The following is a 144179-nucleotide window of genomic DNA, read 5'->3' as shown; positions in this document are numbered from 1 at the left end:
TTCAGCCGTTCTAATATGTTTCGTGTTTTAAAAAAATAAGTGTGTATCAATCGATGATTTTTTTTCTTTTTTGTATTCCACCACTGTAAAACAGTTTAGCTCCGCTTTGGTGAAGAACATCACTGAATTAATTGTTTATTACGGTCTTCAGCAGTAATTTTTATTGGTAAATGAGAGACATTAGTATCGCACATGTAAGTGAATTCGTTGATGTACGTGCATTACGTTTGCGCTGGGAGCTGCTATGATTGGCGGAACTCACGGGAGGCGGGACAAAATTGCGGGAAAGTTGTGGTGATTGGACAAAATTGCAAGGCCGCACAAAATTTGCGGCGATTGGTTGATTTCGCACGATCGCAACATCGCAAATTTCTGGAGGGACTGTAAACAGTTGCAGAAGTGAACACCTACATCTCATCACCGCTCCCCATAAAGCCCAGCTCTGCCATCGACTTACTGTCAGTTTGTAGTTTCAACTACACCAGTTAGTTGATCAGGTCACTCAGATTGTTGTTGCTTGTTTTCAGCCTGTACTAATTTGGTTTTGCTCTGTCATAGTTTTTTGCTGGTCCAACCTGTCTTCTGTCTGTCAATAAAGCTGCATTCTGCCTGCCCGGTCTTAAAGATTCACTCGCCAGCTTGTCTCTTCCCTGCCTGCCACCGGTCCCACTCTGACTTTTCCCTGGCTCTGTCTCAGAGAATACACTCACCGGCCTACTCCTGCCTTTGGTTGAGACTTTATGTAGGGTTTTGTAGTTTGCTTACGTTTTTGAATGAGGTTTGATTTAGTTTCCCCTTCATTGAGTACCCATTTTTGTCTCGTTTAGTTTAGCTCTTTAGGTTTTGCTTGCCTTTTGGATGGACTTTGGTTTTATAAAATAAATTTCTTTTGAATCCTCTGCTTGTCTGCCTGATCTGACTGCACCTTGGGTTCAAACCTGCGCCGTGACACCAAGTGACTTTCCTGATTGTTCAAGCCAATGATTTGCTTTTTCAGATTTTTCCTGAGCTCCTCAAGCATTCCCATTGTGGTGTTTCTGACTGAATCTAACACAGCTTTCTATATCAACTAAATCGATAATTCAACACATAACAATATAACACAACAGATTGTGTTATATTCCCAAAAGACCTGTAATAAATAATTTTTTGTGACAAAGATGCCATCATTATGTCATTATGTTCAAATACAATGAAAGAATTTAAACATAATGTTGCCTCTTGCAAAATGCAATTTGTTGCTATTTTTACAAGATTGCTGAGTGTGGCTGTTTGCTGCTGCTATGATTAGATATTAATTAGCGAAGTTTTAAGTACAAGACTGAAGTAATGTACATGTTATTCCTTTCCACCTCTGCCCAGCTGCCCAACTCTTCTCTTTATATGCCTTTGGCCAACAATTAACAAGGGAGTCATCAAATTGAAGTTAACTTTAATTTCTCAAAATCATTAATTAGAAAGATTTTTCTAATTAAATTTCCAGAACTGATAAGGAAACAGCTTTGATAAGAGTCCTGAGCGTAGATAGAGCGCCTAATTACATTAATTACTCTATACCTTGAGGAGAAATCTGTGTCAGTGAGTTCTGCAGCCCTCTAATCTTTTCAAAAAATAAAGCAAGACATGGACCACTGTACAGACTTATTCTAAGCCTGGTCCCCTGCCAGGTACAGCCACGGGAGAAAAGCCTCTCACCGTTTGATTTGTAGGAATTAAGTGATTAAATGGTCTTCATAACCGTGGAAATGACCGCTCATTCTTCATGGCATTGTCAGTCCCTACACGTCACAGACCTCTTTAAACGTCCTGCTGCAGCTGAAGTGTGAAAGTCAAACACAAAATCTGGATCTCTGATCAAACAGGCAGCAACAAAGCAGCTGTAAGACATTTGCAGCTTCGAGGAGAGAGGCGTCAACACCAAACTGAGAGCCTGTTTACTGACAGCAGAAACCTCAGAGGCCCATCTTGTGATTCTGTGAAATTCGGTCCACTGTGTGTCGGCTCGCATGCTGCTCAGAAATATGAACAGGAGTTCAGGAGAGGAGGAACATAAAGAATTACAATGGACAGGCTTAATTTTTTACTTCATGGTTTCTCATTACAGTGATATTTAGATGTATATGAGAATGAGAAGAACTTTATTGTCACTGCACACTTTTCGTATACAACGAAACTAGTTTGGGCTGCCTTGCCAAAGCAACTCAGGCTGCTGCACATAAAGCGCGCTGCCTGTATGCGTGCTGGTATGAACAGTTGGTTTTTCCAAATACTCAACATACATTCCAGAGAGCTCACGCTACATGACGGCAATAAGAGGGATGCTGAGCTGGAAATACAGTTGCTTCCATACAATTCTATGATGGCATCGCCATCATAGGATGTGTGTCAGAGGGAAATGACTGCGAGTACAGGAAGGCCATCATGGACTTTGTCGACTGGTGTGAGCAGAACCACCTCCAAATGAACGCCAACGAGACAAAGGAGATGGTGATCGATTTCCACAGGAAACCCTCATACACTCCACCACTGAACATCCAGGGACTTGACATTGAGAGAGTGAGGACCTGCAAGTACCTGGGTGTTCACCTAAATAACAAACTGGACTGGACAGATAACACTGACTCTCTGTATAAGAAGGGTCAGTGTCGTTTACACCTGCTAAGGAGACTCGCATCATTTGGTGTGAGCAGGCCACTGCTGAGGACCTTTTATGAGACTGTGGTGGCGTCATGGTCTTCTATCTATGCAGTGGTGTGCTGGGGGTGGGGGTGCTCTGAGCATGATAAAAACAGACTTAACAGACTGATAAAAAGAGCCAGCTCAATCTGTGGCTGCCCACTGGACTCCACTGAGGTGGTGGGAGAGAGGAGGGCTCTGGCCAAACTGCCGGTATCATAGGAAACACCTCCCACCCTCTGCATCAGACTGTGACCTCCTTAAGAAACGTCTTCAGCAACATACTGGTGCACCCTAGGTGTAAGAAGGAACGCTTCCGTAGGTCGTTTATTCCAGCATCTGTCAGACTATATAATGCCGCATTATAAACATCACTGTACACCGTTTATTGCTGCACTTTTTTCTTCCCCCCAATTTACACACACATCCACCTACTTATGTGCAATAACTGATACCTCATTATTGCAATAACCGATACATTATCCTCCAGTATATAGTCTTCTACATGGTATTTACAAAAAAAAAAAAATCATCTTTATATAATGTTACCTGCAATTTTTGCACTCTTTTTCTTATTTTGTACTGCCTTTATACTTTTATACTTTTTCTCTGGAGCTGCTGTGATGGTGAACTTTCTCCACTGTGGGATCAGTAAAGTTTATCCTTATCTTCATTGACACCATCCAAGAAAGACAATAGCACAAATGCTCACCTAGACAAAGACTAAGCTTCTCATCAGCAGTTCTGTGTTCAGGTGAGATGAAAACGGAATTGTTTGGACAGAGGAATGTCTCCTTGGTTAGATGAAAGACAGGGGAAGCAGTCAACCTCAAGGGCATCATCTCTACACTCAAACATTGGTAATGCATTGCTTTGGGGTGTTTGTCAGCCGATGATTCAGGCGACCTTCTCAAAGTAAACAGCTCATGACAAAAGAACACAGCAATAAGATTCCAGAAGACAAGATCAGTCTGAAAAACTTATCCATCTCTTACAAAATAACCACATGATCACATGTGGATATTCTGTAAGGGTTATAACACATTTTATTTGTAAGCACCTTTCTTGACACCCAAGGTCGCTTTACAGGAAAAACAAATACAACAGAACAGATTAAAAAATACAAAAATAATTTTAAAAAAAACATAAAAATAAAAAGCATGTATAAATAAAGAGGCAGTTAGAGAGAATAAATACTCTTGAAGAGACTTTACTTTTGAGTCTGGATTTGAAAAGAGGTAGAGAGTCAATTTTTCGAATTTCCGGTGGGAGTGAGTTCCAGAGTTTGGGAGCAGAGTGTCTGAAAGCCCTGTTCCCCATGGTGCTGAGACAGGTGGAGGGCACTGAAGAGGATCTGAGACAGCGAATAGACGAAGGATGTGAAGAAGATCAGACAGATAAGGAGGACCGAGGTTGTGGATGGCCTTGAATGTATACAGGAGGATTTTGAATTGTATTCTGGATTTGACAGGGAGCCAGTGTTAGGATTGGTGGGAGTGGAGAACCCAGGTGCAGACAATGACAAAACGCTATGTATAATTAAAGGATTTATTAACCAAAATCAAAAAACCATTAACAACTGAAAGCAAGACTAGGTGGACCAAAACTAATAGAACAGGGAACTCAGGAAGGACAAAACTAACCTAGACAAAGACCACAGGAAGACTAAAAGAGGAGACAAAAACTAAACTAGACACAGGCAACGGCTAGACTAAAAGGGAGACAAAACAAAAAAGACAAAAGCTACAGCAAAACTAAAAGACTACAGCAGGAGGACAACAGCAAACTCAAGAACAAAACTAAGGTCTTACAACACGAGTCCAGTGGGGGTAATCCAGTGAGGGGATGAAAAAGACAAAGTCCAACAAGTGAAAATCCAGCGGCGGAGGGTAGTGGGGAATGGAGAGAAACTGCATGATTGTCCAACTATGCACCGGCAAAGACTGAGGGGAAATGGCAGAGCTTAAATAACAGGGAAGGGGACCAGGTGAATTGAGTGGAGCTGATTGCAACAGGTGAGGATGATGAGCTAATGAGACAGAGCCAGGGGATGAGCGAGTGGAAGAGGGACAGGGTGAAAACACAGCCAGAGGGAGACAGAGACAAGCCAAAAACACACTAAAGGACAACAACAAAAATGGAGGACAAACAGGAACAAACAGGCAGCACGAGGGCCGAATCCTGACAGCCAGTGGAGTTGCTGTAGGATGGGGGTGGTATGCTGAAATGAGGAGGTTTTGGAGATGATGCAAGCAGCTGAATTCTGGACCAGATGAAGCTTATGGAGGGATTTGTGAGGGAGACCAAAGAGGAGAGAATTACAGTAGTCAATATGTGAAGTAATGAAGCTGTGGACAAGGATAGAGGTAGTAATGGGGTGTGGGGGAGGAGCAGAGATGATTGCTTGAGCAGCATTTGACCCTCCGACAAGTCAATGATATGAAATATTCAGCTAAGTGTTGAAGAAATGATGGGAAGAAATAAGCTAGGAATGGGTATTGTTAAGATTTTAACGGTACTAGCACTTTTACAGATACTGCTTGACGATCCGGTACTTCAACAGTATGGAGAATGCTTACTTTTAATCCTTGTCTATGTTCGTATAGTTTAGTCAACTCTCTGTTTGGTCTGCTAGCAAACAAAACAAACCTAGGGATTAGGAGTAGGCTACGAGCTCAGATGCCAAATATTTCTGTCTGTACGCGCAAAAAAAACTTCCCGTTTTGCTGCACAGAGCTGCAGGTGAGTGAGGGAGCTGCTCTGCCCCTTACACAGCTGGTGTTCCATCAGTCGAATCTGTAGCTCTGACAGACACCAGTACGTTTTGTATTTAGAAAGCAAAAGTGCATCATAGACACATACACATCAGACACGTCTTATGGCGATGAGAGAATGTGCAACGCAACGATCTTCTTACATTTGAAAGTACCGTTGGCAGAACTGTCACTGCTTGTTGGTAGGCTGACATTTAAAAATGTCGTGACAGGCCTCAGTAACCATTCCTATTCATAGCACAACAAAATCTCCATGACTTTATGTCCATATCCATACACAATTTAATCAGGGGAAAACCCATAAAATGCATGGTCTTTCAATATAACGTGAAATGTATGCCATCTATCATCCAAGATGGTCTCAATATGTACAACAGCTGTACTCTACATTATGGTCTTTCTCAGGGCGATTTGGTAGCACACTACATAGTAGATGAGATTTATAGTTGAGAAATTGAACAGCTCTACAAAATTATAACAGTTCATTATTTAGCGACTCTATAGTGAGACAGCGGATGTTCTAACCCAGTGGCTCTCAACCCTGTTCCTCAGGACCCCATGTCCTGCATGTTTTAGATGCTTCCCTGCTCCAACACACCTGACTCAAATGATCAGTTCGTTATCAGGCTTCTGCAGAGGCTTGATAACGAGCTGATCATTTGAATCAGGTGTGTTGGAGCAGGGAAGCATCTAAAACATGCAGGACATGGGGTCCTGAGGAACAGGGTTGAGAACCACTGTTCTAACCAATGACCAATGCATCTGCCTTCTAATCCTCAAGTAAAACAAGTTCAACATTCTGCTCTCTTTTATGCTACTTAGAAACTTTTCTTGGCATGTTTAGCATAAGTTTTGTTGAGCAGGACGGTTGAAACACAGGTGAAACGTATTCTGTTTAGTCGCCCCTCAGTGTGTCACAGATCCAATTGTCAGCCTCATTTATTCACTTGGCTACCACCATCTTTTTGCACACAGCCTGTAATTGATTAGCAGCCCCATTAAAGAGCAGCAATGGGGACAGACGGTGGAGGAGAAGGTGACAGAATCACGGCACTCTCCTCTCCTCCTGAGTAATTCTTTTACTGAGGTTCTAAATCGGGTTTGCCTCAGACTGATAATGGATGTCCGGGCTATCCAAACATGCACCCAAAACCCAGTTCAGTCCCTCAGCTGAGATAAAGCAGACAAATTGCACAAGAATGAAAGTACAAGGAATAAAGAAAAAACAACAAAAACAAAAAAGACAGAGCAACTCTGGAATTGTTTTATCATAAATGTTTTAATGGTCTGGAGATGTCTTGCAAGTTTGTCAGTGTGTAGGTATAGGATCTTTTGGGAGAGACAAAGCTAAACTGCAGACAAATTTCAACTTAATAAATTGATCTTTTAATGGGTTATCTCTGTCTCGTTAACCTTCTCCTGTGTGCAAATGATGTGTTGGATCAAACACTGGGGTCTGAGCATGGCAGGCACTACATCTCATGATCAGCTGTGTGGAGAGGCACATTGATCAAAGCGTCACGTCCAGGATCGCCAACACTCCTGCTGCGATCAGAGTCATCTATCACCTCTCCCTCCTCTGGATCAGATGGCAGAGGCATTTAACATTTTTATAAATGTCTTCTGTTTGACATACCTGCACAGGAAATATGTCCTTTAACCGTCTAACAGTCTCATGCCAAAGGAACAAAAAGTATCAACAGTGCAAATGGGTGTAATGTTTATTTAAAAAAACACCACTTTGCCATTATTTAGATACCACTGATGCCTTATAAAATGCACAGTTTGTCTGGATGGTATGCTGCTTTCTACATCATAGGCCCTTCTTTGTGCCGACTCTTCTACCCTCCCACTCCATCATGGAGGTTAAAACCATGTGAAGTCACACTCATGACAATGGTGGGCACTCTTAGTTGAGGTACAGGATTTGCTGTAAATTTTAAACTAGACCTTGTACAACACAAGAGCTGCGTTCGTATTTTCAGTCAAACACTTTTCCTGCAAGTGTTTGACTGCACGGAAGTTGCCCTTTATCTCTGATCCTGTTTATTAATGGAAACGATCTGAGGGTGCAGCTGGGTTGAGGAGGGTGTCTGGTTTGAGAGCCTCAGAGTCATGTCTCTACTTTTGGTGGATGATGTGGTTCTGTTGACTTCATCAGATCATGACCTTCAGCGTTCACTGGAATGGGAGTCAACACCTCCAAGTCTGGAGCCATGGTTCTCTGTGGAAATCAGTGGATGTCTCCCTGTGGGTGAGTTACTACACAAGCAAAGAACTTTACGTCAATCAATCAATCAATCAATCAATCAATCAATCAATCAATCAATCAATCAATCAATCAATCAAATTTTATTTATAAAGTGCTTTCCAACAACCAAAAGGAGCACAAGGCACTTAGAGTAAAATAAAATAAATAAGTAAAAGCATTTTAAGAAACACACAGTTCTAAAAGAAGCTAAGCGTCAAACGCTACACGGAACAAGTGCGTTTTCAGACAACATAGTATGTTGGGATCTTTGTTCACATGTGACAGAAACATGGAAGATGAGATGGACAGATGAATTGTTGCATCATTAGCAGTAATACAGGTACTGTATTGGAGCATTGGGATGAAGAGGGAGCCGAGCTGGAAGGATCTCGAGATACCAGTGATCTACATTCCAACCCCAACCAATCATTATGAGCAATACACATAGGGCACACAACACATCCCTTGGGGGGTGGGGGGGGGGGCGGAAATGTACTATTCTTACTCCACAATTCCCCTCCAATTTTAATGCACCACACTACCTGGGGAATGGGTGGTTACGGGGTGGGACCTCATTAGACGGGATAGGCCCCAGTGCAATGTTGTACTATGGTCCCCCATCTATGCCCCCATCCTGACACTAATTTTAACGCACTACATACACATTCACATTTTGGGCTTGCGGGGAGACTGAAGGGGGGGGGGGGGGGGGGGGGGGTTCGTTACCCTCTGCTCTGCCTCACCAACCCCCAATCTTAAGGCACTACACACACTTGTATATACACTTGGGTGTATATACCTCCCCCACAACCCGCGGGTTGTGGGGGAGGGTGGGGGGGCGGGTGGTCGTGGGGGAAGTGGGGCTGTGGGCCGGTGGGGCACCGTGTGGGTCTGCTATGGCCCATTCTGCTGCGTGGGCCTTGGGGCTTTGGCTGTGTCGGCGGGCGTCGCTCTGGGTTCCTGGGCTGGCTCTCTGCTCGGTGGCACCTGCGGGGGGCTGGGTGGACCTCCTTGGGCTGGAGGGGACAGCTCCCTCCTTTTGGTGGAGGTTTTCATGCATGCCAGACTCACCACACCGGCACTTACCAAAACTCAATAGAGTTTGTTCCTCCGGTCGCTGAGTCAGTGGAGGTTGCTGGGTTAGTGTCTGTGGATCTCACTCTGCTCTATCTATCCTTCTAGTGGCCTCCTGACATCTTCATGATTGATCCAGTTGGGATTTTGTCGTATTTGGTGTTTGTGAAGGGTTTTAGATTTGTAACTGGTTTTAAGGTGTGAATTAAAGAGCACAAACAAATAGAATGCACCTTTTCTCTTAGAACACTGTCTATGCCTCACCTTTCTGTCTGTCCTGTGTTTGTTTTATGTTTCACTTGGGTGTGCACAGCCCTCAATGGCATAATGTAGGAAACAGCTTGAAATAAACATGATAGGTTAATTTGCCATGAGGGCAGGTGATGGTCACAGTCACAAAGAAGAAAAAAATTGCATGAAGCTTAAGCAATGACACCATGGTTGGTTGGTGTCATTTTTCAGCGGACTTGCAGACAAAAAAAAAAAAAAAAACAGAAAAAACAATGATTATGAGCAATAAATGCCTCCTGGATACCTTCCTTTGGAAGTGTTCAGGCACATCAAACTATGTGAGAGACCCCAGGATAGACTCGAATTGACTAGAGGGATTACATATCTTACCTGGCCTGGGAGTGCCTTAGGATCCCCCAGGAGCAGCTATCCAGTAGGAAGTCTGGAATACCCCACTTAGCCTGCTACGACTGATGGTTGAAAAGAATGATGAATATAAATGCTGTTAACATGCTTCAGGGGTGCTTTTCCATCTGTTATACTGAGGTGGGTAAAAACAACAGACAGGTATTTTGGAAGTAGCCTGGAGGTCTTGAGGTTGCAGGCTTGAATCCCTGTACCAGAGGGTCCTCACAGTCAAAATCAGATGAAAACTTGAGCAACTCTTTGTTCAGGCTTCTCCAGCTTATAGCTTTATCCCTGTTGTTATTCAATGTAATTCTGCTTCTACAGTCAGTGTAAATAATTCATGTGTTTAGATCAAAAACACGGTTAGGATTGGGTTACTTGAAGTTTAGAAGCACACTATAACAGGGGAAACTTGATCACTTGAATGAAACATTACAGTCCCCCTTTGTGATAATGGGAACTACCCCCCTGGCCTCCCACTCCACAGATACTGTGTCCGATGCGCACGCAACATTAAAGAGACGTGTCAGTCTAGACACATCAACAATGTCCAGAGTCTTTAGAATCTTGGGGCAAATCTCATCCACACCTAACACTTTGCCACTGAGGAGCTTCTTAACTGCCTTGGCCATCTCTACCATGGACTTGGATGAAGATTCTGATGAGTGTTCACGGTCTGCCTCCTCAGCATAGGACGTGTTTACTGGATTCAGGAGCTCCTTGATGTGCTCTTTCTACCGCCGTCAATGTCCCCAGTTCTGGGTCAGCAGTTCTCCCTCCCGACTGTAGACAGCAGGGACAAAGCCATGCCTCCCTTTTCTTAAGGCACTGAACAGTTTGCCAGAACTCTGTCAATGCCAGCTGAAAGTCCTTCTTTATAGCCTCTCTAAACTCCTCCCACACCTGAGTTTCAGCTTCTGCAACTGCCACAGCTGCAGCCCTTTTGGCTAAAGCCAACCAGACCTAAAAAGCCTCCTTCTTCAGCCTGACGGCTTCCTCCACTGCTGGTGTCCATCAGCGGGTTTTTGAGTTGCTGCTATGACAGGCACCAGTGACATTCTGACTGCAATTCCTAACAACATGGCTCACTCTGATTGCTTGTTCCCAACCTCGCCCAGGATGCAAGAGAAACTATTCTGGAGGTGGGAGTTGAAAACCCCACAGACAGGGAGCGTTCCCAGCTAACTCTCATTACATGTTTGGGTTTAGCCCAACTATATCAAACTGGTAACCTTTGACCTCCCACAACAGCTCAGGTTCCCTCCCTGTCAGTGCCACATCCCCACAACTAGTCTACGTCACCAGGGGCGGTGCACCCACTCCTGTCTTCTGCCTGGTGAACATAGCACCCGACGACAATTTCAGGTCCTGTAGGGGGTGGGCACCCTGGACTGTGGCCCCGTGTTACTTCTTTGTTCAATGATTGATCACGCCCCGCAGACCCCCAAGGTTCAGCCACCAGATGCTCTCTGCGAGATCAGCCCAGGCCTGCTTAAAGGAGGAGGCCCCCGTTTCCCTGACCAGGGAGAGATGGACGCTTTCTTATTTAAAGATTTCATAGGGGTATTTTACAATCATGTTCATGCAGTTAAGTTGATTGAAAATCACAAGTTTACTCAGTGATCAAAACTTTTCTAACTTTTATGTCGCTGATCAGAGGTGTACTCAGTTTCCTCATGTCGTCTGTAATTTCAATGTAGCCTTTCTTAAGTATTGATTTTTGATATTTCACAAGAGAAATCACTCTACTTTTGAACTTAGAAATAATACACACATTGAGAGGTGATCATTTGATGCTTAAGTATTCATGCTCAGGGGTGTTCTCACTTTTGTAAACTGTAAATGGAAGGTATCTGTACAAAACTTCTAAAGCTGAAAACATTAGTCTTAAAAGCATAAGACAATTTTTGGTCTAAGCTTTGGTCTATATTTTAGAAGTGTCATCAGCCGAGGTGTTGGAGAAGAAGAGGTGTTGGGATTCTCCTTAAGGGTAAAATATCTCTGCTAAAGTCTGCAGCAATCCACCAAAAGATGTTTCAGAGTTTACAGAGACGTGGGATCAGCACTGATAAGAATCTTATTCAATTTCTGAAGAAAATAAAACTGCTTTTGTTTTGTTTTTGCATTGAAAATTTAGACAATATGAATATTCAGCGTTATCACAGGTTGTAAAAACTGAGACACATCAGCATCGTTATTCTGAAAACAATTTGTTTATGTTTGACAAGTGTCAACTTTCATCCATTTACGATCATCGGCAAGACCTGAAAAATCACTGGAGCAGCAGAACCATGTTGCTAAAGGTCAAAGAGAAAATATGTTTTGAAATTCTGTGATCTGGTCAAATTTCAGTTCAGAGTTTAATCACAATTACAAAGATTTTCCTATCTTACTTGTCTACAAGACTTTTGCCTTTCTCTAAGTCACTCCATGCTCAGCCAAATTATCAGAAAAATAAACAATGAAGTGTAATGAGTCAAAAGCATGTATGATTACAAGATTACAAATCAGGTTTTACATTTGGCAGGCTACAGGCTGGCCATGCTTCTCTATTAAGGTGTCAAACGTGATAGCAGGGCTCTGCTCTATCCTTCAGGGAGCTCGAGCAGCAGTGACACTCCACTCACTGTTCCCTGTGTTAAAATGCAAATTGCTTTTTCCTGACCTCTCTGCAGTGGACAGGGAGGGCCTGTAGCTTTCAAAGTGACCTGCTTTTTGCCTCAAAAGACTGCACACTATGATGCAGCCCAGCGCTGATAGGGCCAGACAGCTTAGCAGATAATACCATCCATGGAAACAGAGCAATCAGCAAACCAGGAAACAACACCAAAGTACACTCCTGTACAGGGTATCTTTAACCCTGCAGTCTGAGGTCACTTTCACAGTTTTACTTTAGATTGTCAAGGAAACAGAACCCATGTATTCTCACATTTAAAGTACATTAAACATCCCACATTAACATAAAAATAAAAAGGGAAATAAGTTGATATCTCTAAAAGTAAACATAGGCCATAAATGTTATTTATACTCCCAAGTCAGTGCTTATCTACATGGTTATAGGTGTTTATTCCTTATTATTTTTGACTTGTTAAACACAGGTGTGATTGATTGATTGATCGATTGATTTCTTTATTTTCATGTCATGCACACAAGCGTGCCCAATCCTCATGGGTTTGCAAGACACCAATATACTCACATTGCAGCAATTTGTCCAAAACACTAAATATTCTGCTGTTCAGTCAAACAAAATATGTTGTCTTTTATCCTAGGCTTGGCAAAGAAATTCTGCCATGAAAAAGGTTTCTCTTCTAAAGCATAACTCTAATTTTTCACAGTCATCCAGACAAAAGAATTCAAAATAAACAGAGGAAGCGTAACAGTACCTCTCTTACATCCTCATATACAGAACAGTAACACATAAATGAAGCTCATTCTCAACTTCACCTAAATTACACAGCAAACAAAGTCTGTCCTTCTCTGGAATAGCATGAAACCTCTGAGTCTCTAAAGCTAAAGGGAATGTTCCTGAGCATAACTGTGCACACAGGGATCTCTGTCTTTTACTTAAAATATACTTCACATAAGGTTCCATGTCGTATCTGTCTTTTTAAGACAGTAAGTTCGTAATTTTGGTTTATACCAAATGTCAACAGACCATTTTTTCTAAACCTAAGAAACACATTACTTCTAATCCCCTGAATGTCATAGACTAGCCTATGAAAAATGAATGAGTTGTTTAAATGAAATAAAGACTTTAGCTTAGCCTCAGGGGTGATGACTGGAGATGCCCCAATTAAATATCTTTTTTGTAATTCTCTGATTGGACATCTTCACTAGTCTGTTCCAAAGACGAAGCATTTTGCATTTATGTCTGATGTTTGGAGGTTCCTATCCTATATCTCCAGTAATGGCCAAAACTGAAGTAAATTTATGAACTCCCAGAAATGATCGAATTGCTCTGAGATGCACTGGATTGCAACTTGTATGTTCCCAGAAATCCCAAACACTAGAAGCATAGTCAGGCACCGGACAGACACATGAATTGTATAGTTGTGTATAAGTATGGAATCCTCAGTTATCCCAATGCTTAACTTCATTAAATACAGATCCCAGAGCTCTGCCTGCTGACGGAGCTAAAACATTAGCAGCTTCCTTAAATGTCATGTGTTCATCCAGTGTCAAAGCAAGATATTTATACTGGTCAGTATATGACAGCACTATTGGACAAAAAATATAAATAACTGAACTTCTCACCAGTGATTTTCTCCTGAAATGCACTGTTTGTGTTTTACCTTGATTTATCACTAGTGTTCATTTCCAGCTTTTTTTTTTTTTTTTTCATTTTTGGCAAGCAGAACTACATCATCCACTTCTAATAATATCCCCACAGTCTCATCATCAACTTTAACTCTCAACTTAGAGGGCTTAATCTGAACAGCTAAATCATTCACATAAATTGAAAACAATGTTGGAGACAAGACATCTCCAAATTGTTGTCAAAACCATCCTGTTCTGTATTCTTTCACTTAAATGCAAGCAACAGGAGCCTGATAAATGGACTTGATGGCATAGTAAAACTTTCCATTAACACCAGTTTATGCTGGTGTGTCTGATTCCATTAATCATGGCTGTATTTCATTCAGGTGAATATGGCTTATACTGGGTTTTCCACTGCAGGAGTTTGTGGGTTGTTTTAGAGTGGCCTTAACCTTTGACTGTGCTCTTCAAAAACTGCCCCTGTAGAGCCTCTGTCAGGGCTGTTTTGCCTACACTAAATACTAAAAAGTGGCTGTGAAACATTATTGTGCAAGTCTCAACATTGCTTGGTCAAACTTGGTAAGGACAACAGGTGCCACTTTTCTTCTGTCTCAATGTACTTGTGAATTAGCAGTCTTCTACTATCTATCATCTAAAGGCAATTGATGCTACCTTCTGGAAGTCCCAACAAAGCATTCAACCCCTTGATGCCTATTGTTGCGAATTCACATCATACCACTTTCATTCAGACTGCAGCCGAGATAGTGTATCCATTCCCCCAATCCCGGTTTGTGCATATTCAATACATACCCCAGAACCTTTTGCAGGCGCTGGTTTCTCGTAGGACCGGTCGGAGTGGGACCTAATTATTATATATCTGTTGTAATTATTATTATATATCTGTTCTATGTGTGTTAGATAAATTAACAATCTAAACGTATTTTAGCATCAGCTGGAAAGCAAAAACACACAACAGTTTTTTATTTAATTGTAAATAAATTCAGATGTCAAGGGGTTAAAAAATTTTGTTCACCCTCTTTCACATCTCGCAAATGTCCCTGATATTGACTAGAAGGTTAAAGGACAGACGATCTATACTGTCCTCTTGGTGTGGTCATTTTAAAGGTTTTTTAAATTTGAGGTTGTTTGTTTGCTTATCTACATTTTTGTATCCCTTTGTACATTGTAGTGCTAATATAGAGTGCAGATGTACAAACTAATTTGTCAGATACTGCCATAAGTAACACCAGCCACACCACATTAATAAAGAATGTTCCTTATATAGATAGAGCCTATGTGGCATGAAGAAATATTAAACTAACAACGTGCTAGTGGGGTGAGCCCAGAGGAAGGCTCCTGTTCACAGTAGACTCATGTAAATCTGGTCTGAATTTTTGCAGCTGACAATCACCTACAGCGAAGGGCCTTTCTGGGCTTCTTCTGTCGCCTCTTATCTGTCTGCCGGAGGATACCCAGGAGACAGACACATAAAATGAATGTGTGAGTGATGGTGTGTGTGTGTGTCTCCAGAGACTTTTTCTATGCAGTGGCACAACAAAACCATCCTTGGATATTGCAGAGAAGAATTTAAAAATAAGAATGATGACAGTAAAAGCAGAATACAGTGAGTATGGCCTTTGCTCCATACCTTTTGTTTTTTTGATATTGTTCAGTCCCTGTCTTGCTCTGCCGCCATTTTCCAAATTTCCTAAAACATTTTTAAAGAAAGCTTATTTTCCATGTTGTTTTACCTGCTGCCTGCGTTCAACCCATATTGCCAGGTGTAACTATAAAAAGCCACTGACTGTCGATATCCACATAACATAGCTAGATAGAGATTACATGTTAATTTGAGGTCAAAACTGGATGTAACATGTGATCTGTATTTGGACAAGAAAAGCCCATCAAGGGAGGGTGTTAAAACAAAAAGAATGCAATGATTGAAGTCCAGTCAGATTAGCCAGGTCACGACAATCTTCAGTTTTAAATAGATTTTTCCCTTAATGATCTGGCATTTCCCTCTTTAATCTATTTTGTGAAGTATAATATAGCCAAGAGCTGATAAAGCTATGAAATGTAGGTCAGCCTAAATGATTCAAAAGAAACCTCTTTTATTTCTAAAATGATTTTGGCCCTTATAATGTTCCAATTCATGTCTCCTCATATGTTTATTGTACACCTCCGTGGCATCTTTAGTGGGAGGGACAAAGATGCAAGAAAATGTGCAATGCAACCACAACATAAACTTAAATAAGTATTAAATAATTTAGTCAGATATTCACATCTATTATGTCACTATACATAGTTTATCAATACAGAGAAAATGTTAAGTAGTTGATTAGAATTTGACATGGTAACAAATTAATTGATGATGAGGTAATATAATATATTCATGCTAGTAATTCTCTAATGTCCTCAATGTCCAATAATGCCATCTCTCTGAAACCAACCTCAGGCTGTTACTCTATGGAAATAGACATAGTCGTCGCTAAATTACTGTTTGCCCTGAAGAAGCTCCTCTCACCTCCTCAAACCATTTCTTTGCACACACACACACACACACACACACACACACACACACACACACACACACACACACACACACACACATGTTTGTACTTCTATCTTAGTGAGGACATCCATAGGCGTAATGCATTTCCTAGAGCCTTACCCTAACCTTAACCATCACAACTGATTGCCTAACCCTAATCCTTACCCTAACCCTAACCAAACCTCAATTCATACCTGTTCTCTAAAAACAAGTCTTCACCCTCAAACATGGCTGTTTCAAAGTGAGGACCGGCCAAAATGTCCTCACTTTGTAAAAATGTCCTCACTTTGATAGTTAAATGCAGAAAATGGTACTCACCATGTAGCAAGTACAAGAACACACACACACACACACACACACACACACACACACACACACACACACACACACACACTGTGTTTTTCTATCATTGTGGGGACATACCATTGACTCCCATTCATATCTAACCCCTAACCCTTACCCTAACCCTAACCCAGACCAAAACAATGCCTAACCCTAAAGAAACGTTTTTGCACTTTTACTTTTTTCAGTAACAACAACATGGCCAAGAAAACACTGTTTAAACTTGTGGGGACCCAAATCAGGTCCCCACAAGTGACATTTTTTTTGGTTTTCTACAGTTGTGGGGACATTTGGTCCCCACAAGTATAGCCAGCACCTGACCACACACACACACACACACACACACACACACACACACACACACACACACACACACACACACACACACACACACACACACACTGGAGGTCACAGTGAGTTCTCCTTTCGCAGATGCACTACAACACTTTTTTCTGTCACAATATTCTTTTCACTATCATTTTGAAAACCAAAGCATAGTTGTTACACTTTAAAAAATGGCAGGTTGACTAAAGTAAATTTGTCTGATGTTATGAAACTGCTCTGTAATGTCATGTTCACGCTTCTTGACACGCTTCAGCACTTATTCAGTGAGCCTTAAGACTAGCAGAGAGCTAGCAGAGATTAGCTTTTCCATAGATGATGCAGTGACTTTAGGTCAGTCTCAGTCAGTACGATGGAGCGTTATATTCATTTGCATTAAGGTCACGTTAAATCTTCTTCAAATGTTCCTGCCATACAGTCAGCTTAATGAATGAAATTTGCTAATTTATTTTACAGGCTGAGAAGCTTCTGTCGTACAAAGTCCCAAGTACATTAGCTTAAAGGGCATTTACGTCAAAACCATATAAAAAGCCTGCTGACGGACAAAAACAAATGTACAAACCTCAGTGATCTCACTGGTCTAAATGCAAGTAAAGAATGAAGGAGAGAACAAATGTCATTAGAGATTAAACTTTGTAGTGATGTGACTGACACAACAAGTCCTGCCAAGGTGAGAATGCTTTTTATGGACTCACTGACTTATATCAGCTAAGCAGAAAGAACTTTAATGACATGCGTAGCATTGACTCTTGCTTTATGAACCCCTCCTTGGACTCCATAAGACCTCTGAAGGTGTCCTGTGATATCTGGTGCCAAGATCTTAACAGCAGATCCTTAAAGTTAAAGTTGGTAGGTGGAGCCTCCACTGATTAGATGTCTCACATCAGATCACTTGATCGGATAGAGATCTGGGCAATTTGGAGGAAAGCTCAACACCTTGAACTAAGCATTATCCTGCTGGAAGAGACCCCTGTCATCAAGAAATCCACTGCCATGAACTGGTGTATGTGATCCGTAGCTGTTTATGTACTAATATGAATGCAGGATCCAAGATTTACCTGCAAAATCTCATTGCCCCCACTAGCTTGCCTTCCTTCCATGATGCATTCTACCGTCATCTTTTCCCCAACTAAATTAAACACACTCACCTGACCAACCGCAGAAGTAAAATAAACCATGATTCATTAGACCAAACCACCTTCTTTTGTTGCTCCACAGTCATTTCCAGTGCTCACGTGCAGACTGTAGGTGCTTTTAATCTCGTGGACTGGTACAGCTTTTAATCCCCATTGCCGGCAGCAGATGGGTCCCCCCATATGAGCTGGGTTCTGCTCAAGGTTTCTTAAGTTTTTTCTTGCCAGTGTCGCCTTAGGGCTTGCTCTGGGGGTTCAGGCATATGGATTCTGTCAAGCATTTTGAGACAATCTGAATTTTAATTGGTGTTAAAAAAAATAAAATTGAATTGCTTTGAATTGAATCAGTGAGTCTTGGTGGTCCCTGATTCAGTCACAGTTCACCAGTTGCGCTTTGCTGAACCAGTTTTGATAGAAACTAAGCACTGCAGAAGCCAATTCAAGAGACCCACCGAATAGATCAAAATCAATAAGTGCACAGAATTTTTAGAATGTTACCAATGCCTCACCTTCCCATCCTGAAAGCCCTTTTCAATGGTGAACAAAAACAGTCAAATCATTCTCTGCAGAACCATCAGCTTATGCTGACAAAATCAGTCATTTTCATTTGCAGGGCATAAGAAAACTGTTAGTTTGTTTTGGTGTGACTTTGGTGTTTTAGTTAGTATTTGGTGTTTAGTTCCAATATGATATAACGTGTTTAAACACCAAAGCTATAAGTAACATAAACATATTAACAGAATCCCACAGAGATAAATCAGCAACTCCTATTTACTGAGTGGCAGAGTTGTTAGGCCTTTATTTGAAATCTACATGCAGACTAGTGAGCTGTTAAATATATGAGAACAAAGGAGCAACCCACAGCATCAGAACACTGCACAGCAGGAACTGCACTCACTGTCAGAGGCACATCTCTCATCAATGACCAGACCAATGGAACCAACCACTAACAAAGCAGTCCAACAAGCAGGACAAACAAAGAAACCTCCTCTCTCTCCTGGACTATGCTTATCTAGGGCAGTAGAACAGAGTACACAGTATACTGGTTTTGTTTTGGTTTACAGAGCTTGATGTGATCTATATTTTTATTAGGTTATCAAGTATTTGGCTCCACCACACTGCAAACTTGATCCTAGTTAAGCTCCACACTGATGCATGAAAACTAACTATTATTACTATTATTATATAACTAACTATTCTCTTTTCTAACCTGCCGCTATAATCCTAAGCAGATCACATACACACGCTTTGAATTTGCTCAGACATAGAAACACATGCAGAAAATACTTCTTTTTTTAAAAAAAATCCTGTGTTCCACATAGCCTTTTTGTTTTGGACCTAACTGTCAGGGCCTCCTCCTCCCCCTGTCCCTCCTGACATCCAACTCCCCTTTTCCTATCTCTCTCCCTCTCGCTCTCCCTCTGCCTTTCCCTCTCTCTCTCTTCCGCTGTGTCAGATGGAGCCCAGCCTCACGGCTGGCTCCACTTGACAATCAGCGCTCTCCCCACAGAGTCCAGGCAGCTGCAGCTCATCCTGTGATTACACCCGTGCAATAAAAAAACGGTTCCTGCATCCAATCTCCGCCAGATCGTAAACTCTGCCCACGCAGTCAGTTCCCCTCGCCGCCTGAAACCTGTTTGATTACGGGTTCCTGATACTAACGTTTGTCTGTCCTTTCCTCCGCCCAGAACGTCCCAGCTGCCCGGATCTCCTCCCATCTTGCCACCCCCCTCATGCTCCTCTCTGGATTCCCCTCTCGGCTCCCCTCCTGGACCTCAGGACCCTGCTGCCGCCTCACCGCCCCGGACCACCTGCGCCTGGCTTCCAGCTCTCCGCCAGCCTGCCGCCGCGAGCATTCGCCCTCTCCGGTCCGCCACACTCTCTTCCGCCCAGACCTCCTGCTGACTGCTGATCCCCGGGTCCGCCGCTCTGTCCCCAGACCCCTCCTCACCATACCCTCCCGGATCCTCCTCTGACTTCTCACCCCTCCACGATCCCCCTACCTTCCTACAATAAACCTTCATTCAATCTGTCTCTGCCTCGGTTGTGTGGTCTCTGCTCGGGTTCGATATCATAGTTCGTGACACTAACACATGTATTTATGCACTGCACGTTGAACACATGGAGGATGAACACATTGTTTTAGAAACTTGCGCACACCTGTGCACACACACTCACACAGACAAACATACAAACACTCCGTCTTGTTCTTTAGTATTTTGTTAGATTATGTTGTATATATTATGTGTTTCCACAAAATGCTGCCAACTTCTACAATTCAGAACTTTAAAATCCTTTAGCCTAGCTCCTGATATGGCAGCTTTTTATGGATTATTCATATAATTATTAATCAGTTACAAACTGATAGCTCAGTCTATTTTATGAAACTGACATTCCAATTCAGTCTATTTTTCTACAATCAAATGTAGTGCTTCAATTGTACCTGCTTTATAAAGAGTTTTATTTACTATTGAACTGATTGAAAAGCAGACATGTATATTATGCTCAACCAACATGCACATTATGCGAGAGGCCCGTGTTTGTCCATTTCAACCACAGTGACTGGAAATCATGAAAGATGTGGAGTTTAAATGTTTGTTTTATTTGAGGAAAAACGCTAGTCGGTGGTCTTTTCTATGTTTTTTGTAACAACAGACTACTTTCAAATTAACGACTCAGTACATTTTTAATCAGTTACACAGGAACATTTGTGGAGGCATCTAGTCATAAAGTATCAATGTAAACAATCATGTACAGTCCAGCATTGTGTTTAAGAAACAGATCTACTGTTACATTTAATTTCAGCTGACAAAACTGTACAAACATTGTCTGCTGGACATCATAAAGATCAAGTTGTTATAGCCTGATGTCTCTTACAGGCGACAACAACTGGCTGTCATCAATGTAGTTTGGTTTTAATTAACTCATCTAGGTATTTCATTCAGGACATAAGCTGCTCATTATTCTCATATACAGTATGTTGTTTTGTTGGATATCAACTACATAGCAAATATTTCTAGAGGTGTAAACATCTAGCAACAGCAAAGCCCTTCCTAATTCGTGCGATGCAACTTGCTTTAACGTAATTTCACATAAATTATGGCTCCATTTAGTTGCAACTAGGTCAGATGTGAAGTTCATATCTGGTATAACTGGCTGCTGAGAAGACACTGTTGGCATCCAGCTTAATAAAAGCAACATCATGGCTTAGAAAAAAGGTTAAGAAAGTTTGATGTATAACGTTGGTGCGCCACAGATTGTATGGCCTTAATCTAAACATATTGTCACCTTCAGGTTGTAAAAGCAAAAAACACTTTGCTGCAGAGCAACACTTCACTCTGGGCTTGGATTCATCTCCAATTCAATCAGTTAATTCCTTGTGGCTATTCAGTTCAGAAGCGCAAAGAGATTATTTATCTGCTGTCAGGATGGTTGTCAGGCGACAGGACAACAAGAGGCAGCCCTGTGCATCCAGCAGAGCCTGCTGGTTTACCAGAGACACAGCTCAGGGAAAAAGGTTAATAAGGACAAGTCTTCTTTACCAAAGAGACAGCGCAGTCACTTTGCCTGCAAGGGAGCCTCGAACAGGTCTCTGCCACCTGCAGTGCAGGAATATTTTAGAATATTAATTGCACACTTAGTATGCTGTTGTCATATGGCTTTTATTAGTATTCCATCAACTCAATGAGGCATGAAAGGGCCAGATGCTGTGTCCTCATCTGTCCTACATGTATTATTGTCTTTTGTCAGTTATTAGTGCAATGAGTGGGAGTCTGCTCATCACTTCAGTGATCTGATGTCATGTATTTATTAATTGGACCAGTGAGTTTAAAATTGATTAGTAACACTCAGGTCAGATCTCCATTATCAAAGTGGGGCTACCTTGTCTGTAGACATCGATATTTTATATCTTATCATTGTCAATATGAGCAATAATGTGACTGTGCTTGGGATATTCTTGATCCATATTATCTAGAAGGCTCACCCTTACATCTTCCCTTAATTTTTCCAACCCAAATTCAAATCTGAGCTATCATCATTTTTCAATGCCATTCAACAGTGAGGCATTATGCTCTTGAGTTATCCATCTGTCCATACATCAGTAAGAGTGTTTTATTCAAGGAAGCAGCATCTACTCCCAGCCCATTTCCCTCTTCTTGTGAAATATAATAAGAGAATAAAATAGTTCAGTTGTAAGCATAAACCAGATAGGTGGATATGAACAAAAAAATGTCTCCCTACTGAAATACGTAATAGCTTTATATGAGGCCTTTACGTCTTCGACACAGCAACACAATGTTGACCAACACTTCAGCGAAGAATATTTGTAAAGGATTAGCAATGAAAATGCAAAGTGTGTCCTCCCTGAAATGCTCATAAAATGTGATGGAGGTGCAACAAGTGGTTTGCAAAGTCCTTTGGAATCTCAGCATGCTAAAGTTGAAAGTGTATTCCCCATCAAGGTTTGCAAGAATACTGGATTTCTATCTCTTCGATACATCTCCATTCACAAACTACTGGCAGGGACAGCAACATGTAGCAATTTTTTATTGAACAGTATGAGGAAATGTGCCTGGATCAGAGCTATGATTCAGTCAACTACTTCCAGCTGACCGATTTGTTTCAAAATTTTGAAAACCTAAAGATGGCGGTATTGTCAGGGCTCCCTCCTCACCCCCCGTCCTTCCCACCTGACATCCCAAATACCCCTTTTCCCATCTGTTCCTCTCTCCTGTTCCTCTGCCCCCATCTCTCTCCCTGTCTCCCATCCGCTCCTCTGCCCTGTCTCTCCCTCTACAGCTCGGCGCCTGAGTGGAGTTCAGCTTCCCAGCTGACTCCACTCAGGCAATCAACCTCCTCTACGGCTCCCGGACAGCTGACGGACATTCTACTGATTACACAACCTGCAATAAGAACCGGCTCTTCCTTCCACTCCCTGCCAGATTGTTGAACAAAGACCCCACGGTCAGTTCGCTCTCTAGCCTCCTGTAAAATCTGTTGAGTTTGCCAGTTCTCTTACGTTGTTTTCTCCTGCCCCTCACCTAGATCCAGCTGTCCGGGATCCCCGCCGTCCTCCTTCCCCTCCGGCTCTCCCCAAACCAATTCGTCACCGGTTTCCCACTCACTGGACCCCCCCCCCCCCCCCCCCCCCCGTTCCTGCCTGGACCCCCCGTTCCTGCCTGGACCCCCCCGACCTGCTTCCCTCTCAACCACTCGGAGACCCACCTGGCCAAGCCCCCCACTACATCAGCCGCTCCCCGCTCCTGCACCATGGTTTCCCCCCACCGAGACACTATTCACTCCCTCACAATAAAGCACATTCTCATTCCAACCAGCCTTGGTAGTGTGGCTCTCTGCTCGGGTCTGACCCGCTAAGCCGTGACAGGTATGCTGGTAACACATCTCTCTTCTGCCTGTGTGTTTGTGTTAATCTGTCAGTAATGCTGGCACATCTTACTAATTGCAACTAGAGTATTTTGTTGCTTACACTGGTCTACAATTTTTTTTAAAAGTTGCCAGCTTCTGAAATAAATTGTATCAATTCTTATGTATTTTGACATGCTGAATTCAAATATGAAAACCATTTTTTATGATTGGCTACCATTATTGAGATATCTGACACGTGGTTTTTTTAACCTTTTTAATGTGTGAACAGTGAAATTTCCCAACAAAATTGTTACTTCAGGCTTTTTAACATGCTTAAAGTTACTGAATATGCTTAAGTTACTGTTTTACCATGGTAGGAAGATGATACAAATTTTGTATGTTTATCAAACAGTTAAACAATACAGCTTTATGAATCAGCATCCCTGCAGTGCTTCTTCGCTTTTCTCTTGTAGATATCAGTGGGCGCATCTCTGATGACAGTCCAACAATAATCAGATAACATTGATGGACTCCACTTTCCTTGGTACCTTTTCTCCATGGCTGCAATATCTTGGTGAAAGTGTTCACCATGATCATCACTCACTGCTCCACAGTTCAGTGGGAAAAAATCAAGATGAGAGTGCAGGAAATGGATCTTCAATGACATGTTGCAGCCAAGCCTCCTGTGTCCTCTGATGAGATTTTCCACTAACTCTATATAGTTTCTGCTTTATTGTTGCCAATAAAATTGGTTGCAACTGCTCTGAAGGCTTCCCATGCAGTTCTTTCTTTTCCACGTAGCACCCGGTGAAATTGATCATCTTGGAGAAGCTCACAAATTTGAGGCCAAACAAAGACTCCTTCATTTATTTTGGTTTCATTTAGCCTCAGGAATTTTTCAAGAAGGTATTTGAAAGCTGCTTTTGTTTTGTCCATGGCCTTCACAAAGTTTTTCATTAGACCAAGCTTGATGTGTAATGGTGGCAACAAGATCTTTCTGGAGTCAACAAGAGGTGGATGCTGCACATTTTTCTTCCCAGGTTCAAGTGACTGTTGGAGTGGCCACTCTCTCTTTATGTAGTGGGAGTCTCTGGCACAACTATCCCATTCACACAGAAAGCAATAGCACTTGGTGTAACCACCTTGCTGTACCATGGGAACAGCAAATGGCATTGATTTCTCCTTCTTACTGAGCCACTGTCGCAGATTTGTTGCACAATTGTTGCAACATATATGTGGAGCCCAGTTTTTAGCTTGATCACTAATTTTACAGCCAAAATAAAGATGGTAGGCATTCTTAACCATAGGGGTTATGCTGCGCTTTTGGGATGCAAAAGTCACTTTGCCACAAATGTAGCAGAAGCAGTCGGCGTTACTGATGCAGGTGCGAGGCATTGCTGCATATCATGTCACTTTATACCTGCAACATATACAAGTTTCACATGTTCTGTACAGAGTTATTGTCACTTTTATTTAGAGCTCCACTTAGAGATACATTTTAGTTTATTTCTACTTGTCTGAGATATTCTTCTATGCTTAACACAACATAACTTGTATTATCCTAAACCAAGGCTCGTACATACTGACCTCTTGCGTATCTCAAAAACTAGAGCCAACTGACACTTTTAAACTTCAGATTCTTTCTCAGTGACCCAAAAAACACAAGAAATGACTACTTTTATTTCAGAAGCTTTTTGGATGTAGACCGATGTTACCTGTGTACATCTGCATTCAAACTTGAATTATATTCACTGATCAAGTCTTTAGCGATGAATTAGAGGTCTGTCACTCCTTTGCGGTGCTGACACCAATCTGCCCTTTCCTCTGGACTGAATACATAATCTACATACAGCATGTGAACTGTTTGTCTCATGATACCCAGAGGCTGCCTTGATATCTATCTGATATCTACTGAATCTCCCCAGCCTCTACTGCGAGTATCAATTAAATAAATACACGATAAACCGCTGCCTGATAGCACTGGCTTCCTGTTTACATGCGCTGTAAGAAGGCATCTATCTGGCAATCATATAGAGCTTTAAGAAGCAAATGTACTCAGTCTATCAGACAGGCAAAGTCAAGCCATTTCAAACAGAAACTGGCTGCTGACAGTCCTGACCCTTGACAATATTAGAATGCCATCAAAATAATGGAAAACCAAAATATGCCTATGAGGACAATTCCAATACGACTTGATCTCCTGTCAATCTAGCATCTGTCACCTACTCATCTGTCTCAGATTGTCCTCTCTTCTCTTTTTAGTCGATACAGAAGTCTGAGGTACTTGGGAAGCTGCTGTTTACATTCATCAATCTGCTAGACTGGATGCATTAGATCCACTATTTTTAAAAACAGCAGTTAGTGTCATCGCAGTGCCTATCGCCTGCATTTTTAATCTCTCTGCAAGGTGCTGCTTTCCCGAGAGGCTGGAAACCTGCTGCTGTCACCCCACTTTTTAAAGGGGGTGATAATTCAGAGTTAAACTGCTACAGACCCCTCTTCATTTTTGCTCTGTCTCCAAAATACTGGAGAAAAAGGTCAACAAGCAGCTTATGCTCCATATGCTTATAATGTCCTTAATCAGTTTCAGTCTGGCTTCAGATCTGGACACAATTGCATCATCGCTACACTTAGGCCCCATCCACACGAAGACAAACCGAGGTCTAAACGCATAAGTTTCTTGCCGAATCTGCGTATCATCCACACGAAGACGGCGTTTTGGGGGTCTGTAAAGGATCGTTTTTGAAACCAGGTTCCAGAGTGGAAAGATTTTGAAACGCCGTATACGCAGTTCCGTGTTTACTGGCTATCCGCTACTTTTCAGATACGCTTGCGTCATAGTTTCATAACTTCATTGACACGCATGCGCCACATGCAGCAACAACAACAATGGCGGCGTACAGTGTAGCAAATGTGCTGATGAAGCTAGTGACCCTACTATCCCTGTTGCAGCAAAATCTCCTTCTTCTAAATCACCACCAAGTTGAACAAACAATTATCGAGGACACATTTCGGCCCACTCATGCTTCCCGGCTTGGTCTCTGTTTACAATTTTTGCCGCAAGTGCGCATGCCCACTGTTTTTTCTTCTGTTTGCGCGTTTCCGTCATATCGTTACAGCGCCCCTAGAGGTCTGGCATGCATTTCACAGCGTTTCCATGCGTATCGAGTGCATTCATGTAGACGCACACATTTTCTGAGACGCCTTCGTCTTTATGGCGATCGTTTTTGAAGCTGTTAAGCGTTTTGTCTTTGTGTGGATGGGGCCTCAAGGTCCTCAATGACATCAGTCTGCCATTCACAAAAAGGAGTACTGTAGCTGCATTTGTTGATCTGGCAAAGGTTTTTGACTTTGTAGATGACAAAATACTGCTGGACAGGCTGAGACATAGGACTTTCTGAGAACTGTCTGACCTGGTTCAAGAGTTACTGTTCTACTTCTTTACAGTCAGTGAGGGTGAAGGGTCTTCTGTCAGATCACTTGCCCCTATCTAAACGTGTCCCACAAGGAAACACACTGGTCCTACACTATTCAATATTTTTTATCAATAACATTGCCCTCACTCTCTATGATGATGACACCATTATTCACACATCTAGTTCCACTCTGACTACTGCACTATCTTCACTGCAGATCAAGCACCTTGCACACTGTCTCTGGTCTCCATTTAGTTTAAAATACAAATAAAATTAAACGCATGATTTTCAACAGAAATCTACCTCTGGCTGAGTGTCTCCTCAAAATATCCTGCTGGAATAGCTCTGAGATTGATTATGTTGAAAGCACATGAATAAAAGTGAGTTTTCATGGAAAACATGAAATTGTCTGGCTGACCCCAAACTTTTGACCGATAGTGTATGAGTTTCAATAAAGACAAGGAGTTGCACACATTTCCACACTGAACGACAGCATTGGTAACTTAATTGAATTTTTAGAAATACAAATTATTCCAAAGAGGGCATGAAAAGCGATCAGTCTAGACCAGGATTTAAGAGCAGGTCACACTGTGTGGACCTGCATGTCTCTACAACAGACAGGTAAACCATCATACACAGAAAAGCAGTTTATGGCTGTTTAGGACTATTTCTTCATAGTTTACTACAAACCAGCAGCATAAGAAAGCAGTAAGACCCACGAGTGTCTCCAAAAGAGAGAGAGCTGCACACATTAGTGCACAGAGCAACAATTATAACTGAATTAATTTGATTTATCTGTAATTTATCCCAGCATGGAGAAAGGACCGATCAGGATCTAACAGCAGTTCACACACTGAACATTTCTTCACCTCAGACAAGTGAGCTGTCACACAGTCACTGTTTATCAGCTGCAGTTTAATATTTTGTCACATTGCGGCTGTCGTTAGATTGAGTCCTGAACTTTCAGTTTCACTGTTTAAAATAATTTTTATGTGATGAATTTGTGCTTGTTGCTTTGACTTCTTGTTTCCTGAAGTCAACGTACTGATCTTTTACTGTTCATATGTGAAAGAGTCAGTCAGAAAGAGGCAAAGTTTTGTTCACTTGCACAGCCCAGCACTCGGTGATTTACCTCAGTGGGAGTGACTTTTGTGACTGCGTTAGAGGTGAGAGTCAATGAAGCACATGAGTGGAGGTGTTCAGTGTTATAACTCTCTTTTACTGGAGTCCTGAACTGTTAGCTGAGGGCTGAGAGCCAGGGAGGGAAGCAGTGTTTCCATTTCTCCTTCAACACTGTCACTACCACAGGACTGCTCCCTCTGCAGAAGTCTAACAGATGATCGGGTTCAGCTGTAATGCCTTTGGTTTAAGTATGTTTTTTTGTTAATATCTTGAAAACACAATGCAGTACTTAATGTCCCAGCCATCCCTGGAACTGTGCTACCTTACATAAAAATGTCTTTGTCCATTTTGGCAAATACCCTGAATTCAGGTATCGGGGCAAACAGTTGATTTGAGTACTGGCTGGCTCCTGTTTTGAATTTATGAGCATTTGTTGTTTTCCCCTCTTCTACACAATCGGAAATTAAATATTTTTGGGCTTTAGTTAATCAAATCAAGTAACCTGACAATGTCACCTATTTATTTTTATTTTGTTTCTTGACTGAACATGGAACTAATCAATCTAAATCCATACATTACAGCACAGTTTACACTGGGATTGTATCATTCTTTTGAAGACAAAAATTCTCCATCAGAATAATTTGAAAATTCCACTCAAAATTTATTTGGATAAAGACTTGAAAAGGAAGATGATCTGCCCAAACTCCCAAATACCCCATACACAGTGAGACAGTAAAGTCCCTCGGTTCATTAGACTTTAGATTGGAATCTGGTGCTGCATGTTGTGGTAGCTGTACTTTGTCCAGTTGGAGAGAAGGGAAATTGAAACCACAACCTCAGGACAAGCAGACATTTAAAGCCTTGTCAGAATGAGATAGGGCTCCCTGACAGACTGACTCCATCAGTCTCAGTATCCTAGATCTTATACACCGCCGCCTCCCCACAAAACAAAAGGAGATGTGGGAACCGATAGCAGTTCAGAGACAGCACCGAAGTAGACTTCAGACTTATACCTCCTTTCTTCTTAGGGTACATTCAAACTTATCAAAAAGCAACCAACCCAGTCTACTAAACACTATATATTACATTAACAGGAGCTTTATCCAAAGCAACATATATCTGAGAGTAGATACAACATGAGGTAAGTAAACAGGACCTTGCCTAAGGGTCCTCACTGAATAACTAAACCCTGACCAGGATTTCAACAACTGATCTTCTGTGAGAAAAGTCAAGGGTGTTAGTTGCTGAGCCATCCAGCAGCATTATTACACAACGGGAACATAACTGGAAATTTCACTACATTATGGAGGCAATGGAATCATTGCATGGACATAATTCTTTGGAAACATTTGATTAGTCATGTGAGTTGAAGGTTGACCACATCAGAACTTACTAAAAAAGGTGTTTCCATCTACCATGAAGTCATCAAGTCTTTTTAGAAAAATTCTGCCACCTCAAGTGAGTGTTTGTTTTTGTGACATGGAAGATTGTTTGTTAATTTTTCCATTTCCAACTTATTTAATGAAATATTTCTAAATGTACATGAAAATACAGTACAGAAGCATGGCTAGTGATATCAAATCAAAAGTGACTGTTCAGCTTATTCAGTCCTGTTCAGATGTGAGACACACATATTTAATGGGCGTCACATGAACTAACGGGGTGATTGTGTAAAAAGGATTCTGGGCAAGGTTTTCTGTCAATGTTACAGTATCTCCATTAAGTTCTGGTTTTAGATTTTTTTGATGTTAAAATGTTAGTCACCGCTGTGGGCACCGAGCTTTTATATTTTACTCAGCATCATCTGATAGCATCGTTCATCTTAGCTTCCACTTAGCTTGCTCATTTTGGTACATGATTCTGTATTACCACAACACCCAATATTGATGCACACAATAAGACACACACTGCACCAACTCAAAACCAAATGCAACAAAATAAGATGCTACTGGTTGATCATGATCATTTATGACTCTCGCTCCAGCAAGGAGGAGGAAGTCCACTGTTACTCACACTGACGGTTTCATGCAGGCTGCTAGTTATTTTCATCAGTGTCACTGTAATAACATTTAACAAATCTGATTGCTGTGAATAAATCCACATTACTCAACATTTTTACAGCACTGACTTCCTGGTCAGCGTGTGCGGGTTCACTTCCTCCCGTCCTTATCCTGCATCAATTTGCAAAAATGAGGCCGTAAATGGCAGAAGATGAATTGTGGCCCCAGAGGAGCATATTGACTGCTCACTTCAAGAGGACTCAACCCTGCAGTCACCAAAGTTGCATAATAGCTACACAACAACAACAGTCTTTATCCTGCAGATACTCATGAATGGCATCATTATGAAGAATGAGCTGGAGCCACATTATGAACATTAAAACAGATTTATCATATGAATAACACTCTCAAGATAATGTAATAAAGTTATTGTCCCATCTCATACATACTTAAACCTGAGCAACAGTGCAGGTAATTGTATCTTGCATAATGAATTTTTTAGTGGTTTTGTGATCTGTCATTCAAGTTTGGTCAGGTTTAGGCAACTAAATCAACTTGGTTGTGGTTAAAAAAAACAACTGAGATTTATGTTGTTAAAGAGATCATTTCAAAATGTATTTATACGATCCTCTGGGTCATACTCTGTGCACTCTCCACCTCTGCTCTACAAATTCAGGAAAATTAGGAGATGCACAAAACAGCATCTATCTGTGCAACCAGCACAAGCTCCAGGCAGCTTTCCAAAAAAATTGATTTTTATATGAAAAGCTTCCACAGCTTATTTGTGAGTCTAATCATTAACCGTAAATACAAGATACACAAGATGACTGTGACTGCTAGTGTTTTAAAGCCTGGATTGTGGCTGTCACCATGTTGTTGTATTGGCAAGTGGTGGATCTGACAAATGAGGATACTAACTCATTAGGGAAAAGTGTTGACAGTTTAAGGTATCAAGTGTACAAGATTTATAAGAAGCAGTGTTGTGTGTCAAATAAAAATAAAAATGTAAACAAAAACTGGCAATGTGCAAAAGGCCTATAATAATAATCCCACTTTAAAGCTGTATGTTAGTCCAACACATAGAGCTAATGTCTATGGTAGGGGTAGAGAGGCAGTGTCACTGAGGGAGTCTCTGGCCTTGTTGAAGAGGCTCACTGCTGTAGCAAAAAAGCAATTTCCGTGTCATGAGGTTCTGGTATTGATGGACCACAACCACCTGCCATAATGGTGGGGCTCAGTTTATATTCAGGGTAAGTGGAGTCGGTCGCAATCTTCTCAGCACGCTTTAAGGTTCTAAAGATGTATAGGTCCTTGAGAGACGGAAGATTACAACCTTTTTGGCTGAGCAGATGATGCACTGCAGTCTGGTCTTGTCCTTGGCAGTGACAGCAGTGTACCAGCTGGTTATGGAAGAGGTGAGGATGGACTCAGTGATGGAGGTGTAGAAGTGAACCATCATTGTCTTTGGCAGCTTGAACTTCTTTAGGTGCTGCAGGAATCACATCCTCTGCTGAGTGTTCTTCATAAGGGAGATGATGTTCAGCTCCCTCATCAGGTTCTTGTATTTGCGGTGCTTGAGGAAGAGGCGGCGCTCCACAGGGTCCACTAGGGAGTCGCACAGGGTGATGAAGTCTGGTGAGACTGGGTCCTTCCTGAAGTCTACAATCATTTCCACTGTCTTTAAAGCATTGAGCTCCAAGTTGTTCTGCCTGCACCATGTCACCAGATAGTCAATCTCCCATCGGTAGGCAGACTCATCCCCACCAGAGACAAGTCCAGTGAGGGTGGTGTCATCTGCGAACTTAAGGAGCTTCACAGACCGGTTACTAGAGGTGCAGCTGTTGGTGAAAGGACACAGATAAAGAAACAACAAAATAGGAATTATATTTGTTTCATTTACCTATTTTAGTAGGCTATGTAGTGTTGTCAGAAGTGTTTGTTTGGCTGGGGTTTGCCAACTGCTAGAAAACCACGAAGATGAAGAACAAACAACCTTTGCCATCTATGAGATTAAAATGAAGTCAGGAAAGACTTGTTTTCTGTTGGAAAAGTTGTAGTTATTCATTTATGTCAGCTATAATTGACCATGCTTCATGCTGACTAAAGACAAAAACAGTGAAAGAAGTGGTACTAGCTGATGTGTCATGAGAATTAAAGAATTTATTAGGAAAAAGTGTTTCCATCACCCATGAAGTAAAATAGCTCTTTTAAGTCAAAGAAAACCTCAAGCAAATATATTTTCCTCCCAAATAAAAAAAAAGTTCAACAGAACTTTAATCCACTCATTAACCTTTTCTAATTCAGTACTTCAAAATGTGCATAAAAGTACATGATGGAAACACAGTTATAGTCAATCAGGAATAGGTACAATCACATTATTTCCTGAAAACTCTTCAGCAGAAGTAAAGAGTGACAACTTAGCATGACCCATAGAGCCGCATTAATGGGAAATATGTCAGACTGAAATAAACCAGAATTAAACACTGCAAGCACTGTGCCCGTGGTTTGCTCTGCTGGCCTGTCCTGTTCACAGATTTATTGCTATTTAAACCATTCTTTTAGTAATAATCATCCAGTGTAATGAGCCTTTCTCTCTGCTGCACAGGACTAAAATGTTATACCCTTATAGTGCAGATTTAGCTTTTAGCAGAACATTAAAGCTATATCTCAAACCAAACTGTCAGTGGGAAAGTTGTATTGTAGGTTATGTAGGCCTAAGATTCTGATAAGGAAGAGGCATGTTTGGAATAAAAGCTGCTTCTGCTGCATTCATCAGGCTGTCCACCATGTCATAAAGATGTTACAGGCCTGAAAATCTAAAACAGTGGAGTACCCATCCATTGTTTTGATATCTACTGTCAGTGCCTGATGCAAGTTAACAATAACAGGACTGCCGTTCATGGCTGTGACACAGTATTATGAAACAAGAAATGAATAAGTTGGGATATTTTCAAAAATGTTATTTCAAAAATATTTAATTGATAATAAATAAATGTACTTAAATGCAGATAATTTCACTGTAAATATCTGGGCCAGTAAATTAAGGATTTTATCAAATGCATCCTTCGATGCATGGGATCACTCACAATTCTGGGGACAAAGCAACAGAGCAGGAGTTGTACAGTTTGATGCACCGTGCCACTTTCTGTGCTGACAGAAGAGTTCAGTCTAAATTCACCGAGCAGGTTCTGCATGTTCCCTGTGTGTGTGTGTGCAGAGGTTGGGGGAATCTCCCTCTGTAACTGAATGAAGTGGCCCTGTCTGTGCAAGTCCGAGCACCTCCATCTCACCATTTGTGATAATTAAATTTTCAGAGAGCTGATTCTGTCTCTCTGACACATTGAGGAGAAGCTGTGAAAAGACCATTTTCCCTTTGAGTACGTCGGAAGAAGAGAAAGCAGAAGAAACAAATGCTCTCCATCAGGGAAAAAACAGTCTGGAAAAGGCTATTCACAACCATCTGATTTGCTGGGGGTTTCCATTATTACATCTGTGCTGAAGGAGCCTAGGAGGTGCTGACTTTCTAAAGGGCTGCTTGGTTTTTAAGGTTTTCTTAGCTGCATAGATTTACCTGATTACAATTAGAGTTTTTTTTTTTTTTGCTTCATTACACATTTTGACAGCATTACTTTCTCAAGTGGTAAACTCGGACATGTCAACATTGTTCGTATTCCCACAAGAAATTATTTTAATTATATAACGCCTTTATCTACACACAATTTAAAATGGAATCCTTTCTATCCCTGATTACAGGGAACCCCCTGACATGTTTCGGGTGCAGCAGCAGCAGAGGGGTGGACTGTTTAATGATTCATGACTAAAGAATGAGAGTGACTTTGCTGAGCAGGCTGAGACAAGTACCCTTGGACTCTACAGGAAGGAGAGTGCACAAGGGGAATGCATTAATGTGGTATTGATCACAGTGACATTACTATCAGCTGAGATGAACACAAAGGTCGAAGTCACTCTGTGATTCCATCTTGTGTCCACCTCTTCCACTGAACAGACTAAAAAATACTCCAGAACTGCTCATAAGAAATATAAAGATAAAACATGTCAGAATTCTATCAGTTACAACAAATTTAATGTCAAGTCATTGTACATTGTTTCACCACATTTGATTTTTCATTTACGACTGGGATTCTTTTCTTATATCTTTTTTTTCTGTGCATCTCTCAATCCATTGTCTTGTACTGACAAGATTGCTAGGGTGTCTTTTGACATCCTGGATAAATTGTGGAGATCAAATCGAATTCCAATATCTTAACTGAATGTTTTCAGGTCTAAAGCAAAGCAGAATGTCATATTTACCTCCGCCAGGAGGTTATGTAATCATCAGAGTTTGTCTATCTGTCTGTCTGTTTGTCTGTTAACAGCATAACTCAAAAAGTCATGGACGGATGTTCACCAAATTTTTACAGGATGTCCGGAAGAGCAAAAGTAACAATCGATTAGATTTTGGAGGTGATCCGGATCACCGTCTGGATCCAGGATTTTTTGAAGGGCTCTGTACAATTGAGAGATGGAATTGAAATTGTGGACCAAGAAGCCCCTTTCATCCCTTGAAAACTGGTTGGTGCATAGTTCAGGAACTAAATAATGTTTGTACAACAAAAAAAATTAAAATTAAATATCCTCAAAAATGGGCTGCACAGGTTAGCACTTTTGCCTTGCAGCAAGAAGATCCCCCGTTCAAATCCCGGGGTGGGCCTGGGATCTTTCTGCATGGAGTTTGCATGTTCTCCCTGTGCATGCGTGGGTTTTCTCCTGGTACTCCGGCTTCCTCCCACAGTCCAAGAATATGCTGAGGTTAATTGGTTACTCTAAATTGCCCGTAGGTGTGAATGTGAGTGTGATTGTGTGTCTGTATATGTAGCCCTGTGACAGACTGGTGACCTGTCCAGGGTGTCCCCTGCCTTCGCTTGAGTCAGCTGGGATAGGCTCCAGCCCCTCTGCGACCCTAGTGAGGATAAAGCGGTGTATAGAGAATGGATGGATGGATATATAATTCTGATTTTAGAATATAAACCCTATTGGCTTTAGATTGTTTTCAGGAGAATTTTACTACCTTGTTGTGTTGTGGAGATTGACTGGAATCTGGCAGCATCAGAACCATGGCAGGCTTAAATAAATGTCAATGTTTTATTTAAGTTCACATCAGCAGCCTTCATACAGAGAGAGCAAATCAGGAAAACATTTTCTCTGAGTTCATCAGTTATTTAAATCACAGTAATGTGAAGATGAACTAGAGTTGTCTGCAGGTTGTTACTACAAATACATTTGATATGAACTATTATATTACACACATAACTAAATTAGTAGTGGGACATGATTTAAAAATTAATGTAATTAATTAGAAACTTTGTAATTAACTAATTGCATTTAATGTCATTTTTGTCAAAAAGCAATATTTGACACAATAAGCAAAGTATTTCAATTCAAATAATTGTTGGTTGACAACTGAATGGATGAATAGACATCTGCATGAACTTAAACAGCAAACATGTTACTTATCAGTATTTTTCATCCATCTACCACATTTACAGATTACTGCAAACTCAAAGTGCAATTATAGTGATTATATTCAACATTTTAAGACTTTTTGAAAACTTTTTTGAAAACTGAAGGACTTTAAATGTCTTGAATTACTGGTGTGGTAGAAATCTGGGAACTGAGAAAGGTGCGATTAAATGCGTGTTTTTTTTAACCTGTTATTTTTTCTGCAATTAATTAATCGACATTAACGTGTTAAAGTCCCTGTCCTATTATAAATAGATTCTGACAGGTTATGTCTGTTTATGACTTTTGTGAGGAATTGTTAGTCTGTGCCTAGCTACTATCCTGTTTTGAACTTGTGCTTTTAATGGCACAATTATAATAATCTGATTTTTAATAAAGTCTACAGAGACTTGTGTTTGTTTTTACTCCTTCTGTCAAGCTGGAAAGACATAAAAGCTTACCATGTCTGCTGCTGAGAGCCCTTTTAAAACTATAATCAGTGGTCCACTGGAGGGGGAAAAAATGCTACAGATCAGTTATTAAACAGAAACGGTTTGGATCATTAGGCTCGCTGAGGGGAACCCACTGTGCCAGATGTGCTGTGCCTCTGGTTCAGCTGTGGGACAAACACATGTGAACATTAACTCACACACTTTATTGCTTGTCACTGAGAGTAATTAGCTCAGCTTTCCTGTTAAAGCCTCTGAGAACCAATTTTGAAAAACAGGGTGAATCCCCATTAAGGTTCAGTGAAACATCTGTGTCTGTCTGGTGTCATGTTCAAGCTAAAGACAGCACCAGAATACACTTGACTGTAGTTGGTGAGAGGGAAACAAAGGATCCTGAAATGGACACAATATATATATATATACTACCAAAGTACATTTGTGCTTTCAGTTTTGTGAGCTGATAATAATTTCCAATTGTATTCTAGAATGTCTTTGTGACAGATGTGTCACCTTAAAAAAACAAACACCCCCCCGCCCCCCAACATAAATATGTATATATGTAGTTGATGCAGTTAAAGTAAATGTAAAATTTACAGTATTTACAAATTTACAAGTATGCCAACTGAAACAAGAAAAACATAACTTATAATGCTTTTCAAAACAGCTATTTGTTAGCATTGTTGTACCACCCATTTTGTCAGCTCGTTGTTATTGCCATTGTACCAAGTACTGCCATTTAGTCAAAGCCAAATGAATCTAACACATAAAAATGAGTACAATTCACTTCCTAAATGTATGAATGCCTTTCTTTTCCATTTGGAATATTAAGATCAAAATATAAACAGTGAAGTCCATTTTTAAAATTAATCTCCTACTGAATGGGGATCTCTCTGATGTGATTAATGGAATGGAAATAGCCGCTGCTCGTCATATCAGAGGATAATGATCATGGGAGTTAAATCCAGATTCTGTGTCACCTGTAGCTGTCCAAAGCTGACATGTGCTGTCACAAAGACAGAAGTAAGCACATTCATAATGGACATGCTTACAGAATATACACCGTGACCACTGACAGGTGAAGTGAATCACATCGATCATCTTGTTATAGTGCAACGTTCTGCTGGGAAGTCCTGACATTCATGTGGATGTTTGACATGTACCACCCACCTAGACACTGCAGGTCAAGCAACCCCGATGACAACAGCAGTCCGTGATGCCAGTTGCCACCCTCAGCAGGACAATGCACCCTGGCACACTACCAAAGCTGCTAAGGAGTGGCCCGGGGACCACGACAGAGCTGAGCAGTTCACCCGGGTTCCAAACTCGCCAGGTCCAAATCATACTGATCATCTGTGGGATGTGCTAGGATCAGCCTGATCTAGGTAGGTCCTACCCTACAACCCACAGGAAACCAAAGCATTCACTGTCACTATCCTGATGCCACAAAACGTCCACACAGGTCCTGTGTCCATGCCCCACTGGGTCAGAGGAGTTTTAACAGCATGAAGAGACCAACACAATATTAGGCAGGTGGTCATAATGTTATGCCTGATCACTGTAAAATCAGTATATAGGTTGGAATAGAAATTGATTTGCTTTTAATGAATTCAATAATTTCATTTGGTCAGTGAACAATTAGGGACTTCATTTGATGGTATCTCAAGGACTAATGGTACATGTGTTGGCTGGATTTTGTGTTTTATTTACTCTTGTTTATTGGCTGTCCAGTTTATTCTTTGTTGGGCTTACTATAGAAATAAAGTGGGTCATTGTGAGATAAATGAGAGTTAGTGTCCACCAAAAAGTGGTAGGCTAACTGACAACAACCAACACCTTCAGAGAACCATATTGTTCTTTTGTGTCAGCATGAAGACTGTTACCATGTCTGTGAGAAATTATATGTCCCAGTTACTCCTAACTTGCAACATAGAGCATGTTTTGAAGGGAATACAAAGAGGATATGATGTTTGAACCTACTCTTTACAAGTGTTTCTTGTTGCCTAAACCTTTCTACAGACAGGACTCAGGATCCAAAACTTAGACCCTGGAGTGAAACTTTGGTTATAAGATGAATAATGTAGCATCCCATGACTCAGGGAAAGGTTCCAACTACATCTAATTCACCAAGCAACTGTTTTTGCCTCCACAGTGGAGCTTAGAAATAATTTGGTCATATACAAATGTAGTTATGGAATGTACAGTGACACAGTGTTTAGCACTGCTGCTTCACAACAAGAAGCTTCTAGGTTCACTGAGGCCTGTCAGTGTGAAGCTGCATTATCTCCCTGTGCCTGTATAGGCTTTCCATGGTTGGTCTGGCTTCCTTCCAGTGCGCAAAGACATGTACGGTCGGTTATTTGGTGATTCTAAATGAGTCATAGGTGTGAGTGTAAATGTGTCTGTCTCTTTGTGTTGGCTCTGTGATGAGCTGAGAACCTGTCAAGGGTGAACCCTGCCTCTAGCTCAATGTCAGCTGGGATAGGCTGAAGGGCCCTGCATCCTTCGTGGGATAAAGTTGGGATAGCTGACGGACGGCTGGATAAATGTAATTACTTGGAGTCAGGATTGTAGTTGCATGTAGTGAACATGCATTTGCGTGGCTGTTTCCTTCCTACTTATGGTTTGGCTGTGCCTCTCCCTCACTTTGTGTTTCTGCTGTTTTCCCCTTCTCTGTGTGTTTCAAGCTTCCCTGTTTTGTCCTCTGTGCATTGGGCTGTAATGCTAAATCACTTGTGAACCCAAGATCCATCCTCCAGTCAAGATTATGCAGCATATTAGTGTCGCATGTCCAGTCCAGTTCTCCAAGACACTGTGTCAGCACTGTGAAAAGGTCTGGCTGATCCTCACTAACAATCCGCTAGAAGAGATAAAAATGCTTTGACTTGTTTGATGATACTATAGGTAGTATGTAATTATTAATGATATATGTAATTATTTAAAAAAAATCATGTAGGCTTCGATGTCAGAATTACACTTACTGGTGTTTTTTGGTCATGAAAAAATAACCCAGTGACGCAATTCCTTTGACAGATTGGAATTCTTCAAGCTGAGCTAAAAAAAAATATAAATAAATAAATAATACAACTTTATAAAGCTGGCACAAAAAAATCACACAATTGTCCACCTCTGTGTTGTTTGGTTTCAGGGTTATTTCCATGTGTTTGTGCATTTCATTGGTCAAATTACAGAGCTGGTTTCAGTGTAAACACGCATTCAGACATCAGTGTCCTTTTGACCTCCGCTTAGAAAAGGATGCTGTGGATTTGATAGAGTGCCTCAAAATACACAAAGCAAATTTCATTTCAGTGGTGGAAAATCAATATAGCCCAGTGTCCTATTTACCTGCAGAATATCCAAGGAGGAACGAAAGAGCAGATGAAGGTAGATCTCTTCCTGACATGTTTAAACGGAAGCCCTCCAGATGACTCTGGAATGTGAGCTACAAAGCTGATTTTGAAAACAAAAACTTGGGGAAGATACAAAATAATTTAAGGTTTAAATGGTTTGAGATTGGTGGGCTTTAGACAACACATCTGATTGTGTTACTACAGATACCCTCCTTTAATTAAATTTCTCTGCTATTCTAAATTCAAAAGTCAAATTGCAAATAGCTGCAACATTTGTTTTGTATCTCTGCAATACTCTGTACTATACTAGATATTTTATATCCTAGATATTTAGTTTCTACAGTTCTACTATTTCAATTAGCAGACAATTACATCCAAAAAGATGTTCTGTATATCACTCTGATCCAAAGCGACGTACATCTGATAGCAGACACAAAATTGACTAAGCAACAGTTTATTTTCATAACCGTTTGACAATTAAGACAAACGTTGACAAAAATGGCAACTATAGTTTTGTTGCAACTCCTCACATTAATATTAGTGGGGTTTTTGTATTTCTATACCATTAAATTGTATTTTAGGGTTTAGACAATACGTCAGACAACAAAATACATTTCAATGTGTCCTGCATTGACCATTTTTATTTCATTTTAATTATTTTGTGTGTTGTCCAAAGATTAAATTCACAGTAAGAAAACTAATGAAAAATAACTGTCATATTACTGTTGGCAATAGTTAAAGTCATTGTTTTTGTCTGTATGGTGATCTTTTCTCTATATCATATTGTGTCGGCTTCTGTCTCCTTGTGTTTTTTTCCCATACTGGTAGAACTTCTCTTCTGTTACCCCACTGAATTTTCTCTATTTTCTTTCCTGGTCTAAGGGAGGACAGAAGGACTTGTGTGGTGTTCAGATTGTAAAGATTTCTAAGACAACTAGTTTGGGGTTTTTTTGCCTGTAAAAATAACTAAACACACAATTCTGATGAAGCATAAAACTGATTCTGAAAATTCACCTTTTCTATCTGGAGGTCCTTGTACCAGCACCAGACTGGCCGCTGTTTCATGAAGGTTGCACAGCGGGGCACAAAAATGGAGGGCAATGTTGTTAGTTTCACTGCAGATGAGAATTTGTAGAACACAGTCTATTGATTATTGTTGCAAGGCTTTTCCCCTCACTATGTATGGCCAATTTATATAGGCAGATGAATAAAATGTAACCCCACTCTTGCCGGATAAAGTGGACAAGGAGACTCATTGTATATCCACAATTTAACCATGTGTCTCTTATTCATGAAGCCTATAGTTGTTCAGTTTGGAAGAAAGCATTAGAGGACATTTTCAGTAATCTTTAGGGCTTCACTTTCTTTTTATAAATTAAAATAGTCCTAGGATGCTGCTGTCCCCTGTGTTGCTTATTCAGTTGGAAATATTTAATTTTATTGAGAAAAATGTATAGCAAAGCCAGAACCTCCATGTTGGTACAAATACTGCCAGTGAATGTAAAGAGTTACTTAAAGTAAGCTGCCTGTTACATTATTAAATATTTAATAAAAAACTTTGATCATCAGATTGTAGTTTTGATTTCCTTCTTCCACTGGTTTACTCAGTTTTTCTCCTCAGGTTACAACAAATTGCAGGCTTTTTCTGATCCTTCCCCATAGTGGCTTCAGGCACTGCTGTATGCACTTACTCCCAATATAATTAAGATTAACATGGGTCATTGAAATTAATGGTCTGTATTATGCGCCATAAAGGTCTCCATAGTCAAGAGGAACATGAATTAAACATGTTATTTTTAATAAGGCTACTTTTTAAGGACTAACTTCTCTACATCAACGTGCCACATCTAACAAATTTGGTTATTTGTTGAAATAATAAATTCTGACAGAAAAAATGCCTAAAACAGCAGAGCCACTGAGGCCTAAGATGTTCATTTAATGGAAAGTGTCATGGAAAAGGGCGAAGTGTTGTGGATAAGGATCATGGAGACTGTGTGCTGAAAGTGAATCCAGTCAGGAGACTCAGCCTACCTAAGGGTTGCTGGGATTAGGATCTGACATGAGAGAAAGCGAGACTCAGGAGAGTGACCTTGATGGTTTAGGGAGAGAAAATGACTTTTCATTCATGCTGGTTGGTAGAGTGAGGGGTGACGAGTGACACAAGGGAGCTTAATTCAGCCTGCAGGAGAGAGGGAGGGGACAGAGGATACAAAGAGTGAATGAGCGGAGAGGTGGAATCAAGCATTTGTCTGGCTTGGGTCATATCTGATTAACGTATAAGAGTGCAGTAGAGGGGTAATTTTCATCAGGCAGCCAGATATCTAGAGCCGCACGGATACAAATTCCTTGTTATTCAGCAGGACACGATCACAGACGAGTGTCCTCCGCTGCCGTCACAATCTCGGCTGATTAACACAGGAACAGAGAGGGCGCTCTGTTCCCATCTCTCTTTCTCCACCTCCCTCCACTTCTGTTCTCTTTTCTGTCTCATATGTGTCTCTCTTTATTGTACAGAGTCTGGTAGGTGTCAGGAAAAAATTTCTTTGCATAAACCATTCACTCAAACTAAAAAAAATTCTCTTCAACTGATTTGAGTGCTCCATATAGCTTTTGTCTTCCCTTGCTCCTTGAATTGCTCATTTCTTTCCTACAGATTAATAATTTGTAGTGTATTCTGCAATCAGTTTAATCCTGAGTCATCATCAGAAGTCTGAATACATTTAAATTTAAATGTACAGTTTTTAGTATCAGTCGTTCAAAGAGAAACTGCCCTTCAAGGTATAGTTTCTGTTAACCTGAAAACCAAATGATTCTAAATTGTATTATCATTAAATGACATAATCTCTGAGTTGAACAATATAGTATTTGAGTTGCAGCAGTAATAAAGAGGTACAGAATGAACCATGGTACCACTAATCAGAGCTGTAGTGGACCTCCTCTTTCTCCTTCTAAAACAACACCACAGGCAATATGCTATTTGAACAATCTAGCTCTGGCAAAAAGGAAGACTGGTGCTTCAGACTTGGTACAGTGGTTATCAATAGAAATCAGAGTCTCTGTGATGATTCAGACATTAAGAAAGACAATCTCTTTGGACGATGTCCAAAAACACACCTTTGTGCCCTCTTTGATTCTAAACAGAAAGATTATTTTTCTAGAGAAAATGACAAGAAGTCTGATGAAGATTGGCAGAACATTCCTTGGCCAGAAGAGACAAACATAACTAGTTGGGCTCAAATGGAGTCCAAGTGTGTTTGACTAGAACCTGGCCAGGATGACCACAGTGAAAGCATATTGCTGACAGTGGAGAAGTGACGTGTGACTAAACTAGACTGTGGTTTTGTTGAGATGACATTTAGGGATAGTGCCACAAATGTCAGTGGGTATACCAAAATACTGACGGACCACATGACTCAGAGTCAGCAGAAGCTAAGCAGAAGAGGAATCTTTGAAGAATGACAATGATCCCAAGAGCACAAGAGCTTCTAAAGGGAGAACAAAGTTAAAACTATGACCTTGTCTGGCTTGAACTGAACAGAACATCGTTGGAGTACTTTAAAGAGAAAAGTGTGAGCAGTACAACCTTTGCAGCAAAGAACACCTAAAAAATATCACCTTAGACTGTGGAGGACATACATTTGTGATCAGGGATGTCCTAATTCAACACTTAATTGAATACCCTGGTAGGAATATTCTGTTCAGAGTTTGGGTTTTACTGTAGTTTGTGCTACGATTATGCGGTCATAGCCCTCAAACCACACTATGGGCACTGAATTTCACTGCTCAGATTGTGGTACTTTTTTATGACAATCTGTATAGATACCGTCGTTTTGGCTGTTGGGTGTGAGAAGTTTGTTTGGCTTGTTGGATGTAATTTTGGATATTGTGGTCAGTTTGTTTTGGGCCACTTCTCTGTGATTATCTTAGATATCGAAACATCACCAATTCATCAGTCGGGTCAAAAAATTTAGTCTGACATGTAACAGCCACCAACAGTGAGATGTTAAGGTGTCACAGTCACTGGAGCCTGCAACAGACTGCCTGTCAGGGTGTCCCCTGCCTTCACCCTAAATCAGCTGGTAGGCTCCAGCCACAAGGTTGAGTTCAAAATACCCATACTCTCATACTAAATAGAATGCCAGATAATATTTTGAATGTTTCAATACGTAGTATTTCAATATATACTGTATTGCCTAAAACATGAGTTTTGCAGTTTTCAAGCCAACATGCTTTTCTGGTCATTCTGACTCACAGTCCTCTGCACAGGACACCTAATACATCATCTGAGCCACATCTGAAGAGTGGACGAGACACATGACAGACTCATCCCACACTACAGACTGCGCTAGTCAAACTATAAGGCACAATGATATATGAAGTTGTATGTTTTCTCTTGTACATGCTGCATGAAACCAGCACTTTGTAAAGGCAACTGCAGTACAGAGTTAAAGAAAAAACATGCATTTTGGAATAAAGTTAAATTCTGGAAAGCACACGACATGTGTGAAGGTATCCGTGCAGGCTTTCATGGATTTGGATAGATGACAATATTTCATCATCAAGGCCCTTAACACTCAGGTATAACACTGACCCAAAGGAGGTTGGACGGATAAGTCAGCAACAACACTTTCACCGGGAAACTGGAATTCACCCTATGAGTAGGACTAATAATCTTAGCACTTAAGTTTTGTTTTCAATCATTGTTTGGTTAGATTTTGCATCCCAAATTACATTGATAGGTTAAGTAAAACATAATGATTTGGTATCATTTTCTGGGTTATCAGGGTTGCCCAATCCATCTAAAACTGTGCATGATTGGGTGACAGTAAAACATATTTCAAACATAAACATATTCCAGATGACATTATGTCTCCCTGCAAATGGAATTGAAAATGTTGTTTAATTGTATAGGAATGCATTTCTGGGGAGAGGGCAGCTCATCTCACATAGTGAAATGTGAAATTCCCACAATCTAATTCCAGATTCATCACATCATTTCACTATTATTATTATTATTTATTATTATTATTATTATTTGTTTCATTATTATTATTGTTGTTGTTTTTGTTGTTGTTATGTTATTACTTTTATTATTATTATTTATCATCATTATTGTTGTTGTTGTTATTGTTATTTACTTTTATTATTATTATTATTATTATTTTTACTGCACCAGTAAACAAGAAAGTTACACAAGATGACATCCACTGTGAGACTGTTGATGCTTGATGCTTAAAACTAAAAAACAACATCCTTTTCACTTATGATAGCTAAACCTCTGACAGCCACAGTGGTGTCCGCAGCGGCTCACTGCATGCCATGATTGATTTTAAGGGTCAGTGAGCCCAATACATTTCCTCTGAGCTGATCTTTGAAGGGCTGATGTGATCTTAATTGAGTCTGTTTCATCTTCCCAGGAAAAGAGAAGGAAGGAAGAAACAGACAGAGCTCAGATTCCACCGAAGGTACAGGGCATCACAGAGGATAGCTGGCAGCACTCAGATCACAACAGCATGTAGGCAGATATCTTTCTACTGATTTCACTGTCTACACTGCTAATGAAAGAATAAAAACATCCTACTTCGGTTTGCCAAACAACAACATGTGGGTCTCCCCTTTGTTAGTTAAGACAAAAAAAAAGCGTCCAATCTGTATTTAGAGCTAAACAGTCACCTGACACATGTACATGAATGGAACCTACTGCTCTGATATACAATGTTATTCTTTAAATTGCAACATGCAATTGGTCACGTATGACACAGATGATTACATACAAAGACAAAATGTACTGTGCAAAGCCTTTAAGTACTTCCAGATGTTTAAATTATCATCCATCAGGGAGGTATTTATGCAGCAGAAGACAGCAAGTCCCAAAGAAACAGCCAGAATCATGAACTATTTTTAGTCACAAGAAGAACAAGGAATCCTGCTGCAGATACTCTGACCCTTATACAGCCCTGATCTTGGTTTTATGGATAGCATCACGACTAGATAAGTGCTGCATAACATGAAGAGACAGAAGGCACAGAGACAGACTAAATCCAAGGAACAATTGTGGACAAATTCTCTGAAGATGCAGTACATAAGAACCTACCTGCCAAGAAAAACAAACTGCCACATCTGTGATTTAAATCAGTCAATCATTCCACACTTGGTTCAGACTGAAAATACATAAACAAATGAAGCTTTGGAGGAAAGTCTTTATCCCTCTATAGATGCACAATATATTATTTTAATTTTAATTTTTTTCTGCCACTTCTGCATTCCCAAAATCCCTGCATCACTTTTTTTTTAATGGCAAGACTTTCATTCATTTTTCTGCCAGTGTTCCTTGAGTCCCTGTTAAGGTCTGCTTCTGCCATTCTGTCTGTCTTTCACAGAAGACAGATGCTCTGGGGGTTCAGGCATATGGTTTCTGTAAAACATCTTGAGGCAATTTAACTGTAATTGGTTGCTATATAAATAAAATAAAATTGGATTGAATTAAATTGAATACAGCATTTTAATGCATTACGTAAAACAGTTTTGACTGCCGTTGTGTATACAAATAAACCTGTCTTGCCTTTTAGATTTCCACCACAGGCAGTGTCTCCATCCTGGTAATGTGGTCTTGTTTCTTTCTTAATTGTTGTGTTTCATGTCCTATTGTCTTTGAAATCCTTTGCATTCGCCATGTCAATAAAAACTGACAAAACCTCCATGTTATCTCTTCTCATTTAGCTATCAGATGGATAGCCACACATTGTCCATTGACTTTGGTGACACTCTAGTTTTCCTTTGCTGCCACCATGAAGTAGCTTGGAGTGTAAAGTCTCCACAACTACTGAATAAAATTAGATTCAGACATTCATGTTGCATCCAGGATTAACCTGAATCACTTTCACAGCTAACAATCTTTCTTTCCTTCTGTCTCTGCTGGGATTTTTTTCTGCTCCTCTTTGTGATGATCTCCAGGTCTTGAGGTTGAAGGCTTCAGGGTCACAATCAGAATCTAAATTATTTTGGATCTTCTTCAGTGTAGAATGTCTAATTGAGATATTTGCTACCACTGCTCAGATTTATTAGGATGGTCCTTGTGCTGTTTCCTGTATTTTTGTTCTGCCTCTCAACACTACCATTCTTCCAGTGCAGAAGTCACTTTTTGTGTCCCACTTCACCCTTTGAGATTTTTCATGGGTGAAATCCTTGTGATTGTGTTTTGGCCACTGGCCCCTGGTACTTCAGAATACTTGGATATGTATTGGGTCTTGTGAGCACAATATGAAACTCTCTCTCTTAGTGATAGACTATAATAGCAGCTTACTAAGCTGTTAGCCATAACTTGCAATTGATTAGAACTCAGTAACTCCGGCATTTGCAGTTCTCTGTTTATAGTATTACAAGAACATGGTAGAAATTATCAGGACCATCTGAAATGGCATAGAAGCTGTATTTTCCTAGACGTTTCTGATGATTTGAAATGTTACTAAAGTTCTGGACAAGGCATTTTTTTTGTAAAAATGTTGACATAACACAGAAAAAATTTAAAGTCAGCATTTTTTTTCTAACACAGTGTCTTACCATTTTATGACACTTGTCTATATCATTTACAGTTCTGTTGAAATGTTGTTGAATAAAATATGAAAACAAAATTCACTATAAAAATTTGGTTTGCAATGAATAATTCTGGGCATAACTGTATGCTGATCTAAACTGATGATCAGGCCAATGATTAAATGTGTAAATACTGCAAAACCAATAACGTTCCCATCAACACAAGCTTGCTTGTGTTCATTGCTTATTAGCAAATGTGGGCACACAAATTCATTGCACCTTTTTGACCCCAACAAAGAAGACAGACCTGATACTGAACATATAGTGTCTGCTGCTAAGGAACTGAGGTTCACCACACAAAACTTTAAAAGCATAGAGGATGAAGTCTAGGTATACCGGCACATTGTGGAACTCTGAATTTAATTTTAGTGTGTTTACATTATTAATCAAGTGTGAAATGTGTTTGTAGTGACAAACTCAGAAAGAATTATAGGACCAACTCTCCAGTCCTTCAGCTTCCTTTTACCCTGCCTTTTTTTCTTTTCCATTGAAGATTATTTGAAGTTTCATCCTTTATATGAATTTGCCCACTCTGTTTATTGGTTAGAATTAATTGCTTTAGCTAAAAGATATTTCAGTACTTTATGATTTAGTGATATTTCAGTGCTTCAATTGTAGAGTTAGGACATCAGTTAACCATTTCACCCTTCAGTTTAGTCTTACTTTGTGACAGCTTTATTTTCAAAGTCTAGTTTTACCTCTGTGGAGGCTTTGATGTCATTTAAATTGAGCTGCCGCTGAAAGAAAGATCTCGTCAGAAAGCCAGACATCTTCAAGTTGAGCTCATTTTACATCACATAAACAGACACAGTTGGGCTTTATCAGTATTGAGCGAAATCAGCCAGTCTGGTCTGAAAGACCAGACAGAAGCTAATAAAGAAACCGGCATGAACTCACCTCTGACTGCGGCTCCTGCAGAGCACCGTGGAGGAAAGGAGAGAGAACAGTTTCATCTGACGCCTCTCCATCCTGCAGGAACAAGACGCGTTTTTTAATGTGTAAACTGTCAGCATCAAATGAGAATGTCAGCCACGAGGACACCGGATCCACAGTCGCGGATTCTGAACAGTCGCGGATTCTGTACCGCTCCATCATCCAAGATGTATGTGTTTAAAGGTCAAGAGGATTTTCTGGACACGTTTCTTTCCATGCGAATCTCACCCGCAGACTGTTGTACTGTGACATTGCGTTGTTTTTACATCATTTTTGGAAATAAACCAAAGATTGAGGCACTATATTCTTTTTTTTATTGGTGCGTAAAAAACCGCGCCGCCCGTCAATGAATGGCGCGTTGTGCCGAGGGGTAACTTTTCATAGGCACTGATGAGCTCCTGTCGGACGGAAGCTTTGATATCTGAGGAACCTGTTGGATTATAAAATACACGCGCGCGTGCATGCCCGCAAGCATTACTTCAAGGACGGCGAGTTTGGAGAGTGTTGTTAGTGTCTCTGGTGCGTCTTAACTGGATTTTTGCGCGTTGGTGACTCCGCAGTTACAAACCTCCGTGTGCTGAGTACACAGGAAGACAATGTTTTTATGCAACACGAGTGCCATAAAGGACTGGAGCTAATTTTCTCTCACAGATATTGCCTCTGATGAATAAAACTACAGGCTTGGTCAGCAATCGACAAAGCAGACGCTGTAACGACCACCATGGTGACAATCTCTGCAGCCGGACGGCGCGATGAGCGCGAGTAACCCGCCTCTCAACTCCAACCATACCTCAGGCATGGAGCACGTCTTTCAGTACTCTATTCGGAGAGTGACCTGCTGTACACCAACTACCGGACACCGGCAAGAGACTCCATGCCGCTGCCAAAAGCGGTGCTGTACCTGGTCATGGCAGCGCTGGTGGTGGTGGCGGTGGCGTATGCGATAGTTGGACACCTGGTCAAAGATGTGGTTAATGACTTTGTCGGTATGTGACCCCTGTGATGTGTGGTGTGTGTGTGTGTGTGTGTGTGTGTGTGTGTGTGTGTGTGTGTGTTGTGTGTGTGTGTGTGTGCGTGCATTCAGCAACACCGAAAGGAATGAATTATTGTGAAGACAAAGTGATAAAAAAAATACTTTAACTAAGATATTTTATTACAACAATCAATGAATGCACATGTACACATTTGAGACTGACATTTCCTGTCTACTTTGAACTGGAACCATTTCAGGGAGCCTTTTACCAAAAATGTTCTACCAGTCAGGCTTTAAAACAGAACTACTGCTGCTTGACACAGACAAGAATCCAAACATCTTGATTTATAGATGAATGAAGTGCCTTGGGGCCTCCCTGAAATAGCAACAGACAAACATTAATAATATGTACAACATGTGACAGGTGACATTGTATTTAGTCATCCCTTCCCCTCCAGAATCCCAAATAATCTTAATGCAGATGTACAGTAGCTTTAGCTTCATATCAGGATGATGACCTTGTGAGGGACACGTCCTGACAAACTACACTATCAGCAAGTGTCTGTATGAGAAATGGAGAGGTCTGCTGTTTTTCTATTTTTGAAGAGCTTCCTTTCATAATGAATGAAAGGACGAAACAATGAGTCTATTTTTGGGACTCAGTCTCTCATAGTGCTGACTTGACCTGATAGTCCACTTTTCACATCAAAATACAAGATTTCAATCAGGAATGTTTCACCTTGAGTTCTCCTGTCGCATTTAAAATGCTTTTTGGATTCATTTGGTGGTTACAATTTAGTATTCATAGCTTGCATTCTTATCAGGTCCTATAGTTCTCCAAAATCCGCAATTATTTTTTAGAAGAAATATGCAAGATGTGATCAAAAAATGCCAATTTTACATTTACAATACATTTTAAAAGTGTGGCATAACTCCCAATTCTGGGTGAATCAAGACTGTAGTTAGAGGTTGGTGTAACAACAAATATGATCATTGTACTGAGTCTTACAGTACATTTGGGTATTATGGTGCTGAGTATATATCATATTTTGAGAGATTGTTGCATGGGAACATCAACTCCCAAATCTGACTGGATTTTAAGGTTATGGAACCAAATTTAGGGGTGGAGTTATAAAAATATAACACATTAGGAATTGTGACAAATTTACAAAAATTAGCAGATCATTAGAAGACAACAAACAAACTAAAAAAACCTTTAGACTCAGGGTTGCTCTCATAAACTGAGAATAAGATCATTCTTGGAGAGATTATTGTAGAATTTGGGGATGTGAGACAGTACAACACATTTGGTTTTTTTAAATTCTTTCTGGAATACCGTATAGTTTACATTTTTATAACAAATACTAACCAACATCAAACTATTAAAGTCGAATTATGTCCTGAAGCATATGCGATTATATGTAGCTGTTGAATGCTGTAGCTGTATAACCACACACCTCAAAGCTCTGGTTAAGCAGTGTTCGGCCTCATTACCTAACCTGATGGGTTTCTCTTTTATATCATGTTCTTTTAGAAACACATATTTAGCCATGTTTTCTTTAGCAGCATTTTATGTACCACAAAATATATTTGATTGTTGCTGTGTGGTTTTCAATACTGCAACAGGCCTGCTCATGAGCATTTACCTCATTGCGTCTGAGTTTATTCAGTCATATTAACACGCATGTCTGCTGGTGTTCTTAGGACATCTGTATCTGTATCTGACGTCCTGAGCAGTCTTTTTGGTTTTATGAGACTCCGAAAGGATCTGTGTGCTGAGTTTCAAACATGCCTTTCCTCTTGCTCACTGCATGCAGGTGGAGGCAGGTCAATCGTTGCTGAAGGGGATGGAGGTGAAACCAGTGAACCAGGTAAAGGACAAAGCTCACATGGGTCATAGTCTGCTGCACTTAGCTTGGCCACAGAGACATGACCCCTACCCTTCTCCCCAAGGATGTAGGTTTGCTCTCAACATTGTTAGAAACACAACACATTTTCATTTTATGTTAAGGTGTTGGCATGGATGTGCTCTGCAGTGCAAGCAATAGCGGAAAGGAAGTAGGTCTACCAAATGACAACATTTTCACTCATGCTTGAGGTATGGACTGCCAGCCCTGATATCTTGTTGTCAGTGCACTGATCAACTCTCATCTTCTCTGTGTCAATGATTGTATGTGACATGAACCTTGAGGTAGACCAAACCTTTTCAGCCAATCAAATGTCAGCATACCTAAAATGGTTGTCTCTGGGACAAAGTCTCTTAGAGTACATCAGAACTATCTAATATGACTGCACTCTGAACAAAATGCAGACAAATTTGTTCAAAGATTGGTAGAAACAATTCCATCATCCTAAGATATTGCTCCATGTCCACACCTACCTTACCAGTCAAAGGTTTGGACACACCTTGTCATTTAATGTTTTTTCATTATTTCATGACTATTTACATTGTAGATTCTCACTGAGGGTGTCATAACTATGAATGAGCACATATGGGATTATGTAACAAAAAAGTGTGAAATAAGTAAAAACATGTTTTGTATTTTAGATTCTTTGCTTTGATTAGTGCTTTGTACTCTCTTGCCATTATCTCCATGACCTTCATGAGGTTGTCACCTGAAATGGTTTTCCAACAGTCTTGAAGGTGTTCGCAGAGATGCTGAGCATTTACTGACCCTTTTGTCCACTTAGTCCATCTCATTCCAAATCGTCTGGATTGGGTTTAGGTCAAGTGACTGTGGAGGCCAGGTCATCTGACGCAGCAATCCATTACTCTCCTTCTTGGTCAAATAGCCAATAGCCCTTACACAGCCTGGATGTGTGTTTAGGATCATTGTCCTGTTAAAAAGTAAATGTTGGTCCAACTAAACCAAACTGGATGGGATGTCGCTGCAGGATGCTGTGGTAGCCATGCTGGTTCAGTGTGCCTTCAATTGGAAATAAATCCCCAAAAATGTCACCAGTAAAGCACCCCGACACCATCACATCTCCTCCTCCATGCTTTACAGTGGGAACCATGCATGTAGAGACCATTCGTTCATCTTTTCTGCGTCGCACAGAGTCAGTGGAACCAAAGATCTGAAATTTGGACTCTTCTGAACAAAGCACAGATTTCCACTGATCTAATGTCCATTCCTAGTCTTTCTTGGCCCAAACAAATCTCCTCTCTGTGTTGTGTTTCCTTAGTAGTGGTTTCTTTGCAGTTATTTGACCATAAAGGCCTAATTGGCACAGTCTGCTCTGAACAGTTGATGTAGAGATGTGTCTGCTACTAGAACTCTGTGACCTTTATCTGGGTTCTAATCTGAGGTGTTGTTCACTTGCGATTTCCAAAGCTGGTGACTCAGATGAACTTTTCCTGAGCAGCAGAGGTGACTCTTGATCTTCCTTTCCTGGGAAGGTCCTCATGTGAGCCAGTTTCATTGTAGAGCTTGATGGTTTTTTTAACTGCACTTGGGGTGCATTCATTTTTTTTGCAGTTTTCTGGACTGACTGACATTCAGTTCTCAAAGTAATGACAGACTGTCGTTTTTCTGTCCTTAGGTGATTCTTTCCATAATATGGATTCTAACAGGTGTCAAATAGGGCCGTCAACACAACTGATGGTCCCAACCCCATTAAAAAGGCAAGAAATTCCACAAATTAACCTTGACAAGGCACACCTGTGAAGTGAAAACCATTTCAGGTGACTATCTCATGAAGCTCATCCAGAGAATGTCAAGAGTGTGCAAAGTAGTAATCAAAGCAAAGGATGGCTATTTTGAAGAATTTAAAATATTAAACATATCTAGAGGTATTTCACAATTGTTTGTTTGCTACATAATTACAGACTTCTTGCTTCATAGTTTTGATGTTTTCAGTATGTAGCTACAATGTAGAAAGTAGTAAAAATAAAGAAAAAACATTGAATGAGAAGGTGTGTCCAAAAATTTGACTAGTACATCCAGGCTCTTCCCCTCCTCTGGTCATCTTGAAAAGAAAGCAGACGCTTTCTTTAACTCACCCAACCTTCCCACCTTCATATGAAAACTCACGGATACACATTTGCACAAACACACAGATGACTTGTTGTTCGGGCAACAAGCTCCTGGGAATTTTACCGAGGTGTACATGTGAAGAGTCTGTGTTCTGTGCCTGTTTTCTTTCCCACCAGGGGAAAGTCAAAAATACTCTGTCTAGTCTCCTGGTCAAAGCAAGATGCTTCACTCCTCTGACATGATGCAACATTTGAAAAACAGCAAACCAGTCTGTTAAAGTCATGCTCTGTCCACTGGAATGAATATAGGGAACACACATACTGTATTTCAGTTTTATAATGACTTGGATTCCTTTTTTAAAAATAGTTTTGGCTCTCATTTCTGTCTGTAAATTGTAACCTGCAAGTTGACTGCTGAGTCCTAGTACAGTTAGACATTCAGAGAGGTTGTCAGTAGATCTTCATCTTAGTCAAGCTTATTTAGAAGGAAAAAGCAAAGTCAAAAAATGTATAAACATCCATCACAGTTTAAAGACTGATGTCTTGCTTCACCTGTGATCTGTAGAAAGTATTGTAGCTAAATGTGGTAAATGTGCGCAATCAGTTTTTTGTGCAGCAGTCGATTGTTCGTGGCATTTCAGGTGTGAACAAGTTTAGTTCTCCTTCAGATATTTTGGATTAGAGATAATCTTGATAAACTGCTAGACTGTGTGATTGCCTGATGTCTGTTTTTTCTTTCGTCGCACTGTGACCTTGGTACCATATGATCCCAGAAATGATGGCCAAAACTATGAAAAAAGATCCAGGTTGTATTACACCTGAATTATGCTAAAAAAAATATTTATGTTTAAAATGTCATCCATTAACTTAAACTTGAATTATTTTGTGCTGTTTAAGCTGTTTCTGAATTCATTAATGTCGTTAATGATCACTGCTATTTTGGATACCCAACTCACTTACTCTTGCAAGATGTATTAATCTCAGGTAAGTCTGTGGTGTCAGGTAGTGGCTGTGTCTTTGTCTTTTTGTTTGTTTTTCTTGTTCGGTAGCATTAGCTAGGGTGACCATACGTCCTCTTTTGCCCGGACATGTCCTCTTTTGAGAGGCTGTCCGGCCTGTCCGGCCGGCGTTTATAAAGTCCTTCAAATGTCCGGGTTTTTGATCTTGCCTAGCTTGAGCGCATCACAGACCAGTGTATTTATCATTCACGTTGAATGGTTCCTTTGGAAACACGCTCTGAGAGGCGGAGTTTGAGCCGAACCCCGGATTGTGTAATAATCATTCACAAAGCAGTACAGAGGCACGCTACACTCAGTCACTCCTCGCAGACTGACAGGCAGGTAAACATGCTGCGAGAGAACACTCGAACAGAAAGAAAATGCCAAAACGCAAATGTCATTTCACTGATGAAATGCGAAAAAAGTACCCCTGTTTTCATCCGGGTTGTGTCAAATGGGAGGCAGAATGTACAGTCTGCAAAGCTGGGACTTATGTCTCTGTAGCTAATAAGAAAAGGAAAAAGAAGGAAAAAAGGACAGTTGACTTGAGGCCTTAATTCTATTTTTTTTTTAATTTGCCATTAGACACATTATTTTGAAGAATGGGCTAACTGAACATTGAAAAATACGCTACCTCTCTTTTTTCTTTTTGTTTAATATTTTGAGGCATTATTTCTATTTTTATATAATTAATAATTTGGAGGTTATTTTGAAGAATGGTACTCCACCTCACTTTTCTTAACTAAGGTGTAAGTGTCATACTTAAGAGAGATGATTATTTCTTATTTTCTTAAACATCTGAATACATGTGTTCCTACAGAACTTGAGTCAATAACTATTAAAGACTAGAGCATGCCATATTTGTATGTGACTGATTATATTGTTTAGGAGAATTGCTTTAAATTAATAAATATATTATTTACTGTTTGTGAGTGTTTTGGGCTATTTTTCTGTATATCCAGGTAAAGTGTTCTTTTCTGGGGAATTCAGAATATTTGTTTAACTGAGTTAGAAGCACAGAAAGCCCCCTGACCCACGGAAAACCCCTAAAAATGGGTGGGAAAAAAATTAATTTTTTTGGCGCGCGAGCTGGAAGTGTGTCCTCTTTTCAGAGAAACAGAATATGGTCACCCTACATTAGCAGTGAGCAATTAGCAATTAGTACTTGCATCTTAGGTGAAGTCTGCTTGTATAGTCTCTGTCTGTGGTGAGCTTTGTTGAAGTAGTGATGCATTTTAGAAGTTAGCGGTTAGCATTAGCATGTAGCACTAGCAAGTTTGATGAGCTGGCTTGTATAGTTTCTTTGTCAGTGGTAAGTTTGCTTTGGACATGTTAGTGGCGTTGCAGTCAGCATTAGCATTTATAGGGGTTTGGCACTAGGTATTCAGCATCTTGCACTAGCTAACTGGTAGCATCGGCACTGGTCACTACCTGGAGCATCTCCTAAACGGGCCTGGGTCGGTTGAACGTGGCAGTGCTGTTTGGATTGTGTAGGAGCAGTGTGAACTGGCACCAGAAGGGGTGAATCTGGGATGCCAGAGTTCACCGCCTAGCCACCTGGAGGTTTTGTGGGACTAAATAGGCGATTGAAGGGAGGTTTCCACCTGATGACCCCCAGAGATGTGTTAGGAATCACTGCTCACTGGTGTGTATAGTGGTGGGTCAGGGATCCTCGGTCCTTCACTAAATGCATCTCCTTTTTGTTTGGAACACAACTGTCTTGTGTTGAAACTATCTAAAGACTGGCAGACATTAAGTAGATTGCACACATGAACTGGATCCCTGGAGGCTTAAAAAACAGTCCAGTCTTGACTCAGTGCCATATACTGACGATCAACTCCTTAGTCAGCTAAAGCCTGTAATTCTACCTGCTGGATCAAAGTGCAGACAGTCATTCATAACAGTTACACTGCACCAGGTTCTCAATGACAAAGAGATCATAAAACAACATAAGTGTAAGATTAATAGGATATTAGTACATCGACCATGTGACAGATCTAAACAGGCTCCCACTCATTTTCTGCCGAAACACTTAAGTTCACTTTGAATCAGTACTATGAACGCACCTTTTAAGAGGGGACTCTGGCTTTGAGAAATTCCGCTCTGCTGTCTGCCTTCTCTTCATACTCACAACGCTCAGGCTTAATCTCAGCTCTTCATCTGACAGAACAATGATTGATGTGTCCCCATTCAAAAAGGCTCCACCACACATGATGGGGCTGCAGTGCGGCAGACATCTCCCTCAGAAACAATTTTATGGTGCTTTGCCTGTAATGGAATTACAGAGGCTGAACCCATCATAACTGTCTGTCAGATTCACTTTGCAACCTTGTTCGGTGAATGTTCTAAATGCTTAGCTTACTTGTTGTTGTCCTGTGAATGTTCCAGCATGTATGTGGTCACACTTTATGCCTCCACTCCCCTGAAACCTGAAGGCTTGTCAGAACCTATAGTCATAGTGGAAATAAGACTTAATTACTTTATTAAGGGGAAAGTTGGAGTTCTGGAGTTTTGCTTGTGAAATTCCTGCAAATAGGACCTGAAAGGAAAACAATAATTTAAGGAATTTAGAAAAAAAAGTTTTTGTTTTATTAGATTAGAACAGGAGAGAAAGGAAGAAACTATTTAATTTACTTATTTCTATCATTTTTACTGGACAATAAAGTCACGTTCCCCATCAGTCTATACTCTAGATAAGATAACATAACGTAACATAAAAGAATGAAACTTTTTATTTTTATTTTTTAAAATGTATTAAAATCAAAAACTATAATTTACCATTTACGAAAATATGTCTCTGATCAGGGCTGCACAGTGGAGTAGTGGTTAGCACTGTCGCCTTGCAGCAAGAAGATCCCCGGTTCAAATCCCGGGCTGGGCCTGGGATCTTTCTGCATGGAGTTTGCATGTTCTCCCTGTGCATGCGTGGGTTTTCTCCAGGCACTCCGGCTTCCTCCCACAGTCCAAATATATGCTGAGGTTAATTGAGTACTCTAAATTGCCCGTAGATGTGAGTGTGATTGTTTGTCTGTATATGTAGCCCTGTGACAGACTGGTGACCTGTCCAGGGTGTCCCCTGCCTTCGCCCGAGTCAGCTGGGATAGACTCCAGCACCCCCCGCAACCCTAGTGAGGATAAAGTGGTGTATAGAGAATGGATGGATGTCTCTGATCACAGGTGCATTCATTTTAACTGCATTAATTTCCTACTTTGCAGCTTGGATTTTCAATATACTCTATTTAAAGTATTTGTTTTTGTTTCTTCAATAGAAGAAATGCTGTTTAAACTTAGAAATTAGAGTGGTGGCATAATTTTAAATCATCTGATATTTACATGATATTGCACAGAGGTGTACTCAACTTTGTTGTATTCTGTACATGCTGCTGCTGGAGCACTGACTATACAAATTATAAAGCTGTAAGAGACTCTGACAATTTCTTATGGAAGTTGTACCTGTCAGCAACAGCTAAGGCATTTATTTATTAAAACCTATATAGAAAATTTCAAATAAGATTAATAGAGCTTTAGGTATAACTCTTCATGTCTTGGATCAGTGCGCTAAGAGCCCAACTCCAAATACAGACACCAATGGCAGACATTTAAGACACAAAGAAATGAAATTAATAAGGGCAATCAAAAGGGAGGGAAAAGAAGGACAAAGAACAGAAGTCAAAACACAAGCAACACCCTAGGAAAAAACAATTTCAAAGTAAAACATGAAGCACTGAAAAGAGATCATCGATCGATCCATCCATCCATCCATTATCTGTTCACCACGTAATCCTCATTAAGGTCGTGGGCGGTTGGAGCCTATCCCAGCTGACTTAGGGTGAAGGCAGTGGACACCCTAGACAGGTTTCCAGGGCTACACATAGAGACAAACAATCACACTCAGATTCACGCCTACAGACAATGTCAAGTTACCACTTAACCTCAGCATGTTTTTGGACTGTGGGAGGAAGCTGGAGAACCTGGAGAAAAACCCACGCATGCACAGAGAGAACACGCAAACTCCATGCAGAAAGATCCCAGGCCCAGGCCTGGATGCAAACAGGAGATCTTGTAGCTGCAAGGCGACAGTGCTAACCACCTGTGCAGCCACTGAAAGAGACATGAAATCTACAAATACACAAACAGACACAGAGACAGAAAATGAAAACACGGGAATGAATCACAAAACCAAACAACAATCTAGAAACCAAAACCCAAGTCTGACACTTAGGTGAATGTAGCTGCATATTTTCCACACTTGGCAAAATCTGTATATTTCTTGGTAATTTCTGTCCGCACTGACTTTTATAATAACACAATGACTATCTTTTTGTCTATTTTTAGAGTGGATGATTGGCTCTCGTGGAGTTACCAGCCGCAACAAGAATGACATCAGCTGCATCACTAATAACATGCATGAACTGAGTGAGCTGGGTGAGAGGCCTAGACTGGTGGAAATGAGCTACATTTCTCTGAATCACACCAACTGTCTGAGCTCCAACAGATCTGAGGAGATAGTGATCACGATAGATGAGACGATACCGCAGCAACCTCCAGACACTCCCTCTGGGACTTAACTGTGACCTTCTGACCTTCCCTGAGAGAAATAAAGCAGCATACTAGCTTGCTCTTCTTGTTAAAGTGGATTTACAAGTCTGTCATGAATTGAAGCTTTATCCACTGTTTCATCACCTGCAGGTGGGCTGTATCGGCTGTGTAATGTTGGGCCATGGGGACTTCTGATGTGGCATCGGGTGTTAATGGACTCCTTTTTGCTGGGAGGACTGGAGAGGATGGCTGCAGCTTTTTTGGGGCAGACATTTAGGGAAAAAGTGTTGTTTTTTTCTTGTTTATGTCCTCATCATGCTGACCTTTTTTTCAAGTGACCCCTTAAGCTTTGAAATGACAATACCACTCTGTTAATGTGACTTGCAGTTCACTGTAACCACTAGCAGTATTTAATCACCTTAAATATACAACACACAGTACTTATTGTAATGTTGCTGGTAGCAAGGTTAAACACTCCACCTTCATAAATAAAACAATCACAAGTTTTGAATCTTCTTTGATGCTGTGAGGCAAGTTTAATTATGTTTTTGTAATTGTGGTCAAATTTGTGTGAAGCACCTCAAATGATACCTTCTCCCTTTCCTGTATAATAATGCTGTAATTACTACTGGGCAAAAAAATTCTCTTTCTGATGATAAACTTTTTTTCTAATTTCATGTTATTAGCTTCAAGTGCTAAATCACCTTTAAGAGCTCTGGATACACTGAAATGCAAAAAATCGAATATGAAAGTATCAAAGCCATTGTTCTGTTGTCAGTGCTCAACTTTCTGGTCAAGTGTCTAAACATGGCAACACCTTTGAAGCAAAAAAAATTTCTTTTTTCATCTTTTCAATATTTAATACGTCACATGTAATGGCGATTTTCAAAGTCTTTGTTTACCTTTATTACCTCACTGTTAAGGGCTAAGTAATGCTGCTGATGAGTCTGTCACATCACTCAAAACTACAGCTAATGGGGCTTCTGTTTTTGTGCATGCTGTCGTCATTATTCTCTGCACACACAGCAACCATAAACTGTTTATATGGGAAGATATGCTGAAGGATGGTAGAGAGAAAAGGAATGAAATTGAAACAAGAAACTGATGTCTATACTACATTTTTGCCTCACACATATACATGTTTGAGGTGAAATAGGTTAGAGAAGGCCGTGAGTACAAATGGTGGTGTACCTATTTTAAGGGCAATGTAATAAAACAGTGTTAACTCTGGAGCCATGAAAATGATCACCTTGAAATCATCAATCTCTGTATTCCTCTCAAATCACTGAATTAAAAACTCACTGGCAAAAGTGTTCATGTTGTGTCCCTTTTATTGTTTTCTTATATATTACAACCTCTAAATGAACCTCTTGATATCTGCACATTTCTGCTGTTTAAGTACATCATTCACCTTTAAAGCTGTAACTTGATGGAAAAAAATAGTTTTGAGATTCATTTTTAGGTGACAAAGACAATTGCCAAAGTCCAAGACAACAACAATAAACATCAAATACCACATGAAAAGAATTCAGAATAGAATAATATAGATATACATCCTCTGTTTAACAGTTTAACTCATTTTAATTTTATTTATATAGTGCAAATTCATATCACACAGTGAGGATACTACAAAACTATTCAACAAATCCAAAATTTCCTCTGGATTTCCTTAAAGCAACATTTAGCTGCAGTGGGGATGAAAACCCCCTTTCACTAGGAAAAAAATGTCTGACAAACCCAAGCTCAGGGAAGGTGTCAAGCTGCTTTGTTTGTTGGAGTGGATTACAGGGAATAAAAGAACAGGATAGCAGACAGAAAACAATGCATAAGACAACGATAACGACATTGGAGTAAGCTGAGGCCAGAAACTGAAGAGTTCATTTGCAAAAACAGATAACTCCGCTTTGATAAATTTTCAGAAAACTTTTTTTTATTGTTTACTTGAGATAATATCAATCAAACTGAAGTTCAGTGGATTTGACTCAGTAGAAAAATACATGACAAAATAGAAAAAAAAATTGTCATTGTTATTATTCTTATTATCTCAAGTAAGCAAAAAAAAATTGAGTTTTCTGAAAACGGAGTTACTGTTTTTGCAAATGAACTCTTCAACTACAGATCAGAAACCTGTAGCTCCAGATGCACAGATAACTGCAGAGAAGGAGTTGCATAGAATGTTGGCGTATGAATGTATGGAGAGTGAACAAGGGAACTTCCAGTAAAACTCCCAGCAAAACTGCAATTAACAGTAGAAGCCTATGTAGCAGCATAACTTAAGGATGGTTCATGGCAACTGAGCAGCCCAAACTATAGGCTGATATCCTGACGGGGAGAGATGGTGAGGGAATGTGGATGGAGGAGGTGTGTGCAGGAGCAGGAATGGCGTCTCAGCAGGTGCAGGAGACAGGTGGAGATACTGAGAGTTGAATCGAGACAGAACCAGGTTGGATATGGACAGGCAGGAGATTCGGCTATGGCAGGGCCAATAGTATGTAGCAGCTGTCATTACATAAAACATGACGGTTTGCAGTGTTCAATGACCAGTTCAAACATTGTTTCCCAATTAGACATCAGAAATATTAATAACATTAACAAGAGACAAAATGATTCGCCATCAGTACTCAAGTTGTGACTGCAGCCCATCATGACAAGAGATACCGTTACTTCCTGTAGCACACCACGGCCCTAGAAGTGTGGTCCTAAGAGTGCAGCACCTGACTCTGCAGACTTTCTCTACTCGCACATTTGGAGTGCTCACCTCCACCAGGCAGGCCTGTGGTTAAAAGGTGAAGGGCTGAGGGCTGGACCTCAGCTCTGACAGGACAACAGCACTCTCACTGAGTCTTCTCTCTGGAGGCTCTGGTAGGACATGCTACCTGCACTTTCAAAGTAGCAAGTGGACTCATTTCATGCGACATTTGTGCTGTAAATGTCACAAATCAAAGGTAAGTAACTGTACTACAAAGAATAAAACACGCGTAAATATTAAGCAGCTAATGTTTTAGTTCACATTTAATGAAACATAAGCACAGCATGTTGTCTTCAGCATAAAGTGACTATGGGAGAGAATAAACTAAGACGGACGTTTCAGAGTCACTGCAGCACTTCATTAAATAACTGACTAATAAGTGCCACCTAATGGACATTCAAGAGCAGCAGGACCCTGCGACAGACTGGTGACCTGTCCAGGGTGTCCCCTGCCTTCGCCCGAGTCAGCTGGGATAGACTCCAGCACCCCCCCGTAACCCTAGTGAGGATAAAGCGGTATATAGAGAATGGATGGATGGATGAAGAGCAGCAGGATTCCCCACATGGGAGTATAGGTTGCTTAAGTCATTGCATCACAAAATTTAAAAAAGACTTTGATTTACTAAATCTTGTCTGAGATACAGGGTCATTCTGCTATGGAAGAACAAAACTTGAGTGTATACAAAAATTTGATCAACAGAGGGTCTTGTCTTTGTCTTTTAGGATGATTGGGGAGATGTATAAATACATTATAAAGGCAAAACATCTGTGTCAACACATAGCATCACATTCCAAAAGATGTACCCGATTTACTTATTAATATTAAAGCAGCATATCGAAAGCAATGGGCTGCAGAGTGGCTCGGTGGTTAGCACTGTCGCCTTGCAGCTATAAGGCCTGGGATCTTTCTGCATGGAGTATGCATGTTGTTCCTGTTCATGCGTGGGTTTTCTCCATGTTCTCCTGCTTCCTCCCACAGTCCAAGAACATGCTGAGGTTAATCGATGATTCTAAATTGTCCGTAGATGTGAATGCGACTGTCTCATTCTGAAGAATCTAGATTCTCTACTTGCAAAGAAATCTTTACAATATCAGTGATGCAGATTTTTATGCTGATGTCCCGAAGTTTTTGTGCTGTCCCCTTAAGGCTGTGGAAGTGGAAGATTTAATTTATTTTGACCTACAGTATCTAACTACAGTACTACTCTAAATAACAAGCTCAGGTACTCTTTATTTTAAGTGTTAACATTGTATTAAAAAATCATGTACAGCAAAAACACCTTGAATAAAAACACATTTGTGTTGTACATTAAAGAAACAGAAAATGGACAAGTCTACTTTTAAGAAACAAGGGTCAGATTTCTAAACAAATACTGTAAACACCAACAGTGGAAAAAAGCACATTAGGGATAGGTCAAAATGTTCAAAATCTTAGAGTATAAAGAAAAATGCAGTACATAAATATAATTATATAATAAAATAATGAGTGATTATTATATAATATTTCTCAATTAAAGCCAAAATATAAGACACAATATAGAATGTTTTCAAAACAGAAGCTTAAATGTCAAAGGATTAAAAAAAAAAAAAGCCTTCATACACATCAAAATTGCAAGTGTCCTGACAGAGACACAGACTTGGCACTTTCAAATGTATCATATTAACACATCAGTGTATTACATCCACGTACTGTCTTCACATGGTTACAGGTTTATCTGAGCTGCTAAAAAGTTCACCTCCATATCACCAGTCCCATAACCAAATTGAAACCTGAAATATCAGGTTTTGTGTAACGATTCATCTTAATAAAAATGTCCTGACAGCTCTGATGAAGCCCTATCCAGAGAGGCTTTAATACAAATAATTTCACCATATGAACCTGAAGTTACAGCTGCTTTACCAAACGTTTAAATGCCTCATCATTCTCAGTTTAAAGAAGCACATATCGATTCTGCTGCTGTGTGATGCTGAAGGTGATACACAGCAATTATTTAGCAGCAAAAAGGACTTCAATATTTCAGCTAATTCCAGAATTACATTCCGAAAAACCTGAAAACTACTATTTTAGATATTAATTTGAAACATGGCAGATCTGCCTGAGGTACATTAAAACATTATTTAAAAACACATGAAAATATGATATGGAACTTAATAGATATTCATGGTGCAGCGCTACCTGGATGTAAGCAGGGTCAATCATGTAGATAGAAAATTGATCTAATTGTAATTTGCTATTTATTTCCTATGTATTTCCATTTGTTGAGGAAAACATAAGTACAGCACCCTCCATAATTATTGGCACCCCTGGTTGAGATGTGCTAAAAGTCTTAAAATAAATTCAATTTTTATTGCAGAAGCATATTCTCAAACTGAAAATTGTTGAAAAATGTATTATCGGAGAAGATTAGGTGCTGTTTTGTTGGCAAAAGGGGGTTGTACAACGATGCATTGCTTTGATTACAATTCTGAGTTTAAAGAAGTACAAACACACCAGAGTCAATCACACATCACTGAAATGAGATGTAGCAAAATTCACAGTGGATATAAAGGATTGAAGTGAAACTCGAACATCCACGTACAGTTCCACAAGTTAGAAGACCTCAATCAAAATCCCATGGAAATATACTCATAACTAAAAATAATATAAATATATGAATTATCTTCCTCAATACAACATCAGCTCTCACTTCATTTGTTTAGACAAAGGTAGCATCAAAATTATTTAGTGTTATTTAATATTTGTGAGTTTTTTGTGACCTAGATGATGGCTTGTCTTGTTACGTCACTTTTTTACTTTTATAAAAAACTAACCAAAGATTGCACTGAGTTACAGAAGCTAGAGGACCAGAGGCCTGTGTGACTGTGGCGGCATTGATTCAGCTTGCTATAGTGTCAGCTCTGAGCTTACTATTTGTAGGGGACTAACATTTTCTGTTCAGCTTTTACTCACATACAGTGCCTTGTGAAAGTATTCGGCCCCCTTGAACTTTTCAACCTTTCGCCACATTTGAGGCTTCAAACATAAAGATATAAAATTTTAATTTTTTGTCAAGAATCAACAACAAGTGGGACACAATCGTGAAGTGGAACAAAATTTATTGGATATTTTAAACTTTTTTAACAAATAAAAACCTGAAAAGTGGGGCGTGCAAAATTATTCGGCCCCCTTGCATTAATACTTTGTAGCGCCACCTTTTGCTGCAATTACAGCTGCAAGTCGCTTGGGGTATGTCTCTATCAGTTTTGCACATTGAGAGATTGAAATTCTTGCCCATTCTTCCTTGCAAACAGCTCGAGCTCAGTGAGGTTGGATGGAGAGCGTTTGTGAACAGCAGTCTTCAGCTCTGCCCACAGATTCTCGATTGGATTCAGGTCTGGACTTTGACTTGGCCATTCTAACACCTGGATACGTTTATTTGTGAACCATTCCATTGTAGATTTGGCTTTATGTTTTGGATCATTGTCCTGTTGGAAGATAAATCTCCGTCCCAGTCTCAGGTCTTTTGCAGACTCCAACAGGTTTTCTTCCAGAATGGTCCTGTATTTGGCTCCATTCATCTTCCCATCAATTTTAACCATCTTCCCTGTCCCTGCTGAAGAAAAGCAGGCCCAAACCATGAGGCTGCCACCACCATGTTTGACAGTGGGGATGGTGTGTTCAGGGTGATGAGCTGTGTTGCTTTTACGTCAAACATATTGTTTTGCATTGTGGCCAAAAAGTTCGATTTTGGTTTCATCTGACCAGAGCACCTTCTTCCACATGTTTGGTGTGTCTCCCAGGTGGCTTGTGGCAAACTTCAAACCAGACTTTTTATGGATATCTTTGAGAAATGGCTTTCTTCTTGCCACTCTTCCATAAAGACCAGATTTGTGCAGTGTACGACTGATTGTTGTCCTATGGACAGACTCTCCCACCTCAGCTGTAGATCTCTGCAGTTCATCCAGAGTGATCATGGGCCTCTTGGCTGCATCTCTGATCAGTCTTCTCCTTGTTGGAGGTGAAAGTTTAGAGGGACGGCCGGGTCTTGGTAGATTTGCTGTGGTCTGATACTCCTTCCATTTCAATATGATTGCTTGCACAGTGCTCCTTGAGATGTTTAAAGCTTGGGAAATCTTTTTGTATCCAAATCCGGCTTTAAACTTCTCCACAACAGTATCTCGGACCTGCCTGGTGTGTTCCTTGGTCTTCATGATGCTCTCTGCACTTTAAACATAATCCTGAGACTATCACAGAGCAGGTGCATTTGTACGGAGACTTGATTACACACAGGTGGATTCTATTTATCATCATCAGTCATTTAGGACAACATTGGATCATTCAGAGATCCTCACTGAACTTCTGGAGTGAATTTGCTGCACTGAAAGTAAAGGGGCTGAATAATATTGCACACCCCACTTTTCAGTTTTTTATTTGTTAAAAAAGTATAAAATATCCAATAAATTTCATTCCACTTCATGATTGTGTCCCAATTGTTGTTGATTCTTGACAAAAAATTAAAATTTTATATCTTCATGTTTGAAGCCTGAAATGTGGTCAAAGGTTGAAAAGTTCAAGGGGGCCGAATACTTTCACAAGGCACTGTATAAAGAAATCATGATGGAGGGTAAATGTTTCAGGTCCTGCACTGTTCCCTGGACCCCACAGAGGAAGTGGGTGAGAGGCAAGGGCGTCAGTTTGTTTTTAAAAGTGGGGGGGATGGAGACCACAGCACTTTGAGAAAATGTCGAAGAACAGCGGCAAAATGCCACTAACTGGGCTCAAACTCACAACCACCACACCAAAGGCAGAGGCTCAAGCTGTTGAGCTATCGATACATGTAAGTAGAGGGGTCTGTGGGCCGCTATAGTACTAATTCTCCCGGGCCGAAATTTTGCCCCTGCACGCCTCTGGTCAGAGCTTCCACTTGGCACAGGCGCAAATTTAGCTCTCACTTCATTTGTTTAGACAAAGGTAGCATCAAAATTATTTAGTGTTGTTATTTATTTAATATTTGTGAGTTTTTTGTGACCTAGATGATGGCCTGTCTTGTTACGTCACTTTTTTACTTTTATAAAAAACTAACCAAAGATTGCACTGAGTTACAGAAGCTAGAGGACCAGAGGCCTGTGTGACTGTGGCGGCATTGATTCAGCTTGCTATAGTGTCAGCTCTGAGCTTACTATTTGTAGGGGACTAACATTTTCTGTTCAGCTTTTACTCACATACAGTGCCTTGTGAAAGTATTCGGCCCCCTTGAACTTTTCAACCTTTCGCCACATTTGAGGCTTCAAACATAAAGATATAAAATTTTAATTTTTTGTCAAGAATCAACAACAAGTGGGACACAATCGTGAAGTGGAACAAAATTTATTGGATATTTTAAACTTTTTTAACAAATAAAAACCAGAAAAGGGGGGCATGCAAAATTATTCGGCCCCCTTGCATTAATACTTTGTAGCGCCACCTTTTGCTGCAATTACAGCTGCAAGTCTTATTTCCACTAAAAGGGGGTTGTACAACGTTTTAACATCAGTCGTGCTATTAATTGTGGCACACATGATTTGATGTAAAAGAATTATTTCTTAATGTGTGATTTTTTTTTTTCCACTGAATAAATGCACTTGAATTAAAGGTTGGATTTTCCTCTTTTTTCCATTGTGGTCCTATATTATTTAGAAAAAACCCAGAATTTATCAGAAGCTAAAGAACACATGTTAACCAGGGGTGCCAATAATTATGGAGGCTGCTGTATGTGAACCTCCCCCTCCCAGTTATACACTTCATAGCAGCGGTGTTCGTTTGTTGAAGCTTCAATGCTTCATGCTAACCATAATTTTTATTAACTGGACACAATTTTGGTATTTCAGTTTTCTTCCCTCGAATTAGAATTCACAGTAACAAAGAAGAGCAGTCTGAAATTCCTTTTTGAGGTCAAACGAACAACAGAATAGAAATGTTATCTCAGTGGTGTCCACCTGAAGCAGTAAAGCATTAAAAAGGCATTTCAAGCCGCAGAACCAACAACAGCATCACTGATGCATTGCTTGGACATTTTACTATAAAGCCACAAAATATGCAGATGGAACTGGAATAACATGACCTTGAGGATGCTTGCTACAGTATGTTTTGCTTCAGCTACCTCATAGTCAGAGAGGTTCTTAAACACAGTGATCCGCTGCAGAGAGGCAGGAAGAAATACTAATGAGCACAGGATGCAGCTAATGTGTACGGTGGTGAGAGAAGTGTCCAGATCCTTAAGTGTTGTAAAAGTACCAATACAGCGGTCTAAAAATACTTTGTTACAGGTGAAGTACATTGGTATTAGCAACAAAATATAAGAAAAGTGTTCAAGCAAAAATAGCTGTCTGGCCTCTGCTGAGAATACATAGTGAAGGATCAGTTTGTCAGAAGCATGTTCCTGCTGTAGCTGCTTACAGCTGCTGTACCAATTCATACATTTGAACTACTTTGCATCCCGTTTTGTATGGAGGAAGAGCACATAAACTCTGTTATTCAGAAAGGAGGACTCAAATGCAGCATACGCAGCAAACAGGCAGGCTGAATGAACAAAAGATTTAACAAAGTGAACTGGTGGCTTGGATAACAAAAACTGGCAGGAAGGCAAAGCTGTAACAGAAAGTGTCTGGAAGGTGCAGCAAAAAACTTCAACAACTCAAACGACACAGGGATAAATAGATGCAGAAAACACAGGTGGAAAACAGGCAGATAAACAGACAAACTGTCCACACACAGAGGCTGACTGGATGAAGGGACTGGTGAAAGCAATGAGGACGGTACAGATAATCTAAAAGAAGGGAAACTGCACTGAGGTAGAGAGCAAAACAAGACTGGACCAGGACCATAGCAACCTGAAGGGTAACAAGATCATTAATGGGAAAGGAAAGAAGAAGAAACAAAGTTAAGATATATAACCATGTTTTTATTTTTGGGGGACATTATTTTCTTTTTCTAATCTTTGACTTTTGCAGAGATATTAAATCATCAAGTCTAGTGAATCTCATTGCATAGAAGTCAGTGAGAAAAAGACTCTATTATATTACCTAAGAAAACATTTTCCTTATGAGTTTAAGGTCTCAGTCACTAGTTTTAGGACTTTTTAAATGCAGCATTAGATTAGATTTTTTTTATTCATCACATACACATACAGCATGGCAATGAAATGCAGTGACTGTCCACCAGACTTTATAAATACAGAATGTTGACATAGATAGAAATATAAAATAAAAAAGAAAATATAATTAATACAAAAATATAAATCAATAAAACTATAATATACAAGAAACGAAGAGTTCCTTTGCAAAAACAGGTAACTCCGTTTTCAGAAAACTCATTTTTTATTGTTTACTTGAGATAATAAGAACAGTAACACTAATAATTTATTTTTTCTCTATTTTGTCATGTATTTTTGTACTGAGTCAAATCCACTCAACTTCAGTTTGATTGATATTATCTCAAGTAAACAATAAAAAAAAAGTTTTCTGAAAATTTATCAAAACGGAGTTATCTGTTTTTGCAAATGAACTCTTCAAATACAAACAGGCAAAATGGACATATTTATGGTATGTACACAGTGCAGGAGGTGGTGGATGTGCAAAAATGAGGATGTGCATTCACACAGAGAACATGCAGTCTGTGTGATGTTCATGTGCAATGTTGCAATATTTATAGTTATGTGTTTGCAGTGTGCTGCACAGTGGCTTGGTGGTTAGCACTCTCACCTTGCAGCTAGAAGATCCTCGGTTTGCGTCCTGGCCTTCCTGGGATCTTTCTGCATGGAGTTTGCATGTTCTCCCTGTGCATGTGTGGGTTTTCTCTGGGTACTCCGGCTTCCTCCCACAGTCTAAAAATATGCTGAGGTTAATTGATAATTCTAAATTGCCCGTAGGTGTGAGTGCACATGTGACTGTTCGTCTGTCTGTTTAGCCCTGTTATAGACTGGTGATCTGTCCAGGGTGTCCCCTGCGTTCGCCCCAAGTCAGCTGGGATAGACTCCAGCCCACCCAGTAACCCTAAAGAGGACTGAGTGGAGTATAGATAATGGATGGATGGATGTTAATAGTAGTTGTTTGTGAGGTGCTGACTGGAGGTCAGAGCTGACAGTCCTGACAGCTTGAGGGGAAAAGTTCCTCTTGAGTCTCTCTGTTTTCACCTTAATGAGGCGAAGGCGTCGACCGAAGCACAGCCACTCGAACACCACATTATGAGGGTGTAGAGGATCCTTCATGATCCGGTTCACCCTGGCCACGCTCCTCCTGCTCATGTCCATTTTGTAAATTCTGCTCACATGAAGAGCAAAATAGACAATAAAGCAGGGTTTGTTTTAGGGCAGGGGTGTCGAACTCCGTTCCTGGAGGGCCACTATCCTGCATGTTTTAGATGTTTCCCTCTTCCAACACACCTGATTCAAATGATCAGGCTCGTTATCAGGCTTCTGCTGAGCTTGATGATAAGCTGATCATTTGAATCAGGTGTGTTGGAAGAGGGAAACATCTAAAACATGCAGGATAGTGGCCCTATCCAATAAAAACTCCAGGAACTGAGTTTGACACCCCTGTTTTAGGGCAAGGGTACCTTTTAATTGGCAGGTTTGTCACAAGATGGTGACATCAAAATTCCAAACTTGAGGCTTCAAAACTGTTGTTCATAAATTGATGGGTGGCGACATCTCGCAGTGTATAGCAGCGACCTGCTTTCTTATTTTGATCTAGTTGCTTTAGGTTGAAATATCTCAACGATTACTGGATGGTGTGTCATGAAATTTGTAAATGCTTTTGTGTCCCCCTCAGGATGGTTTATCTTCGCACTCATGACACTTTTCATCTTTTCCTTAATTAGCGAAACAATTTATACTGCCCAATATCGTAAAACATCATCAAACCGAATTACAGGTATAGTTATAATTTGAATTTAGCCAGTTAATCAATATTAGTATGCTATGCTTACCAGCTAAGCCAAGATGGTGAACATTATACCTGCTAAATATTACCATGTTACCATAGTTACAGTGAGCATGTCAGCACTCAGGCACTAGATACATTTTTGTTGTTTTCACGTGCATATTTGGTCAAATATTTTCCTTGTTTATGTTTTAAAACATGATATATACAAAAGTGATTTGTGCAGTAAATTGCAAGGGAAATGACCTCAGGGTGCAGGTATCTACTGGAGAGAAGAACAATACAAATTTAGTTTGTCTGTGTCTATGGTTGCACATAGCAACCTGATTCATAGCAAGCTACAGAGTTATTTTTTATTTAAAAATAAGAGGACCATACAAATGTACAAGGCCAGTTTAGTACATGAATTCATCAGAGTACGAATTTTTGAAATACTTAAATTCACCATTTCAGACAAGATGGAATGTCTTTTGCCAAAAGGCAAACATGCAGCAGAAAGTGTATCTAATTTGGCAGAGCACACATCACAACCAGCTGTGGTTTAAATTTTTCATCACCTTAAAGCACCTTTTCAGTTTGAAGCGTTTCTGCCTTCCTCTATCCTGAGGACAACATCCAGTTAGCCGTGCTGCTGAGTGGAGTTGTTGCCTGTCAGAGGCCTCCCCCAGTAAAGAAATGGCTGACACAGGAGCTAATGAAAGGGCAGCAAGAACCTCCAGCCCACCCACCCACCCACCCACCCAGGTGACCATCTGTTACAGAAACTGCCTCCTTGCTCACAAAGTGAGACCTCCTGTCACCTCAGCAGCTTCAGCCCATGAGCTGTCACCTCGCCTCACTAGTCCTGTTACTCAGTAAGCACTCTGAGCCTTCGTCACCAGCAGACAGGATGATGCATGCCTGTATTATCATTTATTCAGTTTGTAAAATCTAACCAGAAGCTGCATAATGAATCACATTTTAGGGAAGACTAGAGTTGTCACATCTTCTGTTACAAAAGCACATTTTCACATATTTTTGTGTCACAAACGTGCTTTCTGACTCATTGGACTGCAGACTGCAGATGTAAGGCTGCCATTTCCATGATGCATTTCACATGACTGTCTGTCCTTTTTGGCTCTACTAACTGGATGTTATCAATTGTCAAGTTCCCTTTCCTGGACAAAACAACCTCCAAGCAGCAGCCTACATGCTACAAATGTCAAGTTTTGCAGAGCATCTGGATCATGCAGTAAGGTAGCCTCGATTGATTCTTTGACTGAAATAACCATTGTAATGACAATACTTGCCTCCCGGTGTACAAATGTTCAACTAAAAAAATTCCCCCAACACTGCTTGGCAGTGGCACTGCTGCTACATCTAAGGCTTAGCATGATCCAACATGATTACAATTCTGAGTTTAAAGAAGTACAAACACACCAGAGTCAATCACACATCACTGAAATGAGATGTAGCAAAATTCACAGTGGATATAAAGGATTGAAGTGAAACTTGAACATCCACGTACAGTTCCACAAGTTAGAAGACCTCAATCAAAATCCCATGGAAATATACTCATAACGCTTGGGGTATGTCTCTATCAGTTTTGCACATTAAGAGACTGAAATTCTTGCCCATTCTTCCTTGCAAAACAGCTCGAGCTCAGTGAGGTTGGATGGAGAGCGTTTGTGAACAGCAGTCTTCAGCTCTGCCCACAGATTCTCGATTGGATTCAGGTCTGGACTTTGACTTGGCCATTCTAACACCTGGATACCTTTATTTGTGAACCATTCCATTGTAGATTTGGCTTTATGTTTTGGATCATTGTCCTGTTGGAAGATAAATCTCCGTCCCAGTCTCAGGTCTTTTGCAGACTCCAACAGGTTTTCTTCCAGAATGGTCCTGTATTTGGCTCCATTCATCTTCCCATCAATTTTAACCATCTTCCCTGTACCTGCTGAAGAAAAGCAGGCCCAAACCATGAGGCTGCCACCACGATGTTTGACAGTGGGGATGGTGTGTTCAGGGTGATGAGCTGTGTTGCTTTTACGCCAAACATATCGTTTTGCATTGTGGCCAAAAAGTTCGATTTTAGTTTCATCTGACCAGAGCACCTTCTTCCACATGTTTGGTGTGTCTCCCAGGTGGCTTGTGGCAAACTTCAAACCAGACTTTTTATGGATATCTTTGAGAAATGGCTTTCTTCTTGCCACTCTTCCATAAAGACCAGATTTGTGCAGTGTACGACTGATTGTTGTCCTATGGACAGACTCTCCCACCTCAGCTGTAGATCTCTGCAGTTCATCCAGAGTGATCATGGGCCTCTTGGCTGCATCTCTGATCAGTCTTCTCCTTGTTGGAGGTGAAAGTTTAGAGGGATGGCCGGGTCTTGGTAGATTTGCAGTGGTCTGATACTCCTTCCATTTCAATATGATTGCTTGCACAGTGCTCCTTGAGATGTTTAAAGCTTAGGAAATCTTTTTGTATCCAAATCCGGCTTTAAACTTCTCCACAACAGTATCTGGGACCTGCCTGGTGTGTTCCTTGGTCTTCATGATGCTCTCTGCACTTTAAACAGAATCCCGAGACTATCACAGAGCAGGTGCATTTATACGGAGACTTGATTACACACAGGTGGATTCTATTTATCATCATCAGTCATTTAGGACAACATTGGATCATTCAGAGATCCTCACTGAACTTCTGGAGTGAATTTGCTGCGCTGAAAGTAAAGGGGCCGAATAATATTGCACACCCCACTTTTCAATTTTTTATTTGTTAAAAAAGTATAAAATATCCAATAAATTTCATTCCACTTCATGATTGTGTCCCAATTGTTGTTGATTCTTGACAAAAAATTAAAATTTTATATCTTTACGTTTGAAGCCTGAAATGTGGTCAGAGGTTGAAAAGTTCAAGGGGGCCGAATACTTTCACAAGGCACTGTATAAAGAAATCATGATGGAGGGTAAATGTTTCAGGTCCTGGACTGTTCCCTGGACCCCACAGAGGAAGTGGGTGAGAGGCAAGGGCGTCAGTTTGTTTTTAAAAGTGGGGGGGATGGAGACCACAGCACTTTGAGAAAATGTCGAAGAACGGCGGCAAAATGCCACAGGTTGGGCTCAAACTCACAACCACCACACCAAAGGCAGAGGCTCAAGCTGTTGAGCTATCGATACATGGAGGTAGGGGGGTCTGTGGGCCGCTATAGTACTAATTCTCCTGGGCCGAAATTTTGCCCCTGCACGCCTCTGGTCAGAGCTTCCACTTGGCACAGGCGCAAATTTAGCATCTGTGCGGGGTTTTTTTTGTTTTTTTTTTAACCTCACGAAGGTGTGCTGCGTGTCTGTGCAACTCTCGGCCCAGTGCGGATGGTGCGTTCAGGAGCGTCGGAATTTTCTATACTACTGAAAATAACTGGGTTTACAACGGCTTACATGTGAAGAATTTGAATGTGTTGGAGACAAAATGACCCCTGACAAAAAGTGGGGGGGGGACACGTCCCCACCACCCCCCCTAAACTGATGCCTATGGTGAGAGGATATAACTGTGGGGGCTTTAAGCAGCCCCTTCAGTAGCACACTGAGACATCCATCCTGCAAGAAGGAGCTATCGCAGGTCATTCGTACTGTCAGCTGTAAGACTTTACAACATCAACATTACTGGCTGATGTTAACATAAACTGAACTTATATCATCAGCATCATCTCAAACCATAATAAAATTTGCACAGCAATTTTTGCACTGCTGCATCTTTGCACTTTCAGATTGACTTTACAAGCCACTTTATATTGTTATTGTTTACAGTGTATTACAATTGTATTCTTCATTTTCATTTCCCATCCTTGTACATACTGTTGAGGGGCGCAGAATAACCAGGACTCTCGCAGGTGCTCTTTAGTCTCTTCTCTGGACATATTTATTTTTGGAGAGCAAAGTAACTCCGTGGCAAGACTGTGAACAACAACATTGGCTCTACGCGCCAGGAACAAGTTTTCGTCAGTGAACCTACATCATTTCCTGTATAGTGTGACTTCAAAATAAAAGCCTCTCTGAATACAGTGAGTAAGAGCGTTATAAAACAAATACTTTAACACCCCCACTCGCTGTTAGCTCACTGGGTAACACATTACATAATAGCAATCTCGTTGCATAAACATTTTCTAATTGCCAAACAATTTTTCTCTGAAATCTCTCAACTTTTGTCTAGTAGCTGGCTTTGTCAACACATCAGCAATCATTTTATCAGTTGGACAATATTCCAAAATGACCCTTCCAGTAGTCACAACACCTCTGATGAAATGGTACTTCACATCAATGTGTTTACATCTCTGTCTGTTAACAGGATTCTTTGTTAGTGCGATTGTACCTTGATTGTCTTCGTACACTTTGGTTTTTGTATATTCGTAGCTGTCAAGTCCTTGAAGTAGCTGCTCCAAATAAAGACACTCCTGCATAGCTGAAGCTAAAGCAATATATTCTGCTTCACAGGTAGAAAGCGCTACTGTCTGTTGTTTCCTTGTTTTCCATGAAATAAGTGAACTTTCATTACTTAGACTGGCACAATATCCTGATGTACTTCGTCTGTCCATCTCATTTGATGCCCAACTTGCATCACAGTAAATTTTTAGACCAAGTTTTTCTGCTGTGTTCTTTTTGAAATACAGTCCTTGTTCAGCTGTACCTTTAAGATATCGAAATACATGCTTTACTGTATTCCAATGTTCCATAGTAGGTTCACTGAAGTTTTGAGATAGTTTACTGACAATAAAATTAATGTCAGGTCTAGTGCATGTGGACAAGTAAATTAAACTTCCCACTGCTTCTCTGTACTGTCTTGGTTGTTTCAACTTTTCTGCACTTTCTGTGTAATCAAGTTTTGGTTCACAAGGAGTTCCTCTCGGTTTGCAGTTTTGCATTTCAAACCTTTCTAATATCTTTTTAACATATCTCTCTTGTGACATTTTGACCTGTCCATTTGTTTGTTCAAAATCGATTCCTAAGAAATGTTTAAGTATTTCTAAGTCTTTCATTTTGAATCTCTGAGTTAGCATTCTCTTTACATTAAACATTGCTTTTTCATTATTAGCAGCTAGAATAAGGTCATCTACCCATACAATGAGGATTACCTTTTCACCATGTTGTTCCTTAGTATACACACAATGATCTGCACTATTTTGCACAAAACCATTTTCACATAAGTATGAGTGTAATACTGCATTCCAGTTTCTCCCTGACTGCTTGAGTCCATACAAAGACTTCTTCAATCTACATACCAGTTTTTCACCTGTTTTTGACCTCTTCTCATAACCTTGAGGTTGCTCTATGTAGATCTCACAGTCAATGGGTGCGTGAAGATACGCTGTCTTGACGTCCATCTGATGCAGGATCAGATCCTCTTGCACTGCTTTCTGCATGACAACTCTGACACTTGTCATGTCAGCTGTGGGTGAGAATGTCTCATCATAGTCTGTTCCGGACTTCTGGTTGTATCCTTTGGCTACAAATCTTGCCTTGTACTTGTTCGAACCATCTATGTCCACTTTAACTGCATAGACCCATCGTCCTCCCAGTACTTGTTTACTTGGTGGTAATTGGGTTAGCTGAAAAGTCTCATTCTCCTCCAGTGAATGCATCTCCTCGTCCATGGCGCTTTTCCACTGTCTTGACTTGGATGATGTCACTGCTTCATCATAAGTCTTTGGTATGTCACACACTGCTCGGTAACAAAAATCCACACAAGTTTGTAATTTGTCTATTGAGTCCTCTGTCTCAAAATCTTGTAAATATACTGGTTTTTGTTTTGTTCTGGGTGGATTTCTCCTCTTTACAGTTTCAGCATTAGCTTCTACTGACTCAGCTCCTACTTGTTCATTTAAAGTCTGAGAACTGTTTTCTGCAAAGTTTTCGGCTTGAGCTCTCTCATCTTTGTCTTTTGTATCACGAAACTCACTGTCTCTGATTGTATTGTCAAATCCTTCAAATGACTCTGCCGTTTGTGTCTCTTTTTCTTTACTTGCTTTAGCTGTGAATTTCACCAACCTATGCTTTTGGACCTTCTCTATTTTAGGATAGTAAACCAGAAAGGCTGGGCTGTTTTTATCGTAGCCTACAAAAATGCCTTGTTCGCATCTAGAGTCTAGTTTACCTTTTTCATGTTTGTAGCTAAAACATGTTGATCCAAACTTTTGCATTTGGGATACATTTGGTAGTTTTCCTGTCAGTGACTCATATGCTGTTTTCTTTGTTCGCCTGTTGTAACATCTGTTCCTAATATGTGCAGCTGTTTGAATAGCATAGTTCCACATTGAGTCTGGTAACTTGCTCTCTAACAGTAAACATCTTGCCATATCATAAAGTGTTCGCCAACCTCGCTCTGCGGTGCCATTTTGGTGTGGCGAATAAGGTGCAGATGTTTCATGTCTGATTTTATTCTTTGTTAACAACATCTGAAAATCTTTACTTGTGAACTCAGTGCCGTTGTCTGAACGTACACATTTTACTTCCCCATAGGGTGCTACATCAGCTAAAAACTTTTCTGTAGCGAGAACTGCATCGCTTTTTGACTTAAGAAAATATACTAGTATAGCCCCTGAGTAATCATCAGTAAATGACTGGGCATACTTGTATCCTTCTATACTTGTAGTTTTCATTGGGCCTGCTAGATCAGTATGAATAAGCTCTAATGGTTTCTTTGCTTTTACGTCTGGTTCCCTATTCCTCGTTTGAGTAAACTTTCCTTGTGTACAAATTTCACACATTTCATCTGGCTTCACTGCATTTCCCTTAAAGTTCATACCTTTTACCACACTTTGTAGTTTGATCACTTCGTCAAAATTACAATGCCCAAGAATCTCATGCCAGGTTTGTACATCATGGTACACTTTACACTGGTCAGCATTATCAACAGTAGGTAGGTAATACAGCTTTTCATATTCATGAATGTCGAATCTTTTACCATCTTTGGTGACTATGTGACTGTCTCCTCGCTTGAAGGTTACTGTTGCTCCTCCACCAGTAGCTCTTGACACTGAAAAGATGTCGTGGGGATAAGATGGCATGTACAAAGCCTCCCTCAGTTGTGCTCTCTGTTCACGTCCGTCGCTGTCCAGTAGGCGTATCATCACTGTTCCTCTGCCTTGTGCCATTCCACTGCAACGCGTCCCATCAGCAAGCTCCACTGAATGAGTCTCTGGTTGGAAAGTGTCATCAAAGCTCGTAAACATCTTTATGTCATTTACGATGTGGGATGTCGCTCCAGCATCAACCATAATGCCCTTCATTTTCACTTTGGGGGTTGGACCATTTCCTTTTGTTTGTGCGGCTTTGAAAAGGAAGTCATTTGCATCTTCATCTGTGACTTTCCTTGCATTGTCCTGTTTATCTTTCTTCTTGCACAGGGATTCATGATGTGTGTTGCTCTTACAGTTGTTGCACCACACTTTTCGGAGACATTTTCTTGCTCTATGTCCTTTTAATCCACATTTAAAACATGTAATGTTAGTATCATCATTTTTTTTCAGGGTTGCTGGTGTACTTTCTGTGAACACCTCTCTCCTGCTTTGCATCAGTTTTCATCACATTATCAGTGGTCTCACGTGTGCTCATTTTCTCAGATTCTTCATAAATTCTCAATCTTCTTTTAAAGTCAGCAAATGTAACATTATCCTCATTTTGTGTTACATGTACTGCTAGTGGTTTGTAGGCATCTGGTAGACCACCAAGAAGCATGGCTATGATCAAACCATCACTGAGCGTTTCACCGGCATCACGAAGAGCTATAATCACGTTTTCTGCTCTTATGATGTAGTCCGCAGTTGACTCGTTGTTTGCTTTTCTAAGCTTTGTCAGAGACGTGTACAGGTTTATGATACGAGGTTTACTTTTCCCTGAGTAATGCTCTCTCAATATTTTCAATGCCTTTCTGCCGTCGTATTGAGCCTCATGTCTGATCAATGACAAGCTCTTATCATCGATTAGCCTTATTAGCTCAGCATAGCAATCTGGGTTCTTTTTCCTGTCTGCTACTATTTGTTCTTCACCAGCTGGTGCATTCAAAATAGTCTCTTTCAGGTTTAATATGTGTAAATGTCCCAAAAACCTTGTTTCCCAAAGGTCATACTTCTCCTCTGATCCATCAAAGAACAGTTGCGGGGACAGAGTTCCTGCAGCACGAGCCGCCATTTTTATTTTCTCTGGCGCCCAAACTTCATTTTAGCTTTGCTTGATTAGCTTAGTAGCCTGCATAATACATCGCGCTTCTTTCTTCAAATATGCTGTCACATAACTTGCTCAAAGTCCATGCCAAGCTCCGTGTAATGCTTCACGTTTGCTTTACCTCTGCGTCTGGTTATTTTATTCGGCTCAAATCCGCCCTTGCACACCTTCTGCAGCAGCCTCGGTCCGTCGGTTCAACTTTGCCTGTCTGACTCGGTGCCGTGGTGTCTGGATACCTTGCCGAGTGTGGGTACCTTGCTGGGTGCCTGGGCCCATAACCTGTTGAGGGGCGCAGAATAACCAGGACTCTCGCAGGTGCTCTTTAGTCTCTTCTCTGGACATATTTATTTTTGGAGAGCAAAGTAACTCCGTGGCAAGACTGTGAACAACAACATTGGCTCTACGCGCCAGGAACAAGTTTTCGTCAGTGAACCTACATCATTTCCTGTATAGTGTGACTTCAAAATAAAAGCCTCTCTGAATACAGTGAGTAAGAGCGTTATAAAACAAATACTTTAACACATACTATGCATATTATTGTTATTATTCTTCTTATTTTTACTATAATACATGTTGTATTGCTGCTGTAAAAATGCTGCTGTAACAACGGAAATTTCCCCTGCTGTGGGAGCAATAAAAGATTATCTTATCTAATGCTTAGTTCACTGACTCACACCTGCTTAAATCGATATTCTTATCAATTTTAACTGTTGATTAGTTGCTGTTGATTGATCCTGGGCATATTAAAAATAACATATTTTGTGGCTCGACTTTTGCTGGAGCATGTCCCAGCTGAGTCAGGGCGAAGGCAGTCTATCACAGGGCTACATGTAGAGACAGACCACCAAGCACACTCACATTCACACCTACGGATAATTTATAAACACCAGTTCACCTCATCGTGTCTTTGGAGTGTGAGAACCCACGCTGCACAGGAAGAACATGCAAACTCCACACAGAAAGATCCCATGCCCATTTTAATTTACTCCCTTATGAAAAAGGACAAAGCTGCCCCCAAGTGACCAAATAGTAAAATGCAGAAGGCAAAAAAAAAAATCTAGTTAAAAGGATAAAAATGTAGAATACAGTGGGACTGAAAATAATTAAGTGAATATACTCAATTACTGTATTTACTTTGTAGATAAATATTTCAGTCTGCAAAATATTTCACATTGTTGTAAATTTAGATACACAATACCATACCAAACTCTTTAAAATGAACATCCCAACATCCACCTCCACTATTCAGACTATGCTGCATGCTAGTCCCATCATTAAAAATAATAATTAATCCACTAACATTTACAGATAATTTTCTTGCTTTGGGGAAGGCAAATTATAATGACTTAAAAATTTCATTCATGCATGAGCAACTGGATGCAGATAAATGTGCAATAACTTCCCATAAAATTAAAACTATTGTGATTAAGTTCATATTTTTAAACAACTGAAATGAAAAATAAATTAATAAATTCGACATTTTTAGTTAAGAAGCATCTTTATATATATTTTCATATATCTTAAAAATTATCTGTAGGGGATATTAGTATAAAATCTGTATTTAAAACAATAATAATTATTATTACTACTACCAGGCTGCTATAACAACAATAATAAATATTAGTAGTAATAATAGTAGCAGTAACAGTAGTAGTGGTGGTGGTAGTAGTAGTAGTAGTAGCAGTAGCAGCAGTAGTAGCAGTATTTTCAGTTCACAGAGAGGTGGAGCTTTTACGGTCTTTTCGCAGCCCACCATGGAGCCCACACACAAGCCACAGCCCCAGCGTTACCATAGCAACGGCCCGCTGGGCAGAGGGACGCCTCAAATGACTTGTGATTGGTCAGATTGGGCTGTCGTTCGGTCCTGATCCTCCCTTTGATTGGTTTATTTGGCTGTCATTTTTAAATACTGCAACGTGATTGGCCATATACTGCATCCGCGGCCCACCTCGGTGAGTAAGCGCTTGCAGCTGCACACAACTCAGAAAAAAAGCTAGTGGAGGAGGTGGTATCACAGCGCAGAGAGCTGAGGCTGGTTTGTTGTCGGGAGCAAAAAGTTCATCTGTTAGTGTCTTTCTTGGCGTTTTGCGTTTACTCGGAATTTGACAGATTTGGCGAACAAGTTTGGAGAAATGTAGGGACTTCTCGGCTGTCGGTGTCGTTGCTTACGATGGAGGAACTTGGAGAAACAAGGCAAGTGGTAAATGTTAGCTAACTTAACGTTAAGTTTAGTTTAATGTTGTTTGTGTCAAAGCTGACATTTTTTTTCATTTTAAAGCTGAGAGTTGTGCTTAAAGTACACAGTGTGTGACAAGTAGGTCTGCACAGTTACACTTGAGAGAGAAAAACCACTGGCATTATTCCCCACAGAGAGTTTGAGATGTCCCTGTCAGACGGTGGGTCGGACGACGACATCCCCTTAACGCTGCCCGCAGATGGCAGCCACAGTGGGAGCATCCGAAAGGTGGGAGAGCTCTTTCTAGTGTGACAACTGTTCTTTGTGTAAAAATGCTTATAAACAATGAGGTTGCTTTAGAGTCTGGAATGTACGTGCATTATATACAAGAATAACTCATGCTATTGGCGAACATAATTTCTTATTTATACATAACATCAGCAAGAAACACACATCTACACTATTTGAGATTTAAAAAACTATGAAGCCTAAACTTACAAGATGAATTTGTCTGAATTGGCATATTTAAGCATGCAGCGTTTTTCCTGTAATAATTATGCCAAAACGATTTGGATTATTTTGTCACCTGCAGCATTGTTGTAAAAAAATTAGCAAGTGCTGTTTCCTTCATTAACTCTTTAGGTGTTCCACTGATGACAGTATTACCAGGTATATTTTCCTGAGTTCTGACATGTTGACCTGTATTAACCAGCCTAACACTTTGGAGATGAACAGAATTTGAACTGTGGAGTTAGATGGAAAGAAAAGTACACATATGTGTTTTATTTGAAGCTAATTGTAATAGAGACTGGAACAGGTCATTCAAAGACGTTTGTTCAAATTTAGGAGATGTGCATTTCAATTGGGAGCCTCTGCAGCCTCGCCTAGCCGCGCTAGACAACCCACGGCAACGAATTTAATTGTCTGCCAGGGTGGTCTAGTTACCCTCCATAAGGCTCGAGGTTGGATGCTCCTAAAACTGGCCGGACGAATCACCATGAAGTGTAGAGTCAGAAGGCGGGCGTAACTAAGTGACGACAGAGGCGCGACGATTCTGACAGAAACAACCGGAAACAACTAGCCTAGCCGCGCTAGACAACCCACGGCAACGAATTTAATTGTCTGCCAGGGTCGACAACAAAAACGACAACAGTCTTTGAGCTCCATTAGCACCGACTTTGAATAATCTTTCTGTTAACATGTCAGTAATATACTTGAGCTTCATCCATTGACTGTATAAATAAGGCTTCACCGAACTACCGCATCATCTGATTTCCGGCGCTCTAGGAGCCTATTCGTTGCGCTGATTGGTTGTATACCTACCCAATTGCTGCAGAGTGATTTGATAGACAACCTTTTAGCCCGCCTCCCTCCCTATCGAGCGTGCCTAGACCCTTGCGTCTTCAGAGCATGGGTCTAGCGCGGCTAGGCTATCTGCAGCCTGTAGTCACCCATGAAACTGTCCGCTGTGCAGGTCAAAGACATGTTGAACATCTTCACAGAAACGTAATGCCAACTTTACTTAGGGTAGCCCACATAGTTGACTGTTTGTATAGTATTGCAGCTATTCTGTTTGTTGCTGTTTTTGATATAGGTGGCATGAATTTGATTTCATTCACTTTAGGTAGTAGCAGAGGTCTCAGTGGGCTGTATTGCAAAATTTAAACAGATAGAAAGCAAAACTGCAGCTGAATACACAAAATCTGAAGTGGGAAAATATGTGTTATTGTTAATTGTGTCAGCTGATCCTTTAATTATCCAAAGATAGTGTATGTGCATTTTAAATGCTGAAGCAGTTTTGCACCTCCATTTGCCCTGGCACATCTAAAGTAAATATGTCAGGCAGCATCAATGGTAATATGTGATTGTATAGTGATCTGAGCAGCTGAGGAAACGTGAATGAAAAAAAAATCCTGATATCAGACGAAGCATTTCACCCTCTGCTGTTTGACTGTGAAGTAAACCATCATCCAAGTGACACAGATAAACTGTGTGCTCAGAGAAAGTCACCTGTACATAGAAGGATTTTGACGCAGGCTGTCAGACTTTTATCTGCACAGATGTCAGGCTGCCTCTATCCTCCTGATGGTAGAGCAGAGGTGGGAGCTCGGCCAGAGGTCTAATCCACACAGGCACTCTGAGGATTACTTGACGTGCGCATGCTAAACAAACACCTTAACTGGGTGAGAGGGAACGAGAAAGACAAAGGAAGAAAGAGTGTGAGAAAATGAGAAATGTCCGTTTACTAAACAAGTTGTCTGGCAGAGGGAGAGAGAAGGTGATGGAAAAAGCCCCATGGATAAGGAAAGGGAGTGTTGGTCATGTTGACAGTCTAACCTCTCCATCTGTCATATCACTGTACATCTGTTTGTCTTTAAGTGTGAAGGTGTGGTTCACACTCACACTGCTGAATTTAGTGAGCAGACGTTTAGCAGTCGCCTGTGGAGAAGCTGTTCTGGTGTTCCTGGCAAATTGCCCGTTGAAGTGAGATTTAAGAGGCTGTTAAATCTTCAGACAGATACACAGCTCTGACATATTACCAAGTCCTATTAAACTTATTATCTTGCTGGGGGAAGGTTCTCCTGCTGTACCAAGGCCAATTACTATCATGGTAAGCATTCACAATGCTCTTCTCTCCCAGGCTGTTAATTTTCCTACAACTCTGACGTGCTCTTTGACATCTCCATCATCTTTGACATGCTGTCCTGTCCAGCATTGACGTTTTGCTTTGATGACACACACTGTCTACACCTTTCATCAGCCATGCATATGCGAAAGGCATACACAGTGTACATAGTCTTTACTGTCTTTTTGTTTTTACTTTTGTCTTTATTTTTTGCATATTTTGTCTTGCTTTTTAGCCTGCTTTATTTTTGTCTGTTACTCATCACTTTCCCCCTTCTGCTTATGTCTTTTAAGCTACTGATGCGTGGATTTCCACTGTGAGAGATCAGAGTTTGTCTGTATCGCTCTCTGTTTAAATTTCCCTTAACAATTACGAAAAATTCTGACGTGATATCTGGATTACAGAAGTGATTTCACAAAGGGTCACAGTTGAGGTCTGCTATACTTTTTCTATCCCCCATAATACCCGAACCGATACTAAATGTTGCTGTCACTTTCTCCCTGACTGTCTCTCTTTACCCTTTGTTTGTGTAAAGAAGAATTTGTGAAAGACCACATTACTTACCTGGTTGTAACTCTGCCAGCTGCTTTCAAGATCTTATCACTGATTTGTTCACTAATTTAACAGTTCATCCTGACTCTCCTAAAACAGAACAGAAAATTCTAGCACTCAGTTTGAAGTGAATGATTTTATATTTTTTTAGTTATTTTTTGACCTTTTGTTGGCCTTATTAGATAGGTATAGTTGAGACATTTTACAGTCAGGGTTTTCCTGTATCGGGCCAGTACAGTACCTGTTATTTAGCTGACTCAACATCAAGTCATACCACTTGACTTAGAAACAGAAAAATCTAATGGTCAGATTTGCTGTTAGAATTCGTCATGCTTCAATTCCTTTACCTCTTCCACTCCTTTATCTTCTTTGCAGGGTTGTGATCCTTTTGCTCAGACACAGCGCAGTAAACTGCAGCATCGACGAGCTCGTATCAATCAGCAGATCAACAAGGAGATGCGCATGAGAGCTGGAGCGGAGAACCTGTTCAGGTGAGCTGCTGGAATGGGTCGGACCAATGATTGTGATGCTTTTGTGGTGCACCAATACTTTGTAAATGCAGAGTTAAGTTTGAAAAAAACACCTTTAGTTTCACTGTTTTGTCACTGTTGAGGTACTGTACATTGGAACATGTTAAAAATCCATCCCTACACCGCTCAACCTCAGAGTACCTCACTTGGTGCAGTGATCCGCTCCCATGGCTTCTCCTACCACTGTTATGCTGACGACACAACAGTTTCAGCTCGGATATCAGCATGTCTGGCTGATATCTCCACATGGATGAAGGAACGGCACCTTCAGCTGAATCTGTCTAAGACTGAACTCATGGTCTTTCCAGCTTGTCCATCTGTTCAGCCTCAGATCAGTGTCCAACTTCACTCGAGCCTACTTGTGCCCACAAACTAAGCCAGAAACCTGGGTGTCATGATTGATGACCAGCTGACCTTTAAGGTTCACGTGGCCTCAGTTTCTCGATCTTGTCGTTATGCCCTCTACAACATCAGGAAGATCAGACCCTTCCTGACCCAACAGGCCACGCAACTTCTGGTTCAGGCTCTTGTGATGTCACGCTTTGACTACTGCAACTCTCTTCTGGCAGGTCTCCCTGCATGTACAGTCAAACCTCTACAGATGATCCAGAATGCAGCAGCATGTCTGGTCTTCAACCAGCCCAAAAGAGCTCGTGTCACTCCCCTGTTCATCTCCCTTCACTGGCTTCCAGTTGCAGCCAGAATCAAATTCAAAACTCTCCTCCTGGCTTACAAAACATTTACAAGAACGGCCCCAGCCTACCTGGATTCCCTGATCCAGGTCTACTCCCCTTCACGCCCACTGAGCTCTGCAAACTTACTTCTAAATCAGCCTATGCTTTTTCAGATGTAGTGAGAAATGCTATTCACTTCTCATCTGTGTGACACCGCTTTGTTCACTTGTTAGCCCTGTCACATTTGTGGTGCAGTCTGGTGAAGGGAAAAGGTCAGAGATCATTCCTCTCCAAAAGACACACTCACCAGCACCACCCAGTTTTATGGTTCTGTTTGTGTTCACTGTGCATGAACACGCATGTTTATGTGCCTGTCTCTGTCACTATGTTGTGCTGTTTCTTGTCTGCTGTTTTGTGTCTTTTTTAAAAATGGTTTTCATACAAAACGGTAACACTGCATACTTTGACAGCATGAGCACCAGCAAGGCTAATCACCAAACTCACACAACTGTGCATGGTTTTAAAGCAGCCAGCTGTCATTCACACAGCGTGCAAGAGTTTTCCTGGTGAATAAACTGGGTGAAGTAAAAAAAGAAATGGTGGCAAAACATCAAAGTACTCTCTCTGAAAACATTAACATCATCTTTATCCAGCTCCTCTCCCTCCCTCCCTCTCCCACTCAATCTCCCCCTTTCTGTCTCCTCAGCTCATTCTCAGGCTTGCACATGTTTAGTACCTGCTCTGAGGTATATTGGTACATAACATGAATGTAAACGTATAGAAATGTGTGTATGTGTGGATCTGAGTGATATGTGCGTGTGTGTGGCTACATTTGATCTATGCTTTTGTAGTTTACAGCTTGAATAGCCTACTGTGCAAAACTCTGTGAAAACTCAGTTGCAGGGGCCTTGCTGTCACTCCTGCACTCATAAAGATTCAACTCGAGAGTTGATGGAGGAGCGGAAAGAGCCACTTAATTAAAGCAAAGAGCTACTTTTTGCATCCTTAGTGGAGCTGTGTCAAAATCTAATAAGATCAGCACAAAAGCAACAATGTCGTTCTTTTAAAACAACCTCACTACTAATTCCTGTGCTTGTATGGCTACAACTGGTTTCCCAGGGATTGATGTATGAAAGCTAGCAAGGTAATGAAATAGTTATTTGGATTATTATTTATTAGTAATTTATCGTTTTGTACTGAAATGTTTGGGGGGCCTTTACAGAAGAAGTCCAGAATCCAAATTGGATTCAAACCCTGTCATATTATTGCTCACATTTTTTTAATGTTACAGCCTTACAATCAAATCCATCCATTCTCTATATACCACTTCATCCTCATTAGGGTCTCTGGGGTGCTGGAGTCTATCCAAGCTGACTTGGGGTGAAGGCAAGGAATGCCTGGACAGGTCACCAGTCTGTCATAGGGCCACATTTACAAACAATCACATTCACATCTACAGGCAATTTAGAATAATCAGTTAACCTCAGCACTGTGGGAGGAAGCCAAAGAACCCAGAAAAAAAAGGAAAAAACCCACACATGCACAGGGAGAACATGCAGACTCCATATAGAAAGATCCCGGGAAGTCCAGGACACAAACCAGGGATCTTCTAGCTGCAAGGCGAAAGTGCTAACCACCACTCCACTGTGCAGCTCCTACAATAAAATCATTTACATAAATCATTCCCTCATTGTTGTACATTCGATACCCCACAATGAAATATTAAGAGAGACTTTTTTGAAATGTTTGCAAATATGTTGAAAAAGAAAAACTGAAATTTCACATGACCATAAATATTTAGACCTTTTACTGTCACACTTGAAATTTAGCTCAGATACTTAAATCATCCATTTTTGACTGGATTCAGGCTGTTATCCTGAAAGGTGATGACTCAGTTGAGGGGAAATAAAAAAAAAAAAAAAAAAAAAAAGCTCTCCTGCCACTTCTATTGGGACACATGGTCACGGAGACAAAGAGGACCCCCACACAGGCTGCCGGCCTGTAATCAGTCGGCTTTGTGTCCACCTCCCGTCCTGTTCCCTTGCAGAGATTCCCAGTTGAGCTCTGGCAAGCTCATCCCCCACTTATTTGTCTGGCACTGTCAGACCTTTTTTCCCCCCCCTGCCCTCCCCCCTTTCCGGGCAACTGGAATAGTCCAGACACATCGACCATCTAGCTTTCATTTTCACTTCACTTGCTGTGGAACTGTTGTGGCACTGGGTTGTGGTACAAATACCGGCGTGTGGGAGGTGGCGGGGGGAGGGGGGGTTCAAGATGCTAATTACAGATGGAAGAAGGGTTTTAAGATTGGCTGATGAAGACGTCATGCTGTGTGCTCCAGCATGTGTTTCTCTGTGGGAATTCGACTGAGGGACAGTAACAAATTAATGCTGGTGTTCATGTCAGCTGGTTCAGTTATGGCAAAAATATTTTAAAGTAATGTTTCCAAATTCTCTGATAACTTACGTGATGAATAATAAATAATTGTTTTTCCCTCAAAAGCTGCAGTATGTTGTTCGTGCAAGTGGGTGTGTGCAAAGGGGATATTTGGCAGCCCATTTAAAGCTGACTAATCAGATTGCCCTTGGCTTGAGCCTAGATGTAGGGGTGTGTGTGTGTGTGTGTGTGTGTGTGTGTGTGTGTGTGTGTGTGTGTGTGTGTGTGTGTGTGTGTGTGTGTGTGTGTGTGTGTGCTCAGGTGCTGGCTATACTTGTGGGGACCAAATGTCCCCACAACTGTCGGAAAACCGAAAACAATGTCACTTGTGGGGACCTCATTCAGTGTTTAAATCAAGTTTAAACAGTGTTTTCTTGGCCATGTTGTTGTTACTGAAAAAAGTAAAAGTGCAAAAACGTTTCTTTAGGGTTAGGCATTGTTTTGGTCTGGGTTAAGGTTAGGGTAAGGGTAAGGGGTTAGATATGAATGGGAGTCAATGGTATGTCCCCACAATGATAGAAAAACACAGTGTGTGTGTGTGTGTGTGTGTGTGTGTGTGGGCGTGCGCGCACGCATTTGCACGTGAGAGAGAGAGAGACAGAGAGAGAGGGGTACAACTGTTGTTTTACCTTCATCTCTGACTTGACTGTGTGGACTGATTAACGTAATTTAACTTGAGTTCAGTTGAAACTTCGAGCAAAGGTTGGTCATGTGTTAAAGAATCACGTGTAGAAAGCCACCCAAATAGTTCTTCCACGTGCTTCTTATGTCTAATTTGCAGTCCAAAATCTATATTTAGTTACTGAGTAGATAAACCATTTTTAAAAGTAATTTTACAAACGCTTTTTCAGTCAAAATCACATTGTTTACTCTTCACTGTGTACAATATGTCATATCTAATCATATTTACATTACATACAGAACTAAGGAGGACAAATGTCTGGAGTCTAATGTTTCCTACTTTCAAATTGGCAGGTAATAATTTGAGAGTGGTGAGCAAAGTTAAATATCTTGGGCATTTCATTATCGACCAGCTGCAGGATGACCAAGACATTTACAGGCAATGCCGGGCTTTATATGCTCAAGTAAATAGTTTGCTTCGCAAGTTTGGGGATGTACAGAAACAGTGAAGGTGGCTTTGTTCAGAGCTCACTGCACTCCTCTCTATACTGCCCACTTGTGGTCTAAATACAGCAAAGCAAGCCTGCATAAACTCCAAGTTGCTTATAATGATGCCATGAGAATGCTGCTGAGAAGACCATGATGTAGCACCAGCAAGATGTTTGTGGCTGCAGGTGTTAATACGCTGCATGCCACACTGAGGAATTCTATGTATAAGTTTATATGTCGACTGAATAACTCAGAGAACAGCATAATTATGGCATTGACTAACATCAAATGTAGCACTACACGCTATCTGTCCAAGATATGGAAGCATTGGTATAGTAATCTCCTCTTAGGTAACTGACTTTTTGTTTTTTAATTGTTCATATGTATATGTTGTGTTTTATTTTTTATGTACTGTTTTTTGCTCTTATCTGGACCACTGTGTCTGTAATAAAATTTATATATATAGTTATATATACATACATGTAATGCCTTTCTAAAATCACATCATTTGGAATATTATGAGTTTGATAATGTTATATTATGTGTATGTATACACACTGCATTGTTTATCTCTTCGTCTCTGAATCTTTTACCTGATTACAAATATCATGTGCCCTGTCCAGCACTATTTGCTGCCGTCTTCTTGCCAAAGCCACAATTCTTGCCCATGCCCTGCTTGTGCTTTAGGCATACCTCAGTCTTGCCTTATTATTTGGGCAGTGACATTTAATGGTTGCATAATTAGGGAAATTTCCTCTGCCTCTTTCCAAACCACGTGTTGTATATCATCAATCACCATGGCAACTCAATGATGCCTCAGATTTCCAGGAACATTGTGTGCTGTTGTCCCCAGACCAGCCCACGGCAGTGTGAGCTGCTTTACTCAGCACTAAGACCCTCCCCCCGTGTTTGGTGGAGGAGTGAATAGTGTTTTACTGAATGAACAGTGAATCATGGAGGAGAGGGTGGAGTGACAGCCGCATCAGTTTACTTTTGCACCTAACCTTACCATCATCAGTCTTGTAAAGCAAAGAGGTGCCAGGGGTCTCTGGCAACCAAAATGGGTGAAAACCCAAAAGCAGCTTAGGAACTATGCATTTCTTCTTACACAGTACAGTGTTGATATTGCATTTTTTTAAATTACTGAAATGTCAGATATTTATGTGTACTGTCAAATTCAGATCTTATTGTTTGTCACTGGAAACAAATGTTAAACAAATGAAGAAGGGAGAAGATGCCGAAGTGGTATCTCTACTTAAATGTAACACAACAAACATGTTGTTTTGTTTGGTGTCAATTGATTAGTAAGGCCAATTATTAAAGTAGCAACAAGCTTAATATATTGTATTCTACTATATTAAGAATAATGTTGACCTTGTTGGACTGTATGCTAATTCAGCAGTGGCAATGCGTACTGGCTTGCTTTATTATTTTGCTCATCCATCCATTATCTATACACCGCTTAATCCTCATTAGGGTCGTGAGGGGGCTGGAGCCTATCCCAGCTGACTTAGGGTGAAGGGAGGGGACACCCTGGACAGGTCACCAGTCTATAACAAGGCTACACATAGACAAACAACCACACTTACATTCACATCTACGGACAATTTACAATCACCAATTAACCTCAGCATGTTTTTGGACTGTGGGAGGAAGAGTATCCAGAAAACCCATACATGCACAGGGAGAACATGCAAACTCAAGGCAGAAAGATCCTAGGAAGGTGAGGACGTGAGCCAGGGATCTTCTAGATGCAAGGCAGTGGTGCTAACCACCAAGCCACTGTGCAGCCTCTTTATCATTTTATCTGTTTTATAATTGTCGTATTCATGTTTTGCTGTTACAGAGTAGTTCTTTTTCATCAGATGTAAATAATTTTTCATGTGGACAATGACAGATTCTGATTTTATAACACAGAGTTGATTTTTAGAATCTTTTTGCATCTTTTGGTGACTGAACCTTAGATTTGTCATTTAGAGTTGTTCGCATGTTGACTGAAAATACTTTTAAAACACCTTTTCTCTGGTCACATGGGAAATGGAAGCTTGACAATATCTATTTGTAAAATGTTCTGCTCTATATAAATAATGAGATCCTTTGTGTGTGTGTTTTATTCTGCAGGGCGACAACCAACAACAAGGTAAAGGAGACAGTGGCTCTGGAGCTCAGCTTTGTCAATTCCAATCTGCAGTTGCTCAAAGAAGAGCTGGAGGAACTTAACAGCAACATGGAGGCCTACCAGACAGACAGGTAGCTCTGACACACACACACACACACGCACACACACACACGCGCACACACACACACACACACACACACACACACACACACACACACACACACACGCACACACACACACGCACGTACGTACACACACACACACACACACACACACTGTGTTTTCCTATCCTTGTGGGGATCTACCATTGACTCCCATTCATATCTAACCCCTTACCCTAACCTTAACCCAGACCAAAACAATGCCTAACCCTAAAGAAACGTTTTTGCACTTTTACTTTTTTCAGTAACAACAACATGGCCAAGAAAACACTGTTTAAACTAGTGGGGACCCAAATGAGGTCCCCACAAATGACATTTATTTTGGTTTTCCTATGGTTGTGGGGACATTAGGGCCCCACAACAATAGCCAGCACCTGATCTCACACACACACACACACACACACACACACACACACACACACACACACACACACACACACACACACACACACACACACACACAAAAACATGGTCCAGTAATTATACATTAGAATAATGACAATTACAATTGCTGAAAACAATCAATATTACTGCATTTACATCATGCACTGAGTGGACGTCCTCTTTTATCTCTGGCTATGTGGGAGCCAGTTTATGTTTTTGAACCTCTGAATTAGGTTTTAGTCACTGTCATGTTTAAGAGGCTATGCATGTCAGCCAGCCTCACCTCCAAGTCTTTTGTGTGTTGTCTGTCACAGCCTGGACATGTTTTCCTCAACAGCCTAAGAACAGGGGAGGAAAAATCCCCTGATTAGAGTGTCATTAAGGACCCTGTGGCGTGCATACATGCCAGTTTGTGGTCACTGTGAATGGGAGGGGATGACTGTGGGAGGTGACAGGGTGCTAAGAGTTAATACTTGGCTTTAGCTTTGCTTATTAGCGCAGTGCCCGATGAAAACAAGCAGATGGCAGTCCTTACGCCATCATGGTTGACACCTGCGCTACGTGTGTACGTTAGTGTTTACTTGGATTAACGTGAAAGATCACAGACAGACACACATACTGTACCCATGTGTTTTCACAGTGAAGCTGTCAACGTTCCCATGATCCCACTCGGCTTAAAAGAAACCAAAGAGGTGGACTTCACTGTTTCTGTCCAGGTGATGACAGTATCCATGTACCACTTTATTCACTTTCTTTTCGAGAACAACATTAGAGATCAACAATAAATATAAAACATGATAGTGGGGGAATCTGGTTGGCCTGTTTTACAAGCAGTTTTGAGATAAGAAGGCAACATACATCACTGGACTGGATTTATTTAGTGCTACAAAAACCAAATTAACCTCAATTCAGTTCAGTTCAGTTTTATTTATATATGGCCAATTACAATTCAGATTTTCACAAGATGCATTACAGAACCCATATACCTCACATCCACAAGGATTTTTACGGTTCTATTTCTTTAGCCGCATGCAGAGGTTTAGTCTTCTGCAGCAAACAAACACAAAATAATGTAAAAGACAAAATAAGGAGGATCCAGTGTATTATTTCAAGCCTGGTATTTGACTGGATATGTGGAACAGCATAATAGATAGATTTTCTTAAGGATTCTGAGGGGCATTTGCAGCTTTAAAGGTCCTCTGCAGTTTGTTCAAGGAGTAGTAAATAAGTACTTGTGCACACGTGAACCAGATTTCTCATCATGTCTCTGTCTCTCCTCACAGGACTTCATCTGTGAGCACTACGGAGAGGACAGCTCTCTCTACAACAAGGAGATCAAAGAGCTTATTGAGCTCAGACAGGTTAATAAATGTGGCCATGCAATTTCATCCAAAACAAACATTCAACTGGTCCAGTATGAGACCTCTACTTCCGACAAGAGATGAAAGAAACAGTAGAAGGAGAAAAAAATATTCACATAAAACAGCTTTTGAGTGTCTGACATTCAATGTGTAGTTGCATATGTGTGTTGTTGTTTGGGCCAGGCCATGCGTACACCCAGCCGTAACCAGGCCGGCCTGGAGCTACTGATGGAGTACTACAACCAGCTATACTACCTGGACCAGCGCTTCTTCCCTGCTCACAGAAATCTGGGTGTTCAGTTCCACTGGTAAGACCTGATCACTGTTCCTTTACAAACTGTGTTGCACTACAAAGGCAACATGCAGTAACTAACTGACTTTTATACAAGCAATATCTACAAAATGTAGCCGAAACCAAGTCACAAGAGAGCATCTGCACATTGTGTGGTGTTTTAATCCTGGCCATACTGCAGTTACTGCACTCCATAGACAGCCGGGTACGTACACACCTAGTCAGGTGGTAAAAGCTTTTGTTCAAACTAAAGGTAAGTTTAGTCACTGATCTTCCCCTACTTATCCGCTAATGAAAAAAACATATTAATAAACTGACATTTGAATTATTCAGTTTGTCAAACAACATACCTAATAAGACAGAGGCTAAATCAGTGCATGCAGTGAACAAGAAATGTCAGCTTAACTTCTGCCACCCTCATTCTGGCTGAAATGAATTAAATGTGATTTGATGACTTCACTGCTTTGAACTCACATGGGCAAAATAAAAAAGTGAAATATATTATTTGGATTTTGGAACATAACATAGAAATGTGAAATGCCAACACTCGATTACAATAAGATAGAGATATATTAATAAAAATCATAATGAAAGTTATTTTCTTCAAAAAAACAAAATAAGTAAAGAAAGCTAAAGGAGGACATTTGTTGATAGATACTGTAGAAGATTGTCCAAAGGGAGACTACAGTACCTACATATTTTTTAGGTATTATGTGGGTTTTATGTCAGCAATTTTTGGATTTAAATAATCAGCCTAAAAACAAATAAAAAATATTTTTTACATTACATTACACCCTCTGTGTTTTACAGTTCACCATCGAGCCTAAAAACTTTGAACCCCCTTTTTTACTTTCATAGCTTCTGTAGTCACCACGCCCTGCTTTTACAGGGCACTGTGGGTTATTGAATTTTGCAGAACCAATAATTTGGCCCACTTACATAGAGAGATAATAATGTGTTGATCAAGTGTAACTTTATTCTTACTTTTTTTAAAAACTTGGTCAGTTTTTAGACACAGCAAACCAGTTCTTTGATTGGTCAAGATACATTCACAAAAGAAACCGATTTTACAAAGCAGGTACAAATTATCCTACAAGATTAAGAGATCGTGAGATGTTTACATTCACTGCCTGATTTTTGCAGCACCCAATAAATTATTTTTTTAATCTCCAAAGATAATATTCACTGCCTGCCATTAGGAGCCAGTACACTACGGGATCCACACTGACCCATCAACCTTCTGATTTGTGGCTTTACAAGCTGAGCCACACTAGTGATAACAGATATCACCATTTGCATTTAAAAACACAAAAGCAACATACAGTATTTTATAAAGCAACATTCCTAAATCACCCAAACATCTTCCTTTCACTGTTGATGCTTTGGGAGCTTTAAGAGGAAGTTCAACCCTTTAAGCTTCAGTGTACCGCCGGCGGTACACCTACTAATTTGCATAGGAATTTCAAGAATGTCCGACGGCCGCAAACGCGCTTATACAAACACTATACACCGATGGAAAGCTTAGATTCTCATGAATCTGCCGGTATAAACCACTTTCAGATGCGATTACCACAGCGGGTGAGAAAAACACATTTGTCCGACAAAAACAAATATTCATCCATCCGTTCTCTATACACGGCTTCAACGCACACAGCGCGACTCACATTTCCGGGTTCATTATTATACACAAAAAAAAGATTCCACAAAAAACGGCCATAATCCAACCTTTTACATCCAGATGACACAAGCCAGGAAACTATTTTGTCCAAAACATGTCCTGAAGTCGGTATAAAATCCCCGAATCAGTCCTTTTCAAGGAAAAGCACCTCGCAATGCCCGTCCAATATTCCCCGTATTTTTCGTAATTTTTTTATTTAAAAATAGAACATTAGCGATTTTTTGTACTGAAAACGGCTGGAATTGACTGAAGCTTAAAGGGTTAACAAAATATGAAAAAAAAACTTTAACAAGACATTACAGTACAGTTAAATTATACAGCATGTTAGCTCGCTCCTTTGCTGAGTTTCAGGTGCAACTTAAAGGTGTTTACATTCATGTTAGATCATACATTGATTTATTATTACCCGTTCTATACAACGACCACGGCTTAATGAGTGATTTTATCTGTTTTTATTGTCTCTAAGGTATGACTCTCTGACGGGTGTTCCGTCATGTCAGCGTGCGTTGGCCTTTGAGAAGGGAAGTGTGTTATTTAACATCGGAGCTCTGTACACGCAGATTGGAGCACGGCAGGACCGCTCTGCAGCATGTGGCATAGACCGAGCTATAGACGCCTTTCAGCGAGCTGCAGGTAGTGAAAAAGGACACGCACACACACTTGAATGTTCCACTAGCTTTGTTCATGTTTTGTAAAACTCCAAACATAAAGAAGCATTGTTTTACAGCATCGGCTGAACCTCTGCTGTCCATCCATAGATAGGTAGGATGGGTGTTTTCCACAAAAACAACTGAACCTGATAACCTTTACCGGCTACGCCATAGTTTTTGTTTTGTTTTTTAAATCATTGAATTCCTACTTCTAATTTTCCATCCATTTTAGTCCTCTGTTATCTTTTTTTCACGTTAGTCAGTTGTGTACTCAATTCAGTTTTAGACATTTAACAACATTCTTGTCAAATTATTTCACATTAACAATTTTATAAAACTCCTAGTTTACTATGTCATGAAATATGGTTATATCAGAATGTAAAATGTTGTGATTTTTTCTAATAAGATAAGATAAGATAATACTTTATTGCTCCCCTTGTCCGGGGAAATTTCCCATGTTACAGCAGCATGTATTATACAGTAGAGCAACAATATAATGATAATCATAATAACAGTCACAATATTTTCAGGATTTTAGATCATTACATTCTACAGACAATCATTTCTTTCTGTTTGTATATTTGTTTAGGTGCATTTAATTACCTGAAAGAGAATTTCTCCAATGCTCCAAGTCTGGACATGAGTTGCCCGTCACTCTGCATGCTGGTCCGACTAATGATTGCCCAGGTGCAGGAGTGTGTGTTTGAGCGCGTCACACTCACCACACAGGACACACACTTTACCTCCCAACTCCGCCTGGCACAAGAGGCCGCACGAGTGAGTTGGCACATCAATGGTTTGTCTGTGTTGTTGCTGTTGATATGCTGCAGTGCTCCAGGCTAACTTTTACACTGGTTACACAGGTGCACCTACAGTTTTCACTGTACTATTTAGCACCAAATCAGTTTCCATTCAAATTGGTTATTTGCTGACACATTTTGTCAGCTGATTGTAAACAGGAATAAATGTGCAGTTTGTTATTTACTATCAGGATGATCTGGAATTCTTTTTGGTTACATTAAATTAAATTTTATCATCATATCTGATTTCTCACTGCTTTGGTTTGCCCATTCAAAAGGGCTGCTCTACCACCGTCAATCCTGCCATGATACAGTGTTGTTTTCTTGGAGACATTGTGCATTAACGTTTCAGTTTGGAATGATAATGTTTTGGCAGTAAAAGCACTGTTCTCAGCAATATTTGGCCACATTCTCTGCAGTAAATGTGATGTATCATGTTGGCTATTTTGTCATATCTGTGTTTCCCACAGGCTGAGTATGTCGGCGGTTTTGGGTGGTACAGTGTGACCCATGTGCTTACAGAGACTTATCCAGAGAATGTAACCTAGAACCCTTCTGAAGCTACAATTTACCAAACACCTGATATGCATTCATAGACCCCGAAGTCTCTCGACTGTTTAAAAACTAGCCAGTTTAAAAAGAGTAAAGTCAAGCTGTCAGATTTACTTCAGTTGTAACAGTAACTTTTTCTACTTAAGCAGTTGTCCACAGACACACAGACAGTTCTGCTCAATGCCAGCAGTGTGACCAGTAAACATGTTAAGTTAAACATGACAGAATTTGACTTGCATGCTGGAGCCCTGCCCTATGATGCTCACTCTCTGTGCACATCTGTACTCTGTAGGTGTCAGATGTTTACTTGTTGGTGCAGCAGACCATGACACAGCCTCTGATGAAGGACTACGTACCATTTTCATGGGCGTCCATGGTTCAGGTCAAATCTGAACACTTCCGTGCACTCTCACATTACTATGCCGCTGTTGCACTCTGTGATCATGTGTGTAAGTCAAATATTTAAATTCAGTATCAGTTGTGAAATATGTATACTTCTTGTTTTGTAGAGCAACTTCTGTCTAAGCCACATTTAGTTTTTACTGTTAGTATTTTTTATTTTAGGCATTTGGAAGACCCTACCAAAAACCAGAATGTCCAAATTCTTATGAAGTATTTTATTTTTGCCAAATGTAAGACCTGATAGGCAGTTTTCAATTTCATTAGTAAACATTTTCAAAAATTTAAAAACATGGCAAATTTGATGTGTTTTAAAATCTTTGTGAGGTCTCGACTTAGTTCCACAGGAGACATTTTGACATATCATCGATGCTAACAGCTCGTAGATAAGTTAGGGTACAGCCATAGATTTCCCTAAAACAGTGTCTAAGAACAATAACTACTGCTTTAAGACATGAACTGTAGTTTACAATAAAAGAGATAAAATAGAAAAACCTTAAAAAACAGAAAAGAACAGCAGACAGAACTACAGTGGACAAACTGTCATTGATGTCAGTTAATCACAGTAAACAAGAGAGCACTACAGTGTCATGACACTCAAATGTTATCCCTCCTATTTTCGTTAAAGTAATTGTTCCCTGATTCTCTGCTATCACATGCTGTAAAAAAATAACTTTTCCTGTGTATCGGTTCCAAATATTTGCGATTGGCCTTTCTTTATTACCTGTAACCAATATCAACAACGCACCTAAAACAAAAAACGCATCTGTGAATCCTGGTTTGGTCGCTCATTGGGAGAAAAGATGAAATTTTTTAGATGTACAAGATGTCCAAATAGCAAACAAGACGTGTTTAGTAGAAACTGGATTGGTTTTTGAATTGTTCTTTATGAGAGGATTTAGCTAACAATTGATCTCGCTATACACTGCGCCCCAAAAGTTTGTTCTCCCCACTGGACAACTTGTCACCAAAATGGGTTCCACCTGGTCTATAAGGTACTGTTTGGTTGTTTGTGTGTTTGGTCAAACTGTCAGGCCCCAGTGTATAAATTTCTTGCTTGACCAAAATGCATTACACTCACAACCAAATTTTGGAAATGTTGTTACCACGGCAAAGAGTAAGGATGGAAAAGCTACTCTTTCAGAGTCTGACATTCGTGCACAGGCCATTGCTCTTCAAAATGCAGGAAAACCTCATCAGCAGGTAGCTCTAACATTTGGCAGAAGTATCTGCCGGATGCCAGAAGTGGTGGCAAAGGTACAACAAAAGAGGATCCTTCAAAGACTTGCCTCAGTCAGGACGTCCATCTGCAAGAGCCAAGGATCTGATGAGAAAGGCCAAAGGTAAAAGACATCATTCATGCAAGCAACTATTGTTATCTAACAGAAACATTGGGGCTGAAAGCTTTAAGAGGCAACGTACCCTGCAATTCACCAAACTGCAAAAGGAGAAGAGACTGGCTTTAGCAGAGAAGTACATAACTCTGACTCCGAAAGACTGGAAGAACTGGATTTTGTCTGATGAATGCCCTCGCTACGTATTTCTGACACCCAACAGTCAAAACGACTGTGTCTACACAGATGATTCTGAAAAAGTTCCATCTTCTGAACAGTTAAATTCAGTGCCCTTGGTATAGTTTGGGGGGCTGTGTCTGCTTCAGGTCTGTCAGAGCTGCACATTTTGGCTCAGTGGTGTTCTGAGCATCTACCTGACTCTCTGTGTAAGGAGGAATGACCACCAACCTCCACTGACTTTAACTCAATTGAGAACTGTTTGGGAATCCTGAACAGTCGTATCTTTATCAGTCCACCACCAACCAACAAGAAACAGCTCAACTCTAGGGGCTGTGTGGGAGTGGTTGAAGGTAGAACCATCCACAATCAAGAACCTTGTACATTTCATGCCTGAAAAACTGAAAGAGGTGATCAAAGTGAAAGGGGGAAATACTGGTTATTGAATAAATTGATTATATTGCATAGTCAGTCTTTGAGCTTTGTTTTTCTGGAGAGAACGAACTTTTGGGACACGGTGTATAGCTATGGTAATTAGCATCAAATGCTGCCTGCTAAAAACAATGTCACAGATAATGTGTTGACAGCTTTGGAATATAATGGCTTACAGGGACTACACTTTTTTTTTATTTTTTTGGCTTTATTAGACAGGTTAGTAGAGAAGCAGACAGGAAAGTAGGGGACTATAGCCCCTGTTCATGGGTCGCCTGCTCAACCTGTTGAACTATCTGGGTGCCCAGGGACCATACTTTTTAAAAACTTTGTTAATGTAAATTTCATCCGGTTAGTCTGTCAGAAGGTGTTCTGTCTTCGTCGTAGGATTGTTTCCCTAGTATCCATTGCCCTCCAAAAGTGTGCTATTGCCTAATGTGGCAGAACCATCAGTTTATCAATGCATGTTAACTTCACAAATTGCCTTGTAGTGTCTGCTGAAGGGCAAGACTGTGATGAGGAAGCAGAGAAGGCCTACCTTCAATTTTATGTCAACGTTCCTGCAGGGCCACCGCTCTGCCAGATTCTACGAGATCCTGAAAAAAGACGAAAGCTTGGTGAGTTCATGTCCACCAGCGGGAATTACATTTGTGCAAACAGGTTACGTGCAAACATCAAATTTAAATTTTTTATTCTAATTTCTTTAAATATTCTGTCTTAAAGTTACATTAATTCATTTATGATGCTTTTAAAAATATCAAAAAAATTGTTTGCCTTCATTAAGGTAAAGCCCATCTGCGGCGTGCAGTAATCAGACATGAGGAGGCCATGCGTGTCCACAGTCTGTGTAAGATCCTCAGGAAGATGGATATCCTGCAGGATGTGCTATCTCTCACACACAAATGCTCCTTGGATAAATACTCAGAGCTGGATCGAGAGGATGACTTTGATGAAACTGCAGAGGCCCCAGAGATTCAATGTAAGTTGTATCTATGACATAATAAATGATTACATTTAATCCATGAATAAATCTCAATGACTGGCTTCTTGCTATGACAGCTCATACCCACTGGAAACCAGACATCACGCCACCCAACTTCTCTACAGTCCAGGTTACTGACATCTTTCAAAGACTGGTAAACCCCACAGGAAACACACATAAAGAATTCGGTTAGCCACTTAAAGAAAATGTTAGCACCTATTGTAAAGTGTTATTGGCAATGACTTTCCTTTTGCTGCAGGGGCCTCTGTCGGTGTTTTGCGCGAGAGCTCGCTGGGGCCCAGTGCGTTTGATCTGCCTCCAGAGAAGAGAAGGTGGCCTGGGTCTTACACTCAGAGGAGACTCCCCTGTCTTGGTGGCTGGAGTCGTACCTGGAGGCTGTGCAGAGGTGAGAAACTTAGTAAACCTGGAGCTTTGACAAAACAATAAAACTGTACATTTTTACTGATGTCACTAGGGCCCGACTGATATGGATTTTTTGAGGCACATGCTGATTCCGATATTTGGCCGAAAAAAATTCCGATAACCAATTAATCGGCTGATTAATTAAAAAATATATAATGAGTAAAATAGCTTATTTTTTTGGTCCCTTAATGCTTTCAACAACAAAGATATGAATTGCAGGCAGAACATTTTACTGTTTTACAATACTTTGTCCTTTAGTATTTGTTTAACTTTACAATAGAGAGGAATTTTCAAGTACAAAAGCATACAACAAAGCATTAAACCGGTGGGACATTATACAACCTTAAAAAGAGTCAATCTATAAATGAGTATAAATGAGAATAATAATAATACATCTTGTCTTGTGCTTCTTGTTGCTGCAAATCAGAGGTAGGTTATATAAATGAAGAGTTCATTTGCAAAAACAGATAACTCCGTTTTGATAAATTTTCAGAAAAACTTTTTTTTATTGTTTACTTGAGATAATATCAATCAAACTGAAGTTGAGTGGATTTGACTCAGTAGAAAAATACATGAAAAAATAGAGAAAAAATAATTTATTAGTGTTATTATTATTATCTCAAGTAAACAATAAAAAAAAGAGTTTTCTGAAAACGGAGTTACCTGTTTTTGCAAATGAACTCTTCAAATATATGCTGTATATAAGCAACATAATGACTGAAGCTACTGATAAAACATTATTTCTGATGCCCTTTAACGTTAAATCACATTTTCTCTACTCCATTATCTTCTTTGCCGTGAAGTTAGGACTCATATGAGCCTAAATAAAAACCAGAGATTCATTTCTCAGATGTCAAAACATGTCATCTTTGACAGAGTTGCAGTTTAAATATATAATAGTCACAAATAGTCCGACACTAATGTTCCTCCATAACAACACAGTGAGTTGCTGTTCCAGTCTGTGTAACTACTTTCTGACAAACTAAGAGTGGCATGACATCATGACGGTTGCTAAAGACAGACAGTAATGCTAATCATTTGAACCAAATAAACCCCCTCCCCTCTGCGTTCACATCGTTCCTTCTTAAATGCGCCTCAACACACAACCGACGGAGTGATGAGCGGTCGTTCTGTACTCTCAAATATTTTGTACATTTACGTTATCACTGCAGTCTCTTACTGGCTTTTAAGCTGTTAGCTACCGCTATGCTAGGTTGGCATAACTACAGTGATGTTATTGCTAACATAAACAGACAGGGAGCAACTTAAGCTAGGTTAGCACAACTTTAGCAATGCAGTGTAAATGAAAATCATGACTGACGGAAAGAAGCAAGCGTCACTTGTCATGACACATGGCAAAGACAGTTAAAGTGAAATGGGAGACATGTTCAGTCATTGTTGATTTCACAACGTCGTGACAAACTTACCAGATAGCAAACTATGGGTGAATCAATGTTGAATCTATGTTGAGACCTAACGTCGAAATTATACAGAAAGCGCAAGGTTGATAAAATGTTGAGTCAACGTTTGCTTTTCATCCATAAATCACACTTTACCCAGATAGCAAAAGATGTTAAATCAATGTTGAATTAGGGTTAAGAAGGTTGAATTGTGGTTACGGTTGAAGACTGATGGTTGGATCAACGTTGATTCAACAACATTTTGTCAACATTGAAGTTTGTGTTTAAAAGATGCCATTGAATCTACATTGTATTTTGGTTTAATTAAAATGTTTGACAGGTCAATGTTTAACTAATGTTGAATCTATGTTTGCAAACATGTAATCTATGTAAGCAAACGTTGACTCAACATTTTATCAACCTTGCGCTTTCTGTATAATTTCGACGTTAGGACTCAACATAGATTCAACATTGGTTCACCCATAGTTTGCTATCTGGGTTACCTGTTTGCTCATCCCACTCCTGTAATGTTGTCTGGCTGTAGTGTACTTAATTAAGAATATATCCGCGTTAATTGGCAAAACTCTGGCTGACGATGATTATTTTGAAAAGGGCTATAATCGACCGATTTAATCAACTGGCCGATAAATCGGTTGGGCTCTAGATGTCACTGTGTGTTAAGGCTACAGTGATTTCTCACTCAACACTAGTGGGCATTAGAGAGAAAAAAAGCAAAGGAATATAGGAAATGATGCAGTATTGTTAAAGAGCCCATATTCTGCACATTTACATGAGCAGTTTTCTGTGGGAGAGAGAATAACTCTTGTGTGATCTTTGGGCTTTGTAAGTTTGCAGGCCTTTTACATGCACACTGAAAGGAAAGAGAAACCTCAGAAGCAGAATATGATCTTTCTATTAATGAAGAAATGAGAATAGTTAAGCTGGACTTCCAGGCTGGATGTCACCCCTAAATGAACATATAGCAGCCCTGCATGTAGGGATGATGACTATGCTGAAAACATGTTCTCTTGGGAAAATGTAACAATCCCACATTGTGATTAACCAATGATGTGGTTTTTTAGTCCTTTTCTAACTGTTTTATGTTCCTCAGGAGGCAGGACTAAGGGAAGGAGACTACATTGTGGCAGTGGACGGACAGGACTGTAAGTGGGCCAAGCATGGTGAGGTGGTCCACATGCTGAAGAGCTGCAGTGACAGAGGGGTGGAGATCAGTGTGGTTACGTTACACTCACACGATACACAGGTAAGGAAGGGCATCTGTGTGTGTGTGTGTGTGTTTGGGTTGCCACTGACTGGATGCAAGTATTCTTACCTGTGTGTGTTAGCAGATGGAGAGGAGGGCCATAGTGCCATCTCACGGCAGCGATAAGGAAAATACTCGGCAGCGTCTGCTGAGCGGGGCTAAGGGCCAGAGCTCCGCCTCCTTGTTGAACTGGAACAGGAAGAAAAAGCGAGAAGGCAGCGGGGTCACCAAGAGAATAGGAAGCACTTTCAGTTTGTCGTTTGGAAGCATCCGAGACACTGAGGCCATGTACTGAGACATGACTGCAGAGGAACCTCTCAGGGAATCACAGCAGTGGAGCACATGGTACAGTTAGGAAAGAAGAAACACAGCCTCCACTGTTGGTAGAGGAGGGTGATAATGCAGAATTCTGGCAAAAAAAAAACATGTTTGCACAACCCAATGTATCTGACAGCTGTGGAGGCACATATACCAAGTAGTATACCTTGTGGCAGATGTGAACTTTACAAGGATTATAAAACAGCTTTCTCAAAGGAGTACAAACTGCTGTGCACTGCCTCAGAGTCTAAAAGGTGTGTTCAGACGGAGTGTGGGGCAACATTTATTCAGTCTTGCCACATCTAAAGTAAAGTATACACTGAACAATAATTGAGGACAATTTTCTGACGTGGGTACGAAGAAAGGTTTACACAAGATCAGTACTCAGAATAACAGCACAAAAATGAAACAGGAGGGAGGCTGGAGGGAAATAACAGAGCTGACATCTTTTGAGTTCAGTTGAATGCAAACACACTGCAACGTAATTTCAATTATTACAATTTCATTTTCAGCAAACAACACAAGGTTGTTGTAGTTGCTTCTATTCTTCTACTACCTACTGTCTGTACAGTAGCATTTCTGGTGAAGCCACCTTAAAATGGGAACTTCTTGCTTTCTTCTGCTGATGCTGTGTGGCGACAGGCTCCCACTCACAACCTGTTGTACTTTCTGATGTAGCTCTGTTGTTCGTTAGACCTCACTGTAAAACAGGGAGATATGGACCATCAAAATAATATTGAATATTGCTATGAAACTTAGCTTTTTCAGCTCACAAATGTGACTCATATTAAAAGTCATAGTAGCTCGTTACTTTGTTCATTAACCCAGGGCTAACAGTGAGGCCACAGTTAAGAGTTCACATGTGAAAAAAAAAAGAGTGCAGCATTAAATGTTGAGCTCTGACAGGATTTCAGGCATTTTTGTTATTTTTCTGTAATCTGGATTCAAACTTAGAATCTCAATCCAGTGTTTTGGAGACAGTCCTGATTGAAAATTAAATTCATCAGTAAACACATAGCAGTCACTCTTTATTGATTAAGATTAACATACAGCAGGGGCCTACCAACCAAATTGACAAACCTGGATGTGAGTACGTTCACATATGAGGCACAATGTTGGCACCAGATGAGCAGTTGTAACATTTACAGGTCTAGAGCTGTAACTGTGGTGGTGTTAAATGGTCGTGGGAGCAACTACAGAACAAATATTACATTTTATTTAAACCGGTAAGTAGACTTACTGCTTAGAATGTTACATTGCTATACGAAGGCCTATAGAAGAATAAAATTATTTTGAATTTGCTTTTTGTCAACAGAAAAAAACAAAGCAAGAACGACTGGAGTCTCTTCACGGTCATATCTGTGCTCATTAGAGAAAGAAGAGTTTAGATGCTAGAAACTGTTGCCTTCCTAAAAAGCCCTCTCACTGTTCAGGCACTGACTGGTCAGTAGGTGTTGTTGTTTATTCACGTTGAAATGTCATCTCAAACAGAACCTGCTCCAGAGCAGGTGAGGTGTGTAGCATGTGTTACCATGGCGATATATCCTGGTGTGAAGTAGAGCACCACTGTAGCCCTAAAAGCAAAAGTTAAACATGAAGTTACCTCGACAACCTTGAATCCCGCTTCATTCTGTAGACCTCTGGTATCCTATGCATTTGAAAGAGCACAGCTAGTTTGACACGCCACCTTTGTATTTTCTGATGTCAGTGATTTAAAAAAAGCAGACGTGTTTTTACTTTCTACAATTTCATTTAGCAGACGCTTTTGTCCAAAGCGACGTACAACACAAGCAAGAAATTGGGCCTCACCCTCCGTTTAACGTTCATTTTTTGTGTTTAGTTTCCTAATTTGTAGATGATTACAAGCACTTGACAAGTTTGATCTAATGTTTTGTAATGTAGTTTATTATGCACTGTGATACATCCTTTGTTAATAATTCAGTTTTTGATGTAGCGATGATGAACGTGATGGTGAGCGATTGTGTATGTTGGAAGTAAAATGTGATACTGAGCAAGTGTGCAAGTAAAGGGCTTCTCCGTTTTCTTGCAATATCGCTGTGATGTTGTTGATGTCTGGGAACAGTGCAGATTGTCTGAGTCCAGTCACTGTACTCTGTGTTAGTCAGCCAATGCTAGAGTCTGTAGCTGAGGATGTTGGTTGTTTATTTTAACAACGTGTGAACTTTTTGTAAGATTTTGATACATCCAGAATTGTAGCACAGAGATGTCGGTTTCACCTAAAAATGATTCCTGTGTATGTTGCCATGGCCTGCGTGTGTTTTGGATTGATTTGTATAATGTTTGGGCCATGGTGGTCCGTAGTCATGAGTACAGAAACACAGAGTTTGTCTATTTGCTTCCTGCACTTACCACAATATGTAGTGTTTACAAGAACATTTTTACAATATCAAATTAAAAACCCAAAAGGACTTTTTTTTTTTCATTTGAAGGAATCAAAGCTTGTCAAAAACCCCTAAAACCTTTGCTAATGTCCTTTGCGTCTCTACTCTGTGTCTATGTGAGTGAATATTTGGCACCACTGTGTCTGAATATCTGATTATCTGTAATGACTCTACAGTGCGGTTCAAAGATCTTAGGCAAAACATTAGGTTTATGGTTTTAGCAAGGTTTTTAATGAGCATGCATATTTGATTCTGTCTCTTAATTAAGATACAAGAAAATACAGCAAATATAAATACAAATCTCGACAAAGAGGCTTCTATAGGCTAAAATCAGTTCTTAGTGTGACTTCCCTTTGCACTGAACACATCTTAAACTGCCTTTGGTCAACTGTCACGAAGTGTATTCAAGAAATCTTGTGGTGTATTATAGAAAGTGTCTGTCAGTGCTTCTCTGGTGGTTTCTTGGCTGCTGCTCTTCCACAGAGGTCCCTCCTTATCTAACCTTTCCATGTAGAAAGGTCTCAGTATCCAGATGAAGATGCCAGATGTGGAACAAATCTTTTTAAAAAAAAATTAAAAAAAAGATTATATTCCTGTCAAATTGTGTAATTTTTTGGCATTTTCCATGAAATGATTGAGACTTTAAATATTAACTTCAAACTTCAAAATTGTATTTATTTGTATATAAATACAATTAAAAATAGAAATAAAAATATAAAACCCAACTCTCCACCCACACGCAAAAGCTCAACATTAAAAAACATGGATTTAGACCTAACCTAGAATCCTACAACCATAACCAACCAATCAGAAACGTTTGACATGTCCTGACTGAAAATTGGTGCAGTGAATCTTATATTTTCTGTCCAAAGTAGTTCATGTAGATGCATTAAGTGCAAATGGAGGTCACACTCAATACTGACTTTAGCCTGTTATGTGTTTTATTCTGAAATGTTTGTGTCTTATTTGCATAAAGATACAACCGGATAATACTGCAAAGACTGAAAGATGCATATGTGTGTTTCACTGTAACATTGCTAGAACACAAAAAGTGATGGTGGCCCTAACAATTTAGCACAACACTGTATTTGGGGATTTGCACACTGTCTTTTTCATGTACAAATACAATAAAAGTAAGAACTACTGTCAATAGTTGTGCTCCATGTTTGTGGTATTGTGTGTAGCAGCTGACAGCATGGATGCTTGGTTTTGCTGCATTTATTCAGAGTATTGATGCGTCTCTGGCACACAAATGTATCTCATTGTTTTAACTACACCAGAACTACACCATTGTGTTTTGGGTTACAACTTCAAATCATGTTATTTATTCATACTAGTTTTTATTTTGCTCATCATTGGTGGTAGTTGTCATCTAAAGTTACTTTAGCAAAGTTGTTGGCTTTAATTAGAGACACTGCCCAAAGAAAGTAATCAGTTTTCACCAAACACTGAGATCTCACAACTAGTGTTTGAGGTTGAAATGTTTCTATTGTGGTATTCATCAAAAAACAAAACAAAAAAGCAGCTTTTTAGCATCCTTTTACTGTTGGCACAACAGTATTGAGAATTCCCACCTCTGCTTTGCCTTCACATCAAACTTTTAGTCATTGTCGACCGCGGGTGAAGTCAGTGCTGCCACACAGCGAATCAAACATTTTTCATTTGAAGCCATGTTTTGCATCTACCTGGATAATAATCCAAATATCCAGTCTTTTGATGTGAGGAAAGTGTCTGTTTAAGATCAAGAAGCTTTTCTGATGAAGAACATATGTTCTGATGAAGGCCGTGTGATGGCCCAAACGCGTATACTGCCGTCCGTGAATGATTAAAGGACTTTTAGGAACTCGGAGTGCCTCGGACTTCTCTTATTTTTGCTGATTAAAATACTAGATTGTTCAGTTCCAGATAGCTGTGACTGAATGTTTTGAGTCTTTGTAGACCCACTGTGATCTGTAAGTTGTACGCTATCTGTCAAAAGTTTGGGGTCACCCAGGCAATTTCATGTTTTCCATGAAAACTCACACTTCTATCCATGTGCTAACATAACTGCACAAGGGTTTTCTAATCATCAATGAGCCTTTCAACACCATTAGCTAACACACTGTAGCATTAGAACACAGGAGTGATGGTTGCTGGAAATGTTCCTCTGTACCCCTATGGAGATATTCCATTAGAAATCAGCCGTTTTCAGCTAAATTAGTCATTTATCACAATAACAATATCTAGACTTGATCTATGATTCAATTGTTGTTTTCATTGAAAAAAAAAGCTTTTCTTTCAAAAATAAGGACATTTCTAAGTGACCCCAAACTTTTGAATGGTAGTGTAATGCACGTGTAAATGATCAGATGTTTAGAATGTTCTGTAAAAATCATAGTCCATTATGTGAACGCTTTCAGAATGCACTTTTTGCCCTGAAACAAAGAAAAATGTGGTGTGTTATTTATTCGTTGTCATGCTGTGATTGTAGCAGTGCGGTCCACTGGAGATCAAACTGGGATGAATGTGGCCTCTGTTTGACAGACCTGCTATAAGGGAAGGACAAACTAAAGCTTCCTCCAACATGTTTGAAAAGACAGGAGCTCACTGCAGATTTCAGACATCACAACCACAAAGCTTGATGGAGACAACATGAAGAGATGGTCAGAGTGCAAAGTTGCATTTTCAGACTTCAGAAATATCAGCACTAATGGTGTGCACCATTCTCACTACTATAGACGGAATAATGGGAGCTGAAGGTGTTGTGGATTCACTTTAATATTGAACATTCACTCCTTCCATGTTGAAATGGGTCAGTCAGATCTCCATTCCCTTTGGAAATTACAAGCAGGGTCAATGACAGTTATTTAGACTCTACCAGACACCACCCAATAATTCTGCTTGTGATAATGACCCACAGCGCTGAAACTTAACCTTAGGGCTTCGTCTAAACCACACATCAAAGGTTTTTTGTTCCAAGAACAAGGAGATGAAAAATCTGACACAATATTCAGACTTAAATTAAAATGGTTTTTGGGTTTGTCTGGTCCAGTCAGATATGAAGAACAGGAGACAGTGTGATTTATTCTTTATAGAACAAGACACTGCCACAATATTGTCTGTGGTTCCAAATGAATACACAAGATGTGTTGTAGATCATCCGAGTTCATGAGAGGCAATCTGTGCTTCTTTATGTTCGTTTTCCTAAATCACAGCCGCTGCTGCAAACTTTATACACAGGATGAGAAGCAGCTGCATTCCAGTGGAAGGTGCTGAGTGATAAAACATCTACTGTCATGTTAAAAGAGAGCAACAGGTCCTGGACGTGTGACAGCAGGCGGTGTGGTGGTGACTCAGGAACCAGGGGAAGCCGTAGAGCCCAGCCCGCTCTGCTCCAGCTCTGCTATCACAGACATGTGTTTGAAGTCTGCAGGGTGATGGTTAAATGTCTCCACCAATCTGTACGTCTCCTGCCTCTGCGTGCTGTAGAACAGTTGCACCTGATTGGCCAAGCATTGAGCCTGGTGGACGGTCTGGGGAAACGAGGAAGAGAAGGGTTTATATACGGGAAATATGTCTTTAAGCATGAACCAGTCTCCTTTCTGTCCATGTCTGACACTACAGCTGGAGTGTACAGAGGTCATTCCAGACCTGGAGGACATTCTACAATCAAACAATTCATGTACAAAATACTAAAACATGCAGTTCTTGTGTAAATGTATTTGTCCTGAGACCAAATCTAAAAAAGCTAGCAGAAAAGAAAGTTTGAAACTATTTTTTAAAATACCAAATAAGTCTGAAGTTCCCCCTAAAATGCAATTTTCTCTTGTCCCACCCTCCTGATGACCAAACTGAATCGGAAATGAAACAGTTAAAATGAAACATAGATCTGCTTTTTTTTGGTACTATTTTTCACTGATGTCTCTTGTAATTGTGGGGACATTTTTTTAATCAACATAATATTTTAACAAGAACAGCACAGAGAGTGCAGCACTGTGCCAAGGCTGCTCAGTCCTTGAGTGATTTCTGACGGATAAGTCCTGATAAGTCACCAGCAGTGGATTCTTAGTAGGATCACAATCATGTGATCATCAGCGAGCAGCTGATGTGGTGCTGCCCATTTCCACCAATCTACTCTGCATCGCCCTCACTACACTTAATATGCTCAATCACACTGTTTGAATTTTACTTCCTGCTATATGTGAAGCCAAAATGTCCTTCACTTCTGGAATGAGCCTTATAATAGTGTATATAACGGTGTATAATAGTGTATGTAATACTGTATACCGTGTATAATAATGTATAGCATATTGTATATTAGTGTCTAGCAGTGTGTAAAATAGAAAAAGAGGTTAAAAACATTGGCATGTTCCTTTAATTTGGGCTTTTCCATGAACTTACTATGAACCTGGAGTCCATCTCAGCTGTCATGAGCACAACGCCCTTCTCCTCCTTCAGGTCTGGGTAGTGGTAGAGGATCAGCTGACTGGGAGCGTTCTCACCCAGCGTCTGGACACAGGAAACATCCATTTAGCATCTCAGTGAGCAACAGTGTGACTGTGGAGTTTTTACATTCAGACATTTCAGTCCACAGAACAGCAGCCAACCTGTGATCATGTAAAGAGTTGCACCAGGATGTTCTGTAATATTTTACTAGATTGTCTGACTGATACAGATTTTTAATCCTCAACTCGTCCATTAACCAATGTTTGGAACTGATAGACATTTGCATTAAAAATGAAGCTGGGGGGGCGCTGCTGGAAAGCACAGAGGAACTACAGATAGCATCGGAGCCAAAGAAGCACACTGGGATTTTTTTTTTCTCTTGGGAACGGATTACAAAAAACAACAATACATCCCTATTTTTGGTTCAATAAAACATTTAAATTGACCTCTGAATACGTGGTTCTATAAATGAATGCAATTGTTAAAGTCAGAGTTTTTTTATGTATTTCCAGACAACAGAAAAATGCAAATATGGACCAACAACGTCGTCTGTTTTGCAGTTTTCAAACCATCACTGTCTCCAGCAGTCAGAAATCTCTGGTGAAAACATGCTAAAGAAATCAGAACATATACTAATGTTATCATTTTTGCCTGAATGTCCAGACTCCTGAAACAAACGTCAAAGGTAAATAGTAAATGCAACAAACTTAGACAAGCATTCCAGTTTTTGCTCATCTAAACATGCCTCTTTTTACTACAGCAAAAATGTCATGACCGGAGACTCAACTTTCCAAACAATAACACAACTAATCCTTTCACTTGCTTGTATTGTTTTGGCCATTTTTTGACAGGATAAGTAGAGAGGCAGAAAGGAAAGTAGGGAGAAGAATGAGGGGGAGAGCTGGAATTGAACCCATGACCACTGCATCAGGGACTACAGCACCTGTTTATAGGTCACCCGCTCAACGTATCGGAACTATCCGGACATCCTCTTTGCATTTCTTTAAACCAATCACAGTTGTTTTGAGCGGTGATAATCCCTGGATGCAGCTCAGATGTCCCTGCAACATTGTTTTGGTGGAACATTCAGAGAGATAAGAAATGTCATAAGGACAGCTAATTCTTATTGTTTCTCCAAATCCTCAGAAAAACTTTTAGTGTTCATTTGTAGTGCTGCATGGAGGTTAGTAACACACAGACAGGAGAGGAGCAGAAAGCTGTGTGAAATGTGTGTCTACATCCAGTGAGTCAGACGACAAGAAAGCTAGAAGAGGTCGACCACTCAGCTTACATCAGCTTTAACATCAAATTCAATGTTCAATGTTGGTTTATAGATGTCAGAGTTGAGGGGAGCCCTGAGGACGTTGGGCTTCTCAGCAGCATGTGAAGGTGTCGTGGGTGTGAAGCTGTTTACCTGGACATTGATGAGGGAGGTGAAGTGCAGCTCATGTCCGGACCACTGACCCACAAAGAACTCGTAACCCTCTTTCTGGGGTAATGCGTAAAGAAACTGAAGACGAGAGAGACGGTGGTGATGAGTTAGGAAAATAAAGAGGAAACAGTCCAGCAGTCAGAGGAAACATTTCATGTGCTTAAACAACAGATCATTAATAACTTTTGATCATTTTTAGTTGCTGGTTATCCAGTAGGGCTGCACGGTGGGTCAGTGGGTGGCCCTGTGGGTGGCCCTGTCGCCTTGCAGCTAGAAGATCCCCGGTTTGCGTTCTGGCCTGGGATCTTTCTGTGTGGAGTTTGCTTGTTCTCCCTGTCCATGTGTGGGTTTTCTCCAGGTTCTCTGGCTTCCACCCACAGTCCTAAGACACGTTCAAGTTCATTTCTAACTCTAAATATTCTGCAGTGTGCATGTAGAAAATAGAACAATGGAGGTTTGTTCTGTTAGCGTATGTTGTAAACTTTACATTGTTGAGGGTGACGTGAGAGAGGAGAGATTACTGGTCAACAAGACGTTGAGAGGACAGATGAAATGGTGCTTGTTGTCCTCTCCAGGTTTAACCAATCTGCATTTGTCTTCCCTGAGCTTTAGTGGATCAGTGTTACAGCAGTTTTTCAGGGTCCCTCAGATCCTGAAACACTCTTTTCTCCTCTCATAATGACCTCTAAACAATTTTTACAGGTGTGGTACCTGCACTCAGAACACACACAAAGATTTAGGCCACCCTAAAATCTGCTCAAGAGAACGTGTGATGATATACTCCATGTGGTGTCTCCTCCCAAACTGCAGGGGGCAGCGTATCACAAACACATCTATCTAGTCTAATCTAGTACTAAACTAGAGTAGAAGTTGTTTGCCATTGCGTACACCACTTACAACATGGCATTTTACTGAATAGTTGCATTTCAGCAGTTACTTTTCATTTCACACCATTAACTGTTCATAACCCGGTTACCATGGTGATCTCTGTGTGATGAATCTTATCAAAGCAACTGAACTGAACTTCTACTGCTAGGAGCTCCTGTTCTCCCCCAACTTTCCGCGTGTCTCTGTCCACGTTGTTAGAAAAATTTGGAGGTGCACGACACAGAAATTTTACGCTTGAGAAGGGCTGTGTGAGGGGGCGTGGCTGCCAAAATGACATCATTTGTCCACGCAGAGTCGCACGGACCTTGCGGGTGCGGCAAGCATAAAACAAGCTATGGACTGGCGACCTGTCCAGGGTCAGCTGGGATAGGCCCCAGAGACCTTAATGAGGATTAAGCACTGTATATATAATGGATGGACGGGTATTTGCACCCGTTCCGCCACAAGCTCACAATCAGCAGCTTTGTCTTTTGTAGTAGAACAGAAAATAACCATTGTGTCTGGTGATACTGACACACTGATCATCGCATGCTTCACTTTAGTTTCTGCAGCTTCTCATCATCGCGTCTCATTCTGAGCAGTGAGCTTACCATCGGGCAGGACTTTGTTCTGCTGGAAATCACCTCATAGATCTGTGTCTGCAAATACAAAGAAAGACAGGTCATTAGATCTCTACCATGCAAGTACTGATGTGAACACTCCTCATCACTGCAGGATTTCTGAAACCGTTTACAGACATGTTCTGTTTACTGGGAACTGTACAGACAGTGTTCAACAGACATAAACACCACAACTGAAGGCACAATTTTGCCACCAAAGCAAACTGAACTAAGAAATACATTTCGGATATGGCTAAGAGAAAAAAAATCTGTGCATTCCACGCCTTTCTTTGTTAATTCAAACCAAGTGTGGGCGAAAAATAAAAGAAGCAAATGTCAGCGATAAATTCAAAAAGTTGGGATTCATCAGCTCACCGGGATGACGGCGCTGATCGTGTCCTTCGCAGAATAAAACTTCGTCCAAAGCTGAGAGAAGAACAAAAGAACAAAGTAAAGGTAAGACAACCAACAGCTCCAAAAGGTTTCACCTGCCACAGGAAGCCATGTGACCTCATCCCAGACTCACCTCTGCAATTTCCTCACCCGTCTTGTTCTTAATCATTTCCAGGTTGAGGATGGAGCCCAGCGTCTACAGAACAGCACGTTAATGTCTGTTAAACACTATGTAAAAAGATTCAAACTAACAGAAATGACCATGGAACTTCAGCAGCTGAAATGGTTATTTTTTTTCACAGGTTTTCTGACACTTTACGGCAAATATGCAAGTTAGCTGTTACTTTGTTTAAAATGCACAGACTTTGCTCAGCCTCTAAACCACAAATCTGAACGTCGGATAATCAGGTTCTAAATGTTAGCTTCATTTGGCCAATTTATTAGAGTCAAAGGTTTTAACAGAGAGGAATTCTGGGTATCTGTTTTTAGAAATCTAGAAACTATTTTCTCTCATTGCATTTTTCAGTCCCGTGTCTATTTTGCAGTGTGCAGTTTTCTTTTTATATGGTATTAGTATAAAAAATATCCCTATTGTTTAGTTTGTTGCTTCCAGCTCTAAATTTCACCACCATCAAGCACTTTGGAATTATGTTGCAGTTGTTCAGCAGAACAAACATCTATAATGATCATGTAGAAATACAGAGAAGGGCTGCACTTAGTTGTAAATTTACACTGTGGCTTCCTTTAGAATGTCGGGTCTGTGAATGTCTCGCCTCTTTCTCCACTAACCCCTGCCTGCTAGCTGCAGCTCAGCACACCAGCTCACCCACAACTCCACTCAAACACAAGACAACTCTCGTCAATGACAAGTTGTAATATTGGAGTAATTCAACCATACATGTTTAGACTGCAAACAGATTCTGCAGAAAAATAATGATACTGAAAGTCACCCTGCAAGGTGTCACTGATGTTCTCAAATTAATTGTAAAATTATTTTTTTGCAAATTGAATAATAATGCACATTGGGTTTGCTGATGATGTCATAAGTCATGACCAACCCACGTTTCAAGCCCAAATTTGCAAAAGGTAAGCTCAGACTGTTGTCATATTACTATTTTCTTTCTGAGAATACATTAATGACTGTCAGAAAGAAACCTCTGGGTATTCAGGTAGCTCAACAGGTTGAGGGACGGCCCATAAACGGGCTAAAGTCCCTGATGCAGCGGTCTAGGTTTGAGTCCAGCCCTTTGCTGTTGGTCTCCCCCCCCCACTTTTCTCCCTACTTTGCTGTCAAATAAAAAGAACAACTTTAAAAAAAAGAAAGAGTTCCCTGCTACGCTGGTGCACGTGTGCTGTTAATACAGTTCTCCTCTCCTCAGCTCACCTTGTTCTTGGTGAAACCTCCTGATGCTCCATCACCAGCAGCCATTTGGTCTCTTTTCTCCAACTGCAGGGATGGAGACGAACAAAGACATTAAAGTTCTCCATTATAGCGGTGATAAATACAAGCACGCAGGATGTTCTGCTACGACTAACACATTTCACTGCACACTGCTACTGTTTATTTGCAGCTTTATTCAGCTACTAAAAATACGCATTTGACATGTGTGTACATTTGGCTGCGTTTCAGTTTATGACTTGAACTCGTCAGGGTTCTCACCAGGATTTTTTTACAGCGTAACGGCAGGTCCTCGCGCCCATGCATGCGCAATAGCCTTCATTAAATCTCGCGAGCGGCCGGCCCAGATGCAGCCAATGAGCGTCACACAGATGCTCCAAATGCTCGTGATTTAGGCCACTATTCACCATACATGGCATCACAGAAACAACCGAGACATACTAATTGTAATCCCGAGATTGGAAGCAACTCTTAATTTTAGACGGGAACGGGTCAATCTACAGGAAAGTACGGCTGAGGTGGGGAGACATAAATTAACCTAGATAGGCACCCAGTTGATAAAAACAAACGCACATGGCGTTATCTGTCAAAATAACAGCGTAGCGGCCCTAATCACAGTGTAATCTTTTAAACTCACAGCATAACAGCCCGTTATGAAAGCGTAACGGGCCGTTACGCTGAAATGCGCTGGCGAGAACCCTGCTCGTGTCGTATTTTGGGACTTGAAGGACTGTCAGAGCATATATTCCAGTTGTCCAGGCCAACAGTGAGCCCGGCTGATACTCACCTCCTGCTCCATGAGCCGGATGAACTCGGCCTGCTTGGAGTGTCCGAGCACCTCCTTCTGGGCCTCATGGCGTTTCTCCAGCCGCACCTTGTACTCCTGTGGTTTGGCACTGAAAACAAGTCAGACCAAATCAGTGATTTCAAAAAATGTTGTAGTCATTTTATTTTAAGAAAAACATTTGTTGTTCCCTGACTTTCAACAACCTGTTAAAATGTTATATTATTATTATTATTTAAACAATCCCTTTAAAGATATCCCTTTAGGCTCTGGGACTATGTGATGGAAATTTTCTACATATAATAGACTGAACAACACAGAAATGAATCAATCATGAAAATGGAGTGGAGCTGCAGCATTTCTGAAGGTTGTTGCTAGAGGTACGGACCCGTACCCGTAGCCTGTGGACTACGGATACGGCACTTTCCATTTGCCAATCAGATACGCGAGATCTGGTCACGTGACTCCCGGTAGACGCTAGCGGTACGGACCCGTAGCATCGGTACTACAGGTACAGACCCTAAACCTGACCCTAACCTTTGCTTACCTTTCAACAGTTTGCAGTGGTTAGCAGCTTCTAGACTCGCGTACGGGTCCGTATCTGTCTGGCAAATGGAAAGTGCCATATCCGTAGGCCACAGGCTACGGGTACGGGTCCGTATCTGTAGACACTACCATTTCTGAATATATTTACGGCCACCATCCTTCATCCCCAACACAGTCTGCTGCTAAAAAGCTTGTAAAAAAAGTCAAATTTATAAATAATTTCTTGAATTGACAATGAACAGGCTAAAAGTTGGAATTTTTCCTCAGAAATCTGACATGCATTTGATATTTCTGGCTTAATTTGTTTGAAGTCTCACATGGCAGCAGGTCACACATTTAATGACAATTTCATTGATGCAACTAGTTGCATCAAGAGAGGCCATGGCCCTCTCTGAAACCTTATTGGCCACCCCTGATCTGAGGCTCATTCACTGAAACTCCATGTTTCTGTCCATGACAGTGACTCAGTGAAATGAATGGTTTCGTGGATCTGCTGCCAGCCAGCTGAGCAACCCATCCAGAAACATGACAGTGCAACACATATGTTGTGCCTTTAGGTGACTGAGGCACACAGAGACCAATCCAATCATAGAACACCTTTTATGTATGTTGAAATTTGAACAAAAGCTGTAGTTTGGGATCTCAGTGCTGCATTTGATACAGTTGGTCCCATTTTGTTTTTTGTTTTTTTACAGAGACTGGAACATGTTATTCAGATTAAAGAAACTGCATTAAACTGGTTTAAATCATATTGAACAGATTGATTCCAGTTTGCTCACGTTAAAAATGTTTTTCTGCTCACAGTAGAGTTAGTTATGGAGCTCCACAGGGTTCTGTGTTAGAACCAACACTTTTTAATTTGTTTATGCTCCCCTCAAGCAATATTTTTAGGAAGACCTGCATGAACGTTAAATGTTATGCAGACGACATCCAGCTACATTTATCTATGAAACCAAATGAAACCGATCAGTTGGTCAAACTTCAACATGTCTAAAGGACAAAAAGGCCTTTATGACCTGCAACTTTCTTCTGCTCAATTCAGATAAATGCATTTGACCACAAACACCTCAGAAACACACTGTCTAACCAGTGGTAGTTATACACACGTGGACAAAATTGTTGGTACCCCTCAGTTAAAGAAGGAAAAACCCACAATTCTCACTGAAATCACTTGAAACTCACAAAAGTAACAATAAATAAAAATTTATTGAAAATTAAATAATCAAAATCAGCCATCACTTTTGAATTGTTGATTAACATAATTATTTAAAAAAACAAACTAATGAAATAGGGCTGGACAAAAATGATGGTACCCATAACTTAATATTTTGTTGCACAACCTTTTGAGGCAATCACTGCAATTAAACCATTTCTGTATTTGTCAATGAGCGTTCTGCAGCTGTCAACAGGTATTTTGGCCCACTCCTCATGAGCAAACAGCTCCAGTTGTCTCAGGTTTGATGGGTGTCTTCTCCAAATGGCATGTTTCAGCTCCTTCCACATATGTTCAATGGGATTCAGATCTGGGCTCATAGAAGGCCACTTTAGAATAGTCCAACGCTTTTCTCTCGGCCATTCTTGGGTGTTTTTGGCTGTGTGTTTTGGATGGTTGTCCTGTTGGAAGACCCATGACCTGCGACTGAGACCAAGCTTTCTGACACTAGGCAGCACATTTCTCTCCAGAATGCCTTGATAGTCTTCAGATTTCATCGTACCTTGCACACTTTCAAGACACCCTGTGCCAGATGCAGCAAAGCAGCCCCAAAACATTACTGAGCCTCCTCCATGTTTCACCGGAGGGACAGTGTTCTTTTCTTCGTATGCTTGGTTTTTGAGTCTATGAACATAGAGTTGATGTGCCTTACCAAAAAGCTCCAGTTTGGTCTCATCTGTCCAAAGGACATTCTCCCAGAAGCTTTGTGGCTTGTCAACATGCATTTTTGCAAATTCCAGTCTGGCTTTTTTATGAGTTTTTTTCAGCAGTGGTGTCCTCCTTGGTCGTCTCCCATGAAGTCCACTTTGGCTCAAACAACGACGAATGGTGCGATCTGACACTGATGTACCTTGGCCTTGGAGTTCACCTTTAATTTCTTTGGAGGTTGCTCTGGGCTCTTTGGATACAATTCCAACGATCCGTCTCTTCAATTTGTCATCAATTTTCCTCTTGCGGCCACGTCCAGGGAGGTTGGCTACTGTCCCGTGGGTCTTGAACTTCTGAATAATATGAGCCACTGTTGTCACAGGAACTTCAAGCTGTTTAGAGATGGTCTTATAGCCTTTACCTTTAAGATGTTTGTCTATCATTTTTTTTCGGATGTCCTGGGACAATTCTCTCCTTCGCTTTCTGTTGTCCATGTTCAGTGTGGTACACACCTTTCACCAAACAGCAGGGTGACTACTTGTCTCCCTTTAAATAGGCAGACTGACTGATTATGAGTTTGGAAACACCTGTGATGTCAATTAAATGACACACCTGAGTTAATCATGTCACTCTGGTCAAATAGTTTTCAATCTTTTATAGAGGTACCATCATTTTTGTCCAGGCCTGTTTCATTAGTTTGTTTTTTTTAATAATTATGTTAATCAACAATTCAAAAGTAATGGCTGTTTTTGATTATTTAATTTTCAATAAATTTTTATTTATTGTTACTTTTGTGAGTTTCAAGTGATTTCAGTGAGAATTGTGGGTTTTTCCTTCTTTAACTGAGGGGTACCAACAATTTTGTCCACGTGTGTATGTCATCTAGTATAACTTGATGACATTGCCTTAGCCTCCAGTTCTACTGCAAATAACTTTGGAGTTATTGTATATCAGAATATGTCCTTTAACTCACATAAATCACATCTGGAGAACAGCCTTCTTTCATCGAGACAATAGTGTCAAAATCAGGAACATCTATTCTCAGAGTAATGCTGACAAACCAGTCTATGTATTTAGAACCTCTAAGCTGGACTACTGTAAAGCTTTATTATCAGAGTGTCCTAATAATTCTCTTAAAATCTTCAGTTGATTCAAAATGTTGTTCTGACAGGAACCAGTAACAGAGATCACATTTCTCCCATATTAACTCCTCTTCACTGACTCCCTGTAAGATCCAGGACGGAACTTAAAATCCTGCTTCTAACATATAAAACTCTTAATGACTAGCTCCATATTATCTTAAAGGCCTTATTCTACCATATCTTCCTAACAGAGCACTTCACTCTCAGACTGTAGATTTACTGATGGTTCTGAGAGTTTCCAGAAGCAGAATGGGAGGCAGAACCTTCAGTGATCAGCTCCTCTGTGGTGGAATCTGCTCCCAGTTTAGGTTCTGGAGGCAGACACCACCTCTACTTTTAGGATCAGGCTTAAAACTTTCCTCTTTGATGAAGCTGACAGTAAGGGCTGCTCGGGATCACTAGAGCCGTCCATTACTTATGTTATGCTGCCATAGGTATAGACTCTCCACTCTCTCAGTACAGTTACACACCACCATTACATATCGGTACCACAGATTGTTGAAATACAGGCCGAATAAATCTATAGCTTTGAGGACATCTTCCACTACACCCTGGATGCATGTTAAGTTTTGATTGTTAAAATAGCAACCTTGGTGGCAGGTCTGTGAGCACGCTGTGCTGCTGGTAGCTCTCTGCTCACCTGCGCAGCTGCTGGATCTTGTCCTGGTACTTGCTGTAGAACGGGTTCTCCTCCAGGTCCGGCTCCTTCCGCACGGAGAAGGCTCGGAAGTGCGCTGGAACCAGGCCGGGGATGAGCGTCCGGATGCCGGTGGCCCTGACCGCTAGCATGCCCCGGTATAAACAGGACATTTGTACCATAGCCGCCGCCATCTTCCCATCGCTCCCGTCCCACATCTATAAAGTTCCGGCGGGGAGTGGGTTTAAGCATAATTGGTTCCGCGAAAAGACACGTAAGGACAAATTCAATAAAGTAATTATTTCAGCACTTCAGACGCTTTGATTATTCATTATAAAACATTAAAATGTATCGTTTGCAGTGCTATCCACATTCTATGTACATGGAATTATATAATTGTTCGTGAAGATAAAACGATCATGAAAAACAAACAAGAAAACACTGACAACACATTACACAATGATTAATGTGTTGTCAGTGTTTTATTGTTTGTTTTTCATGATCGTCCATATATATATATATATATATATATATATATATATATATACACACACACACACACACACACACACACACACACACACACACACACACATATATATATATATATAGATAGATAGATAGATAGATAGATAGATAGATAGATAGATAGATACACACACACACACACACACACACACACACACACACACACACACACACATATATATATATATATATATATATATATATATATATATATATATATATATATATATATATATATATATATCTTCTTCTTTTCCTTTCGGCTTTTCCCTTCAGGGGTCGCCACAGCGAATCAATTGCCTCCATCTAACCCTGTCTTCTGTATCCTCTTCTCTCACAATAATTATTATTAATATACTATTCTGAAATGAAAGCATAGAACTTTAAACAGTTGAAGTAAAAAAAAATCTATTCAGAAACCAAAGCTTAGCATAACATCTGAACATCAGTGTGTTGCAGTTGTTCAGCAGAACAAATATCTAGAATGATAATGAGAAACACAGAGAAGGGCTGGCAGATTGTTCCCTGCTTGTTCAGAGATATTATTGTGAATAATGTGGTTTTACTTGACGTCTGAATAACTCTCTATCCAGATGGACGTCATGCATGACAAGTTTAAATTTAAGTAATTTAGATTTAAACTTGCAGACTTGGATTGTCAACACGCAGCCATTTGTTGTGACAATAACTGCATGTTCTGACATCTTGTAACCTCTAGAGGTCGCTATAGACTTTTATTGGAACCTGCTTGAACATTCTCTGTCTGCATAAAAGCAGCATTTTGTTACATTAAAGCCCTCAATCCTATCTGGACACCACTAATCACTACAGCCATATTTCCAGTTCAGCTTGATGAAGAAGAACAATCTTCTCCAATTCTCCTGAGTCACGTACAGCTCTGACACACACTGCTTTTCCACAGCGTGTATAAACCCACACAGTGTGTGTGTGTGTGTGTGTGTGTGTGTGTGTGTGTGTGTGTGTGTGTGTGTGTGTGTGTGTGTGTGTGTGTGTGTGTGTGTGTGTGTGCACTGACAGACGCCATGGCTATAAATTTAACGAGATGTTTCCCTGATGACTGTCTGAGTGCTTCTGTGTTTACTTTCCACAGTCGATAATTTTTCAATCACCAATCAATAAACAAAGCAGCTGGGACCAGTTGAGTGTGCACGTGATGTGTTTATGTGTGTGTGTGTGTGTGTGTGTGTGTGGCAGCTGTTTCATTCTGTATCACACAACACACCATTAAAATGTGAATCACTCCAAGAGTTGGAATGAATTTTTGAGGAGTAAATGTTTATTTTGTTTATGTGCATTCCTCCAGATGACTTTCTTTTGAAACCACGGTGAAGATCTAATATTTTCCAAAAATCTTTTGTTTTCTTAAACAGTGTTCAGTTGCAGCTTCTACTGATTAAACCATCTGTGGGCGTGAACTTTTTCTTTTGTGGAAATATGCATAAAAAGATTCACAAGGCATTGTCAAAATTTCCATCTGTTGTTGTGGTGTAACCTTAAAAATCCAGTGTTTAAATGTTTCACTGAGGATAACCACTGTTAAACTGAAGCAAGCAAATCTGAAATGTATGGCGCACAGAGAGGAAATGTAAGAGAGAGAGAGAGAGAGACAGACAGAGACATACAGACTGATAATATGGAATAAGACAGAAGAACTTCATTCACTGGGACACTGAGTATACAGAGGTTTTGGGATCCTGTCATGTTTTGACTTTTCAGGTATATTTACTTTTAATAACTGAACAGGGCCAGTTAAAGCTTTTTTTGCTGTTTGCAAAAGCTGCAAATACAAACAAGCAAAACATTAGAGCTTTACACACGTGGACAAAATTGTTGGTACCCCTCAGTTAAAGAAGGAAAAACCCACAATTCTCACTGAAATCACTTGAAACTCACAAAAGTAACAATAAATAAAAATTTATTGAAAATTAAATAATCAAAATCAGCCATCACTTTTGAATTGTTGATTAACATAATTATTTTAAAAAAACAAACTAATGAAATAGGGCTGGACAAAAATGATGGTACCCATAACTTAATATTTTGTTGCACAACCTTTTGAGGCAATCACTGCAATTAAACGATTTCTGTATTTGTCAATGAGCGTTCTGCAGCTGTCAACAGGTATTTTGGCCCACTCCTCATGAGCAAACAGCTCCAGACATTCTCCCAGAAGCTTTGTGGCTTGTCAACATGCATTTTTGCAAATTCCAGTCTGGCTTTTTTATGAGTTTTTTTCAGCAGTGGTGTCCTCCTTGGTCGTCTCCCATGAAGTCCACTTTGGCTCAAACAACGACGAATGGTGCCATCTGACACTGATGTACCTTGGCCTTGGAGTTCACCTTTAATTTCTTTGGAGGTTGCTCTGGGCTCTTTGGATACAATTCCAACGATCCGTCTCTTCAATTTGTCATCAATTTTCCTCTTGCGGCCACGTCCAGGGAGGTTGGCTACTGTCCCGTGGGTCTTGAACTTCTGAATAATATGAGCCACTGTTGTCACAGGAACTTCAAGCTGTTTAGAGATGGTCTTATAGCCTTTACCTTTAAGATGTTTGTCTATCATTTTTTTTCGGATGTCCTGGGACAATTCTCTCCTTCGCTTTCTGTTGTCCATGTTCAGTGTGGTACACACCTTTTCACCAAACAGCAGGGTGACTACTTGTCTCCCTTTAAATAGGCAGACTGACTGATTATGAGTTTGGAAACACCTGTGATGTCAATTAAATGACACACCTGAGTTAATCATGTCACTCTGGTCAAATAGTTTTCAATCTTTTATAGAGGTACCATCATTTTTGTCCAGGCCTGTTTCATTAGTTTGTTTTTTTAAATAATTATGTTAATCAACAATTCAAAAGTAATGGCTGTTTTGATTATTTAATTTTCAATAAATTTTTATTTATTGTTACTTTTGTGAGTTTCAAGTGATTTCAGTGAGAATTGTGGGTTTTTCCTTCTTTAACTGAGGGGTACCAACAATTTTGTCCACGTGTGTACATTCAGTAGTTGTGCAGAAGTACTGTTTGTCTGTATGAACCCAAGTGAGGGCATGATCACATGTTCCAACTTTGCTGTCTTGTGCCACAGTGGCAGAGTTTTGACAGAGGAATGTCCTGCCTGGACTCTGCAGTAGATCAGTGGTTAGCATCATTGCCTAGGATCATTCTCTACAGTGTTTCCATGTTCTCCCTGTTAACGCGTGTGTTTTATCTAAGTCCAAAAACATGCTGAGGTTAATTGGTGATTGTAAATTGCTCATAGGTGTGAATGTGAGTGTGATTGTTTGTCTCTATATGTAGCCCTGTGATAGACTGGTGACCTGTCCAGGGTGTCCCCTGCCTTCACCCTAAGTCATCTGGGATGGACTCCAACCCCCCACAACCCTAATGAGGATGAAGCGGTGTATAGAGAATGGATGATAGTCCTGTCTTAGACATTTTTTCTCACTGGGGTGCCACAATGTCTAATGTCTTTCTTATTTTTTTTAAATTAAATTGCTAAATCTTTTTTTGGGGGTAACTCACATTTGTCACTTGCTCATGCAGACAGGACTACCACGTTGAAGTACATTACAATACAACTACTGTATACTGTGCTGCTCAAAACAAATTCTGTCAAAAAAAAAAAGTAACTGTATGTAACTTCAGTTCTATGAAAACTTGCTTCTCTAAGGGATCCCCTGGTTCCACCCAGTAGTTCACACTGAAGCTATTTGCTGCTGATCTTTTCAGCACAAAACATGGCTGAGATTTTCAGTCATCCCTTGTAATGCACCTGATGATGTGTGTGTTCAGTGGCTTTCTTTTTAGGTGGCTCAGACAGACAATCAAATGCTGTGTTAGTGCTGCATTGCACAATTATGATAACTCTGTTTGGAATATAGCCTATGCCAGTCTAAAACTTCCAGTTTGCTGTTAGTGAAGTGAATCTCTCTCATAGGAATATTTCCACAAAGGTGCTGCTTGAGTTTGTAAACCGAGAATTTAACCATTTCCTTCTTCTTCTACCGAAAACAAAAGCAGTTTAGAACCTGAAAAGTTGGTTCCAATTGGGAACCACTAAACAGTAGGACCTGAAGCAGAAACCACAGGCTGCTTTCCACTGCAGGAACATGATGAAGGCACAAGGTGGGGCTAATGTTTGCAGGAACAGCCTCTTAACTGTCACTATCAATTGTTTCAGTGTCCATTGAGCTCCAGTTGTGACTTCAGCTCTGAATGTACAAAAACAAATCTAATCAACCAACTCAAATATGAGCTACTTGATGTAGCTCAAGTTCTGTGGGCATGTAGAAAATAGTACAGTTGAGGTCTGACATTGTTGAGGGTGACGTTAGAGAGGAGACTGTTGGTCAAGAAGACATTGAGAGGACAGACGAAATGGTGCTTTTTGTCCTCTCCAGGTTTACCCAATCTGCATTTGTCTTCTCTGAGTTGTAATGGATCAGTGTTAAGCGCTGCACAGCAGTTTCTCAGTGCCGTTCAGAGGTATGTACCTTGGAACACCTTTTTTCCCTTGATAATGGCCCAGAAAGAAGATTTACAGGTGTGGCACCTGCACTCAAAACACACACGAAGATTCAGGTCACCCTAAAATGATGGTATTATCAATGGACGTGACTTATTTAGGCTGCACAGTGGATGGTGGTTAGTATTGTTGCCCTGGATTGCATCCCGGCATGGGCCAGGGATCTTACGGCATGGAGTTTGCATGTGCTCCCTGTGCATGTGTGGGTTTACTCTGGCTGCTCTGATTTCCTCCCACAGTATAAAAATAAGCTGAGGTTACGTGGCGATTGTAAATTGTCCATAGGTGTGAATGTGAGTGTTTATGTAGCCCTGTGATATACTGGTGACCTGTCCAGAGTGTCCCCTCCCTTCACACTAAGTCAGCTGGGATAGACTCCAGCCCCTGCACTACCCTAATGAGGATTAAGGTGCATAGATAATGGATGGATGGATGTCATATTTAAAGAGGAAAAACAACACAAGGGCTGATGAATAAAAATGTTTACCTGCAGTTCATCTGCATAATTGATTGTTAATTTAGACTGAAGTAAATATTTGCAATGAGATGCTAAAAGTTGGACATCAAACCCTACATGGTCCACTATCTTAAAAGTTTATTGTCATGATGATGCAAGGTTTTGCTGCAAACTGGTGGAAATGCAGTCTGGGTCATGTCATGGCAGCCCACAAGGAAACCAGTTCGACCAGAATTTTTGAAGTGGAAAAGCTGCGTGTCTTCAGGATTTCAGCTGTTCAGGTTTGGACACATTTTATACACAGACACAACAGATGCGGTGGGCGAGTTAAATCACGGTTTCACTTATTATGTTGCACAGAATCTTTTACTTTAATTTGCCATTCACACTGACCGTGTCCTCTCTTAACCTTGCCTGAATTCAGCCCTGCTGTTTTCCTGACTTTACATTGCGGTGGTTTAAGTGAAGTCATGTTTACATTTTTAAATGAACAAAACAAAAACTCATATATTACAATACAAATCTTTGATTTCCATGCCATCTTTTATACCCAGAAACATCAAGCTAGTTTTATAAACTAATGTAGTTGCATAAAAGCCAAGACGTAAAGCCTAATTTAAACATATTTACCAGAAAAATCTTATGAGTGAAGATGCTGTTACGTGTGAATTTTACAAGATGGTGTATTTTTGGACAGATTTCACAGCTGTGTCTGTGTCTATAAACACACATCTCCATTCTTGGAGCTGTCAGACACTGACCGCTTTCTTTAATCTACTCTCTGCTTCTCTTTTTTCTTCATCTCCTCTCACTGACCTGCTGCCCTCCTCCTCCTCCTCCTCCTCCTCTTCTGTCTCGCTCTCTTTGTTATGGGGGTCCTGCACAGAGGATGTATATTTATGTGCGGCTCTGGAGGCTTTTACCATTAATTATAGAGAAACACTAAGCTCTCCATTTGCCGGACAGATGTTATTTTTTACTTAAGGAGAAAACGGGGACTGTTCCATAATTCAGAGGTAATCCCGCTCACCAGAGAACAAATAAATAAATGAATAAATAAATAAAGCAAAAGCAAAAACCACAAACATTTGGTACAGTGCTGCCGTGTGCTCAGACATGTAACGCAGCAGCTGACACACATGCACAGATTTCCTCTGCAGTGTTCAGCCTTTAAGTGCCTTCCACGTAATAAATATGGAACAGCTGCTCTGTCATTTCATTTTTTATTCAATCTCCCAAAGTATTTCTCAAAATCACACACAACCACACAACCTGTTTCTTTATCTTCAGAACAATGGATGTGTAGAAAGGTTTTTTTCAAAGTTGAAGTTTTTTTTAACTACAAATCTGCAAAGAGAAAAATAACAAAAGAACATGTCCAAATACAGAGCTTTTAAAAACCACAGACATCATCACAAAGTGGTGTTGTGCACCTGAATGCAGCAAAAATGACAAAGATGTGATTCATCTGCCAAGAATATGAATCATTTTCTGGTAACAGTTCCTCAAATGTGTGCCTTTTTTTCTGTTTTATATTTCTTTAAAACTAATTGTGATCTTAGACTTTGAGAACTTCTAATTAGTATTTTCAAGGATGGTAGCTGACAGTGAGAGCACTGCAGCTGTGTCCTCTGTAACACATCGGTGATTGTGAGGAATTTCACAACAACAGGGAGTATTTTTAGGGCCGGTTGGATATTTTTCTATGTAATATGTGAGCAATTTAAAATGTTCGGGGGTAATACAAAAAAGGATAATCTTGTATTCGGCACTGAGCAGTGAAGTAACACTTAGATAAAGAGGATTACAAAAATATCACCAAATAGTCAAAGCCTTAACTCTTCATTGTGTGACATTTTAAATCTGAATGATTAATCGACGCTTGGAAAAATTATTAAGAAAATGCTGCTTTGTTGCAGCCCTGCAGCCAATGATTCAAATACAGAACCAATGCTAAATACATTTTGTAAAACTACTGCAGTTCCAGTTCTAAAGGAGATACCAGTGTTTCCAAAAACAGGCAGCGTTCTGAGGAAATGTGTGTAAAATGGCAGAAGACTTCCAGGTTCTGACTATGTTTCTAACGGATGCAGAACAGCTGTCAGTGTGAAAATGAGAAGCTACTCATAAAGTCACAGAGATTAGGCTGAACTGTAAAGAACAATTTGAAAACAGAATCAAGATTTCAGAAGGTTAATAATATAAAGAATGTCAGAAAAGCTGGAAATAAACAGCTGTATTTTGCAGCCCAGTGTTCAGGTATTAATAGAAGGATTACAGCATCCTGCTGGACATTTTACATTTGTGGAACAGCAGATTTTTTTCTGACAGTTTTAGCAACAATCAAAAAACCTTAGATATATCTTGTGTATCATTTTATGTTAATTTTCTGTCTGATATATCTGAGAAAAATATTGAGAAAAAACGATTTTGTCGTTACGTTTTACTTCGCATATCTTCAAGGTTGAAAAAGCAGTTTTCAGTTATCACTCCCTATTTAAACCTAGTCAACTATTCCAGTCAAACAAAAAGGAAGTTCAAATACGTATAATTAAATCCATGACAGCTGGAAAAACTCAATCTGCTGATACAGATCAGGTGCTGTGGCAGAAAGTATAGTATCAGATATTAAATGGGGAAGTCATTTTTTTATACACAGTTCCGCTAATTTCAGCCTGATAAATTTGACATTTTTAGAAACTTTGCTCCAACGGTCAGAACGTTCGCCTTTGGTTCAAACAGTTCAGTTCATAGATGGTTTGGCCCCAGCAGGATTCAGCACTGACTGATCCTTGAAGCAAATTAGTGAGGTTGAATTTCTTCTTCTAGGGAAATGGCAGGTTAACATCCACAGGGAGAAATATTTTATAACTTTCAGTGGTTTCATTGTTCCATTCCCCAGACATCTATCCCAACTGTACTGTAGAGCTGAAATCAACCATCAATCAGTTAACTGGCAACAATTTGCACGGACTGATCTTTAAAGTACCTTTTTCTTCTTTGCACTGACCCTGTTCTCTACATTATGATGATCAGACAAATACAGCAACATGACTGTTAACATGTTGTTTATCACTTTTTTAATTTTAAATTTTTTATTTATTTTTTGACATTTTATCCACTTTGAAATAAATACGTTCCTTGGGATGATAACGAAGATGATTATTGGTTGTGACCTGACACTTCTCTGATGACATGGTAAGAGCACCTTACTGTAGCTTTGCATGTGCTAACCCCTTAACATTTATCTGGCTTTCTACTAAGAAAGAATAAAAGCTTAAAGTGTGCAGCACATAGAGATCCAGCAAGTCTGTGTCCCAATAGGCCACTTGATAACTTTCAGTGGTGCAAATTTCTGCCTTATTTGCAATTAATAAAACTATGTAGACCAAACTAATGTGGCTTAAAACTGAGCTGAACACGTGATGCTGTGATACAAATAGACTTTTCTTTGTTCTAAGAAGCACTAAGTGAATCCTAGGGATAAAAAGAATCTAGGAGAATAAATAAATATCACACTGATATTTATTTTTTTGTCCATATACCAAAAAAAAAAGTGCTGCTACATGTTAGAAGAGCTCTGCCAGGTTTCCAGATGAGTCTCAGGCTGCGGTCAGACTGAGACTTTACCATGTTGTGCTGTGGTTTGATTTCAAGCCTTGGGGTTTTCGGGGTCTTGGGACCACTCACTTACCCTCCCTCAGGCAAGTTGAAATCGCACCCCTGGGCCGGTGGATGACCCTTATCCACTGCTCCTGTACACACACACACACACACACACACACACACACACACACACACACACACGGTTAAGCACTCATATACACACTCAGAGAAAGAGGGTCAGGCTTGGCAAAGGATTCCTATCGTTTTAGAGAGGGATCCCATTAAAAGTGCATGAGTGTGTCTGTCTAGGAATCAAGACACCCGCTTTGCCGCTCAGCCGACAGCTCTGCATGAGCGCATGTGTACATGTGTGTGTCTTATTTATTCATGTACATTAGGGCATATTGAGGCGGACATCACTCACTCAATGCAGGAGCACCTGAGAATGAGTGAGAAGGTCGTTTTATCTCCAGATTTAAGATTGTTGGTCTTCATGTGATCACTGACCTGACCTCTGAACCAGGATCCTGCAAACAGTCTGCACAGCTTTGACTGATACATAAGTACAGAAGATAAGATATATGCAGTCTGGAAGGTGAGGAGCATCAGCACTTGATTCCACATGGAGTTTTTCTGGCACTGATGAGTCTTCTCTGTCAACAGGAGCTGCTGCAGCTTCATCCGCTCACACCTGAAATCATTTTCAAAAACATTCAATCACACAGAAGCAGAGGAGTGAGAGATGATTTGGGAGGAGAAAAAATAAGGAAAAAGCGCTGTCCTGTGAACATTTGTAATGATGAGGTATTTTGTGAGGTTAAAACTCTCCTGCTTTTGTCAGAGGTTGGTGCAGCCTCTATTATTTTCATTTTGCTCCAAAATTGATCATAAATTATCATGTCACATCAGCCAATAAATGGATATGTTCTGAAATTACAAGATGATGAACTGAAATTGTACATTATAATTAGGGAACACGTGTCTTAAAGTAAAACAACAACAACAACCAAACAAACAATAAAATAACCTGTAACATGTATATTTAGATGATGTAAAATATTTGTTACTGGACTTTAAAAAAAAAAGATCACTAGAAAATCTGACAAAGACATTACGTCAGGAAAAGAAATCTCTTTCCTGGGCAAATTATGAATAAAAATATTACTTCTTGGGCAAAGCATTTTAATTAAATGAGCTGTGTAATACATGAATAAATTGCAAAGACTAAACACTACGGAAGCTCAGTTTATGTCGTTGCCTGTGAACTCCTCTTTATATCTGTTTCAGATTCATGCAGGTAAGAAATGTCTAAGCAGGTAAATCTATTGAAAACAGAGCAGAAAAATAAAGGGTCGTGCTCACGGTCTCCCCGGATCCTCTGCTCTCTTCCAGCCTCCACCGCTGCTCTGAGCGCAGCGCTGACAGCCGGAGGACGGAGCTCTGCGGCGGCTGCTTCCAGCCGGCAGGCGGCGCTGCTCGCACACAAGCCCGGCCGAGCTCCGAGGCCACGGAGGGGCCACAGAGGAGCAGCGGGTCCAGATAATAACACACTGACAGGTCAGAGTGGAAATGGAAACAGACCAAACCCTCAGCTCGGTTTTTAGGATTCTTTGGTAAATAAAGTATTGATTATTTCTTCTAAAATATGAATGAAAACATTCACCTTCACTCGGCTCATATCTGATTTTCTCTCTTCTCCCTGAATCTCCTTGTCTCCTCTCCTCTCCTTTCCTTTCCTCATCTCCATCTTTTTCTCCTTCTTTCTGACTTCTGTCTTCTTTTTCTTTCTCTTACTACTCTTTTATGTACTACTGTTCTCTATTTCCTCTCCTCTGCCATTCCTTCCTGTCTTCTGTATTTGTCCTTTGCTCATTTCATCTCATGCTTCTTCTGTCCTTTTCCTCTCCCCTCTTATTTTTCTCCCCTCCATCTCCTCTCTCCTTCATTCCTTCTTCTCCTTTAACCCTGTTTCATTTCCGCCTTTATTCACTCTTTGCATCCCTCTTTCTTCGTTTCATCACATCCTTTTGTTTTCTCTTCAGTCTTCTCATGCCTTTTTTATCTTCTTCTCTTCAGCCTCTTCCTCACTCTTTACTCCTAATTCTGTTCTTTACTCCTTTACTTTCTGCCAACCTCTTTTTCCTGTCTTCTTTTTCTCTTTTCTTGTTTTTTAACAATTCCTTTCTTCTCCCTTCTTTAGTCTTTCATCTCATCTTCCTTCAACTCTTCTTCAGATTTTTCCTTCCTTCACATCTTTGCTTTCCTTATTTTCTAATGACTCCTCTCCTCTCCTCTCCTCTCCTCTCCTCTCCTCTCCTCTCCTCTCCTCTCCTCTCCTCTCCTCTCCTCTCCTCTCCTCTCCTCTGTTCTGGCCACGCTCCAAGGACGGATGGAGGGGGAGCATCCGGAGCGCTCAGTGCTGCTGACAGCTGTCACTTTGGCTGGCGGTAATGCAGACGGCTAACCTAAAATGAGCAGGGACAGGCCTGCCGCTCGGCGCGCCACTGCCTGCCTCCTCCTCCTCCCTCCCCTCCACAGGGAGGTAGCAGCAGAGTGTGTGCTGAGGGCTGAGGTGCAGGGTGCTGTGGCGGGCTGGAAGAGATAAGGCAGAGGATATAAGAGGGGTCAGCGGGGTCATGGTGTGGTTAGCACTGACAGCAGGGCTCTGAAAGCGATCCAGCGTTAACGGAAAGGCCAAAAACAAATGTGGGCGAGAAGGAGGTGAGGGAAGGAGCGCGGATAAGCAGTAGTGATTAAAGAGGAAAGTATAAAGAGCACTGCTTCTTAAAATAAACCTCACAATCTGTTGATGAAAAGGTAAAATACTACCAAAAGTCTGTCTAAAAAGCCTCAATAAAGGATTTCAAAATGGACTGAAAGGTCATTATTGATCTTGGAGGCAGTGCTGGACAAAACATTACGACACTAACATTTCCAAGGTCAACAATTAACTTTAATCTCCAAATTTTATGAACATCCATATTTTGGGCAAACAGGACTGGAGCTCAAGTCAGCTGGAGTCTATCCCAGATGATTTAGGGTGAAGGCAGGGGACACCCTGGACAGGTCACCAGTCTGTCACAGGGCTACACATAGAGACACAATCCCACTCACATTTATACCTACAGACAATTTAGAATTATTAATTAACCTCAGCATGTTTTGGACTGTAGGAGTATCCTGAGAAAATCCACACATAGGGAGAGTAAGACCCAGACCAGGGATCTTCTAGTTTGCAGAAATGTTAAAATAAATAGAAAAAGAACTGATACATCCACTCTGTACCACTCCAATGCATATTTTTTTACTGTACGGTGTCAAATTATAGCTTTAATTAACATAGAGTTTAAATTTATTCTCAACAAACATGATATCAAATTGTTCATTTTTTCAGTATTTTGAATGTCCACCTTTATTTTAATCCTCCTGAGCATAGAGAGAAATAAATATGTTGATGAACAAGAAATTCTATGCACTTATTCCAGGACCCTATCTGTTGCAAAGCTGTACATATGTGTAGAGAAATGTTGTGGCATTCTTCGTAGATTATTTTATCTGTGGCTCCTTGCTGGAGTGGCTGTGTTGCTCTGCCTTTGCTTTAATATACCCCAAAGGACTTGAGCAGGCCACCATTTTCATTTTTTTCTCTGTAAAACCTGATTAAAGCAGTGCACTTTGGACCGCTGTCACGTCAGAATATTTCTCTTCTGCAGTTCCATATCATCATCCTGTCGCCTCTTCTTGCACTGTCGGGATTATACGTTCATTGCGGTCATCCTGGTCTGTTTCACACCAACATGCTGGATCTCATCTGATCCCGACTAATTGATCTCAATCTTAACTGAACACAGAAAGCTTATTTACTCAGCTGTTCTTTAGTAAAGTTTCAGCATACAGTTTTGTTCCCAACAGCAAACAAGGTTGTTTTTCATGGACTCTGTCCATAGAGATTGATGTTATCAACTTTCCTGTATCAGAACGGGTCACAGAATTCAGATTTCCACTGGTGACTGTTTGTGGCATCATTTTAGGAGTGTGGTCACTGCGGCTCTGATTATTGATACTAAGGCTCCTTCTTTAGCTTATGATTACTACTGCTATTGTGTTTTGTTTGTGTTTGTGTTTGAGTGCCAGTCTTCTTCCATCCTTTTCCATCTTTGTGAGGACGCACAATAAGATTTTTCAGTTTTTCTGACAATTATTTTTCACAAAGAGCCAAGATACAGACATGCAGATGGACACGTTGCATTGGACCAAAACTGAGAAAGCCCTTGTGTTCAGGGGTTGTTTGTAACCAGTTAAACTAACTGGAAATCATAGGTTTACTCAGTATTGCGTCAGTAATCATACCATTTAACATTTAAATGACACTGTACTGGGGTGAACTCACTTAAGCTATTTACTGTATGTAACTGCAACAATACCCAGTTTCATATATAATAAATAGCATTAAATAGTATCCAGTTTCTTCAGGTTTACTTGACCACATTTTGAACATGAAGGTCAGGTACTTGAGCTCATGTGTTGTGGAGGTGCCTCAAACATCAAATATAGCAGTGACTTTATAACCTCTTCCAGATAAATTAAAACTGGAGGAACATAAACAATATCTAATAGGACAAACTAAAAGTTATTTTACTAATGGCTTATAACTAATTGACAAAGCATTAGTAACAGAGTTATTAACTGGCATTACTGATAAACTCTTTGAAAAGACATCATTTAAAAAAACTAAAAATGAAGTTGTGAAAAGGTCACTTTTTAAGGTAGAGATCATTGTGCTGGGACCTGTTTCAGGATTCCCACCCACATGCTGAGAACTATTGCGTTAGAGCAGATAGCATGAGACAGAGACATCGAGGAAAAAGAGAAGTGAGAGGAAGAAGGAGGAGCAGAGAGGTGAGGATGTGACAGTTGTGTCTCTGAAAGGACTCTCGCTCATTATAACAGCTGGTGTCAGACTTTGTCTTTCCTCCTGTATCTCTGTGAATACCAGATGCATGCTCACTTTAACTGTGTGTGTGTGTGTGTGTGTGTGTGTCCCACTCTGTGCATATCCACAGTGCGTGCTGATTCAGCTCGTTATCTGATGGAGCCGTAGACAGAATGAGTTTAAATCTCAGCATCGCCGTGAGCTCTCTCAGTGCTTCATCTACTGTTTGCTCTCTCGCTCACTCTCTCTCTCTCTCGTTCTCATACTGTACACTGCACATATCAGGCTTCGCAGGTACACGCTCACCAGATACACTACATATCACAAAAGTAAGAAAAAAAACCGTCATATCAGAGAAAGCCTTACGTAGCATTAAAGTACTTTCAGCAGCTCTCAGTTTCAACAGCCGTGGCTCAGACTGAGTTTAGAGAGAGAGAAGTTAGTGTCACTTGAGCAATAAGGTGTCATTCTAAAACCACGAATGTTAAAGTGCCGTTGAAACAGCAGACACTATTCTGGTTTCAGGCTTTTGGAAGCTGTCTGTCCATTTGGTCCCATTCAGAACATAAGATTCAGTGTTGAATGCAGGTGTTCTGAAGGTGTGTCTCACATTAAATGTCTGAGGTCATCCTGAAGGAGCTGGATCAGGTCAATGGTCAGCACACATCAAACTGGACCTTGATCATGAACTGGTTACGTCCTCCAGACACCACATCAGCCACATCATCAAAAGCAGTGACAGGTGTGAATAACACTGATTACCTCATTGCAATACAATGCTATGTTAAAAAACAGAAGTCCTGGCATTCATTTGGATGTTACTTTAGTACTTGATTCCAAAATGATGCTTTCTAATTGCTTTTGAAAAAATCTGACTAACAGTCCAAGATGTCATTTACAATGAGGAAAAACCAAAAATAAATCCTTGCAAACCCTCATCTTTCTTAGAAAGAATAGAACCATTTCTTTTATCTGTTTTTATTTATTTTTATTTTATTGTATTTTTTGCATGATGCATTTTTTCCTGCCTTTATTAATCCCCAGGGGGGAAATTCTGTTATTTGCATATCCACCCAACATGGGGTGGGGGGTGGGGGGGTGGGGTGGGGGGAATAACATGACAAAAACAATACATCTATGATCACAATTTTTTTTAAAAGTGTGTTCTAAATGGTAAATCAACTTATTACAGTTGTGCTCATAAGTTTACATACCCTGACCAAATTTGTGAAATATTGTCTTTTATTTTTAGCAAATATGTTTGTTAATGGAAACATTTTCTTTCATTTAGGGCAGGTGTTCAGACAAAGCTATTTATTGTCATGCAAGTGTATTTGCTCTGATCATTCATGTTTTCATTAAAGAATGGAGTACATTTTACAAATTCTGCCAGGGTATGTAAACTTATGAGCACAACTGTATTTAAACCAGGTGTAAAACAGAGGCATTCACATAAAAGTGAGCAGACATTTAACACATCCACATCTGCAGTGGAGGTTTTACAGGGTAATCACTCTCATTTAGGGATTATCCTAAAGTAAAAACTGGCCAAATTCTCAACCAGCCTCTCTTTTAATTTGAGCTCAGGGTCTGGTGAGCTGTCCTGCTGTAATAATCAGGATAATCTGTCTGTAATAGCTGGATTACAGCAGGTTAGGGAAACTCCACTCTGGCACAGCCCCCTCTGGATCTGAAGTCTCATTCATTAATCAACTAATGCCCATTCAAGGCCTGCTTAGAGACACAGAGGAAGTCAGCTCATCTCTGAGGAGGGGAGCTTCAACCTGCTGCTAAGTCTGCCTCTGCACATTACACCCAGAAGTTTCTTTTAACAGGTAACACTTCCGTTATTCCATATTTAGTTTATTGGCAACAAATGCAATGAAAAGGGTAAAATCAGCATTGTAATAGTCCGTCTTCCACCACTTTCTGACCTCACTACTCTGTGGCTCTCAGAAACAGACAGTTAACATTCATTAACAACTGCACCAACATTATCAGATAAATAAATGACAGTAATTAGTGCATATTATTCCCATAGCGGAGGGAGTCATTTTCTGGCAGGCTCAGTAGGGCGTTATCCTCCTCTCTGATCACTGATGAACAGAAGCCCCCTAAACAGCCTCCATCAGCCTCCAAATAAGTTTTGTTTCTCTTGTAAGTGAACCGCTGTGGTTCCGCCATCACAGGGACAATGGCTGTGCAGGAAGTCCGTGCCTGCTCACATGTCAATGTCAGATTTATTTATACAGCAATTTTAAAGGTCTATAGCGAACCAAAGTGCTGTACAGTAAAATAAATCATCAACAATGCAAGAACAAAACAGTAAAATCCATCCATTCTCTATACACCGCTTTATCCTCACTAGGGTTGCGGGGGGTGCTGGAGCCTATCCCAGCTGACTCGAGCGAAGGCAGGGGACACCCTGGACAGGTCACCAGTCTGTCACAGGGCTACATATACAGACACACAATCACACTCACATTCACACCTACCGACAATTTAGAGTAATCAATTAACCTCAGCATATTTTTGGACTGTGGGAGGAAGCCAGAGTGCCTGGAGAAAACCCACGCATGCACAGGGAGAACATGCAAACTCCATGCAGAAAGATCCCAGGCTGGGATTTGAACCGGCGATCTTCTTGCTGCAGGGCGAAAGTGCTAACCACTACTCCATTGTGCAGCCCCAAAACGGTAAAATAAAACAGATAAAAGATCCATTGAAGGTGACTCTGCTCAGTCAAAGGCCAGGGTGAACAAGTGGGTCTTGTGAGCCACAACTGCAAAGTCTTGATCTCCTCTGGATTTCATGAGAGATCGAGGAACATCCAGGACCATCTGGTCAGCTGACCTAAGGGCTCTGGAGGGTTGATACATCTTAACAAGGTCAGATAAATATTCTGAGGCTCGTCTATTCAGAGACTTAAAAAACCCCTCAAAAGAATCTTAAAATCAATCCTGACCTTATCAGAAGCCAGTGAAGTGAGGGAAGCATCGGCGTTATGTGCTCGGGTTTCTTTGTCTCGGGTAGAAGTTGAGCTACTGCATTCTGAACAAGCTGCAGATGGTTGAGTTCCCACTGGCCAATGCCGACATACAGGGAGTTACAGTAGTCCAAGCACAATGTAGTAAAAGCATGGATAACTTTTTCTAGATCCGCCCTTCTCAGATAGGATTTGACTTTGGCTAGCTGAAAGAAGCTAGCCTTGATCACTGAGCAGATCTGCTAGTCTAATTTAAAAAAAAAACCCATAAATAATAACACCAAGACTCCTAGCCTGCTATCATATATAAGATGCTAGTGGACCAAGGGAGCTGGTAGGAACCTGGACCAGGTCAGGGCGATCAAACAAGACAATCTCAGTTTTATTTTCATTTAATCTTAAGAAATTTAAGTCTATCCATATTTTAATATCCCTCATACAGTTAAACACAGCATGAAGAGATTCCGTAAAAGGGACCTTTAATGGCAGGTAGACCTGCGCATTGTCAGCAAAGCAGTGAAAAGGAATATCATGCTTCCTAAATATCCATGTCATGTATGGGAATAATCAGCAACAGGCCCTTTAATGGGCTGATAACTTCAAAATCTCATTCACTGCACCACCATATCCTATCACTGTGAACTTTTTTTTGCAATTTATACAATCTCACCTGCTTCAGTGAAAAGCCCAGTAATTGGCTAAAATTTCCCCTTGGATTTCATAAAACCTGAACCAAGCCAAGAGAAAGTGCAGAAGTCCTGCCCCAGCTTTAAACATTTATTGTAATAGACTCAGTAATAAAATCCACAAGGTGTGTACGATTAGAACATTTGACGCTTTGTGTTAAAACATCTGCTACATGAAACTGTTGAATTGTAGATTACTTTATTTCATGTGTACGTGTGTACACATGAAATCCAAACGTTTCATGTGTATTTCTCATGTGGTGCACAATGAAAAACAATTTTCACACTCACTGGAAAAGGAACAGCTGTTCACAGAGAGAATTACAAATCCATGAAATGATTCTTAATATTTTCAGGATTTGAATAATTCGATCTAAAACAAATAAAAATAACAACAACAATAATAATATGAGGCCGTTGATGTTCGTGGGGAGGCTGGTGGGAATCTGGCTAATGAGCATACTCTGTGGGTTCAAAACCACAGAAATGTAGGGAATATCCAGGAACCTCAGGAGGAAGTTTAGAGAATTCCTTTGGCTTATGTGCCACTGAGCAGCTTTAACTAGAATGAATGATCTTGTAATCTGGTATCTAGTTCTCCTGATTCCATCTTCACATGATTCTGTCATTGTTTTCCTTTGCAATGGCTTAATGGCATCCAAGTGGAAAATTAAGATAAGATAAGATAAGATAGACTTTATTAATCTCACAAAGGAGAAATTAGAACCAAAAGATGTTTATCTCATCACACCAACTTCTAATATTCTCAACATTGACATCAGTTTGCATTACATTTGTTTAAAAATCTAGAACAATAGAAGCTATTCAACTGTTTATTTATTGGAATGTAAATGACACTGTAAGTACAAACACACATCAAGCTGGAATTCTGCAAATAAACAAGAAAACAACAAGACAGACTGAGCCAAGGTCAAGAAACAACATCAAGGTTCCTTTATTTGTGGCAGGATGAGTGCTGGTGGTCATGTCTGTAATAAACACACACACGTGCTGACAAACACACTCAAGCTGTGACTCATCCCCTCCTCCCCCTTCATGTGGCCTCCGTCCCCTCTGTGGGGCCACAGGTCCGGTGTGAAACAGCACGCAAACATTTTAATATTTCAGACAGTACTCTCGCTCACCAACCAACCAACCAGCCAACACACTCTGAGAGGGAGAGAGGGGGGGACGGCGACAACAGCTTCATAAATAGTCTATGAGGAATGAACGGCCCCTCCTCACCACAAGCCGTCAAAGGCCCACAATGATTTATTGATTTCTTTATTTGTCACATAAAAAGGGAAAGTTGCTCCTCATGTCTCTGTCTTGTATCTCTGTTTCTCACTCTTGTCGACTTCCCCTCATATCTACTCAGAGCAAAAAGGAAAAAAAAACAGAGGCCAAATGCTCACTGAACAGGTTGAACACGAGGGAATTTCCTGTCTAGTGTGCTGATGTGAATACAAAGCATAGAACAAATAAACAAATGAAGTTGAAGAAAATTGTAGGTATTTTAAATTAATAATTATAATTAGTATCCACCTTTGTCAGATATAACAGCTGAACACACTCGTGGCATTCTTTCCACAATGGAAATCAAATATTCTTCAGAAAGTTCTTCCATCTCTGTTGCAGAAGTTTCCATAAATGTGTGGTTCTTGTAGGTTGCTTTGCTTTCACTCTTCTGTCCAGTTCATCCTAAACCAGCTCCATGGGGTTTAAGTCTGGAGACTGTGCCACTCCATGTTTTCAAGCTTCCCATCTTGTTCTTTTTTTTCTTAAGGTAGTTCTGGCATAGCTTGGACTTAATGTTTTGGGTCATTATCTTGCTGTAGGATGAACCTCTGACCAACTAACATACCAGAAGATACTGCATGGCACTAGAGAATGCTGTGGTAGCTGTTTAGGTTCAGGATTCCTCTCACTCTGCACAAGTCATCGACCCTGGATCCATTCAAACAGCCCCACACCATCACGCTTCCTCCTCCACGTTTAACAGCTGATGTCACACACTGAGGAACCATCCTTTCTCCTACTCGACAGCGTACAAAAATCCTGCATGATGAATCAAAGATTTCAAATGTTTATTCATCAGTCCATAAGGTAACACTTTATAATAACTATACACTATTAAGCATTAGTTAAGCATTGGTTCAGCATAATTTAAGCATTAGTTAATCCTTAAATCCTCATGAACTCATCATGAATTCACCATTAGTAATGCATTACAAAGCATGAGTAAAGACAGTTTTAAATGTTCAACTAACACATTATTAAGCATCAGTTAAACATTAGTAAAGTGCTTAATTCATCGTTAACTCATCATTTGTAACTAATTAGTTATACGTGCTTAATTAATCATGAATTCATGATCTGTATGGCATTTATTATGCATTACTAAGCACTTAATAAATCCGGTTAAAAATGTTTTGTTGCTCATTGATAATCTCAGTTGTTAATACTTTATAAAGGGTTAGCAACTGTGTTAGTATATGATTTACAAACACGTATTCATACTCAATGAATAACTTATTAATGCGGTTACTACTCATTAGTTAAGTATATTCCGTGAGCCCATCTAAAGTGAGGACTATCTATGCTTTATAAAGCATTTATAAAGGACACAGAAGCAAAGATATACAAAGTGTCAGTTTTATTGGTCCCAAACAATACAAGCTCTTTTAAATACACACTTTAAACAAATACAATCTATAAAATTTCAAGTAAACTTGACAAACATCTTCAAATAACAACAGTCTGTGATCATATAAAATAGAAAAATAAAATACAAGCTCTTTTAAATACACACTTTACAATCCTTGAATTCATGCTGAGTTCATGAGGATTTAAGGATTAACTAATGCTTAAATTATGCTGAACCAATGCTTAACTAATGCTTAATAGTGTATAGTTATTATAAAGTGTTACCGTCCATAATACCTTCTTCCAGTCTTCAGTAGTCCATTGGTGGTGTTTCATGGCCCAGGCAACCCCCTTTTCTTATTCTGACATCTTAGCGATGGTTTTCTTGCTGCACCTCCACTTGCCAATCCTGCAACTCCAAGTCTTCTCTTCACAGCTGAAACTGAGACTTCATACTACAACCACTATGAAGCTGTGCTTGAAGCTGTTGTCTTGGGAGTGCCTTTTGATGGTGAAGAAAACTCTATTCACTGACACCTTGACTTTCTTTGCAGTTTCTCTGTAGGAAAGACCTACATTTTTTCAGTGTTGTGATGTGAACACTTTTCTATTGTTTATTGCCTTTTCCTCTCCATTTTTATAGCAACACACTACTTTCAGCAGTATAATACTGTTCAAATAATGCTCTGGGGAGTATAGTGTGTTCCAACACTACTTTTATGCAGACAGGAGGGTTGTAAGTAATCATGAAAAGTTGAGACACCTGTAGGATTTGGTAGCACCAACTTTCAAGGCTTGATCAACCTCCATTGCTGCTTTAAGTTGTTAACTCATTTCTTGCTGAGAAAGGCCTTTTTCTTTAATTCTAAAATTCATTTTTTAAACCTCTGGCAGTTCATTACTTATCTAAGTACAATTTTAAGCTATTCATTGGACTTGAACTACTTGAATTTCAATTTAAAAAACTAGAAAAATTGGGGCACTCCAAAACCTCTAAATGATAATGTTCATATCTATCTATCTATCTATCTATCTATCTATCTATCTATCTATCTATCTATCTATCTATCTATCTATCTATCTATCTAAATTTACATTTTCCTTCCTTTTCTGTTCCTTATTTTTATTTCATCCATCATTGTTTCCCTTTCCTCTCTTATATTATCATCACATATACACTTATTTCTTTCGTTCCTACCTTCATCCTTTCATTGTTCTTCCTTTCTGTTTTCCTTTTCCCTCCTTCACTTCTTTTCCTTTCATTTCTTGAACATTATAGTACTCTTCCTTCTTTCTATTGCAACTTTTCCCTTTCCTTCTTTCTAGTTTTCTGTTCCTTTAATTTCACTTTTTTCTGTTTGCTTGTCTTTTCTCTTATGACAATGTTTTCTTCTTTATATCATTTCCTTGGTGTCATTTCTCCAATTTCTGAATTTTTGTTTGTTATCATTAACTCCCTCCTTTCTGTCACATCATCCCAGGTTTTATATTGACCCTCCTGGTTCCACGGTCTTCTTCAGCCAGAGAACCTGGATACACACATTTCTGTAAATGTTCTGTGAGTTCAGTCTGAGAGCAGCAGAGGGTAACGTGTGCTGCTGAGGACACAAGACTGACGAAGCAATGAGACGTCTTCAGGTTGTTTTATTTTCTCCAGCCTTTCTACACTCTGTCATTCACCTTCAGAGAGTCCTCTCAGGTAAACCTCACTCCCTCTCATTAGACTTCCTTCCTTTTACTCACCCCTCCCTCTCCGCCTGTCTGTCTTCTCTTCCCATGGCTCTGTCCATCCATCCCTCCCTGTCCCCCTCTGTCTATCTGTCCCCTGCTTTCAGAGCCTCTCTGAGCGCTGGCAGTCTGTCGATGAGAAGCATTGGTTGGCGGCCGGCGCAGTCGATGACCCTGACAGTGTGCAGTTATCGTTCTAATTAAGATGCCACACTTGAGTTAAACCGTGGCATTAGGATTTGATGGGGAATTGATCAGAGTGTCAGAGGCGGAGTGAGACAGAGAGAGAGAGATGGGGAGGGGGAGATATGGTGGGACAGGAGGAGATGGTGGGAGTGTTGAAGGCAAAACAGAGGAGTAATTATTTATAGAGGGGAGGGGTTTAAACAGACAGATGGAAAAACAGATGCAGTTTGTCCCCTCCTGTCATGTCTTTATAGACCACAATCCCAAGGAACTGTGTTCATATTAGACCGAATTACATCTTACCGTTTATGTCTGATTCCAGGGTTTAGTCCTGCCTTACCACTGTCACTATTTGAACAATTTATGTAGTAAAAAACATTCTGAAAAACTTTGCCATTGATTGTTCAAAAATGTTAACACTGGATATGTAGTATACATCAGGAGTGAGCGCACCCCTGTGCATTCACAGAAATGATTAAAAGTTACATCACCTCTCAAAAAAAAATGAGTTGTAAACACCAGAAGGTCCACAGTTTTGGACCATAGACTGTATATATAGTGGACGTAGTATCTGGCTCCAGAATTGAAGCCAACCCAGAAGTGTCAAAAACTTGCAATATCACACCGTCCGCTAGGGCTGGCTCCAAAAAGCTTTTGCTCCATAGACCCCAATTCATTTTTGGAAAAAATAAAATTTGATACTGATTTTCTACAGCTCAGGATTTTTTTCCCCCGTTAGTTTTCATGGTCAAAATGAGAAATCAGGTGGCCGATCTTAAAATAAATCAATACTGAATTTTAAATAAATCGTTAAAGTTGGCGGAGCCAGGGGGCGTGGCTATACTTGATAGACAGCAACAGAAGCCTCTGTGGTAAAATGTGGGCGGGATAAGAGGGTCGTTAGCCAATCCTGCCACTAGTTGCTCTCCGGTCCAGTCTGTCTGATGACACTTTTTATGTCACTGGCTCCAAAAAATCCAAAACGGCGACCAGGAAGTAGCAAAATCTGGGCTTCATTTTCTCGGCGTTGAAACCAACGAGTGACGTCACGGTTAGTTTACGTCTGTTTTGGACCTATGGACTGTGTCTGTCTGCATGTCATGGCTCCACATGAATAAGAATTACCAGAGGAGCCAAGAAGTTTGATTATGGGACTACAAAAAGATGGAAGAAGACACAGGAAGATCAGTGACTGACTAAAAGTCACTGGAAACATAATCAGCAGCAGTCTTCAAGGTGTATATGAGGACTTACACTTCTATCAAACAGAGCTGCAGTGATTGTCCTCCTAAAATGACACAGACAGTGCGTTACTTTTTAGAATCAGTGTTTGTGTACCAGCTCAGACAACGTGAAGGACGGTGCATAATATCAGCCTCTGTGGATGGTGTCCAAAAAACGACCCTTTTTTGGTTCAGATGTTGTCAAATAAGTCTTCATGAACAGGGCCAGGACTACCACAGTGACTGTATAGTCCTGACAGTGAAGCACAGGTGGAAGTGTGATGATATGGGGCTATGTGAGTACAGCAGGTGTTGTTGAGATGACATTTGTAGATGTACCATGACTGTGGACATACCAAGATACTGCCAAGTTGACACCCAATCTGCAAAAGTTTGACAGAAAGACATATTCCAGTGTGATAACCATCCAAAACACACTGCTAAAATCACACAGGACATATTGTCCAAGTGTGTCTCCTAGCTAGAATCTAATGGAACACTTTGGGGTAATTTAAAGAGAAAGGTAGAGCAACACAACCCAACCAGCAAAGAGAACCTGAAGATAGTCTTTGTAGAGCGGCAGAACATCTCTCTAGAGCTTTGTGCAATACTGGTGTCCTCCACACTGAGGAGGTTTAAAATAAATACTGAATAATGAGCTCTTTTGATTTCTGTTGCACGGAGTTTCTACAGTGGAACTTCTTTTTTTAAAAATAAATTCAGAAAATCAATTTTTCACTTTCCATAAGAGCAAACTTAGAAATATCACAGCTTTGAACCACTGGAGGGATATTGCACAGGGGTGTACTGCTGTTGTATACTGTAATATAGGGTTTTGCAGAATTATTAACTATAAGCTTTCTTGTCTAGTCATTGGCTGGTTAATGACGGGTGTTACAGTAAAGCCAGATAAACATAATTAATTACTTAAAATATTTATTACATATATTATTTTGTTATATTATGTACATGCTAGGCCTGTCAGCATTTATTACAATAGCTATCAAAATGTATTTCTTTTTTTAAAATCTACTTTCAGTGAGAAGGGCAACAGAATATCCAGTGTGTGTGTGTGTGTGTGTCTGTGTTTGGAAACCATGCAACCTCAGAGGTTTTATTCCACTTTTCTTGGTAGTGTATCGTCTAAATGTAAACTTTTGAACTCATGTGATTGGATAAGTTTTGTCACTAGTCTCATCCACAATCATCATTTGTGTTCTGAC

General features: G+C 40.3%; 2 protein-coding genes and 2 long non-coding RNA genes across 5 annotated transcripts; 2 read left to right on the top strand and 2 right to left on the bottom strand.

Annotated features, from left to right (window-relative positions):
* The first annotated feature begins 47582 nt into the window (after positions 1-47582).
* LOC110967935 (uncharacterized) lies at positions 47583-59566 on the top strand. The gene is made up of 3 exons (XR_007941389.1): positions 47583-48751; positions 50556-50609; positions 58048-59566. It is a non-coding gene; the product is annotated as an uncharacterized LOC110967935 (long non-coding RNA).
* A 20491-nt stretch (positions 59567-80057) lies between these two features.
* On the top strand, positions 80058-106474 carry rhpn1 (rhophilin, Rho GTPase binding protein 1). 2 transcript variants are annotated; one of them, XM_051947160.1, is made up of 16 exons: positions 80058-80285; positions 80463-80556; positions 83822-83937; positions 90318-90446; positions 91501-91576; positions 92144-92221; positions 92405-92529; positions 94658-94824; positions 95431-95618; positions 96486-96642; positions 99027-99152; positions 99320-99514; positions 99595-99671; positions 99777-99923; positions 102452-102604; positions 102690-106474. In XM_051947160.1, exons 1-16 carry the CDS (start codon positions 80263-80265, stop codon positions 102897-102899), a joined length of 2061 nt encoding a protein of 686 aa, XP_051803120.1. In that variant the 5' UTR covers positions 80058-80262; the 3' UTR covers positions 102900-106474. The 2 variants fall into 2 exon arrangements, with proteins under 2 accessions (XP_051803120.1, XP_051803119.1); XM_051947159.1 differs by having other exon boundaries at positions 102687-106474.
* Positions 106475-108063: 1589 nt separating this feature from the next.
* Positions 108064-119656, bottom strand: atpaf1 (ATP synthase mitochondrial F1 complex assembly factor 1). Its single transcript, XM_051947167.1, has 9 exons — positions 119434-119656; positions 115248-115356; positions 114446-114508; positions 113195-113257; positions 113044-113094; positions 112660-112707; positions 111164-111259; positions 109705-109812; positions 108064-108836 (listed from the first exon to the last, which is right to left on the bottom strand). Exons 1-9 carry the CDS (start codon positions 119646-119648, stop codon positions 108657-108659), a joined length of 933 nt encoding a protein of 310 aa, XP_051803127.1. The 5' UTR covers positions 119649-119656; the 3' UTR covers positions 108064-108656.
* A 6515-nt stretch (positions 119657-126171) lies between these two features.
* LOC127533628 (uncharacterized) lies at positions 126172-130100 on the bottom strand. The gene is made up of 3 exons (XR_007941394.1): positions 129931-130100; positions 129076-129259; positions 126172-128717 (listed from the first exon to the last, which is right to left on the bottom strand). It is a non-coding gene; the product is annotated as an uncharacterized LOC127533628 (long non-coding RNA).
* Between the last annotated feature and the right edge of the window lie 14079 nt (positions 130101-144179).

The sequence above is a fragment of the Acanthochromis polyacanthus genome, chromosome 4, assembly GCF_021347895.1.
Source record: "Acanthochromis polyacanthus isolate Apoly-LR-REF ecotype Palm Island chromosome 4, KAUST_Apoly_ChrSc, whole genome shotgun sequence".
Classification (NCBI taxonomy): Eukaryota; Metazoa; Chordata; class Actinopteri; family Pomacentridae; genus Acanthochromis; species Acanthochromis polyacanthus.
This window is presented reverse-complemented; position numbering and strand designations above follow the sequence as displayed.

What these genes read in the sequence shown, in the direction of transcription:
- rhpn1 (XM_051947159.1), top strand. Translation starts at nt 80,263, where the DNA reads ATGGAGGAACTTGGAGAAACAAG. An exon ending in CTGGGTGTTCAGTTCCACTG is followed by an intron (nt 92,530 to 94,657) that starts GTAAGACCTGAT and finishes ATTGTCTCTAAG; the next exon opens with GTATGACTCTCTGACGGGTG. An exon ending in AGAGGCCCCAGAGATTCAAT is followed by an intron (nt 99,515 to 99,594) that starts GTAAGTTGTATC and finishes TTGCTATGACAG; the next exon opens with CTCATACCCACTGGAAACCA.
- atpaf1 (XM_051947167.1), bottom strand. Translation starts at nt 119,648, where the DNA reads ATGTGGGACGGGAGCGATGGGAAGATGGCGGCGGCTATGGTACAAATG. An exon ending in GAGGTTTCACCAAGAACAAG is followed by an intron (nt 113,258 to 114,445) that starts GTGAGCTGAGGA and finishes GCTGTTCTGTAG; the next exon opens with ACGCTGGGCTCCATCCTCAA. An exon ending in CGATCAGCGCCGTCATCCCG is followed by an intron (nt 112,708 to 113,043) that starts GTGAGCTGATGA and finishes TTGTATTTGCAG; the next exon opens with ACACAGATCTATGAGGTGAT.